Genomic DNA, 142,245 nt, shown 5'->3' with positions numbered 1-142,245 from the left:
TTTATTGTGCTTCGTGACCTTTTCCCTAATTTAACTATCTTTTCTCTGTGTGTTTCTAAGTTTCTTTTTTCATTTAACTACCCCCAGTCCCCTTTTTCTTAACGGCATTACAACTCATTTCTAGACTCGAGGATATTTGAGGAAAAGTCAATTTTGCCTCTTATAGGAATATTACATACCGATAAAAATTCAAATAACGTCTTTGCAAAAATAACTGGCTGGGCTAGGTCAAGGCAATCGTCCGGATTACGACATCCGACCAGTCAGCCTGGTATTCTCTAATCTCTATCTCTCTCTCTTTCTATTTTATTTTAGTCCTCACCATCGCTAAGACAATCCAAACTAGTCATAGAATTATATTCGTGAATTACGCGATACAAAGGCCATGCTCGGTCATGGAATTACGTCTTGACCAAACGGGAATGAAATTACTGTCATTAAACTTCCTCTTCTACGCTACGAAACCAGCGAAGCTAGATTCATCAAAAAAATCACACACTGGATCCTGCAAAAAGGTGATTTTTTTAGACAGAAGTCTGGCGAGGAAAATCATTCGCAAAACAAAGTAGAGAAACGTGGGAAAGTTGGACATTATCGGGAATATAAATCGGAAATTTATTCTACCCTGCATCAATCGTCATAAATTGCTGCAGCTTTCGTCGTTTTGATAAATTTTTATCCTTACCATAATCTCGATCGTGAAAATTCCTCAATACGAATTACAGTTCCTCTAAAAGCCGCCAAAATCGAAAAGATTTTTCGAAAATCGGTATCAGAGTTGGAAAGATCGATAAACGAATGCAGGATACGACTGCTCCACAATTTGCTGTTGGCCGAGTATAGCCGACGCACCGTGGCCTTGACCGTTCTCCATGCGTGCGACACACGCACGTTACCCGCGTCTCGATCGGTGTGCGTGAACGGCCAATCACGCGTAATATCGCAATACCGATCAAACCATTCGAAAATAACCCTCGGTACCGTAATATAGCCATTTGCCAAGTTACATTCAAACATTCCCACTCAAATCTCCCCCTAATCGGTATATATTTTCGGGAAATATCGGTATACCATCGAAGAAATTAGGGATCGTCGAAAGAAGAAATAGCGCAAGGTCCGAGAATAATAATCAATCGAGGCATGGATGAATGGAATTTATCGGGAGTGTGCTTTTTGTTTCGATAGAGATAAAAAATCGGTTGGGGAAAGAGTAAACAGCCGGAGCGGCGTTACGGATCACTCGGCTTTGGCGTGATCCCCCCCCCCCCCTCTCTCTCTTCCACCCCCACTCCCATGCCACTCCTTTGACCAACTGCTCAAGATCAAGGCTCAGGTATTAACATGATTGCAGCATAGGAAAACGATCTGGGTTAGCTGCGAGTGTTTACGGTACGCGTTCAGCTCGCTCACCAACACCTCTACAAACGATTTTTTAATCGTCCATGTACGAGTGCACGCGTGAGTGTCTGCCCCTGGCCGAACCGATCTCGCCACACCTCGCCGACAATTTTGCATTCCCCGCCGGTCAACAAAGCCGCCACCCCCCCCCCCCTCTTCCCGCCCACTCTCCTTCTCGCTCCTTCGTTTCACCTAAAATTCCATACTATACCGATTTTCCACGAAGATCCATAAACTTCCGGAAAACGAAACGTTACTCGCAGCCTTCGCTAATTTTTATTCCTCTCGAATCCAGTTTTATATGGATGAGTCAAGGAGAGGGCGGGAGGGGGTGGAGGAAAATGAATATTTCATGGAAAACAGTGGAGATCCGGTAATTAGAATCGACGCGTCGTCGCTGTGGTTGGTTCGCGGACGGAGGCGCGGTCGAAGCGAACAGCGTGAATCATTAATGCGCATTTGAAAAGAGAGAGAGAGGGAAACGGTATCGTCCATTCGCGAATCACACGAAAAAAACACACCGCTTATCTCGAACGAAAATCGTACCGATTCGTACCAGTCGATTGAATCCAATTTTTATAATGATACGACAAGTTTCTTTCACGGATCATTTGAGAATTATTCGTCGCTCGATCAGAGCGTTTATTTGAATTTGTTGAGAAGGAAAAACCACGCGTTTTTCTCCATTCCGCTTTAAAAATCTACTCGCGTCTTGCGATCTTGAGGAAAGCTCTTGTATATCGATCCCTTCGGACTCGCGAGAAGATTTATTCAGATGTATATAGAAATGAATGGTGTAACAAGTTTCTTTCAGAGATCGTTGACGAAGAATCTGATATCGAGTGGAATTATTGGGTAATTTAATTAGGATGTTTTCAGAATTTTATGAGATGTTTTAATTGGCTGGGAAGTATGTGGAGGTGATTAGGACGGGTTGGTATATCATGTGTATATATATATATATATAATATATTCTATTATACATCTATGGATAAGGAATAGAAGGAGAAATACTAGAAGTGAACGAGATAGAGCGGTGATCAGGCGTAGAAGAAGGAAAGAGAGAAGAAGGAAGTGAAGCGAATTAACGAAGAGAAGGTGTACGACCGAAAAGGGGGCCACGATCCACGGAGTAAACAAGTGTCGGTCGACGCGACCAGTTCTACCTTCCTCCAACTCCAACTTCGACTCTCTGTCTTTTCCTTGCCTCTGCCTCCCCAGCCACAATTTTTTTCCCCATTCCAACTCTCCGATATATATATGTATGTATAATATATATATAAAACTCGCAATTATACATCCAAGATTCCCTCCTCGCTGTTCTCGTTTATTTATATACAAATAAAATTTATTTACAATCATATCTAATTTTTTATTTGTTTATATATCAATGTAATAAAAATACCAAATATTTTACGAATCACTGGGCTTTTCAGCAGATTTTCAATAACTAGAATACTCTCTCGTTAGTGGCACATGTCAGGCTCGACGTGGAAGGCTAAAGTCAGGTGTTCCCTGCTCCTTGTTAGGCAAGCCACAAGACACCCGTCAATTTCGACGAAATCCTACCGTCTTGTTCTCCCAAAAAAATCCACAGCCATCTGTGACTCTCCCTAAACAAAAACCCACCACCCTCAATTGTCCGAAGCATTACAGTTATTACCTCGAGGAGTCGTCGTTATTCTTTTCGACAAAATATCAATCTGGATGTAAAAATAGTGTTCGCGAAATACAAAAAGGAACTTTTTTCAAATTTCTTTATCCTCTCCAGCAAAGAAGCTCCTATGCTCTTTTGAATTTCTACGTTGAATCCTTTGTTCCACCGGGGGGTCGATCCTGCAACTTGGAATCGAATACGATTCGATCGGGATTAATTAAAGCCAACGACATATGTTTATAAAACTGATTTAATTCTAATTGGTTAGGCTTGAGCGAAGAGCGAACATCTTCGCGTAAAGTTACATACATAATCGACTCTGTCTCATCCTTCAACGTACGTCTTTCTTCTTACTCTTCCTCACCACCCCCCCCCCCCCCCCCCAGTCCTCTCTTCCTCTCTAAGTTTTTCTGTATCCTTCAGTCTGGTCGACGTGATGCTTCGGTTCTTGCGACTTTACACGCGTCGTGGTCTTATTGGCGGAACGTATACAGAGATACCGGACGGTGAGTCGGGGGCCTGCATTGCCCGATCCTGCTCGGCCATAGGTGGGTGTGTAGGACATAGCGGGCTTCTGCAGTCAAGGACACGTTCCGCTTGCACGCACTGGCCCGCTCGCATACGCAGCTCTACGCGATTTTTGCTTCTCGAAGCCTCCATTCCATATACCATCTTCAATTGCATCGACAAAACTTTTTACAAACTATGCCCCTTCGCAAAACAAAGAGCGAGGCTCATTTTCTCATCGCGAGCCACTTCAACCACATTTAATCCTCCCATTAAAATTTCGATAGAAAACGATTCCAGTCAAACGCGCTTCGCGGAAAGAACTACAGCTTTATCGCTTTTGCTATATATATATATATATATATATACATTTCTAATCGTCGTTTAAACGTTTTCTCCCAATCCACCGTAAAATGGTCGAGAATTTTCTTTCGCTCTCGTGGATCTCGAGCCACATCCTAACCTCTCTTTACTTCATTATCGAGCATTCGACGCAACGTTCTCCTTTTTCGATCCGCGCCAATAATTCCGACCTGCTCGAATCGTCCATCAATAACGATCTCGAAGGCATTCCATAATTCGATCGGCTTATCATCGATCTTATCAGGCGAATGGCAGAAAAAAGGTCGGAAATCTTGGACGCGGTTGGTCGGTCGATTTTTCGGAATCTGCGGAGTAATTAATATAGGCTTATGGTTGGTGACGTGGAGGGTTTTTTGCAGGGGGACGTTAATTCCGAGCGAGGGCCTGCAAAATGAAACGCGCGCATAAAGATAAAATTAATGCTCGAGCGCGAAGAGTCTCCGGCGTGGTCGCTAAGAGCGCCGGCGGAATCGGCCGAGAACTGGATAAACCAAGATGGCCGCGCGCACGTTCAAGGACACTTTATCCTTTATCCTGTTAGCAGCCAAGAATGCTGAGCAACGCTCTTCTTGTAGAATGTTCAAAGGGGGAATGCCTTCTCTCTGCCACTTTTAGCGTTGCTGAACACTCCGCCTAAACAAGTTTTGCCAAGACACGCGTTCGTTAGGTTTTTAATCAACTGCACAGGCACATGGATTAACACAAATATCATTTTTATTTCTCTATATCAGTATTTCGTTAATCGATTACTTAGGATAATAGTCCTGATCTCATTATGGTTGGTGTTGTAGCAAAATTTTTTAATCTCTTTCGCCCGATCGCCATTCGATTGCCTTTCAATTATATTTAGTAATAAAAGGGGGGAGGGGGGAGTCCCGAAGAGCGATATCCCAGTGACCTTCCCGATTGATCGACCGCAAAGAATGGCGGACTCGATATTCGCGATGGACTGCTCAACCGTCTGGCCAGTCCAGGGCCGTTAATCCAAGCGAAAGAAACGACACCTGTTCGATGCTCGAGCAAGGACAGCTCAAATTGAGAAAGCGGACTGAAAAAGTCTGTTCAATGAACTCGGAAAATTCTCCTTTCGAGCCTGGAACATTACGAAATCACTCGCGTCGTTGGAAACATCGTGTAAGCTTTTCAACCAGACTAATTTAACGACGTGCAGGAAAAAGTAGAGACGCATAGATGATAATTTGTACATTCACCATATAATTTGTTGGCTTTGAAAACATTTTGACCTTGGGACTAATTTATCGAAGCAAATTTAAATGGAGAATAATGCAAGATGAACGAGTTCGATAAAACGGAGGAGAATATTCCGAGCGCGAGTCCAGCCTGTGTTTTGCTGCAGTAACCTCGAGGCCCAAGGTCCCAGAGGATGCAAAGGAGAATCGGTAACCGGACAAGGACTCTCGGGGGAAGAAACGGGATCGGAAGGTCGTCAGACCAGATAGCCGGGGCACGGAGTACCAGGCTCGTTAAAGTTTACACATTACAGACCTCGTCTCCTCCTTCATCTTTTTTCTCTCATTTTATGCTCCAGCCTTTTCCATGCACCTCCTCCCATCGTCATCAGCATGCATTCCCCATGCTATACGTACTCTCTGTTCTCCCGATTCATCCTCCACGGTGATTTCAATGCTCGCTCTTGCAAATCCAACCAGGCGGATTCGCGTCCAGGAGCCATAAATACATATTCATCCACGACTGAATCCACCGTACTCCCCGATCAATGGCTACCTCGATCCAATTATCCTATGTATCGATCTCATCGAATTATTGCATAAATGGAAATTCATTCGAGCGAAGTTTCCAGCTGCTTTGGCCGATTCAAGGTGGGGACTCGAGCAAAAGGAACGAGAAGGAAGAATCTGACGAGGTTTGATCATGTTGCGTCGCCGGTTCTTCGCGTTCCAATCGCTGAATCACAAGTGTGTCGCGCGTGAACCGCAAGTCTGATGAAATAATAGACTCATTCATATTTACGAGCGAGCCTACCGCGAAAAATTGTGTCATAGAGCGTCATCGCCGTGTCAATTACGGCGCACGCGCGCACGCGTCTCTTCCGATCACAGACCTGGTGGCTTCCGGTGGAGGAACTTCCACTTCCGTCCACGATCGAGTCGAGCCTCGATAAGAAATGGGAAAAATCCTGTGGAATTTGATTAGGAAGAGTTGGGTGAATACGGCGGATGCGAAACTGTCTGGAGATGGAGGTCCGCACCGTGGAGAGTTTTGAAAGAGTGAGAGAGAGAGAGAGAGAGAGGGATAATACCGGTACCAAGATGGCGGAGCTGGAAGAACCAGCGATTGTGTAATGGCGGCTGTCCGGAGTCTTGTACAGGCTTGCAGGAAAAGGTGAACGTCCTGCCGGACTTAGTTCCCTTCTACCTCCCCCTCACCTCTCTCCCTCTCTATCCTTCTCCCACTCATTTAAAGTCAAATCTCTCTGTCTCTCTCATTCCCTTTCAGCCAACCTCTCCTTTCCTCTACGCCTCTTTATTCTTTTTCCCAGTTTCTTCGCTTCTCCTTCGCACACGTAACCCAAGTCTCTCTCTCTCTCTCCTTTCTCTCTATTTCGTTCTCGTCGTGTCCCCGATCCCCGTGCTCCACCTCCCGCTCGTCGTGTCCGGACAACGAATGCTAGCGAAGGTTCAGACCCAACTTCGAACAAGAAACATCCCATCATTCAGCAGGAACCTCCTTTCGTTCTAGTGTCATCGGCCTTTTCACTGCCCAGTGGCGTAATCTCTATTTTCTACCTTCGACAACAATGACCACTCTTGAAAAAAGTACCATGCAGTCCACTTATTCTCTCCAAGTCCCATATAATACCTCCCCACGATTCCATTGTACTCGGTAAAGACGTTTACGGAATATTATTTGGTAAATTATTGCACTGGATCGTGCATGGTGGATTTATCGATTATCAAATGAAAATGAGTCGAGGGAAAGAGAGAAAGAAAGATTTATTTAGGCGGAGACTCTCGCGCGAAGAAGTGGAGGACTCGGGGTACCAAGATGGCGGCCGTCTCGTGGCACGGAATCTGATATTACTTCACCGAAGCCGTGACAGTGACAGTGGGCTCCCCTCTCTCTCTCCCTCTCCCTCATTCGCCATCATCCCTACCAACTCTCGTTCGACTTTTCTTCTATTCCAGCAAACTCGCTGATAGCCTAGGAGACCGTGCGCACGCTAATTGCACTCTGTACGTAACCATTACTTTTTCCCATGAGAAAACGTACTTACCTCGTGAAAACGCTCTTCTCCGCATAAACAATTTTCAATCGAAACATACATTCACTCAATACTTACCTGCGATCACACTCGAGAGCCTCATTCATCTCGCATTTATTCGTTGAGACAAAAGCACATAGATTGGCGAATTTTATTGGAGAAGTTGGAAAGAGAAGAGATTATCTGGTTGGCGAGGAGCCGATCGAGCGTGGCGATTCCTGGCGCTCTTGTTCAGAACTCTTCGTGGCCGGTTCTACAAATTACGAAATTCCTCCGCGTACACTAGCCGGCCTGATCCAACAGCCGCCTCGGCTACTCTCTTATCTTCGCCAAAGGAACGCACCAAAGATGCTCGCGCGAAATCTTTTTGTTCGCGAGATTCAGCGATGTGACGCGTATGGATAGACGACAGTTCGCGGTACACGTTCCACACAAGTTTACCAGGTAAATTTCAAGCTGGTTTTTCAAATGTAACCATCCTACGGATAGGGGATAGGGCTTTCGTTGGACAGACTGGTTGAAATAAATCTTTTTCGAGTATGTGTATAGTACACGTTTCCTGGTAGCCAGTCGAAGATGCTTGTCAAGCAAGAGAGAGAGAGAGAGAGAGAGAGGGAGGTAGAGGAGAATGGTATAGAAAGGTGGGTAGGGGGGTTAGAGGAAGAGTTCGAAATGCGCTGGTGCACCGATGAAACGTCGAGGGGGAGAGAGGAGGAGGGGGAGGCAAGCTTACATTAGATAGATTTTCCTTGCAACAGGGACGTGTTCGAATGCTGCCGAGCCCGCGGCCAACAAGGAAACGCCGCGTCTCGAATACGCAAATAAGCCAAGACTCTTGGCATACACGCGCCAAATCCACCAATACGCCTAAGAAAATTCGTGATCGTTTTCCTCGTGACCGGCGATTTAGCACAGCTGGAAAAATTACGGACTAGCCTTCCTCTTTATACATCCGTGCAATTAAATTTTTCTGCACCTTCCATAGTTCTCTCTTTCTCTTCCTCAAACTCAACGATCATCTTGCTTCTGTTTCTCGCTTCATTTTCGGCAAATTCTCGCGCGTTCGACGCAAGATACGGCAAAGCGATAAAACTTTATCGCGCAATCCAGATTCACAGGACGTCTTGGCGCGTTGGCGGGAATACGTGGAATATGAATGAAATGGGAATCGAATATTTAGCGGGTCCCGAAGGTCTTCGACTCTACGGTACGCGGCTTGGATGTTGAAGAGTTCTCGGCCGAGACAAAATGCAGCGTGCGTGAGCGTCAGTGCGTAAGTAGGCCGTTTGGTTGCTTTGGTTCCTGGTCCCGTTATCACGGACAACACGTGTAATAACAGCGGACATTATGCATGCGAGTTATACTACCCCTTCTCCATCACTATACTTTTCCTCATTTTTCTCATTCGACGAGAAATGTCCCAGACGCTTCGAGACATCGCCAATCTCGATCGACTCGTTCGAAAATTCTCAGAGTTTTCTTATTTTCTCAGGAAGCTCAAATCTATTCTCCCATTTCTCCACACTCTTCTCTGACCTTAACTTTTGGAGACGGAAAGAGGTATGGTGGAGGGGAGAGTGGGAGAAGGTGCGAGAGAGGAGACCATGTAGAAAGAGAGGCACGCTACCTCGCTCTTAGGTGTAATAGTCGGTTGAGTAAGAAGAAAGCGGCCTTGCGCTACTTTCCATCGTTAGATAATGTTCGTAATACAATTTTCTCTGCTTTATAACGCCTGCTAAGTCCCTTTCGATGATCGTTTCTCCCCTCCTAATAAATGGATTTCATTTCTTTCCAACTTGTGATCCCAACTTCTTCGCCGCTTCGGATCCATTTGATAATCTCGGACACTGATAGAGGTCCGCGGTGAAAGATGGATTACGGTGATTAAAAAACTCATTAATCGTATCCTTCGCTAGTCCTGAAAGAGAGACAGAGAGATTAAATTATGAATGGATAATTGGTAAGATGGTTGGAGACCTGGTGCGAAACTGGCTGGAAATGTTCCCACCTGATGCTTGGTGGGGGGAACTCCATCCACTACTAATGTTTATCTAACGGTACTGACGTTAGTCCGGAAAGATTCGGCGATTAGTTAACGGTGACGCAACGAGGATTGCGCAATAACGGCTCAACGTAATTCGAAAAAGTGTTACGAAGAATGGAACGAATTCTTTAGTTCCTCTCCTCCAGCCTATCTTACCCACTTAAGAATATTTTCGGTACACTCTCTTCTTTCTACAACCGCAGGATGTTGTTTTATTCCCCTCGCTCCTCGTCTTCTCCTTCTTCTTCTTAATTTCGTTCATTCTACAAAGTCTCTTTTTGCACAGATTCAGTTTGCTTCTTTCTTCTCTCTCCTTCCACCAATTATTCTCCACCTCACCTGCTGCATCCTTTATTCCATTTTACATTTTTATCGTTCCTTCACCGAAGAAAGATGAGCTACTCTCAAACTCTCTCCTCAGCCTTGACCCACTGATATCTGGATTCTTAGTGTTACATCAAATCCAGTGGGAATACGTGCCTTTCATTACACGGTAAATGGTAATAGTTATGTAAGGTTATAGGCGTGATGATCTAGGTATAGAAATTGAAAGAATTCAGTAGATTTCACAGGGCACAGAAGAAGAGATACTTTCGCCCACCTTGACCTCGGAAGGTGCGTACTACGTAGCTAGCAGATTACGTCATACAGTGCGTATCGTGTGCGACGATACGACCCGTTACTCCTTTACTCGACTGACCCCAACTGACTTTCGTTCGCAAGAATCGACGGAATCGCAGCTCCCGCATTCGTTCCGCTTCTTCCTTTCATCCATCGATCCCTGTAGCTTCAGACACACAAACAAAAAATAATTATTTTATATAACTTGATATTTCAAAGAAAGGTTGAAAAATCATCTCATCATAAAATAACAGTAATCTTCAATAGTTTTTGGATTGCTAAATTCTGTTGGGGAAAAACATATATTTATTCTCGTACGTACTGCGGTCCAGGACTTCATCCTAGATTCAATTGATTTCTGTATAGATACATTGACAGATTCTCCAAGATTTTAAGAGAGTGTTTTCTTAGAAAAAGGATGAGGCGAATTTTCTCCATCACTTTCATTGGTTGCCCACTCACTTTCTCACTTTCGATGGTCGCGATGAAGTCAGAGAGACGCGCGGTAAACGGCGCGGATAACGTTAGCGCGAACGGTACAACCGTGAACTGTTATCCTGGCGAGAAATAAACGAGGGACCTACTGGCCCAGCAATCGACTCGATTCTCAGTTCGCTCAACAATATCGTTTCGAATACAGCCTTTTCCCATTCATCCTCGCATACTTGAAAAATTCTCTTTTTAAAAATAATCACCCTCGATCCTCCTCTTCGTCCTCTCCTCATCGCTACCACTCGAATCTTCCCGTGATTATCCACGTTGATCATGAACGTCGATTCAGTTATCAATAGTGACAAGAACAGTGAGAAAAAGTTGTTACAATGACGAAACCGAAGGATAGATCCTTGAAAGTTAATTTCCAATCGTAAAGACTGGACGTGACTGAAAAAAGGCGGTACCCTATAAGAATGACGCAAGGATCGGCCCGAGGCGAAGCAGAGTTTGATTTTATTGGCGCGAGACTTTACGGTTCATCATTGTTTCCTTGCACGAAAACGCTTTACAATGTGCACGAAGGGTCGGTGCTCCAATTTTCCCAGAAGTCATTCGTCTCGCGCTCTCTCGTGGACACCTTCGGTCCCAATGATATACGCAATAAACGCTTTCCACAGCCCTCTCTCCTTCACCCTCCGCCCTTTATTGCCAATCCACCTTGTAAATTACATATTTTTCAGACATAATCGCCTCGATTTACTCCGCCTGTTCTACCTGTAGATGTATCTCTTTCTCCTACAAAAACTTGTGACGTCACCAGCATTCCCAAAGTTCAAAATCGAGGAGAGAGAGAAAGAGAGAGACCGAGAGAAAGGGAAAGAAGAAGGACTGGACACACCGAAGCGTTCTAATTGAGACGGATCTTGTGTTTTCTTTGGCGTGCCACAAAAGGTAAGGCGATTGGCGAAGAGAGGTGCCAGGACTTCCACAGCTTTCCTTTATAACTGGAAGAGAGAAGAGACTGAAAGCGAGCCGAGGCTCGAGCCTCGGATTACACGAAACTGCGACCATCTTCTTGCACGTTTTACAACCACCCGTTTAGAGTTCTTCTACCTCCAACGTCCATCCAATCCGACTCACCTTTTTCCTACGACTTTCAAAAGCCTTTTTCTTGACTCTTCGTATAAACGACCTCTCCTTCCCCCCTCTTTCTTTCTCTCACCAAGACATTTCGAGTCTATTTATTAATATATCAGGAATGACGTTCTATCGGGAAGACGGATGGTCGTGCATAATGCAAAAGACTGTATAAATATAAATAGGATAAGTGGAAATGCGGATGGCTGTGTAAAAATTCGCACGTGAGGGCCCTCGCGTGATTATAAAATACTGCAACCCATCGCGACCCCATGAGAACCCCAAGTTCGAAAGGTCTACGCCATTCATAATTGTTGATCAGCGACCGAGGCGTGGATGAAGCGTCGATTAATTTTCCTCAATTACGCCCTAATGACACGCCGGACAATGGCGTACCAGGCGAAATGGATATTTCGCGAAGACGCAGAGGGAGAGACGCGCGAAAAAAGCGAAGCAGCGTTTCGAGGCAATTATGCACGCGGCGAAGCGCGATCCAAGTTCGCGACGAATAGCAAAGTGGCTCTCGGCATTCCTGGGACTGCGGGTGATTTGGCTTTTTTTGGTTGTACGGTGAGTCTCGCGCGAGGACGATGGTGGGGTTGGGTGGTGGTTGTCGTGGGAGAGGGAAGAGTGGAATTGGGGAGGAGGGGAGGAGAGTCACTGGTGAACGGCAGAAGGGACGCCAGAATGCCCGAAGGATGAAGCGAAGAGCGTGTGCGAATACCGAGACCGAAGAGTCTTGCTCGGCTAAGAAAGAGGAGAGGAAAAAGAAGTTGGATGGAGAGATGGAGGTGGTGGTGGGGGTGGCGGTGGAGGAGGAAGCGGAGGCGAGAGGGAGACTCGCAATGCCCGGGCAACGCTCCCGCGGAGCTGGGGCCAACTAACGGTCCAATCCACCACCACTACAACCACCAATACCACCGACACTTTCAGCACCAATACCCACCAACATTACCAACACCACGGCCACGGTCACTTCGATATTCCTCATCATCCTTTGCCTCCTACCTCCTCTCTCACTCCTTCTTCTTCTAGCCCCAGTCATATTCCGCCAGTCACGCCTTCCTACTTTTATCCAGTCTCCCCGGGCTTGCCTCCAGTATTTCATACTTTATTATTCTCTCTCCATCCCCCTCCCTCTATCTATCTTTGTCAATTTTGTAAATATTTCATTTTACATTACAATGCTTCTTTTACATTCTGATCGCGATGGCTAGCACTTTTTGTAATTCATCGCTATCCAACCTGTTTCCACATCATTGGAAAAATATTCTCTTTCTGCACAAATAAAAAATACTCTAATCAACATTATACTCTTTTCAGATACCTCTTAATTTTATTTTTGTTATTGGCATGATAATGTCGTTCATTACTGTAAACTTCTATCCATGGCCAAATGATCTGTTAAAACGAACGTTACACCGTTCAGTTCCCGGACCGCAGAACGTAACCTACACTCCAACGATCCGAATCATAATAAAAGCTGAGGATTCTCCGGAAATCCGATATATCCTGTCTTTAGAACGGAGAATCCGATCGGAAATTTGAGAGACTCTCGAATTATGAAAGAGCCTTCCTCTTGCCTTGTGAGGGAACCTACGGGAAAAATTATTATTCCGCGTTTAGTCGTGAATTGTGTCATCCAGCAGAAGTAATAAACAAAAAAAAAGACATAGATATTCCAAACTCGAGAGCAGGCTACCTTGATATTCCTTATAGAGTCTTCCTTCCTTCCTTTCTTCCTCTCTTCCTTCCCACCCGTGTATCGGTTCACCTCTTACAATGTAAGAATGTAAGTGCAGCTTGCTTGTTGCTAAGAGCTTCTTCCCACTTCCTAGCTGGCAGCACTAGTCATCCCCAGAATCGTTTCAACAAACTTTAACCTACCTTGTACTTATCAATCAAATATGTAGAAACAGTAATTGCCACTTGGTAGTTGGTTTCTAAAGAAATTTTAATTAAATTAAATAAATTGGACCTAACTATTTTTTTAACAGAAGATAGTAAAACAATTTTTCCATTACCAACAGCAATTGCTCGCTAAAATTCGCAGAAAGGAAAAGGAAACATCGTGTAACTGTACACTGTTATTTCCGTAAAACATGTTTATTAATGTCTGCAGTTCGCAGCTGGAAGAATCACTTAACAAGTGATATCTAAGTGAAAAATCAAAGAACAAAGGTTCCCGCCGAGTCTGATCATGCTCGAACCTGTTGCTCTTTTGTACGAGGAGAAAAAAGTTGAAAAACTCCCTGTCTTACCTATTGAACTCACTGGCTCCCTTTCTGAGATTTTCGAGTGTGACTATCGTCTCCTCAACTATGCAAAAGGTAGGAAGAACCTTAACAAAACGGAAAAACAAGACTAACGTTCGTTCGTTGGTCGTAAATACTTCTGGGGAGCCTTGAATATTTTAAAAACCTTGGATCTCCGACTGATTTCACGCAAGGTTTCCGCGGGGCCGCTCTGCGGGTGGTGCTCTGCTTTTTTTTAAAGAAGAAAACGAACAATAAGCAGCAGAGATTAACCTATTATTCGTTTTTAGTAGGTTCTGACACCTGCTACCTTCGCTTTTGGAACCTGCAAAAAAAAAATATTCACGCAATACTTAATTACATCGAAAAGATTGATCGCATATATTTATGAGACTAAAAAATTTTGTAATTTCTGTAGAATGGGCAGTCATGTATAGAAACATTTTGAAGAATTTTTTCAATTCTTCCCGGAAGAAACGACAGCTGAATACAAAATGCTATGCACTTGCAGCACAACACACATGCGCTGCTTATTATTTGTGAGGTGAGCCGCGAACGCAAACTGTTTTTCTTTCTACTGCTGCGAACCCATTTTTTCTCATGACTTCGGTTCACCACTTCTTCCTTTATCGATCCTGTAACAAAACGCACAACAGTTCTTTATTGGTAGACCACTCTTTCAATCATCCGTATAAAACACTTTATACCTCATTGAAATAATATTATTCGATCGATCGAGAGTTTTTATTAGAATTATGGGACACCATATTCTTTAACCTTGAAGACAATTATTGATATAAAGGATGGAAAATGATATATATATATATATATATATATATACCGGTATTTGCCGTTATCTTCGACCTAACGAGACCGAAATTTGTAGGCAAGAGTTGCAGATTTTCCCTATAGAATTTACCTGTAGAAACCGGAAGTGAACCGTGCACAATGCACATCCCTATTTAATTGTTCTGCGATTTAACTGCTTTCCGTACAGTGAAGAAATTTACAATCCAAATAATATGCTAATTGACCTAGTCACGGGTATGCCTTTAAATGAATCAATTATCAGATTTCATTTTCTAACACTCGAAATTACATTCCTATTGAATTTTCCGATTGAGGTTAACTTAGATGCATCAAATGCGTCTGGCGCCCTCGTTACATTTTACTTCGCCAAATAATAGGATGGTGGCGCTAGTTCAGTTTTATTTGGAAACGTTGTTGGCAGCGGGGCGCGCAGCAAGGCCAGCAGGCAGCATGGCCAGCATGCAGCAGGTAGCGCACATGTGCCGATAAGTGTTATTAATAACAAAGGATCTCATCACATAGTGGTAGTTTACCTCTGAGATTACGTAACAAATAATAATAAGTGTATTGATTAGTGATTATTCTCAAAATGCGTAATCAAAACAATAGACTGACACTCGTAGACCCGGAATGTTTCAGTAACGGAAGTTTTTTCTCTAGAACAAATAGTCAATTTCTACAGTGTAACAGTGAATATTCGAATGGAAACAATACGGAGTTTTTGAGAAAAAATGACAAAAATTGCAATGATTTATATTATCCAGTTTCTGAAAAAAACAATAAATGCTTATCGAAATTCGGACAGTTTGAAGATAATTATGGCTGGATAATGTGCGAATCCAAGAGCTTTCCTGGAAAGATGTATTATTTTAACATTAACACCAACTGTACCACTTGGGTTAGACCTGTATCGAAAAAAATTTGTTTACCTACATTCTCTAAAGTAAATATCACACTAAATAAAACTCTCGATTGTTTCGTTCATTTCAATATTATGATTCTGTTTTCAGTTATTGTATCCAGGACCTTCAGACGATGAATACGATCTGATTTCGAGCAACGAACGAGACAATGACGAAAAGAATGTTCAAAAACGGATCTTTATGACAAACTTGACTGAATTGAATGGAGACTCTTCAGTCGTGAGTGTGAATGGATGGTCAAAATTTTCATACGACGACATGATAAATAGGTCAGACAATAACTGCTTTAAGGAAGTAGAAAAATTTTTTCAGAACGATAGTTTATGGTCTGATTTTGTCGTCCCAATATCACCTGAAGCTGCACATTTCGTAGAAGCCAACTACAGCCCTTGCGCAGAAAAGGAATCCATCGATATTTTTCAGCTTAAAAAATCTCCTGCGGCCCAAATAAAACGTAACTACGATTCGACGGGCTATAATTCGAACGATTCTTCGATTTGCAGTTGTGTTTTCTGCGCTCCTAAAGAGAAGATAATGGCACCACGAATAAAAATCCTGAAAAGGTTGGATAATTTGGTAAAAAAGGATATTTTGAATAATCTTAAAGAGAAACCAAAGAAGAAGAAGAAATCACAGAAAATTATTTCAGAAATGTATGGAACTCGTACTGTTAATTACAATTCCGATGTATCGGAAATTATAGTTCCCACGTGTTTTAAAGCTTCTCATCTTAGCGATTCAAGCGTTACAACCTCTACAATAGCAGAAAAACCTTTTATAGCACCTAAAAAAAAGTCTAAGAAACGTTCTTTGCCTTTTAAGTTTGTTAAACCTAACACGCGACCTCTCAAGAAATTGGTGCTAAGCGAAACCTCTTCATCATCATCCTCATCTTCTAGTTCATGTTCCTGCTCATCTTCGTCCACATGTTCATCCTGCTCATCGTCCTCAGGCTCATGCCCGTCTTCTTGTTCAAACTCATGCTCATCTTCATGTTCATCTACGTCCTCAGGATCATGCTCTAGCTCTGCATGCTCATCCCCATTTTCCGTTAATTTAAAGCATCGAGCTTGTAGATCCTTTAAACGTCTTTCGTCGCTATCATCTTCTCCCTCTCAATAAGTTTCACAAATTCTAATTCCAATTATTTTAAAGCATTTCTGACACATTTATTTTTGACTACAAATGAATTGAATTCATTTGAAATTTAATTTCATACTTAGGAAATGCAATCTTTTATTCACAAAGCAAGTTATTTTAATTTTTAAATTTTTCACTCGTTTAATTAGTTTATTAGAATGCTACCTATTTTTTATAACATCATGCAATTGCATACAATTTCCTTTACATGTTTTTCTCTAAACATTTTGGACTATCTAAAAGCGTTCCGTTGTATTTAAGCGATAGAGTACATCCGTTTCTGTTATTTTGTAAAACGTTTTCATAGTTTCTTTTCTTTTACCGATTAGATTTACTCATCGAGGTACCCTATAAGAGGCTATTTTCGTACCTAATTTTTTATTTAATTTGATTATTACATAATTTTATACTATTGTTGTGTATATTTTACAAGTAATAAATTGTTTGAAAATACAGATGGTCATCTAATTATTGTTAGTAATGAAGATATCGAGGCAGGTATAGGAATCCGGTATGACGTGTCTATTGACGCAAGGATCGCAGGACCTAAAAGATAGAGATCATAGCCACGCAAGATGAAAACAGGTGCGGATAGCTGGGACTAACTGTGGTAAGTCGATTTACGGCAATCTACGTGATTCCACGTCTCCGCCGTCTCGGTTGGTGCACGAGAGTCCGCGTTTTTGCCGGTTTCAGCTCCGCTATAGTGGATACTGGATAGTGTGCTTAGCCACGAAGTACATACTACCACCAGAGCTACCATGGACTGTAGAGGAGCTCGGTGCACCTTGTGCAGATAGCGAGGCAACAGCCCGTGAAGTCGCACGAAACGAAGGCCTCGGGCGGAATCGCGGTTCAAGGGAACATATTCTCGTTTGTATTCCAGCCTAACCTGACTTAGCAATGGGAAAATAACCTTTTCGACGCTTACTCGTCATTTCCGTCATTGTTGTCCAATTAGACCTAGTAGTCCTAGTACAAGTATCTTAACAATGCCTTCTATAATCCGTCCACCATTTCTTCCTACGAATTTCATGAAAATAATATCTGAAATTTTAAGTAATATCATTTTTTGCTTTTGTTTATTTGTTTTTTTGTTTAGAACATTTTGCTCAGAGTTTGCTAAAGTAGAAGCAAGCTCAAGACAAAAATAGGTTCGTAAAAAGACGGTTCATTTGTGCGCATATTGCACTATGATATCCAAGCAATATAATCTTTTGTATTTTGATTTCCACATACCAATCGCGTTAGCAAAAATCACGGCCGGTTTTCAAACTGGCATATGGCAGACGTTACCTCTGCGCAGACGTTTATCTGCAGCCGGCGCGACCATCTCACAGCTATTATCCAGTCCGTCATCATCAAGCGAAAAGCCATTAGAAGAATCTCAGTAAAAAAAATCTAAGTCCATCAAAACCAAAAAAAAAATATACTTCGACATCTTAATCTTTAGAGTATAAGATTTGGAACATCAATCGATCCATTCAAATCAAATTATATTTTCAAGCTGTTTTATAAATATTGTAATAATAGCACTAGACGATTGACGGTCATTTTGCTAATAGACAGGCCAACTTGACAGAGACCCTGTTGCTTGTATATTGTTATCCCATGTACGTATCTTCGTCGATGTAATCGACTTGCTATATAAGAAGCTCGTCAATGCGAGGCATTAGAGTACCGCCAGGCGTACATTAGCGTTATTACAGAGCCAGCAATTTTATCCTGCAACGAGAACCAACTGAACCAAGGGCTTGGACACGACTAGCTCAGATAAGGATCTCCGTCCATGAACTTTGCACTGTGAGAGGAGTCGAGAAATTTTCTTCGCTTAACGAGGCATACCAGAATTCCCGCGCTTTGGGACAATTTCTAGTGTCTACCAAGTCTACCTCAGTTAACTTCACCTTGCGAACTCTCTCAGATAACCTTTAAAATCCATTTTCACGATTTCCTCACGGACGTTAAAGCAGATGTTTACTTTTCCTCCGTACTATTGCGCTGTCCAGACAAAATCGAATATTATTCATACCAAATAAGCATTTCTCTCGATATCACCTGCTTCTTTCAATTAAAATTTATTTTGCACACATTTTTAGAATGATATTTTTACACCCTTTCTACACATTGAATAGTTTAAATCAATTTAAATCAAAATTTTTGAACATAGATATGGATATACTCATTTAATTAATTTGCGCCATCTGTCCGAATTATGTTGAATTCTTCTTCACTTTGGTAGTTACCGACCGTCGACTTCCGTCGTTGCGTCGTATTGTTATTCTATATTTAAGGTTATGTAGGGTTATGTTGAGGAAAAATCACATGTCAGCAGTTTTCTATAGCACTGCGTTTAAGTAAAATCGTGGACAATGGGACGTTATAAGAAGGTAGAAAATTATAATGATATGTTATTATTAAATAAATAAAAATGTATTACCATTTCTTTCTTCTAAATTCTTTGTAGGGTCGTTGCGTAAGGCGAAATAAACAAATAAACAATGGGGAAGAAGAGAAGCTAGTGAATGCCCCTCATTCATTTGTAATTCATCGAGGTTTACCTGGGGAACACATTATAGAATTAACGAAAGATTTTCGTAAAATTATGGAACCATTTACAGCGTCGTCTTTAAAGTCGAGAAAAAAAAACACGATAAAAGATTTTGTTTCTGTAGCTGGTTTGCTTCATGTCAGTCATATGTGTATTTTCTCTAGAACAGAATTTGGAATGTATTTAAAGATCTGCAAGTTACCAAGAGGACCAACATTGTCTTTTAAGATACACAATTTCTCTCTGGCTCGTGATGTTATTTCATCTTTAAAGAAACAATTAGTCTTTGACGAAGCTTTTAAAAATTCTCCTTTAGTTGTTTTAAATAATTTTAGTGGAGAGGGAATGCAATTGAAACTTATAGCTACTACTTTTCAAAATATGTTCCCCACCATTAATTTAACCTCTGTGAATTTAAGTACAATTAGACGCTGTTTGTGCCTTAATTATAATCCAACAACAAAAACTATTGACTTCAGACATTATGCTATTAAAGTTATACCAGTAGGTTTATCAAGGGGAGTAAAAAAATTGGTACAAGCAAAGATTCCTAATTTGTCCAGGTGCCAAGACTTTTCTGAATTTTTAACTAAGCCAACACTATCAGAAAGTGAAGCTGAAGATGATGATACAAGTCACGTAACTTTACCACAAAAATTATCTTCAAGGGGAAATCATGAAAATAACAAGAGTGCTATTAGGCTTTCAGAAATAGGTCCCAGATTGACATTGCAGGTAAACTTTATTTTAGCATAGTTAAATTATTATTAATTTTTTTCCATTCTAAATTTGACAATTTATCTAGTTGATGAAAGTGGAAGAGGGACTTTTAGACGGAGAGATACTTTTCCATGAGCTTGTTCATAAGACAGAAGAAGAGAAATTGCTTATTAACAAGAAAAGAGAAGGGAAAAAGAAGTTAAAGGAAAAAAGGAAAAAGATACAGGAAGAAAATAAGAAGAGGAAAGAAATAAAAAAAGAAGAGCATAAAGAAAAGTCACTTCAAGGAATAAAGAAGAAAAAAGAGAGCGATATTTTGATACAAAAAATTGCAAAGGAATCACAGGAACAGAATCCATTAGAGGACGATGATGATGCACAATATTACCGGGAAGAAGTTGGGCAAGAGCCTGATAAAGGTATTTTTTACTTTCATTAAGAAAAAAAAAAAATTTCAAAACACGATTTTTTTTCAGACTTATTTGCGACAAAAATCGGGATAAAAAGAACACGAAAATTTACCCCCAACTATAAAGCAAAGAAAGTGAAATTTTCCAACAAAGATGCAAAGTAACATATTGCCTGTTTTTAATAAAAAATCTGCTTTGTCTGCAAAACTCTGAATGATCTGTTTATTCATCTTATTTTTATTACAGAGAGGAAAATATTAAACAAAATTCATAATAAGTGAAAATTATTTCGTCAAATTTTATTTCACGCCAAATCTATGCGGGTTTAGTTTTACATTAATTAAGTTAACATATCTTTAGTACAATAAACGTTTAAAACGAAAACATTTTCTATTATTTACATACATCAAACAAAGCTAGTTTTAGTAAAAGGGAAATATTATATCATGTTGGATAATTATATGTATATATATATATTTATCTTTGTACAAGAGTTTATTCTTTAATAGTGATTCCATATCTTCAATTTGGATCTTATGGGCGTAAGATTTCCCAAGACAGGCATATTCTCCTTTATAGCTCTGGATCATAAAATTTATAAGTACTATTAGTTTTTATATAAATAAGTTTAATGAATCTATTCAAAAGCGAAGCGTCATGCTGTGGAATATTTAGCTTAAAACGAATCTAAATATACACAGACATTTCAATGATTTCCAAATGTATGGAATATCTATTACCAATTTGAGTAATCATGCATTTGTCAATACAGTAAGGCTATTTAATAGCATTAATCACAGTTACTTTCAGCACAGCCAATAAATAATTAATAAAGAAAAGTTATAAGCACAAATAATTAATAATAAATAATAATATAAGCATAGAGAAATTCATGCAAGAAAAAAATATTTCTCACTCCTGGTTATTTTTATCAACGGTAGGGCAAACTATCAATTTTTCTCGATTACAGCCAATAGTATCTTGCGATTTTATAGACTGCATCTGTGTTAGTTTTTCTTCCAACTCCCTTATACGCAATTTTCGTTGAAGGCAAACTTCTTTTAACATACGCTTTTCCTTTTCTACTTTTTCTATCCTGTGTTGATCCTACAAAGACGAAAGAATCGATTTAATGATTCTGAGATCAAATTATCACAAAATGTTAATGAAATCAAATTATTTTACCTCAACTAGTGCACTACTGTTAACACTACATGGTCGTAAACGAATAGTTTCTGGCATACTTTGCGTCGATTGATCCTTTTTATTTTTTCGCCGATTTTGGCATTTTGCACATTCTACAAAAGCCCCATTACCACATTGGAAATTCATTAATTGTGCTTGTAGCTCAGAATTCTGTTAAAGAAAAATAATCATGGTTTGTTTGGAGAAGACTGTTTATTATATTAAAAAAGTTTTTACCTTCTTCTGAAAAGCTTCTAAATTTTCCTGTAAATCTTTACACTTTCTTTTAATAGGATGATCTTGTCTCTGAATTTGCAGTTCTAAAGTGATGATTTTACTATTTTTAGTTACAACCTCCCATTCTATCGCTTTTAATTTTTTTTTCAGTTCTGTGAGTTCATTCAATTGCGTATCATCGTTATCCGGAACTTCCACTTGGCGATTTATATTAAAAAGCTCATTTCTGCTGCGTCTTCTAATTTCATGAACTGGACTATTGCATCGTGAATTATTGTGACCAATATAATCTTCCTTCAATTGTTTTTCCTCAGAAACCTTTAACTTCGAATTTTTTAATCCTAAATATTCTACTTTTAAAGTCTCATAAGATTTTACTTTAGCGGACAATTCATTAACGGCTTCTCTAAGCTCCGACTGTAGCCTTTCATTATTGTTTAAAAGGGATAATGATTTATCTTCCAACATTGCATTTTCTTTATTCAATGTTTCAATAGTTTTTGCCAATTCTTCAGCTTCTTCATCCAAATCTTTATTTTTTATCAGTAACGATTGATTTTCAGAAATATGTTTTTGAACCTCTTTATTCGTTTGGTCTAATAATATTTTGTTTGCTTCTAACTCTAAAGCAATTTGATTTTTTTCTTGAATGAGGTCTTCATACTTTTCTTCAAAGTCCGGATTCTTCAATTTTGATTTATACGAGGCAAGCGTTTTGTTCAATTGGCAATTGTTTTGCTGGACCATTTCAAACTTCCCTTTGAGATCAGTAATCTCTTTCAAGAGTTGATTTTTGCTCTCTCGCAATTCTGCATTGCAATTACTAGCCCCTTCCAGATTGATCTTCAACATCTGATTGATTTCACGCAAAGTCTCTATTTCAATCTCAGCTTGTTTTTTGCTCATACTATTTCGTATTTTCCTCTCCAATTTTCCATTTTCCTTCTTCAAATTGTCTATTTGTTCACTCAGGGCTTCCAAATCACTCATTAAAGCTAGATGTTTGTTAGTCATTTCGGCGATTTGCTTGGTTTGTTCTGCATTACTTATCTTTAATAAATTTTTTTCTTCTTCAAGCACCTGCAGCCGATTTATATTATCTGTTTTCAAGGATTCTATTTCCATTTTGTATTTTTCCAAAATCTTGATTCTCTCCGCATCTTGTTCCTTTAAATTCTCATAATCCGGCATAATTACGCGTAATTTATCTTTATACTCTGACAATAAATCACATTTATTTTTCAAGTGCAAAGTGATATCAGCTATGTGTGAATTTTTACACTCGATTTCTTTATTTAATTCGTCATGAATGGTGGTAAGTTGTTGCATATCCGTTTGTATTTTCTGGAGATTCTGATTGGTGTGAGTTAATTCTTTAGTTTTCATTTCAATTATACTCTTCAATTGTTTTTCATTTGCTTCCAGCCCTTCAACAGTATTCGTTAAGTCCATGATTTTCGTCTTATATACTTGAACTGTCGAAGTTAGCTGTTCTACTGTACGATCATGGTCCTCTTTCATAGAATTTAATTTTGACTGAAACTCTATCTCTTTCTTTTGAATATCTAACTTTTGCACTGCTGATATTGCTTCGATCCCTCGAATATCCACCTTAGACTGTTTATCAAATTTCGACTGCAAATTGTTGCATTCTTTCTCTAATTCTTCCGATTTTTCAAGCAAGCTTGCTTTTTCATTCAATGCCTCTCTCAAAGTATGCTCTGATTGCAAAAGTTTTTCCTGAATATTACTGAAATTTTTTTCTTGCTGGGTTAACAAACCCTGCAATCTTTCTATTTCATTTTCTAGCTCTTTGGACCATTGATTAGCTTTTTTAACTTCATCTGCACTTTGTCTCTTAACATCATTTATTAGCAGCTTATAATCTTCTCTTTTCTTTTCCCAAACTTTAGCCAATTCTTGCTGCTTTACCATAATTTCTTGTAAAAATACTTTTAACAAATCTTGAATCGATTTATTTTGCAATTCATCCTTATTTTTTTTAGACTGTAATAATATAATTTCTTTAATAAAGCATTCTTTAACAGCTTCGAGATCTTCGTTCAATTTATCAATGCTAATAATCTTTTCCCTATCTTCTTTATTATTCTGGTTACTTAATTCTTGCATTTTTGATATTTGGATTTTTAAGCAATTGATTTCTTCTATGGATTTACTTAAACTATCATTTGATTGATTCAATTGATCTTGTAAATATTGAACATTTTTTTGGTATAGTAACTTTATGGCTTCCTCTTTATTACTATCTTTACTTATATTATTTTTCAATTTTATTATTTCTTCATTGAGATTATTATTTTCTGATGAATATATGTTTAATTGTTCATTGAGCTCTGCAATATATATTTCTCGGGCTTTTCTGTTATTCATTAATTCGTTTTTCTCTTTTTCCAAAGCTTCTAAATTTTGCTTCAATGAAGTAGTTTCCTCATTATTAACAGCCGATTTTTGTAGCTTTGTTAACTCACTTTTTAAATAAGAATTTTCAGATGCATAAGTAGACAGCTCTTTTGATAGTTGATTTGCCTTTTCTTGAATTTCTTTTAATCTTTCTTCATATTTTGTTACTGTTGCGTTCAACTCTTCTTTATATCTATTATCAGTGATGTTTCGATTATTCACTAAATCTGTATTCAACTTATTCACAGTTTCTAAATTCTGTTTCAACTGGGTAATTTCTTCATTTAAACGAGAAACAATCTCTACATGATTCATTTCTTCGTGACGGTAGCTTTTATCAGGCTCTGATACGGAATTCTGAATTTCAGTGCTAAGCGATATTCCATTTGCATTCGTTACATCAGAAATAATAGTACATTCACTTACTTTATTTGATTTGTCTTCTTTGTTCAATGAACTTATCTCATGAATATTTAATTTTGCAAAATTTGTTTTCTCCATTAAATGATTTTTAAGAGACACAATCTCTTTATGGAGTTCAAAAATGATTAATTTTAAATCAGTAATTAAACTTTTCCTTCCACCAATCAAATTATCATACTCACAAAGCTCTTGACTAGATTGAATAACCTGCTCAAGGTCAGACGTTAACTCATGGTACTTTTTAATAGTCTCTTCAGCTTCGAGTAATTTTTTATTGAGACTTTCATTGGTAACCTTCAATGAATTTATTTCAACAAAATTTGGAATATTTTCAGAAAGATAATTCTGCACTTTTAATTGCATTTCAGATACTTGTTTAAAATTACTATGAAGATCATTATTCAATTGATGGATCCCATTTTCAAGTTTAGTTATTCTTTCTTCGCGTTTGCTCAATTTTACTTTCATTGGGGTGCTAGACATAGAAATTGTTGGATCAGAAAAGGATTCATTTTTTAATGTCTCCAGTTCGTTTTGTTTGTCATCACATTTATTCATTAATTGATCAGTATTAATTTTCAACACATCTAATTGCTGCTGCAAATTTGTTTCATCTATAGTACTGTTATTTACATTTGAAATACTTAAGTTGCAAACATTTTCAATGGTTGTTTCGAATCCTTCAGAAGCCTTTAATTTTAATAATTGAGTTTTCTCGTACGTCTTTTTCAGTTTTTTCTCAGAATCTTCCACCTTACGAGACACCTCTTTTACATCAACCTTAATGAGCCTTCGACTATCATTCAGATCTTCATAATGCTTGCAGTTAGTACAATTTTTAGTTTCATTCTGGTTTTGTAACTCATCAAGGGAGCCATCACTATTCAGTCCTAATAAAATTGTTTGTTTACAAATTTCGTCATTATACAACGTTGATAGATGAAGTGTACCATTAAATGATTTATTTATAATTTCTTTGGCATCTTTAGACTCTTCAGAAGTTTGATTTTTCTTTGTATTATAAATTTTTTTTATTTCTGTCAATTCGGCTTGCAAGCGTTGATTTTCCAAAGAAACCTCTTCTATTGTAGCTCTCATTTTGTCGATTTCTTCAACTTTTTCCATTAAATCATTTGAACACACTATATAATCATGTTCCAATTCATTACATATTTTTTGTAGGTCCTCATCTTTACTCTTATCCTTATGATGTAAATTGTTATCAGCACTTTCATCAATTTTGTAATTAGTACTTTTGTTTTCCACTTTGACAGAATCATTTAGCTTACTTTTTTCTGTTATTTTTTGTGATAGTTGAGCCTCAAGATCCTGAATTCTTAGCTTGTAATTATTTTCAGCCTTCTCAAATGCATTGGTTTTCTCTTCTAATAAGTTAACTAGGTCATTATTCTCTATTGTCATTAAGGAAATTTGTTTTTCAAGCATTTTGATATCTTCTGCAAAACCTTTTACGTCAGTTCTTACTTCTTCAGATTTCATTATCTCCATGTCCAAATCTTTTTTCAAATCTATGTTATTTTTTTCCAAAGCAGCGATCGTAGTTTTTAATTCTACACTATTTGCTTCAAGTGTAGCAATTATAGTTTTCAATTCTGCATTATTTTCTTCAAGAGTATGAATTGTAGTTTTCATTTGTGGATTATTTTCTTCAAGGATAGCAATTGTAGTTCTTAATTCTCCATTATTTTTCTCAAGAGCAGCAATTACAGTTTTGAATTCTGTAACATTTTCTTCAAGACTAGCAATTGTAGTTTTCAAATCTATATTATTATTTTCAAGTGTAGCAATCTTAGTTCTTAATTCCACATCTTCCATGGTGACAATTACAGGTTTTAATTCTGCATTATGTTCTGCAATAAATGCTTTCTCACTTTTTAATTCTTTATTATTTTCTTCAAGAGTAGTAATTGTAGTTTTTAACTCTGGATTATTATCTTCAATAATAGGAATTATACTTTTCAATTCAGTTATTGCTCTTGCTGATTCTTTATGTATTTTATCGGTATTGTTAACATTACTTAAAACTTCGGATTTCATTTGTAAATTTTCTGTTAGAGATTGATTCAGAGACTCTAACTCTGATATATATCTTTCTAAATCTTTAATTTTTACTGTCATTTGCTGAGTATTGTTGATTTCAATGTCTTCATTGTTTTTAATTAATTCTTGCCTCAACTCTCTTAACATTTCTTCATACTTCTCATTTTTTAATGTAGCATTTATTAACTCTGTTTGTAGCTCTGTTCTTACTTTAGTCACATCTTGACGACATTGCTTTGATATTCTTTCATATTCATCTCTCTCTGACATAAAATTTCTTATATCAGTTTGCAGTTCTGAATTTATTTTGGTTAAATTTTTGCAAAGCTTATCTTTTTCTTTTATTTCTGCACTCATCTTTTTTATACGAATATTTAGCTCTGCCAGAGACTTTAATTCTTCCTCATGATTACATGATGTTTCATTCAAAATTTGTTTTTCTAACACAGAATACTCTCTGAGCTCGTTATACTGCTGCTCTATTTGCTGGTATCTATGTCTTAACTCACCTTTAGGTGTACTGGGACTGGGCAAAGTTTGTGCTTCACCATCTTTTTTTTCTGAAATTGCAGTATAGCTGCTATCACAGCTCTTAATATTCATATCATCCATAAATTGAACCCTGCGTACTGTAACACTCGGGGCTATAATAGATTCGTCGCTAATGGCATTTAACCTTTGAGCTTCACACTCTAGGAGAGCTACCTCAAAATCTTCTAATTCTGTTTGAAATGATTGATTTTGTATTTCAGTAAGATTACTTCTAATTCGTTCTGGAGAAACTTCTTTAATGGTTTTTAACAGTGAATTATGATCAAACATTGAATATCTGACTGAGGTCAAATTAGATCCTCCCCATGTTCTTCTTCTGTTTGATTTCTTCTTAAAATTATCTTTTTCAAGACCATTGTGACTAGAAATAATTTGTGTCTCTAAATTTTCAATACGTTTCTGTAGAGCTCTAATGTTATCCTCTTTTTCTTGTACCTTTTCTTGGGTTTGTTGTCTTGACTCCTATAATAATAATTCTGTTATATATGGCCTATTCAAATAGTAAAAGAAATTAACTTGATATAATTAACATACCTGAAGCTCTAAATTTAGTTTATTAATTTGCTTTGAGTAGCGCTTCAGTAATGCAGTTTCTGATACAACTTCATTAATAGTAGGCTTATTCTTAACACTTTGTGCACGCTCAGCAAACCTAAATAATTAAATATGACGAAAATTATCTTCTAAACTGATTTAATAGAAGTGCAAATAAATAAGCTAACTATTATACTAACATTAATGTATAAGATGATTCTTCAAATGCAACAGGTGTTATCGTACAAATGATGCTAGTCATAGCATTGCCACCTAAAGAGTCCTTTAAAATCCTAGTTAATTTACTGTCTCGAAAATTTATAAACTCTTCTTTTTCACTCAACTTTTTTATTACTAAACCCAAATTAGACAAAGAAGTGTTGATAAAGCATCCTTCTTTTAATCGATCTCCAGTTGCACCTGTTGATTTTACTCTCTCTGATCCTGCCAAATCTACCAAATTCAGTTGTGACACTTGAACTGCACAATCACTGCCTGCTGTAGATTCACGGCTTTCAATAGTCTAAGCAAATGTTTACTTATTTGTAGCAAAGTTATAATTTATTATATGAAAAAAAGATGATGTCATACTTACTATACGAAAAATAGCATGACTTCTGCTACTTGAATCATTCATATTAGTACCAGCTACTATCCTATTTCTTTCACCAGCTTTCATTATTTCTAAAACATTTTCTGGACAATTTATAACCAGTTCTTTACAAGTTACAGTAACATTGCCATTGTTATCATGTATTTTTACAATACTGCGTTTATCTAATAGATCTGTTAGCTTTTCATTGTAAATCTCTAAATATGACACCCTTGAACAAGAAAAATCAGACTTTTTAAATACCAAAGTTTAACAGTTAGTAACATGTTTGCATAAAACTTTACTATCTAACCTTAATAAATAATCACGATCAACTGTCCGACTTATTGCATCAAATAAATAATCTGCAGTTAACGGTATTATACCAGGTTCTATCACAGTTCCCATCATAGTATGTGTCTTTCCAGAACTTGTCTGCCCATAAGCAAATACTGTTCCATTAAAACCATTAACAGCAGCATCAATGATAGGTCTTACTATCTCATTGAATATGTTACAGTTTTTCGAATCTTCAGAGTAAATATGATCTACAATTAATTAAAGATTGATAATTAAAATAGCTTACCTTTATTTTACAATAAGTCATGTTATTAATATAGCATCGGTTAAACAAGTAACTAGTTGAGATGTTTTAAATGAAAACAACATAAAGATATGAAAAAATATATAATTCATACCAAAACAGAAATCACCATCTTTTCGTTTTCGTAATTCTGGATCAGTAGCAAGTATTCTGTTTCCAGATATTTCCCATTGTAATGTTTTTTCTTCATCTAGCTCACGTTTTATGAGTGGTCTTACTTTAATAGCAACTTTAATTCGGCTGTCTAACATTATTGTGTTATTATTAAATTATACAGGACAAAAATTAATATATTCTGAAAACCAAGTAAAATATAACACACAAAAAACAATCGTCACTTCTCCATGATGCGATGCAATTAAATGGAAATCATGCATTTGAATTATGATGAAAAATGATTGAAGTCTGCCGACTGAACCAAACGGCCTGTTTTAGCTTTTGGCTTTAGCTTGTTTATCGTTTAAATTCAAATATCGCGAGAGACCAATACTGTGCACTGTGGTTACTGATGCCACTGATTGGTAAAACGCCAGAAACTTCGACCAATCGCGTCAGTTATTTTTCAATGACTGAACCGACCCAACTGCGCATTGCGCAGTCATCTTTCCTCAACCAATTCAACATAGGTTTGAAAAAAGCATGGCGCTTGATTGGCCACCAACGCTTTTTTTATTATAATTTGAATTACTTTTTAAAAACTAAATTACATAGTTTAATTGCATTATTATATTTTACCATCTCTCTACAAATTCGTGGGCATAAACTACTTAATTTGCTAGTTAATATTAAATTATGGTAACTTCAAATTTGATGTATCAATTTATGACTTGCAATCTAAATAATAAGAAATAGAAATAAATTATAATTGAAACATTAATTATACATATCTCATATCGTGCTAATAGACAATATTTTTGAAATAGCACGAATCTTTAAGTGAGCAAAGCGTGACTGGACTGAATGTCTATATTCTTATTAAGAAAGAATAGACACAATCCTTTTTCCATCTATTGCAATTTAATTGTATTTTTATATTTTATTATTCTTTAATACACAGCACACACCGTTCACTACTATTTACGTTACATTGCTCATCTATCAGCAGACCAAAAACATTTGTCTATAATGCTCTCGCTTTATTTGTTTGTCTCAAAATGAGACTAAATATAGCAGCTTCTTTAATTGGCCTCCTTTTACATCTCTCTACAATCGTTCGATTTCTAAATAATAGTTTCAAATAAATTGTCTTTTTTTTCAATCCCTATGAAGATACAACAAACAAATATTAACAAATCCTTATTTGGACGGATGGCACAAATGCTAAAATTATCAATTGTATTAAAATATGTGCTGTATACTGTATAGTGTATACTATGTAATCAAAAAACTTAATATATATGATGTGATTATTTCCTAATCTTCTCTAAAAAAAAAGTGTTAAATTTGTATAAAAAGTATTGATAAGAACTCTGCTAAAACTCCTTGTGGATATTTTGGATTTTTTCCACTTTTATATTAAATTTATCTTCAAACACTAATACGAAATATCATTCTTGACTAGATAAAAGTTTAATGGATAAAAGGCTGTTATAAATAGAAATGATTTCTTAGAGTTATGGCAGTTTTCGTTTTTGCAATGAGAATTATGTCAAGATTTAAATTATTATTTCATTTGACTCGGCGATGATGTTTTTTCATATGATGGTAGAGGCAAAGGAAGCGATGGGGGTAAACTGGTTGTACTTGTCAATGTAGTATCCAACTTTCTGGCTTCATGCTCTAGCAAAACGGCATCCAACATCGGATCTTGCGATACAGTTCTCAAGGAGTCTCCTAAAGCTTGCCTCAGTTGTTGCATTTCCCTACCAGCTCGTGAACTTCTTAAGACATAAAGCTGGCGACGTTTAATTTCCTGGCCAAGCTGTTCTCGAAGAAGTTTGATCTAGAAAAATAAATTATTAATTTTTACGGCTTATAGAAAATATTTTAATAAATATTAATTACTTGATTTTCTAGACGCAACACTTGCTGCCTATGACTCTGTTCTCTAGCTTCCAATAGTTTTTCTGCTTGCAGCTGAGCTGCCCGTAATCTCTCAATCTCTCCGATTCTATCTCGGCTAGAATCTATCAATAAGCTGGAATGTACGTGTAATGATTTAGTTTTTATGAGTTCGGTTTCTTTCTCCGCTAATTGAGTCTCTAATCTTCGAATTTTCAATTTCAGCTCTCTATTTTCTTGTTCCAGAACATCTATCGTCAAATTTGAGCCCATAAACTCAACATGCTTTTCGCAGCTTTCGTAACCCTTACTACGAATATTGCTTGACTTCAAGGATGATAGTTGACGTTCCAAATTTCGTTTTTCAGTTTCCAGCAGCTTCAGCTTTTGGTACAAATTTGCAGAAGTTAGTCCGATAAAATGCATAATTTATTGACATTAGTTACTCACTTTATCGTTTAAAGCTTCGAACCTTCCCTTATAATCGTTTCTCTCCCTCTCCACTGAATGCAATTGTTTAAATAAGTCGTCATCCTTGCTTAAGCTACCATCCTGAGGCCAGTTAGTTAACCGTAATTGGGCTTCCAGTCCAGATCGTTGTACTTCGTTATTAGCTAATTCGTTTTGAAGCCTTGCATTTTGATCTGCCAAAGTTTGATTCATATGTCTCATATCGGTTAAAGCTTGCTGAACGGACTCCAAACGCTCGGATAAAACTCTTCTTTCGTTATCAGAATTAGTATGTTGCTTTTGGAGCTATGAAAAAATGCAATTTTTTGTAATGAATAAATATATGTAAAACATTTTTTTTATTTAGAGTGTCTAATCTTTCTGCATAGGACAAAATAATGCCTTAACGGCTATATATATATTTGCCTCGTTTGGACACTACCATGTCTCTTAATACTGCTAATTTATTAAATCTTATTACCTGTTTTAATTTTTCATCATTGCTATGAGCTTCTATCGTTATTTCCATAAGATTTCGCTGTAGCATATTGAGCTCGCTCTTTAATTCGCTTTCTGTTATCGATGCCTTCTCCAGCGATGCGTTTAGCTGTTCTATCGTTGATTTTAAAGATGTACAGCGTTCTTCAAGATTAGATGCTGTACGATTATGTGCCTCGGCTCGATCATGCAATTTTTGTACATTTGATTCTTTCTCTTGCAACATCATTTGCAGACGCTGTAAATCTCCTTCCAATGACATTCTTTGTAATTCTAATTTTGTACCACGTGCTTCGCATCTGTTTAACTCCTCTTGCAAAATTCGTTTATCACTCTCTGATTTATTTAATGCTTGTCTCAATTTATCGAGCTTATCCTACATTTTTTAAAACAAAAGTTAGACAATTTATAATGAAATCTTTATTGGAAGGAAAAATATACCTCATATTGATTTCTCTCTTCTTCATCGCCGCTTACTATTAATTCCAAGCTGATTAGCTTTTCCCTCAGCTGTTCGATTTCTTGAGTCTTTTGCAGAAGAGCTTCAGCTTGTGCCTGAAAAGCTGCTTGTCGTTGCGATAACTTCCCTTCTATTATATTTTTATCATCCTGCAGAGCTCTAAAATTATTTAGCAGTGTGTTCAATTTAAGATCTAATTTATTTTGATTGTCTTGTGATTCTACCAACTGTTTTTTTAAACCGAATAATTCGGTTTCATAGTCGTCCTAAAATAACAATTTTCAGTCACACAAATGTTATGACACTGACGGCTATTTTGTTTAAAGTAACTTACTCTTTCGCGTTCAATTTGCGCAACTTGTTGCATCAAGGAGCGAACTCCTTTCCTTACCGCTTCGGGATCTACATCCAACATAAGATCTCTGTTCGTATCTCCATGGTCTTGTACTAAGAAAATAAAATTGAATATCTATCTCTCTATCTCTCAAACAAGGTAAAATTTTTTTATGGAAATTAACTTACCGCGAGCAGGGCTCCATCTTCTTGAAGGACTCATTAATTTAAAAGGTATACTAACACTACCATCCATTTGAATTCCAGCAATTCGACGTAAAGTGGCTCCAATGCTACTCAACTTCTGTTCAACTTCCCTTTTAGCTGCTTCAAGCTGTGATAACTGGGTATCTAAAGCTCTTACTCTTCCATCAGATCCTCCTAGACGTGCCTGGACCACATTCAATATATTTGTATAATTGATATAATCGTAGCTATTATTTATAAAGAATTTTATCATTATCTTTGTAAAGTGGGGATCTTCAAAAAATATACTTTAAGTTCCTGTAGTTGTTGGGAGGCATCTGCCAAACAGACTTCCAGATTATGCTTTTGATCTTCGAGCTTTCTCTCACGGCAACGACTGTCGTCCAAACGTTCTACGAGCTCCTGTTCTCTTCCTCGCCATCTCTCATCCTCTTCATCAGCACGAAGGCGCAGTCTTTGTAGCTCCTGCCTGGTAACCTCTAAACTATTGTCCAAATCTGCCATTTGTTTTTTCAGTCCATGCAGCTGGTGCTGCAAGCGTTCCTTTTCCTCTGTTTCATTAGCAAGTCTCGCTTGCAACTCTTTCTCATTATTCTGAGCTTGAGAATTTGTATCATGCGCTTTTTGCAATTCGTCTTGCACAAATCTAAGTTGCTGCTGCGTCTGCATAGAGTCACGTTCCATGTCACGAATCTGCGTTTGTAGTCTTGTGCGTTCGGCGTCAATGGTTAATTTTGCATCTTCTAAAGCTGCAAACATTAATTCAATAATATAATAAAGGAAAATGAAAATTGTTAGTTAATCACTTTACCTGCTACTTTTTGATATACTTCCTCCAATGTTCTACTTTTTTCTCTCTTTTCACTTTCAATGCGTTTTACATGCTCACGTAATTCTTTATTGCTTGTGCAATATTTTTCTTTTTCATATGAAACACTTGTTAATTGTCTACGTACATCAATTAGTTCTTTCCTTAATGAATCATTTATATTTTCCACTGAAATTAGAAATTAATTAAATATAACTATTTTTCACTGATTTAGAGAATTTCGTACCGTCTTTTAATTTTCGTATAGTGTCCTGCAATTGATTTTGCAAACTTTCCATTTTGTCCTCAGTCATATGCAGCTGAACTTGTAATTCCTCGCAATCTTTCTGGGCGGAATCACGTTCTTTCCATAATTCTTCTATTTTTAACTCTAGTCTCAATTTATCTTCTTCCCCTTTCAATTTAATTTCGTTCAGTTTCATCTTTAAAGAATTTATCTCATCCCGTAATTGATTTGTATTGTTACGATCCTGATCTGTTTTTATAACAGCTTCTCGTTTTGTCCGCTCCAACATTCCTCGTTCTTCCTCCAATTCTCGTAAGGCTGTCTCTAGTTTTTCTATTAACGCTTGTTGATCATGATGAGCTGTAACAATATTTTGTTTTGAAGTTTAAATACTATAAAACAATGCCTATTGAATGAATAATGGTTTGAATAATTTATAAAAATGGATACCAATTAACAGAGCCTGCTGCTTATCGTTTGCTGCTCTGAGAAGAACTTCCTCGTGTTGCTGACAAACTTTTTCAATGTGCTGCTGTAACTCCTCCAATCTTTGTTGCAATTGATTTATCTCTGCGTTCTTTTCCGCGTCCATTTGGGACAATGATTGTTGCAATCTTTTTTCTAATGCTACTTTAATTTGCTCCTTTTCTTCAATTAATTTTTTTATATTATCCTCACTTTGTTTTTTCAAATTTGTAATAATTTGCTGAAATTCTGCTTCTTGGTCACCGTTTTGCTGTAACAAGTTCTGTTGCATCTCTTGCGATCGTCTTTCACAATTTTCCAATTCTTTCATCAATCGATCTATGTGGCCCTTTAAATTCTCATGCTTTATTAATGATTCTTTTTGTTCATTTTCTAATTGAGTCTTTTTATTATGCGTTGATTCCAAATTAGTTTGCGTGTCAAACAAGACTCCTTCCAAGGTTTCTTTCTCGCTTCTCATTGAAGCCAATTGCTCTTGAAATCTTTGAAGCTCCTTCTCGTTAGTTTCCAGAATCACCTGTTTTTCTTCATTGTCTTTAACAAGATCCTCCAAGCTCCTGTTAATTCTGGCATTGGTCTCATTTGCTTGTTCCAAACGTTGTCTGAGTCTCATAAGTTCATCATTCAACGTTTCTTTTTTGCGAGCTAACACTGATAATTGATTGCTTAAATCACTTCTCTCGCGAGTAGCTTGACCTAATTCTAGCTCTATTTTCTCCTTCTCTATTTCTAAAAATTTGGATCTTTCAATTAAAGTGACCTTCTCTGATTCTAAATCCAAGCGCATTTGTTCCGCTTGCAATAATTCCTTTCTTAATGATCCCAAATCACTTTGTTGATCAGAACATTGATTAAAATATTTATTTTTTTCTTCAATAACCTGCAATTTATACGAATAAATTGTTTGATAGATTGAAGATTTATGATAAATATAATTTACCTTCTTTAATTCCTCTTGCAATCTTTGTTTATCTTGCTCATGATTGGCACAAACAGTTTCTAATTTGGTTAAAAATTCTTGTAAATCTGACTTTTCTAATAATATGCGTTCTATCTCTAATTCAAGATCACCTGAAAAACAAAACGACCATTATTATTAAAATTAAATTGTATTATTCTTTTAAAAGATGTTTTCTTCTTACTTTTAGTCTTTTCAATTTGTGTTATCAATTGATCTGTTTCTAATTTTTGCTGTTCAAGCATATCTTTATCAAGATACGTTTTATTTAATTCTTCCCTCAGCGTCAAATTTTCTTCTCTGATTTTACTATGTTTATCCTCTTCAGAACGTATATTTAGCTCCCTAAATTAGGAAAGTATAGACTACGTTACTATTATTAAAATTATTTCATCTTAAAGCTATATATGAGCTACCTTAACTCCAATTCTTTAGATAATCTATCAAGCTCATTTTTAAGATACACTGTTTCATCCTCCGAGCTTTCATATAATTTCTGTAGTTTATAATGGGACTTTTGTAATTTTTCATAATCCATCTTTATTGTTTCCATCTGCCGAGAGACAAGGAAAAGTTAATTGAGAAATGATTATTTTCTCGGATCTAAGAACCTACCACATTGTTGATTTCCATTCTATTTTTTTCTGATAAACTTTTTTCTACTCTAATATTATCTAGATTTTTTTGAATGACTTCTTTTTCCTGAGTAAGCTGAGTGCACTGTGACTTCGTAATATCCAACTGATTAATAAGATCGTCGATCTTGTTTTCTAAATTATGTGCATTTTCTTCAGCATTATCGCATTGTTTTCGTACCAAAATTAGCTGTTCTTTATTTGTTTGTAATTTCACTTGAAGTTCGTGTATCGTTAATTGATATTTGTGCAAAACAGCTTGAACAGCACTAATTGTGCTTTCAGCAAATGCAGGAATCGTATTGCTTCTTGCACTACGTTTAGGAGATCTTTGCGGAATTGACCCACTGGGTGTCAAATGAACGTGCGAAGCATGTGAAATTTCTATATCAGTTGTTTCAGCATCTTGAATAACTGCATGAGCAATTTCTCTTAAAGCAGACTGCAAATGCTCAATCTCTTCTTGCATGCGTAAACTATTATTCATTTCTGTTTCAGCTTCCCCACATCTTTCCTCCTAGAAAAATACTTAATTTTTAATTGCACACAAAATTATATTGGTTAAATAAACAAGGCTTACCAGTGCGTGAATATCTCGAATTAATTGATTAATTCTATCATCTTTCGAGCGAATTTCATTCTGTGCTAGTTCATACTGTTGATTAAGGTTTGCCATTTCTGTCTTTAATTCTGATATTGCCTGTACTTGTTGTACTTGCTGCGATACCTAAAGCATATTGTTTTAATTAAAAAATAGATTAATAATAATTCTCAATATTAAAAAAATCTTTAACAAGAAATACCAAAGGTTGAGTTGCAGAGGCTTGAAGCCTTAATGCAAAATTTGTTGTGTTGCAAGCAGTAGCTATATCTTTAGAAGCTCCAGCAATGGAATTTTGTAATTTTATCAAATCTCTGTTTGTAGTTGTTTTCATTTCTGCAAAAAGTCTTTTAACTGAAACTACATCTCTCCAAAGATTCAATAATTTATTGTGTTCAGATGTGTAATATTCTTTGAATGTCTGCTCCTCCTCTTTCCACTCCTCTTCTTTTATGGCTAATTCCTCTCTTAGAAAGTCCCAGTCATTGCTCAGCTTTTGCAAATCATTAGTAAGTGCCTCGTTTGTTTGATGGGATTCTTCAAGTTGTTCTTTTAAAGATGTATTTAATTGCATTAGCTTTTCACACCTAAACATATAGGAAGATTATTGAGGATTTTAAAATAGTTAAATGATGTCTATTACCTTCTTCTTTCTTCTCCTAATTTTTTTAAAGCAGTATCTAAATCAAGTATCTGATCTTCTCTGTAATCCCTCAATGTTTGATGAGCTGTACTTAAAGCGCATGCGCTTACAGTTGAACAAAGAGGAATTTTCGTATTTTCACAGGAAATAGCTTCTACCATTTGATTCTCTAATTCTGAACATCTTGATTTATATTGTAGTACCTTAAACACATATTATAAAATATAAAATCTGTCACTTAATTGCTCTCAGGTAAATAACTCAGACAATAATACTTTTACTTTAATTGAAATCTGCAAGATAAGACCTTAAAATTAAATTCAAATATACCTTTGCTTGTAGACGAGAAACAAGTGTAGCTTGATGTTGTTGAGCTTGCTTATACGTTTCCAAACGTCTTTTATAGCTTGCTGTTTCTTGTTCTAGACGATGGCGTAATTCAAAGTTTTGTCTAACCAAAGCATCAGGTGAAAGGTCGTCTTCGGTACTTCTATCTCCTCCTCCGTTATTACGATTCAGTTCCATTTTACTAGTAGTTAATTTTTCTGGCTATAAAGTGTTTTCAATGTACTTTCGCTTTGCATAACCATATTTCGTTTTTATTCAAATTTATTAATATAGTTCATAGCACCTTAATTTCAGAAAGAAAACAAAATTGACATTTCGCTAAATATAATTATTTCAATTAAAACTCTCTATATATATATATATATATATATATATTACCCCGTAGCTTTTTTCTAACTCGGTAGTAATTTATGTTAGAAAACATCTAGAATTAATTATTTACAAGCTACATATTTTTATATATATTATCATTTTTCATGTTTCTACTTTTGGTAGAAAAATATACTTCATATTACATTCATAGGTTATGTTTCTCATTTGTTTATTTACGTAGCGTTGAGTTACCATGACAGCTACACACAATCTCAAGTCTTACACTCTCGATGCAACTATTGAATGAGTATGAGCTCTGGAATGAGCATGCACCGCATGCAATGCACCAGCATGACCAGCATGCATGCACTAATACACTGCCAGTCAGCCAACGCTGCTGCGCATACATTTCAGGCAATTTTCTATGCGCAGTAGCATTGGCAGCTCCGCGAACGCTCCCCTCTTTCGCCTATTACTGAAGGATTGGCGCGAAATCGCGTTTGAAGATATAAAATTCGATTGGCTAATCTCTCAACCAACGGGAGCTCTTGATGACCGTTTCCAGGGAAATAAAGTTTTTCAAAAGTGTCATTTTATATACATATAAGGTTTAATTTTTCGAATTAAGTAACTAATTACCTCTTTAGTTTTAGCCGGCATTGTTGAGCCTCTGAGAAACGGCGGCCGCCGCCTCTCCATTTGTCCTCGCGGAGTTAACGGAGATGAACTTTTAGGTAGTGCCTTACAAATAAACAAATAAATTCTTTTTGAAATGCACATGATGAAATAACGAATACACAGATTCCGCAATACGTTTTTCATTACTACAGTACGATATACAATGTTTTATTGTTTTCACTACTCATAAATATTTATTCTTCGCTCCAGTCAAAAGAGCACATAGAGGAGGAGTTATTTTTAGAAAATTATGAAATATGTTCGATGTGAAATTGTTTAAAGAAAAGTCGTTTAAAATGTAGAAAGTAGCCGAAAGAATTTTGCACAGCTTTTGACCTTTATTGCACATCTTAATCTTCAGATAGTAGTTAGCATGGATCAGCTGAAGTAATAGACGCCTTATTAAAATAGTCTCGGCATTTTTGCAATGTTGAAAAAACTTGTCGCTATCGGAGCAAAAAGACTAAACATTTGTCACCAATATATTTTTTATCATTAACGTGAGAGAGAGAGAGGGAGAGAGAGAGAGAGGGGGGGGGGTGAGAAAACTGAAGAATTAACCAAGAACACACAGTAGCCCCCTCCCCCTCTCCTTTACCTCCGAATGGTACCACGAATCGATATATGTACAATGTTTTTGTGAAATCTAGACAAGTCTCGGATCGCTTTCTTATCGTGCAATCTTATCGCGTCGATCGAGATTAACCGAAACATTTTTTAACTAATCTTTCCAATCAATTCGAAGAATTGTTCATATATTGAAAATCGTCGAGAAATCTCAAATCTCGTCATCGCATGTTCAATGTTATTCAATCATACCACAAGTCGTACCTAGGATAAAGCGTTGCAGTTGACATTAAACAGAAGAAAAGAAAAATACCCAAGACCACAAAGTTTCATATTTAACTTTAAAAACAGTAATATAAAAACCAATTTAAAACTTCTCGGCGTCATCTTGTAATAGCGTGAGCCACGTTACTCGTGTCTATCATTTTTATCCAAGTTTTTAAATTAATTGGAGGAATCAATTGTTCAAAACCGTGCATCATTTTTTAGTTGGCAAAGTTAATTAGCCGAGCGCAACGTGGCTATTGAGGATCCGAATAAAGCAAGCTGACTTCCGGTTCACCGTGAGAATTTCGCACGTGCACCAGTGGTCGCTGAGAGATAAACGTGATTTTCTGTAAAATGAGTAAATTTTTTGTTCAGGGTGTGGGGTATTTCACAATGTGTGGATTTAAGGTTTCCGAGATTTCGTCTAGTACATTAATATTATAATTGGTGATCAGAGGTCTCTCGCGTTGGTGCAATGGGACGCGGAGATAAGTAGGGGTGGGACTTGGCGAGGACTTTGGATCTAGCAATAAATCCCGCTGATTTATGAGGGGATCTGACAAATTGCGGGCGTTGAGATCGGTAAGCAACGCTCGTGGAATTTGAGCTGTCAACTTAGTAACGGAGATGAACTGGATTGAACTGTTCGTCTTTACAGTATATCTAATTGAGTTTTTGTAGACTATGGTCTCCTGGGTCATCGAGTTCCTTTCATTTTCTCTCTCTCTCTCTCTCTCTCCCCTAACTCTAGCTGCCTTCCACCAAACCCCAAGACCTCCCCCCCTCATCCCACTACACGCGCGCTATACTCTTTCTTCCAATTAACTCGGTTTAATTCTGGAATTAAGTCGTTCCAATTATCGCTTTTTTCATTTGTCCAATTGATTCACCATCTATTTATTCGCTTAATCCATTAATGACACTTTTCAACACATTCCAATAAATCAGCAATTATCAATCGACTCTTTTTCATTTTTCAATCATTTCCTTCTGTTTTTGTTGGGAAAGTGAAAGAGGGGGTAAGGACGGGTAGAAGGGGGGGGGGGGGAGTAGACGCGAATAATTTGACTTTGAGTTTGCACATATGTTATGCGTGACTCGATCGATATATACCCTTGACCGTCTACTTCCGGCTCGAGGGAGCACCGAGACCCGTGTTTATCCGAACTCTGTTTTTCTTCGGAGAAAAAATGGAGATTCGCTTAAATTACGGAAAATAAAGTAGAGTACTGGTTTCTGGGAAAATTTTCGCGTTCTATCACATGACGAGAGTTTGCTTCGCGTCGCGGAACACGTGGACAGAGTGTCCCGCGATGAACATTGACCACAGTAATTTCCGCTGATTCGTTGTCTCATTTGTGTGTGCTAAACAATAGATAAGTCTTAATATGGATGTAAATTTTTGCAATAAATCCCATCGTTCTTCGGCAGAATCTTCAAGACGGATCTTCAGCTTTTTCGCAAATGAACTTGTGCTTTTTACATTTTCTTGCTATCTTTTATGCGACAATTCGACATTACATGCGTGCGTGTGTATATATATTTGCATCGTCAATGGATAAAAATTTCTATAAGGATTTTTGCTTTTTCGCACAAACGACACTCGACGAGTTGGTCACTTTGGGGTAGCCGCACGTGTTTATAATGGGGTGGAAACACGTGACAGCCTTAACCCTTGAATATATAACTACATTTTATGCGTCATCCTATTCCCTAACACGCTGGCCAGTGGTCATTTTTTCCACGCCACGAAAACTAAAAAAATCTTTGCAATCTAGAAAAAAAAGACTAAACTTTTGGTGGAAAAAATGTCATAATTATTCGTGAGTCGAACACAGAGAGAATAATTAGCTAATATTAATTATCTAAATAGTGTATATATAAATTGAACAAATCAAGTAATCACTTGGTTCTAAGTAAACATTTAATTGCAAATAGTAAAGCTGATAAAATCGAATCTTAATTCACCTAAATTAAAAAGCTAATTATCGTTTCTCGAAGATAAAGCATTATTTCTATATTTCAGATATATCTGGAGCTTAATTTTCTTAATAATTCTTTCGGTGAAGAATCAAAGTTAAGAATCGTATGTTGGATCGGATTACAAGAAAGATCGACGATCTCCCCAAACATCTTGTACAAGTTGTAACAGTTGGAATCATTCGATCAAAGTAGAATTAGTCAATCAAGTCAATTAAACTATACTAATTAGCTAGAACTGTATACGTATACTGCATTCGTGTCTGGAATCATTCCACTTGGTTTTCCTCGATCGATTAGCAAAATTTAATTGTCTTGGTCCCTCGAATCTTTTGAGAGAAAATTAAATGGAGATTGAGAAACATTTTTTAAAAATTGTGAAAAGTTAAGGAAAATCGTGCAAAATTGAACAAGGTATATATAAAAATTATTGGAGCGAGAAGATCTTACCCTGGGCATATCGGAGCGACGAGGAAATTCTTGGGGTAGATCGGAGAAGAGAAAGAATGGATCCGTAGAAATTTAAAATTGAATTTGGGTGAGGCGGCGCGACGCTTCGGTTCTCAGAGTCTCTGTGCGTCCTCCCGTGGAGGATGAGGAGGAGTCGTTGTGCTCGGCAAGGCCGATCGGCTCGAACTAGCCCGACGGCGCGAGGGCGTCGCGACGCTTTCAGCCCCCTCGCGATACTCGCCAGGGGGACCGGAGAAAGCCAGACGAATCGAGAGAGGGAGAGAGAGAGTATAGCATCGCGTGCCCGAAACCACCCACGCACCCTTCCCCGTCAACAAAACGTTCTAACGCTCTAACGTTATTACTCTACTCGATCACTCTACCCCCTCCTTAACATTCTCTATTTCCACTTCTCTCTCTTTCTCTCTATTGCCAGCAGTGATTTATACACCATCGAAAGATTCCACAAATTGAACCAAAGATCGAAGAGGTCCTATATAAAAATATACAATTTACCATCGCGACACGTTAATCGCATTATTTACAAGCAAACCTATACAACTATATTTTCAAGGATTACTACTTCATATTCTTGTATAACTATTGTCATTTGTGCAAGAGAAGAAATTTTCAGTAAAAATAATGATGAACCGTTAACAATAAAGATAAATATCATTAATTGTTTGACTGTATATTCGGCTATGTCATTAAATTTTACAATGAATATTAATATATTTTTTTTCACAGTAAAATTCAATTATGATCCAATAAATAATCAAATAATTGATGGTTACTATATATATATATAATTTATAGTAATTTTTAGTGAGAAATTCTTTTCGTTTAGCTACAACGTTTTTTTCGTTACCGTCTCGTCAACGGTGTCGTCCGAGCAGCTATATATCGGTCGCCTGCATCTTGCCGGTAGACCAGCGAGTTCTCCAGTGACGTCACACGACATTTTTCCCGCGCCGAGCACGGACCGATAGCGCGCGCTCTCGTGTTGGTACCGGAAACGATACCGGAAGTGCTCGTCCAACGACTTTCCGATTGTGTTCGCCACGAAAGAGATCCAGCTTGATCGCAGCGATCACGACAGGTCTGATGTTAATTCAAGAAGTTCCTTCGCGATTTAACCAAACTTTTATTCGTTTTATCACTTTGGAATCGATTGCCGAAGGGGGTGGCTTCAAACGACTGGACGAACCTTCGCAATGGACTCCGAAGCTAATTTAGAAACTACCCTCACGATTCCTATTGATAAGAGAACTCCAATGATTTCGTTATTCCGCTTCTACATATATATATATATATATATAAATTAGTATTATCACTATTTCTAGTTGAATTTTCGAAGGAGAGGTGGTAAAAGGATTGGACGAAGCTTCGTGGTGGACTGAGTACACTTTGGTAAGGATTGCCTTATTTATCGGCTCGGTTTCTTTCATAATTTTTCGACCACATCATCGTCCCCGAATGGGACTTTGAATCGATAGAACAGCCAGCAACTTGGCTTCCATCAATCAGCGAGTGAAATCTTCCAAGGGGCTTCACCCAGCCAGTGCAAAGCCTATAGTAATACCACAGCGTGCATAATGGTTCGCCCAGGTAATGCGAGTTTACAACTGGCTTGGGAAGCTTCCGGTACACCCCTCACAATCTGCTCGACCCGCACTCGGAATCATCCCATTACAGAGCAATCAACGCTTTTCTCCCCTTTCCCCATTCTCTCGAACACCCCCCAAAGAACTTTACTCCCTGTTCTCTCTTCAATCCTTATATACTTTATTCGTTTTTATCGAGGTACACTCATGACCCTACCGTACACCGATACTTTGTAAACAAATCCTCTGGAGAGCTTCGACTTGAATTTCAATTTGACAAAATTCTGTCCGACTCCACCGCTCGTTACCCAAACATCAGCGTCCTCCGAATCGGTTAAGGAATGAATCTCTATGCAGGTTATTATGGCCCTTGTTGGTCCGTAATCAGCTTCCGTTTCCTGTCAAATGCCAATGTAAATAATGTATTAAAATTTGTCAAGTGCACGTGGTATAAATTAATGAATCATATATTAATAATATATTTTTAATTACTAGTCGCTGGATGAATTGGTAAGACGCAGAATCATTAAAAATGATTATTATTACGATTAGGAGGAGAAGGGGAGAAAATGGAGAATATCGGACGTACCTGATGAGCCCTTATCTTGTAAGGTCTTCGCACTTCGTATTCCCAGATGAGTTCCTCATTTGGCTGGGGTTGGCAGACGGAGTCCTGGGTGCTATAAATGCCCAGGATTGTTCCAGCAAATAGCAGTAAATAAACGATTAGCCTCATGCTGCTCTGTACCGTTACTCTTTCACCCCCCTCCCTCTACTCTGTATAATAAATTTGTATAATATTTTTATTGGGGTGGATAAAGAGTTTTTAACGTGTGCCGATGTGCGTCGTGCTCTCAGCTTGTTTCGGTATATTAATAACGAGACCGATAGGCCGAATGTTCCCTTCTGATACAATATTTACTGCGGCGAGATGCATGCTAACTGCCCCTCTCGCCCACAAAACAGATTAGATAGTCGCCTCGTTATCCTGCAATGGAACTTGACGTTTTTTTTTTTGCTTTTATCTCCCACGAATGCACCTCTTTATATACATAACAACAACACCCGCTTATAAGTACTCATAGGTAAGCCACATTGCTATATCGCTAAATTCCCAACACTTGCATTTATTTGTAACAGCGACCCCATCTAACCTTTGACCCCTTTCAAAATTACGCTGGACTATCATCTCCACAATTATCAGATTGACCCAACAAATTATCCCATTTTTTCGGGACCCATTTAGAATCATCGAAGCTTATCAGGTTTTGGTAAAGTAATTTAGCAGTGATTAAAAAACTATTTTTGTCGTGCTCGCTTCGTTCAGCGTACAGCATCCTCTGCCGAATAGATTAGATACGCAGGAGTTCTGTCTCTCTCCCTCTCTTTGCTAAATATGATGGAAAGTGTCTCTGAAATTTCAGTGCTCTTATCGCGATAGATAGTATAGAAATGTTTGCTGCACAAATTAATAAATAAACACTCGCTGAATTTTCTCTATTCATCAGCAAACTTCTCGATCGAAGAAACATTCTCGAGTCGAATTTTTGGCCCAGGGGGTCCATCGACGTATTCTGTAACCAAAAAAATTGACACCAGTCACGGGATCGCGTTTCACGGTGGATTATTATTCGATGTCGTAAATCCTTGCACTGCTGAGAGATAACGCTGGATGATTCGTGGCTATTCACAGTTTTCAGAGACGAGGAATATAGTTGTTGGAAGTTTGTTCCGGTATCGTTCGAGCCAAATTAGCTTTAGCGTTATTAGCTGCACGAACTTATCGGCTAATCGCGAATAACGGGGAGGAGAAATTCTTTTCGGTCGAATCACTGTGTGTGATGGAGGCAGAAATTTATTAGGAATTTTTCCATGAGCATTTATCATGTAGTAAATAAGAGTGCATGGGTACCAAACTTTCCCATTGCAATTGGATTTCATTCGGAATAGATGCAAATGTTGGTTGGTCATGAGAAGGATAATAACAATAATACATATAACAATATAAATATGTAATAACTCTCCCTCGAAAGAGGACGATGATGAAATAATAAAAATGACAAATAGTCGAAAGGGAGATTCGAGCATCGGTATGCCAGTCAGGTGCAGAGATTCCCACATTGTGGTACCTGGAACCACGTGGTACGCCACGAAGAGCAGTGATTTAACCATTATTGGCCTAAAATAACCGCAGTCAAGGACCTTCCGGTTTCCAATCCCGACTTTATCTCTCGGGGAATCCTAAAAGTGTTGCTATTGAGCGTCGGACAGAGAGAGAGAGAGAGAGAGAATAATTGGATCGATCTCGCATTGAGTTAATTAAAAGATTATCGTCAAGTGACCCAGTTGACAGAGGTGAAAAGTCTAAAAGTCGAGGATTGGCTGGACCACTGATAGGGGATGTCAGGAAGATTGGGGAGAGGGAGGTAACGGTTTATTGCAAATAAACATGAACACATTGGTGTATATTATTGTTCTGACGCGTTTACGCGCTATAGCTGCTTTTGTTACAAAGGTCTTCGCAGTAGCAGAGCGTATAAATAGAGAGATTAGAAACTGACGGAGACTGTGTGGGTGGTGTGGGGACTTTATCGGTCGTGGAACGGCCATTTTTTTTCGTCTCTCGCGGCTTGCAACCGAGCGACGACGTGCGATTCGACGCGTTCGCGGTCGTCGTCCCCCCTTACCCCCACTACCCTCCTCTCCCCCTATCCCATACCCTCTCCTGTTCGTTGATACCAGCAACAGACCTCAGTATGATTTTTTGCCAATTTTATCGACGCCTCGATTCAATTACCGCCAATTATAAACGAGTTAACCATCGGTTTATGCATTATATATATGTATATATATATAATATTTATATAATATATATTTACAACCCTGATCGAACGCTTTCCACGTCATTTTTATTCCTATTCGAAGAGCAATCTCGCCACCAGAGGCTCCGCGAGGGTGACGAAATCATCGGATGAACGAAAAAAGGTCCTTATCGCGCACTTCCGGTGGAGTGGAAAGGAGCGTGAAAAGAAGCTCGGAGGGCTCGTGTATTGATTTATTCAAACTGCTCGTCGCCAGGGAACTGCATTTCAATATTATCGCATGATAAGATTGCGTTTTACACATTTTTATTGCGTTTGGTCGAATCTTGTCACCCCCCCCCCCCTGCTTCTCGTTCATTCTAGAAAAAACAGTGGTTCCTCGGAGGAATGAAAAACGCTCGTATATTTCTGCTGTCGCGCGTTACAAAATTCAGGAAATCTTCGACGAAATAGCCATTCCTAAATCCCTAGCCGTGCCAGTCACGGACGAATGTCAACACGCCCCTACTTCACTCCGCGCATCGTGAGTAGTGGAGAAGTGGAGAACTTTGTTTCCGGTTGCCAGGTAGCGTATCGGTCTTCCTCTCGAAGAGATTTATGCTATTCTGATAAAATCCTATTATACAAAATTAGATTGATGTCTCTTGCAGTATATAATAGTATAATAATAAATTTACAGAAAATTGTATACACTATATATATATATATATATATATATATATATATATATATTGTAGGATTTAAAGTGCAAATTGAGAAAAGAAAATGGATGGTTTATTTTTAGAAAGTTAATAGGAGTAGCAGCAGGTAGGTTGTAAAATGGGAAATTTGTAGAAGTGAGGTCGAAGAAAGTGTGGTTGGGTAGTTGAAGAAGAGGAGCTGAAATTGCAAAAGGCATGAAATAATAAGAAATAGGTAGCGAGAAGGATAGAAAGGAAAGGGGCATTTGGACAAGCGTTGGCGCGAAGAGATAGGATGTGGGTTGGCGGCGTTGGCGCACGGGAGTGTAAATAATACTCATTTACAGATGACAGAATGACCCGAAGCCACCCCTGCCTGCCTGCCTCACGGACTTTGACAGCCCGGGGTCGAGAGTAGAGATGCCCGCGCCTACATTATCAATTACTCCCCTCTGCACACTGCCTCCCCCCCCCCTCCTTCAGCCTCGCAGGTCCGCCGCCACCGCAGCCACCACCCCACCACCGTCAACAGTCGCCAACTCGAAAAGTCAATCAATTTACGCGGAATCCTTTCCCCGTAGCGTAGCGCCAGTGTGCCATAGTGCCATGCACACTCGAGCCTCTCGTTCGTCTCGCCTATCAAAGTCCATTCCCAACATTTTCCACTTTCGCAATAAACAAGCACTGAAAATTTCAAGAAGAGATCGATTCTTTTACTCCCCCCCCCCCCCCCCCCTCCAATAACATCTCTACTTTTCACAATCGCTCGATCCAGCTATCTCCTTATATGCAAAGCAGAAACGATCGATCCGATCGAAAAGAATCTGTATCGTCACAGTGATGATTAAAAATTAACGGCGATACGATTTTCCGCTGCATTTTCAATTTTCTTAATGAACTGATGAGTTTTATGATGGAAAAGTTTTCATTGATAATGCTTCGTGCACGGAAAGTGGTCTCTGATAGTTTTATCGTAATTAGATTGATAGGTCTAGAGTGAGAAAAATATCTGTTTGGATTATTCGTGGACCGTAGTGCGGGTCATTCTTTTGATGAATTATGCTGTAATAATACCATACGTAGACTATTAGGAACGATCGGGGAAATGGAATCCTAGTAATATATTGTTTGTAGCGATTGTTTTAAGAATAGTGGTTAAAATGGATGTTTGTTTGTTTTACATCGATTACCTTTGGCCTCCAGAGATTTTAAGGTGATAAAATTTACAGTCCCTTATCGCGAGTATCGTAAGAAATATTTTATCGGATTATACTTTTACGCATCGTATGGGACGTGCTTCTCTAATTTTGCTTCTTCTTTTCTCTATAAAATGCAGATTATCATTATCAACAGAATTTTTATCGATTACTGCCAAAGGGAATACGGTTTGACCTACTTATTGGAATCGTAATTATCAAAAAAGTGTATTTATGAAATTCCAGTTGAATCGATAAACTTGCTCGATTGGTCGACGAATGGGTGGTAAAAATTTAACAACGCACTTTATTAAATTTTGAATGTTTTATTAGCCTATCTAACATGAACCGATTCTTATCTAAAAATTTATTTACAATATGGCGCCTATCTTAAGAAATATAAAATACTATAAGACAATGTTCGTATAAATAAATCATTTATTTTTACAGACATAAATGATAGTGTTCGTCGATAAAATCTTCTTTTAATATTTACAATCTATTTGTAACATTCCTTTCACTATTCGTGCAGATCTTGTATATAAAGAGAGAGAGAGAGAGAGAGAGAGATAAAAAAATGGAGATGAATAACAAAAATTACAGTAATACCAAATTACACGTAAAAATCTATATTAGTTTGTCGAGTTTTTAATTACTGTAAAAAATCATCTATTTAATTATCATAATGCTACCAGTGAGAGTTGACCTTCCTGCTACTGCATAAACGTTATTGCAAAATCAACGATGACTACTAGCATATAAATGATAAATTACGCATAACATTAATCAGATGCACGTAATACCTATATAAGATTAACGATAAAGCCTCTAATTTGTGTAAATAAAATAAAAATCAGGGCGATCATACCAGACGTCATCGTCTGGAAGTCTAATTCATGTTTGTATGTATATAGATATATTTGTTTGTAATGAAAAAATGAGTATGACGAGGAGAGAGGAGCGGTGACTGATTTTTGGCCACCAATGGTAAGCAACTTTGCAACGGTCTAAGCAGATAGGAATAATCAATCAGAACTGCGTGAAAACTTGGTTAAAGAGCTCGATGATAGCACGTGATTTGTGCGTGTACAAGTTAATTTTTTGCAGCTTTCTCGTTGCTTTTGCCGAGCAGAGGCAAATCGTTCGACGAGCCTTCACATATTTTTCACCGATACAACCGAACTTGACCCTTGCTCCGCTTCTGCTTCCATACTCTCTCTCTCTCTCTCTCTTTTCTCTGTCTCTCTTTCTCTCTTTCTCTGCCTCCCTCACTCCCACTCCCCCCTCCTCTCTCGCGAACCAGATAAATTTTCTATCTACCTCCTCTTCCCCCTCTTGCTCACCAATCGCTTCAACCCCTATATCCGTGCAAGAAGAAACGCTCGAAAATAAAAAAAGAGGAGGTCTCTTCTCCAGCAGTCGAAATTTGAAGATTCTACCTGATGAGCTATGCGTTAATGTTTCGCCCCCCCCCCCCCAATAATTATAATTACAAGGAACGAAATTAAAATGTTCAACCGACATTTGGTTCGTAATAATAATAATGATCGCGTAATTATCGGTCAAGTCGAATTCCCATTATCACCGTGGAGAAAACAATTTCTCACCCAGCGATCTAAATTTAGTCTTTGCTAAAACCATATAGCCTATCGCTTCAGCGATTAGTCTCTACAATTGTTTGCGAATTGTTATTGAAGCGTGCTATCACTAAACAAGAGTTTCACAATAGTCGCGAGTGCACTTTGGATCGTTGGTCTTTCTTTTCGGAGGAACTGCACTTTAGATCGTTGGTCCATAGGCTTGGGTCGCACAATATTTTTCTTCTTCGGATTTCTTCTCGATCCTCTATTACTGAAGTCAGGCATCGAATGGGAGATGATGAGGCGTCGTCAGATCTGCAGTCGTCTTTGGCGATGAGAGGCAAACCAAAATGGTTGTCACTTAGATATATTAGGTTAACATGCTTATATTCCTCGAACTGGAGCTTGTTATTGGACAACGGCCAGGGGTGGATTGTGTTGAGTGGGTTGAGCCCTGATGGCGCCGGCGACTCGCCTGATGGGCAGCTGAAGGTGATAGTAAGCGCAATAGGGCAAAGGGTCCCAGTAGACGAAGAGGGCCTCCCTCTTGTCCAAAACGGTACCAATTAGATGAGGAGCGGTCTCACTGGGTATCCTCTTCAGGGCACTGGCAGCAGCTTCCGGTACGAAATTCCGCTCGTTGGTCATTATTAGACCGGAACTCTGCCTGGAGAAATGTCTGCAGGGCTTCCAGACCAGTCGCGGATGTATTCCGCTGTAGCAAACGTAGGGTAGACTGACCCCGACTCTGCAGTAGATCGGTACCAGGTCCCCTTGGTCCACGCTGCTGCATAACCGGAAGCTCAAGTGGCCGCTGATCCTGCTACCGAAGGATCTGCCGAAGAATCTCTCGAGCCACTGACTGACTTCCGGTCTCTCCTCGGGGATGAGGCCTCTGCTCTCGTCGACTCTGCACGTTACGTTGCTGACGATTCTCGATTCTTTAATGGTGGTGCAGGTGACGTAGTGTTCACCACCGGGATCCCGAACGACGACCCAGGGTCTGGTTTCGGAGACCTCGTGATGCTGGTTCCTGAACTCTGTCGAACTGGAGGGCAGGAGGAACTTAGCTCTATCTCTCATGCCAGCTGGGCCGGCTGCCAGCATCATGTGTCTTCCGGTTCTCAGGGTATTCTGCTCGTATATCCTGGCAACGTCCTGGGTAGATCTGAGGACGAAGTGAACAGGTGTCGGCAGGCCGAGAACTCGGCATCTTCGGAGGAGTTCCAAAGGATCGTCGAGGGCTGTGACGTCACTGGCACTGGGTACGAAACACTCGCAGCCTAAGAGCTCGAGGTGGGGCTTCGCCAGGGCGTCGTAGTAAGCTGTGCTCGTAGAGCTAACAGGGATGTAATAAACCGCCTTTTCCCTCTGTACTATGTCCTTGAGGGCCCTCACGTATTCAGCGGCACTGCTCGGTCCTGGTCTCGGTAGCGTGTAATACTTGGAACAGGCAGTGCTGAATCTCGCGAGACCAAATAGGCCCTCGAGCTCGCAGATGACCACTTTCGCCCCTGCCTTGTAGAAATTCCTGGCCAAGTGGACAGATTGGACCGTGCTACCACCGCTTATCAGCACGCACCTTTTGCTCCTGGCACGCTCCGAGGCTGGCGTGTGGAGAATCGTTAGTAGCCACTTGAGCAGGTTCAACGGTATTTGCAGAATCACCCAGAAGAGGCAGACCCAGGCTGAGGCCCATAAGGCCGGGGCCCAAATCGTGCAAGTCAAACAATTGTAGCAACTCCTGAATATATTGATGAGTAGTCCCAGGTACCAGGAGACCAGCAGGTGAAGGATCGAGGCCCTCCTTTGTCGAGCTTGTGACAGTACAGAATACTTCTGCTGTTGCTGTTGCTGTTGAAGACCAGACTGTGGTTGTTGCGAATGGTTCTGCGAATAGTTGGAACCATTGTACTGGTGGAAGGTTTGCTGGCGTCTGAAGATGACGGTGGGTGCGCTGGAATTATTGGACAAGGTCGAGAGGTTCGAGGTCGTCGAAGAGCTCGAGACGTTGGATATCGATCTCTTCAGAGTTGACATTGGGAAGATGGGAGGCGGTGAGGTAGATAAGGGAGAGCTGGGCAGTGGAGGAGATGCACTGCTACTTCGAGAAACCATCGGTGGGCTCGAGGACCAAAACCTCGAACAGTTCTCGCTTGAACAGGCTGGCATTCTTATTTCTTCTTTTCTCTCTCTCTCTCTCTCTCACACTCTCTTTCTCTCCTCTACTCTGTTCCTTCTCGTCTCTTCTATATCCTGATTTTTATCTCTACAGGTTAAATATAGATTTTCGACGAGATACCAAGCAAGCTCTGTAGCTCACTGGACTAGCTAGGCGATAGGATTGATACGATTGGCCTCATCGATCCGGGAAATCATGCCTCTATATCCAAAACTTGTGACTGGACAGGATCGACTGGGAAAGAAGAACTTTCGAAAGCGTTGTTTATATGGCAATTGTAGCACTGGACGCGATCTTCCCCGAGTGGATATACCGGTATGCACACTTAACTTTAACTGAGGCTAGTTAGCGGGAATCTCGGTCTCTTATGAGCTCTGCATCTCGAGCGCACTATGAACCGAAGACCTTATCTAATCGTGTCCCGCCGCCTCAGACACAGAAAGAAAGAAAGAAGGAGTCGCCTCGTCGCATCCCATCGGATTAATTTCTTAAGGGACCTTCGCTATGATCCAATTGAAAAATTTTTCTAAACTCGAGGAAATACCCTTGAATAGTTTTTAAAGAAAGTTTCTAAACACGCTACAAGGAAATACAGCGGTAAGGTAGGCAGAAAATCAATCGTCATTGTAGAATTTTGGCCCATTCAATATAATTTTACCGATAAATTTCTAATATACAGTATTTTCCAAATACAATCTAATGGTACAATAAATCTACCTACGTATAACATATTCCACGTGTTTAAATATATTTATATATGCCTGTCGTCTATATGTATTTTTGTATATATATTTATATATATATAATATATATTTTACGATTTGGTGTGTATACGTAAATTAATTGATTTCTACTTGTCAACTGGAGAGAGAATCGTCCAGCGCGCACAGCACACTCACACAAGACGCATACATTCATGAAAGATATTACAATATTTTAAAATTTCCTTTCATGTTTCATCTCAATATTTCATTTTATATTTCGTTAGTATATTTTTATCATTTTTTTATCGGAATATTCATATTACAATTACAATAACTTCGTTATGCAATTTCGCATTGCAATAAGAACATTGCTATAATTTAATTATTCCATTTCGCAATATCTCGTGGCATTACTCTGTTAAAAGAGTTATACTAAGATTTCAATAATTCGTGCTCGATCGGTGGTATATTTCCTTATATATATATATACAGCTTTCTAATTGATAATGCACATTTCTTTACTCCCTTAAAACTATCTAATTGAAATCAACGTATCCCATTCAGCAAAATCGACGTTTATTTCCGCAAAAGCAGTGAACATTTCATTGTTTAAACCATCACGAGCTGCTGCATGGGTATGGTATACCGTATGGGATATCAGTTTTATGCAGTTCGTTCAAGTTGTCTTCCACAATTAATAAAAATTTGATTCAGTTAAGAAAATATCGACAAAATATCATTTGCCAATAATTTTGACGCACTACAGTCAACAGTCTTTCGAAAAATCACCTGAAAATATTTCCAATTAACAGAAATTATAACAGTTTCTGATTTCATCTTTCTCATTTTTTTTATAAATAGCAGCAAAAAAATTATATTTATCTCAATGTCACAGAGATTTTATACACTTTAATTAAAGCCATACAAGGATAAGATAGCACACAATGATTACATAGTAATATTTATGACAAATATACATTTCATATTGTTTATTTATAAAATAAGAGCAAGCTGTAGATATTTATGAACGAATGATTCTTTAATCGTCAAGAATACTTTATCGAAAATAATTCAATATTAAAATTATATGCAATATATAAATAATACTGTTTATAATTACATAAACGAAACATTGATCTTGATAAATTCTCGTACGAATATAGTTATATATCATTATTAATTTATATGTATAATATATTTATATAATATAAAGTTTCGTATTATCATGTAAGTGTCACATATATTTTTATAGGCTACTTTTTATGGGTACTTCATAGTATTATACGCTATTACCATAATAATGCACATGATAAATGTGACTAGATATTTTACCAAATTAAAATAATTTTAAGCAAGCGTTTCTCTGAGAAGCAGTTCTACTATTTGTTAATATAATATTATGGAGATATAGCAAAAGCACTATCGTTATAAATGGGATAGTACTTGGGTCGTAAAAGTTCACGACAGAAAATTTCAAGAAATACCGCGAGCAATATAAAACTTTCAATATATTACAAACTTATAGCCATTGCAAAAATATGCTGAAAATGCACTGCAGTTATTTTAATTACTTCTGTTATTTATCTGAAAAAAATAATTAATATGTGTACAAAATTGTGCCTTTAAAAAAATGGAAGTGTATCGAGAAGTGACAGAATTCTGTACTTTTTTCCTTTGTGTGAGAAAGTTACTTCATCCTTTGGTCATTAAGTTTACGAAATTCGTCGAATAGTTAAAATTTGTGCTTTAAAATCATTCATTTCTGTATCACTATCCTTCCCATTTTCATAACGAAGTAATAGAATAATGGTGAATTAACTGAAATTATCAGTAAATGATAATAGTCCATTTACATCATTGCTTATTATTACCATCCGCTTTAACATGATGTTCCTAAACACCTTTATAATTAATAACATTTTACGTAGGTAAGGTATTGTCTATGATAAACTTGTAAATTTGTCTATACAGATAAGGTTAAGAAGTCACGAGGTTAAACCGCTTAAATAACCACCTCTTCTCTTTTTTACCGATCACTGTCAATATTATTTATCAGAGTACACGATCTTGTGTTTCACAATGGAAAAATAAAAGACATTTTATCACATATAACAGAGCCCCTTGAGTACTTACATAGTGAAACGATCAATAGGCGATTTTACCAATTTTACATACTTTTAATCTCTGTAAGTACTTAAGCAAGCCTGATTGGATACAGCTATTAACAATATATCTATGGATTTTAGAATCAATTTCACTATATAAATAGTCTTACATTAATGGAAATAATACTCATTAATATATCTTATTTAATAGTTACAACTCAAACATGATAAATCAAGTAAATATGCATCACACACTGAATTTATACAATTAAAAACTAACTTTATTCTTATACATCGAACATTCAATTTCAATCTTTCATGTTTCCATTGATTGTTTCGCATTGTTGCCCATTTTTCGATTAAATAATCGCTCGCTTCAAAGTAACGATTGCACTTATAAATTTAAATATTTTTTTAATTTAAATAAAATCACAGACTCTCATGATAAATCATTAAACAATAATAAAATAATAAATTATTGGCATTTTGCACTAAAATATTCAATAGACATATATGTATATATATGCAATTTTATTTTGTAAAATTTAGGGACGATTCTTTTACCTGTTGGTAAAATTTATTTATTTGATAAACACTACAAACAGTAGCTTACCGAAATAAATAAATTTACCAAGAAGAGTTCACCAACCGATGGACCAAATCCTAAATATGTCTTGAATGTGTAATCTTGCATTCTCTTTCGTTATCTTTGGTTTGACAAAATGAATGTTTAAAAGTTAATGGTATCTGGTAAGAACAAAGAGTTGCAGTCTTTTACACAGAACTCGTATTAATAAGAAAATCATTCTTAAAAAATGCCATATCTTCAAAGGCGTAATTATAAAATCTTTGCATAGGAAAGATATAGATTGTTCCTGACTGCATTACAAATTAATTTCACGAAAATTCTATAAAATCAATTTAAAAAGATAAAATCAATTGATCAACTTATAAGCTAGTGCGATTCTCTTTAAAAAAATTAAAAATACATAAATACATTTTTTTACAGTCAGGTACAAAAAAAGAATGCTTATAATTATATACAATTAACTACATTCTTTTTTGCTAAGAATACCATATCGAATAAAATTTATACTGATATATTAAGAGTTACTCTCAGCTGAATTTTGCGAGCGTAAAGACGAATAGCAGCCTTGGCAGACTCTGACTGGCTTTAAAATTCCAAGTCGTGAGATCTTTGACTCGAATCGGCTGCATCTGTTTTTAATTAGATGTATTTGTAGATTAAATTATTTAAAATGTATGCTTTTTTTTCTAGAAAAAAATACTGATTATTTCATGTTTTACCTCGAACAAAATACTTGACCGCAATTACGGCAATGGTGCCTTCTTTCACAAATGTTAAATCGAACGCCGCAAACCACGCAGAAGTCAGCTCCCTCGTCCTTCAACCAGTGATCAGCAACCGTCCGACCTGGTTGTTCGCAAACGCTCCAGGAAAATACTCTACCTCTAGTATCTCCAACGTAGACTGTTCTGTGATCTCTATAAAATAGTCACCCCAATATTGTTGAATGTAAATCAACAATTTGTATAAAATAATTTTAAAAATAATATTTTACCTTGATACTGCAAGAGCCGTGATTGACGCGGGTTCAGTATTATCTTTACGGTCATAAGCAGTATGCATAGTCAATTTGCTTCGAAATACTAATTGCCTTTGCCATTTGAATCCTTCCCTTAAAATATTTTGCGGATTCATTCTTTTTGGCTTTGTATCAGCTTCAGTCACTATCACAAAACTATCCGTTAAGCTCGTATCGCTTTTGCTGGCTCTCATGGCACTCTCGGGTTCTCCGAGATTAGCTGCAGGCTCGCTATATTCACAAAGATCATTAATTAAAATTTATTCGCTCGTTTAATACTACGCTATTAATTACCTATTTTGAGTTCCCTCACTGTCAGCACGGCCACCGCCTTCGCTTTTCCTAAACATTGGATTTACTCTGCTTTTTCTCCTCAAAATTACCGTAGATGCATGATTAGTTTGCGGTGACGGTTTATTACTAGAACTATTACTCGATTCATTGTCAGAGCATTCCTCTTTTTCCTCATGAACTCTCGAAGCTTCCTTTGTATTTTCTGTTTCGGATAAACTGCTCTCCGAGCCACTTTTTGCCAGCAAACTTGACCCTTCGGCAGATATGCTCATTTGTTTCACCAACTCGTGAACTCTTTGCTTGGTACTCTCGCTCTGTTCTTGTTTACTCGTTTCTGGATTCTTCTCTTTTACTTTCGTTGTCTCTTCTGGTTTTTCCTCTTCGGCTGGTACTTGCACATAATCCATTGACCACATCTATATAACAAAATACAATTTTATTTATATATACTTTAATAATATATGTGTCTCTTTAACTAACCCTTGCAACTCCATCCGTGGATCCCGTCATGATGACATTTTGGGAATCCCATTCGTGTGTTTGGCTAAAATTTACACATAAAATTTGTTGCATTCTGTCGGCTCTACCAACACATGTATTAACGCTGGCTAATTCTTCGCCATTTATACTCCAAACGTGCAACCATGTGGCAGCGCAAGTTGCTATATCTCCCTAAAAATAAGAATAAACAAAACATTGTTAATAGACCGACGATAGATTTCTAAATAAGAAAAATTGTATGTCAAACCGTCAATTCATTAATTGCGACAGCAGCAACAGGTCCAGCATGACCACGCAGCTGTCGTACGAATAAACACCTCGACAAGTCCCAAATAATTGCTGTCCCATCACGGGATCCCGAAACTATCACATTATATGCTGGGCTAGAAGCTAAGCAAGTCACAGCATCTGTGTGACCATACAAGCATTGTTTAATTGACAATTGCCTTTTCGCATATTCCCAAACAGTAACCACCTATAGAAATATTTTAAGGATTTATTTTATTTATTGACACTGAACATAATCTTACTAATAATTACCGAGCTCGTTCCCGCAGTGACAATTAATTTGGAAGACGGGCAGACGCAAGCAACAATTTCTCCGCTACTTTGCATCATAGCTTCACAGACAAAAATTGCTTTATCGCTATCGTAGTTTCCTATGCGGAGGGAATGATCGGCAAATCCCCAAGCAACATATTTATTATACGAGGGTGGAATAAGCGTCTTATTCTGTTCTACTGCTAGGACAGCTTTATCTACGTGTAAAATCTGCCCAACAGGACCTTTCAACTCTGAAAAAATTGGGATAATAAAAATTTTATTTTTATAATAAAAAATATAGTCGTACCTTTAATAGGCTGCAATGACGGTTTAAGATTATCTAGATTATGAAAGAATAATCTGTCAGATGTAGTAAAGCTCAATCCGGGTGTAATAGGTCCAGGATCAATAACACTAGTCCTTTGAGTCATTTTTTTAGCTGGATGTGGCTTTTTAAACAGCTGCTTTGGTATTTGACCAAAATTGTTGATAAATCCAATTGTTGCATTTTTCTTTAGGGGATCGTCGATGCTAAAAAATATTAAATGATAATAAAAAAAACTAAATGCTTAAAAAAAGCAAATACACCTACTCATAAATATCAACGTTTCCTTCATAGAAAAGATGATGGAAGACATTAACGGCTTCCACAGCTGCTGAACCATTCTGTTTATAACCAAATATTAGATCGATCCACTGATGTAAATGCTGAGATACATAATCGCATTCTAACGCCAATCTATGAACACGAATAAATTCTCGTGGATCCTGTTTCGCCCAAGGAGGAAGGACGATATCACCGAGCTGTACGCCACTTTGCTTCGAACCTGTAAATTTTAGTTTAATAAATTGTATCCGAATTGACATCGTAATTTATTCGTTGATCTTATGATCTTCTACCTAAGTCAAAGTGATTGGAGTTAACAAAAAATTCAGGAAGGTAGAAAAATTCCGGTATAAGTTCTTTAACATCAGCCATATTGTGTTTGGATGCCGATAACCATGCTTCTTTTATGCTATTAAACATTCGATCAGCCAAGTCAAAATGTCCACCCTAATAATAATTGTACATATTTCAAAATATCTATTTTAAAAGTAAATATTTAAATTGATTTTTTAAAGAAATAATATAATATACCTGTAGTCTAAGAAAGTGTTGAGTGAAGGGTTCCATTCTTACCAAATATGAACAAACAATCATAGCGGATGAATAATGTGTACCATAATGATAAGGTGGAGTTTCTCCATGAGGATCGTCCCATTCCTTATATCTGAAAAATTACAAATTTAAATACTGAAAATTTAAATTTTTTATTAAATAATTAAGTATACCTCTTCTTAAATTGCAATAATCTTTCAGGACTTTGAGCACCCATAGGTTTGCTAAAATCCCTAAAAGTAGCAGGATCCGCAAAGTCCAATTCTTCACTGTCATAGTCAGCCAGAATCCATGGAAATATAGGATACTGCATAAGATCATTATAGCTGCGCCCAGCTAAAGTGTTGAGATGCATCAGATATTGGAAATTCGATATTTCTCCCCTCACCCAACGTTGAGTGACGGAAGTTTCTCCGATAAGACTCGACAACAAGCCAGTCGCTTGTTCCACATTTGCTGTTCTTTTCTGGCCTGCAACAGATTGCTGAGCGCTGTCAGCAATCGCAGTTGCAAACGTCATAAATCTTTGGTACACTTTATTCCTTACTTTACGTGGGAACGCCAGCAAGTAATTTCTTCCATCACCACTGAATACTTCTAAAGCCATTGGCTGTAGTAAATATCTTCTTTGGTGTACCTCTCTGATATCTTCATAATTAAATTTCGAGCATTGCCTCATTGCCCTTGATCTCCTAGGAGAACCAGGAGAAGGTAAAATAGGTTCGTAGGCCTCTGGTAAGCTTTCGATATCTCTGATCTCCCGTGATTTCAATAAAGTGAATCCATCAATAACGTAAAAGTGTTCCTTCCCAAACAAAAGGATTCCTTCCGTGGTATCTAGACCTTGAATTCTTGCACATCTGAACATATGACTAATCTTTTCATTTTCTTCTAGTAGTCTTATTAATGTCTGGTTGTCAGGAACAGATTGATTATTTTCTTCCTCCTGTTCATTGTCCTCAGTTGTCTCATCCGGCTCGCTAGCATGGCGTTCTAAAGTGCATGGAACTATCGGTGGTTCACTGTCGGTGGAAGCTTCATTAATGTTTAATGGAGTGTCGTCGATAACCAAATCCCTTTCGCGCTCGAACATTCCAGAAGAATGTCCGATTTGTTTTAAATAGTATTCCTTGCTGTCGGTACTCGTAGCTACTTTATATTTTAATTGTTTATTGTCAGGGTGCTCCAATTCAGGCCGATATGGATAGTGTATGTAGAATAATTCATTCTTCATCATTTTCTTTCTCATTCTGCATGGACCTTCGGTCATGTCCAACATCCACTTATCGAGACGCGTTGGAGTTGGTGGTCCCCACAGGCCCCGCTCTCTGGTCAATTCAGTCTCAGTTTGCAGCCATTCCTGATATACATAACGTTGAGTATGCTGATAAGTCTGCTGATATTGCAATCGCTTAGCCATTGCTAGCTCTTTAACTAATCCAATATGCTGTTCAGTCCATTGAGCTACGGTACTCTGATGTAACCTTAATCTCACGCGTACAGATTCCTCTTTCCTAACTTTTGTTCGACTAGCCAATCTGGTTAAACCCCCTGTGACCTTTTGTATCTTCGATTGAATTTGATTGTGTAATTCCCAGGGAACTCTGTATGAAGCCTTTCGTTCCAATACAACATAATTCAACCATAATTTTGTGGCAGCCTCGTTAACTTGATCCCGTACAGCAGTAAGATCGGGAGCTCGCTCGTTTCCCACGGGGATTGGTAAAGTCACTTTGAACACTTCTTCAATTGCAGGTTTCTTGCAAACATATAATTCTTCCCAGACTCTAGTAGCTGCTACTGCCATCAAGTTGTGCCCTTGATGAGTCATCAATCTATCATCGCTAGATTCAACCTGTGGATTTACGTGCCAGGTTGTTTTCATATTTGTATCGAGAGCGATTTTTATGTCTGCGGTTAATTGTAATAAACAATAGGTAAGACAACCAATAAATTCCAGCTCGTGATTTCCTGCTCCAAACACCAACAACCGATGGGTGGTTAATTTATGTAGTGCCTCTAAGACAGGCATTTGATCAGCAATGAAATCTGTTTGCCTCGAGAGTAAAAATAGAATGGTTCTATTCAGGCAGTGATGCAGACCTTCCATGCTTACTACACTAGGCCGACGTTTAGCTTGACCAATAAGCTTTACGATAAAATCGAATATCTCGTGTGGATCTTTTGTTAATGTCCCTTGCCATAATTTATCGACAATTCTAGCAGCAACGTAGTAAACATTATTTGTTATATTGTTTGCCGAACCTCCAGGTACTACCGGAAGTGCTGCCTGTTCTCCTATTAATACGTCAGCTGCTAAGAGATGCTCCATCAAAATTGATAGGACTTCAGTTTGATATCGCATTTGTTGGCTAGTCGAGGCGTGTTCTGGCCATGCCTCCAATACAAGATCGATCGCAGGTGGTGGTTTTGCTGATATTGGTAGGGAAAGAGAATCCACAACGATAACTCTCAAAAAATCCATCACAAATTTACGTGCTGGGTGATTTATCAGACCAATATCTTTGGATGGAGACCTTACTAAAACTGGCTCTTGCTGTAAAGAAGAGAAATATTTGTAAATTTAAAGAATTAATTAATGCATTCATCTAAAATAGCGAAAGTAAACATTTACTTCATCAGCTGGTGTACTAGCTCCGCTGCTGTCCTGGCTAGAACTTGAGGGTTTGGGAAACAAAGTGCCGGCAAGGGCCCCCAAAACCTCTGAGGACATGAAAACTTGCATAAAATCAGTAAAATTGTGATATAGGAAGAACAGAAATTGAATAATTGTTACTGGATAATCGTTCAACCATTCTGGCAGTAAATCTCGATTACTGGAATAAGCATTCAACATCGTTCTGACCATCTGTAACAATGTTACTACTGCCTCGGGACACAAATTAATTTTACTCGCATAAGAGGATAGCGTATGATTCGCAGGTGCTCCAAACATAAAATTCCAGACATTATCCAGATCTAGCTTAGTATCGGTCGGTAACAACTTCACTGGTTGTCCCAGCATAAGAGCGATGAACAGGAAATAAAGTTCTGGAGCTAAATCTATGTGATGAGGAAATAGCCAGCCCAAATGTTGAAAACCTGGTACATGCAGTCCCGATGGTTTTATGTCACCGCCGGTCATTTGCTGATGGCAACCAAGAGCCAAAGCCATTTTATTATGATCAGTATGGCGAAGCCAGCCTCCGTTACTTGTTCCTTCCTTAAACTTTTGCAAAATGGATGAAACTGAACAAACTGCTACCAAAATTCGTAATCCTAAAACCACTGTAGTGCTGTGAAGACCAGATTGTAAAAATAATAGGACCCAATCCAATCCTAGTACTCTTGCTAATTCCTCGCACATACTAAAAAAATTCAATGAATTAAAAAATAAAACAATATCTAAGAACTATTCATCTTTTCATCTCTCTTACTTTGTATTCACTTTAGAGCCATTGAACAATAGGCTATGTAACAGTTGCAGACAACGGTTTCGTAATAATATACTTTCGCCTTCTCCATCCTTACTACCATCAGATTCACGTAGTACCAAATGTTTTTCAGAATTTGTTGGTAATGTTGCTACGATGAATTGGCCGAACCAAAGAAGATCGGCTTGTCTTGGCTGGCTTAATAAAATACTGAGTAAAGCCAATAAAACTTGTCTTGTGCTACTTTGTTTCACTTCTCCCAGAATATATAATAATTTATGAACTAATTGTAAATCCCTCATCAAACGTAAATTTGTCTTTTTCTCATTAGACTCTGCTATTAGCTCATACAAATGCTCCAATAAAGACCTTAATAATTCTCCGGGTGCTTCATGCCAAACCTAATATTGTATAAAATAATGAAAAATAAGTGAAAAGTACAACAAATTTATAAAATTTTTTTGTAGAAGTATCACTTACTTGTAAATCGCAAAGTAAATCTTGAAAAGCTGTAACATTTGGAATAGCACTAGTTTCCCTTCCACTGTCCACAGTTCCAACAAGGCTAAATGTAAGATGAAGAATATGGCTATTCAGTAAAGAACATTTTCGCCTTAATAACATTGCTAATGTTTGGTATCCTCTTCGTCTGTCCATCTCGTTTTGAGCTGCTTGATTTGAACGCACAACGCAGACTAAAGCTTTTACCGCAGCATATAACGATTCAACATCTTGAGCCATAGCTATCAAGCCTTTAAACAAAATAAATGCATTAACCCTTTGAAGCACGATATTTCCCTGAAAACTACATAACTTGCTTATTTTTTTATTACAGTATTATTAACAATAATCATAGAAAAAAAGATTCTAATATTATTGATGTATAATATAACGTAAAACCAATCACCCGCTTAGAATACCAAGGCTGCATATGTCCGTGTACAGTATTGCTAAGAAATTTTAAACTGTTGATACGTCAAAATTTTATGAAACTACCTCTATCTGCAATTTGACACCGATTCCTATATAAGGCGTGTCACTTAATTCGCTCTAAAACGTGGACATAAAACTTCATTTATCTTTGGATAGATATAAGAAATATCAATTTTTGTTATAACATCTTTCTAAAAGTTTTTTGCATTTAAATCCAAAAAGTTAATATTAAAAAACCTGTTATCTTTTATCGTTACGAAGATAAATGAAGTTTTAAGTCCATCCTATGGGGTGAATTCAGTGACATATCCTGTATATGAAGTTTGTTTTTGTTTCTTGCACTTTCTACACTGTCTGCACTTTTTCATATTTCTATCCCTGACCTTGTATAAATTGGAATGATGAAAAGTGTAAAAAGTCTAAGAAACGATAATACACTTATGGTCAAGTGAGATGATTTATGTGGCAAAACGAAATACGATTTTTCCTTACCCTACCCATTATCTTTTTTCGATACTTATAGCCATGGATTTGCGACCCTTCTCAGTTTTTCTCTATACAACTTAATTAATAGCTTGCCATAACGGTGCGACTGGTGAGTGACATATCACTTTTTTCAAAGGAAGCAGGTAATTTAATGTAAATTCTCGCCTACACTTCGATTTTTGGTAGTTTAAGATTAGATAGTAAATATAAAACCTGTAAGGACATCTCCGTAATCAGGCAGCTAAATAAATTTAGATACAAAACTAGGAAACAGAGTAATTCATATTAATCCCTATAAATAAACCTCCAAGGAAACCATCACTAGACGACAACCGAAAAGAACCAGAACTAAATCCATCTTTTACCATCATAATCTACTGAGTAGTATCAGTTATAAGTTATTCATAATTTAAATTAATTTAAGAGGATTAGAGCGCTCTAACTAGATGGAGATACATTTCTCTCTCTCTCTCTCTCTCTCTCTCTCTCTCTCTCTCTCTCTCTCTCTCTCTCTCTCTCTCTCTCTCTCTCTCTCTCTCTCTCTCTCTCTCTCTCTCTGTCATGTCAATGGACTCCAATCCCTAAGCTGCATCATAACCGCTCGGATTAAAAGTTTATAACGAAGGATTGTCTTTACAACGACGAAAAAGGAACTCTCCCGACGTAGACCAACAGTCTTGCTAAACAGGGAGTCGCCTTTCTACTGTCGAAGCAGTCTTTACGTAACAATAAAGTAGTATATTAGAACTATATAAAAAAGAAAAATAAATCTCGTAAATGAAGCGGGAATATAATAAAATTGTTAAAAATGGTATTGCCTATGTTCGACACCGTGCAGCAAAGATTCAAAAACACGTTCCATCTGATGTTCACAACGCTTACAATGTATACAAATCCAATAATACTTGCTACGCAAATTAGAGATAAAGAAGTATTATGAACATTAAGTGGTACGCGCTTTAAGTATGATAATTACCTAACAAAACGGAGCATCCTCCAACATTATCAATCATTGTAGCTACGGGCCTTGGGTTGAATACACGAACACCCAAATATCCAACTACAACTCCACCTAACGCTCTAGCTGGGCCGCTGAGATGTCCTGCCGAATTATGGAGAACTCTGATAGGGGTTGCATTCTCATGGGAAGACATCCCCAGCTAAAAACAAAAATTTAATGAATAATTTAAATATTATAAAATTAATTAAAATAACTTACCTGCTTAGCAATAGATTTATTATCAGCACGACTATAAACTTTTCTAATTTTCGCTAGTGTCAGTTGTGACATAGCTTTGGCATTTAATCCGAACACAACTTTTTCTTCAGAAACAAGAGTTTGTAAAGGTTCTGGTCCAGTTAATTGAGGAGCTTGTAGTGAACCCATGTAATGAGGACCGAGTTTGAAAAGAGTTGCTATATTTTGAGAATTAAATACTTCTTCAATTAAATGACATGGTCCTTGTTTCCAAGTGAGCCTGGAATATCTCCTCCAACAGGGAGGGGTTCCCACATAACCATAAACTGGAGATGCTACAGTTAAATTTGCTGCTCCTCCTCCAGGAACTTGTGTTATATAGTGGAGCTACACAAAATTCAGATTGTATTAATTAGTAAAATATAATTTTATACTAATATATCATAATACCTTCTGACTATGAATATGCTGGCCATCTAAATAGAGAGAAAAACTGGAATTCTTAAGTACTGCACGATTTAGTACAATAGCTATATGATGCCACTGTCCTTCGTGAAGTAGATCTGGACACCAGACTCTGGCTCCACATTCCCCTGTTCCTTCAGGCTCCCATTCACTCACATCTAAAATAATACCGTGTTTATATAATACATGGGAAGTAAAAATATATTATTAAGAATTTTACTTTGCGGTAATGGAGTCTCGTGTGTAGAAACGATTATAGCCTTATCTCTAGCACTTAGAACCGCAGTTAAACAAATCAAATCCCTTTGGGATTGAGGAGTTCTTATTAAAGTTAATAGTCTAACGCAATGAGGATCAGTCCTGGGGTCACTAAATTTATCTACACATATCCATGTGCTATAAGTTAAGCCAGTTTGTGGAGGGAATAATCTATCACCTATAAAACAAAAGCAATAAGTAAGAAACATTAATAAGTGAATAAATAATGGAAAGGTAATAATGAGAAAGAATTACCAGATCCAATTCCTCCAAGAACACTATTATCAGCAGATACAACAGTTGGTGGAGTTGTACTTTGGGGAGCAACACTTGGTAAGTATAGACAAGCAAATCCTTCTGCACTCATGTCTAATTCAACAAAAGGAGGTAATGTGCAAGAGCCATGAGCTCTGAAATCTTTTGGAGTCGTCATGGATACCAAAGTCTTAATTCTTGTTAATGGTACAGGTCCTCCCCTTGGTTTATTCACTTCAACGTCATCCAGTGAGATACAACAAAGAGGATCGCCCAAACGTAAAAATTCCCTGTACAAAAAAAATCATTTAAAAAAAAAAACACATTGGTTTTATTTCTTAACTATAATTGTTTAACAAATAATAACATACCTTAAATCTCTTGGCTCGAGTGACTGAGCAGCCAGTCGCTCTGTAATGTATTGCAATGGTTGGTGCAAAGGATGAATTTCGTCTTGTAAAGCAACTCTTCCGATACTTAATAATTCACCGGCCATTCCAGCTTCACACATAACTTGTTGATTTCTTTCAGAACGGACTAAGCTTTTAATTACTTCAGCCATGTACAATTGCAAAGCTAATGCTAATTCAGGGTTAGAAGGCTCTTCTATGGAAGGAAGTAAATGAAGCATTCCAACTACTATTCCCGGATGTACAACAATTGGCTCAGGTGTCGGTGGATTTAAATTGAGTGAGTTCACCGTAGATCGTTTTCCACTTCCTGGTGATTCAAAGGATTTCTGATTCTAAAATAACAAAAATTTATTGTTGTTTTCTTACACATTAAATGACATTTAATTATTTGTATTTTAGAACATTTAAATTACCTCTATACTAGATTGTTTGTGGCTAGGTGATCTCATGCCGACGCTAGCAAGATTTGGTCTATCAAAAGCATCCAGTGCAACATCATAAAGAAGCCTTAATAATAAACAAGCATGCCCTAGAGTTTTCGGTAAATTCTCTGGAAATACAGGTTCAAGAACGCTACCAGTGAATATAGAAAGTAACATATGATGATAATTTTTGGTAGATATTATATTCATTTCTGTAAGCTTCGTCTCTGTAGAGAAGCAACCGAGAAGTCTTAAAGTATCGCATAAGCTTGATTGACAAATCTCATGATGAAAAAATTTTGCATTTGCTGGCTCGAATCTCATAGCAGTACTGATCGTGTGAAACACGACATATAAGAGGGTCAATAACTGAGCCTCATCTAAAGGTGATTTTTGCACTGCATCATTACACGGTTCAATATTATCTGATTTTTCAGGTCCCAGTTGACCTTCCAAAAAAACAAGAACTGACATAACGTATACAAAACCACCAACTTTTCTGAAAACGGTTCTTGTACGATGGGACTCTCGCAAACAAGCCAATAGTGCCTGTAAAATATGATAATAATAATTATTAAATGCAATAAATGTAGTCTTCTTTTGAACTTAATAATTGTTATATACTTTTAGTATATGTGTCTTTAAAACCAAAGCATTTGGAGGCGCAGAATTCATAACACCTAAAAGAGTTGCCATATCATCATCTCCGCCAGCTGTGAGTATAAGTTCTCTGACAATCCCAAGTGCTTGAAATCGACAATCCATGTATGGGACCAAATTGTGCGCACAGCGTGCTCCGCCACATTCACGAAAAACATTTGCGTTTTGAACATTGCCAGCTAACAAGCACGTCAAAGATTCCATTACTAAGGCACCCAATTTTTCGTCCTCTGCATTTATCTTGTACTCTATAAGTTGAAAATAATTTTTTATCATGAATTTATGCACAACTTTTTTTTGCAATTAAATTTACCTAAACCTTGATCCTTTGCAGCTTGTTTGTCCTTGAGTAAAGTAGCATAGCGATGTAAGCAGGTAACAAATACCTCCAACATTCCAACTTCTCTATATGCATCTTTAAATATAGTATTATGTCTATAAAAAAAAAAGATTACTTTTTGTACACATAGTAATAATTAATGAGAATATTTTGTTTAATAAATTAAGATTTTATAAATACTTAAGTATGTTGAGAAGTGTCTCCATGCACATGATACTGCAATTGACTGAATTATTGGTTTTTAATAATATAGAGAGGGATATGAGCTCTTTACAAGGCACAAAATTAAGTTGAAACACTATAAATTCCAATAGTTGAAAAAATTTTTCTTGAATTTCTGGATTTTTTAAATAAATCTTCTCTGCAAATTGTGACAAAGTATTTTGCCCTTCTAGGATAAAATAATTTGCATTGTCACTATGGTATACACTGGATATAGCATCAAGTATTGTGCAGCATAACAGTGGTGAATTAGATTTCACAAATACAGATTGCAATACTTGAAATGCTTGAATATTACGAACACTTCCTCCTGAAACCAATGATTTTTATGTATATAACTATAACTAGAATTAAATAATGAAAATATGTAGTCACTAAGATAAATTGATTCACAAATTGGGACAGCTAAACTTAACGTATAAGAGGATAGTGCTTGGCGGCGGTATAGGTATGTCTTTATCTACTCACACATATACTTGCCGTCGAGACACTACCGTATCTCTTGATTTTAAATTGAAAACACACGCAATTGGGAGTTATCATAAACTTTAAACTTACCTCTATTACTTGGTTGAGGTAGAGTAAAGCCAAGCATTTGAAATAAAGAGCTTATGCTAGCCTGACTAGGTTTTAATTCAGTATGACCACACATTGTTAAAGATGCTAACATTAATACCAAATTTCTGATTGCATCTTGAGCTTCAGCTCTTCCTTCCTGCTCCAATCCTGATGGTGCATGCCTGAAATAATTAAAAACAGAAATTAATTCATTATTTTGATTAAAAAAACTTTATAATAGAATCTAAAACATTACTTACTTCAATAAAAACTCTGATAAGAATATGTAGCCTTGACCAGCACGGAAATCATCTAGCAGTGTTTGCGAGACTTCGCTAGAATCTTTTAAAAAGCAAAACACAGTTACAAACATTTCTACAACTTCCAAAGGTGCGAGCTCAGGTACACGTTGCATATTATCAATACAAAGTGCAATACATTTTTTATCTGAGAAAAATAAGACACTTTTGAATAAACATTTTTGTTATTTTATGTGTATAGAAGTGTTTTAAAAATTTTAAGCACTTACTATGAATATATGCCACTACATTTTGGGTAAGGCCATGCCTAGAAAGAGTCATTAAAACTTCAGCAGCACTTTTTCTCCACATAACATTATATTGAGGACACCAACTTGTTATAGCTGAGAATAATAATGTTAAATCATCTTTTCTGGCAAGCTCCTCTGCTGGATAGGCATGGCTACAAAGCCTTACTAATAACTGAACAAATATTTTTTGCAATAATATTCTACGTTCTCTAGGAGTAAATTCACTATTTACATCTCTGATGTCAGCTTCCTCTTCATTCATTTCAGGCAAATCAAAAAATAAATACAGACATTTCACTAATGTTGAAGGAACAGAAGCAGTTGTCATTGCCTGAAGAGATTATAATAATTAAAATTTATTCGAAAACAACACAAATACCAATGAAAACTATTGAATTTGTCATACTTGAATGAGAGAGCTGTCTCCTGCTGCAAGCAAATTTAATGCTGACAGTAGCATCCAACCATTACTAGATTCTTCATTATTTTCAATTTCTAAAAATTTAACAATTGCACAGCTTGCTGTTTCTGTACTCTGATTACTAGCTCTTCTTCTTATTTCAGACACCATTAATTTAGAAACTTGTTGAGTGAATGCTAAAATATCCCAAAATTTTTCATTCATTTCTCCTGATGAACAGGAACCAAATACCTGTAAAGAAGAAATATAAATAAATTGAACTATTCAGCCAAAATAAATAAAAATATTAAATTTTATTATATCCCTAAATTCACCTTGCAAAATAAGGGTAGCATACTATATAATTTATCATCTCGTTCTGCATCGGATAATGGTTGAAGAGGGTGACGTGGGCGGCTATATTCAGTAAATAATTTTCTTAAATGCATAAGCCCTAAAGCTGTATTATGTGGGCTAGATCCTCCTGCTGAATCATCGAGTGTACCAGTATTACCAGATTCGATCCCTCCAATCCCTGCTCTTAGTCTGCGCATCATATTCATATTTAATTCTTGCTAAAAACAATTAAAAATGATTGTTTTTAGATTTCATAAAAATATGGAATACTATCAACTAAACATAAAAATGAGTTAAATTTTATTAATTTTATGAATCAAAATGTACTAAGAATTGCAAAAAAAGAGAAACACGAGTATACAGCCCAGTAAGGTATCTCTAATAAACAAACAGCCATTTTATAAAGTATATAAAACTAGGTGTAAAATAAACTGTGATGATGAAATATTATTAACAGAATTAGTATAATCAAAGAAAAGAAATTCACAAATGTAAACACCGAGTGCTAAAATTTAAAATGTCTACATATTGCTCAGCACAGGTATCTGTCAAATAAATACGTTGTAAATAGGAAACGAGTAGCAAATATATGTCAATATTGGTGAACCGATTGACAAAATATTTTGTACGTTCCGAAAAATTGCACTATTCTCGATTTAATATTAAAGTTCGCTTCTGTCAAAATGTCAGTAAAAGTGTCAGTGATCTATGTATATATACATTTAGTATCCGCCCATAATTTTCGCAATTGTCACTCACAATTAATCATAATCATAAAGCCATTCAGAGAATCAATTATATTCAAAATTACCTATCACGCGTGAAAGCTGAAAATTTCTACATTTTGCTTCGGAAAATGTTTCTTTTCTCTTGAACATTCAATATTTCAGTGGCAGCGGCCATTTTCGTATTCGATAATTTGTTCGACCCATCATGTGGGGACAACATGATACGTCGATAAAAGTCACGTGACTGGACATAAATGCGATTGGACAATAAAAGTGCATCACATGAAGTGTATTGTTTGTATGCACTAAACAATTTATTTCATAAGTTTTTTTTACAAAACAAGATATATAATTAATACATCAACATAATTGACATCCAATGATTTCGTTAATCATGTAAAAATTAAAACACCTAAGGCTTCTAAAATTTGATCATTTTATACAATTACAAGTTATGACAATGCTGTCTTTGTGTGTAAGTATACTTAAATAATTACATTCTTTATACAATCAAAAGACAATTATATAAAAAATATCAATAAAATTATAAAATAACTATGACAATTTAACAAGAAATTCTTCCATATTTCTCTGTCTACCTTTTATACGATTGTCTTTTTCAGTACTAATAGAATTTTTTGAATTAAATTGGCTCTGTTCTACTCCAACTTGGAAACTACTGTTGGATGTTTCATCTTTACTTATGTAATTTAATAATGATGTTTTAGTTTTCTTCTCAACAAATAGAGGTTTTGTTTCAATTCTTTCAGTAACTTTCATTAATTCACTTGCTTCATTCCTTTCATCAGTTTCCATTTTCTCCTCTTTCAGCTCATCATTTTCAACTGATAAAATCAAATTTTCAACTTCCATTTCTGCTTTTATTCTATCCTTGTCACAAGAATAAAAGCGTTTAGAATCAATAATTAAAGGAGTATCGGACTTACTCTGTGAAATAGTAACTTTGTTATCACTCCTATGAGGCTGTTGTGACTGCTTTGAGAATGTGGCTTTGGGCAAGTAAATTTGGCTAGATAAAAATCGATATAAGTCAGGATTTTTATCTTTAGGAGAGACACGAAAGTTCATCAATAGAGAAAACAATTGACCTACAAATAAAGAATAATTTGTTATTTATTTATAGTGTGTAGATTACTTTATTAAAGTATATTTGACTTTAGTGATATTGGCACATACCAACATCTATGTTATATTGAATTAAACGCCAATACATGGCTGCTGCTTCACTCTGTAGTTTTATATCACCAAATGTAAAATATACAACAGGTCTATTAGATATGGCTGCTGCCATTAATTGTATCAGAACTTTTAACCTTGGGTTACCACGAAAAGCACCGCATCCCCAGTTACCAGTGGCCACACCTGGTAAATCATTATTCTGTGTTTGGGTACCACTGAAGCCCACATATGCCTAAAAAATAAAATGATTAATAATAAATAAAAGAAAAATGTGACTAAATAATAAAAATGCATAAAAACCTTATTAAGCTCTCGAACAATATTAGAGGGCTCAAATTGTTTTGTGGGTTGATCGAACCTTAGGGCGTCCATGGCAACTACCGACGTCATACGTCTATTGCTACTGTCAAATGGAGTATCATCCACAAAGTTACCAGCCCATTTAAAATCATTACCATAACCTTCATATTTGCTATATCGTTCGATTCCGGTAATAATAATAACCTCTGTATCGTCAAGGGTCTCGCTAACTAACATAGACGTTATCAATTCAGGACAAACTACAAATCTTATTTCTTCTTGTACACATCCAGTACGCAGTACTCCTCCACCTATATTTCTTTACAAAATTTATAAATTTGCATTTAAAAGAAATAATGAAATATTCTACTACTATTATCAATATAATAGAAACTATATTAACTTATTGGCAAAATCCACTTGAAGTAGACCAGCTCCATCAGTTTCTATTGTTCCTGCACTAGTTATATGCAAAGGTGGTAGTTTCTGGTTTTGTTTTTCCCATTGTGGACAACTTGCATGTGGAATATATCTTCGTTCTATTGTTATCACACCTTCTGGAGCTACATTAAGGAGCAAAACAAAAATCTGTTTATATACAGAAAACCATTTTACAAATTGGTTAAATAGTGATAAATATTCAATTTCTCTATTATTATTAAATCCAACCTTTAGTTGTTACTCTTCTAAAATAGTGGAAAAGGCACTTTAATTTTTCCATTACTGCATTATTTCTGTTATGTTTATCCCTTCTGAATGCTGAGAAAAGTCTGTCAGTTGCAAATAATTAAAATACAATAATTGTCTAGTTAGACCAAAATGACAGCACTTAAAATATACACACCTATTAAAATTAATATTTTGAAACTTGCTGCAATCCGAGTATGAAGATGCAGAGTATTCTCTTGGGAATGTACAGAAAAATGCATTAGCCAAAATAGATGATACTTGAAGTTGACTAATACTTATGCATCTATTTGTATGACGCTTTAAAAGTGGTATAGAACCAGTTACTAGAATAGGTAGCTGTAATGCAAGGCTTATCATTTTTGGTAGCAGTCCCTCAAAAAATAGTTGCTTTTCATCTTGGTCTAGTATCTTTATAATTTGAAAATCAAATGTGTAAATATTTAATTTCATCCATAAATAAATCTGATTAGAAATCCTTTCTTACTTGTGAAAAAAAATGATGCAAGGCTGTAAAGTCCCATCGTTGAGTAAACATACAGTTATATGATAAAATTGCAGTTTCTAATTCATGGCTAGACATTATTCTCCGCATCAAAGATTGTTCAATTAATGCCCAGTTACTTTGATGTGTATTATATTCAGTCTCCTAAAATATTAAAAAGTGACTTAAACAACTGAGTTTAATAAATGTAAAACTATTTACCTGATTTTTTGAGTACTGATTATGCTGTGAATGTGGCATTTGCACATGGTTATTATCCCATTTATCTACTAAATAAGAAGGAAATGGTTTTGGTGGACCATTTCCATGAAAAGGTAGCTGTAAATAAAAAATATTAAATAAGAAATAAGGATCTTCCTTTTTTGAAATTTAAATTATTTTATAAACTGTTACCTTAAACAATACTATATGCTCCCTAGACGAAAAAATTGGAGGATACTTCCAATTATTAAAAGCATAAGAGCCATTATGAATATCTGTCATACTGACACCTTCCCATGATGGATTATCACTGTTGCTTGAATTTTTATCATTTACTTCACTACATGATGAGCTTGCAGCTTAATTATAGAAATTTATTTAAAGTGAAAAAATTTAAGAACAAAATTAAAGTTAAAACTGCTTAAAATAAATAATACCTGCTATATTAGCAATTGTTCCATTTAATTGACGAATCATTTTAATAAATTTTAAATTTCAGTTTTATGTTATTGGAAATTTGTCAATATATTTCATAAATGTTCAATTCTGCAAAAAAATAATACGAATTAAAAATTTCTATCAAATTGTTAATAAATACTACAATATTTTATGCTTCTTCTTTCTGCCGCAACTCTAAGACGGCGCCACGGGCGCCACCGCCCGCACCGCCACCACCATTCCTTCAGGTTTTCCGAAAAAGGCTTTTCCATTGGTCAGTATCACTCAGGCCCGATTCCACAAGACTTGTTTAAACTGGATTAAGTTAATTATGCTATATTCTATGTGACATAAAATATAGCAAAATTAACTTAATCCTGTTTAAACAAGGCTTGTGGAACCGGGCCTCAGTCAGTGTTAGTTCAGGATTAGGCTGACAAGTGACAGGCACGTCTCTTCTAATGAGCGAGCGTTTAAAACTTTAAAAACAACCGATCACTAGTTGCATTCAGTAAAGACAGCAGTTACGGAACTGTGTGTGTGTATTGAGAAATTCTTTTTAAACTCCTACTTCTATTGGATAAAATTATAGGATCTAAGAGTAATAGCCAATAACATACACCGCTCCCTCAACATTTGTCTCTACTCACTGGCACTCACTGGAGCGAAGTGAGTGCGGCCACGGCCAGGCGGCAGGCCAGGCGCCAGCCAGTGCGGTATCACTGTTACATACATATACTCCACAATTTTAATTGTTTATTTAAAAAATTATATTTGATATGATAGGTACAATGCAAAAAACACATACAATAATTAATAGTTGCAGTTTATGTAGGTCTATTTATACTAATAGTAGCAATTTTGTTAAAAGCATTGGTAGACATGCTGTATTTTTGACTAAAATGATAAATAAGGATAAGCCAAAAAAGTAAGCCTATTATTAATAGAAAGCGCATTTAAAAGTTTGTTATTATAATTTATTTTTTCTAGAAAAGTATATCATATACCTGGAGAGTCCCGGATATCAAATGCCCTTGTTGTAGAAAAGTCAAAAAGTATCCCTGCTTACCTTGTACGCAGAATGACAATGTATAATAAGCTGTATATGGAATATATAACAGATTTATTAGGAACAGGAGAAGTATCTCCAGAATTATTAAACAAAAAAATAGAAATTACACGTGTACATATTACACCATACTTTGACAAAATAAACATTTACTATACATCTTCTTATGCACCCAAGTGTGAGAAAGAAAAGTCAGTTCATGAAATATTAGAACAGAGTTCTTATGCACTGCGGCATCAACTATCACAACTTCGGTTAGGTAAAATACCAATACTACAATTTGTAGTAGATAAGGAAATACAGAATCAAAATGAAGTAGAGAGATTATTGGCCATAGCTGATTTTGGCAATAATTCAGAAGTAGAAGCAGAAAATGCAGATACTTTTTGCAATACAACTCAGTTTCCTCAAATGAGACATGACATATTTGGGTTAGACCATTATAAAATTATAACAAGAGTAAGTTTTTGAAGGATGGGCAAAACTTTTGTATTATCAATTTAAGAAATCTTAATTTTTAGGTTCGTGTGGGAATGGAAAAACATAGGCAAGCAGCTAAAATTCACGAAGAAAGTATAAATGATAGCTTGGACAATTTGAACACAAACAGCAAGCTCAATAATTTAGGTTCATGGAAAGGAATTGAATTTATACCTAAAAAAGAGCAGCAAGATATGTTTACAAATTTTATAAAAAAACGAAAAATAGAAGTGAAGAAGAAAATAAGTGGTAGAAAATTAGAAAAAAGTGGTAGATTCATAGAGACCAGTATAAACTTTCCTAGTATTTTTGATGAAACTGATGAAGAAGATCTTTAATAATTATAATAATGGTAATAATGATGTTGAATGTTGATGATGATCTTAAATAAATCATATAAAAAATAGCAAACAGATATAATTTATTTTTTGTATAAATACAATACTTTATAACACTTATGTTATGCTCATACTTAAAATAATTTCTGATTTGTTCATAAAGAATTTTTACATATTATACAAACATTAAGAAATGAGGTATCTTCAAAATTTCTTTTTAACAAAACAAACCATTGTTTTTATCTAAGCTATATTTAAAAACTATACTGCTTATTTTGTACAAAGTGATTGTACAGGGTGTATCCTTTACTTTGTCCTACACTATTAACATAATAATTCACATTTCTGGGTAACCATAAGAAATATCAATTCATTACAGAATACCCTTCTTGAACTAAACAAAAAATCGTTTCCAAAAGTTTACGTGTATAAAACTGATTTTTTTATAATTACAAAGATGAATAAATTTTTAAGCCATATTGTGTAGATAGTTAAAGTAAGCACTCTATACTTAAGCGAATCCAAAGTATCAGTGAATATTATAATTCTAAACAATTATAATAAGACTGTTAATCTAATATGAAATTTTTTTTATATACACTTCTAATTAAACATTGTGAGCTTACAATGTTGAATATGGTGAATTTAATGATTTGTGTATATCCATATCATGTTCTAATATTCTAAAGATTTGGAATAAAATAAACCTGAATAATCTAAGGCTCATCCTTATAAATTAGCGTGTGCAAATTATCAGCTGCTAATTAATTCTTAAATATAGCTAGCGATCTTATCGTACTTTAGAATGATGGAATGCATGTATATATACACTATCCGTTATTCACTAGTACTTTGTCAAAAATTTGTTTAGAAAGCGTATAAACTATTCGTAAATAAATTACATCTTCGTCGGAATATCAGGTAAAAAAAAAAAGAATTTTCCTATTATCGATAAATTTTAAACTGCAATTTAACTAGATTTTGATGGGGATATGCTTAACTCATTTTCATCAAGTTTTGTATTATTCGATTGACAAATTTCTTGTATTGAAACTTTATTTGTCTCTTCTTTGTTTTCCATTATTAATTTAGTTCTTGAAAGTGACATATCTGGAAGTGAATCAGCATAATTGCACGCATCTAACACGTACTTGTTAAAAATTTCACTTTTATCGGCATATACATGGTGACCAGCTCCTGTTATAAACTGTTGTACAAATTGCCTTTATAGATGTTAATATTGAAATATTAATTGTATAAAATCATAAACACTTACTTGAACATTTACATAAGATGATGGTCTAACCTGTTTTGTTAATTCGACTGCTGAATTATCAATCCAAGAACGACTACCGCATAGTAACGTTAATGGAATATCTGAATGTAATTTATCTAATCGATTTACTATTGGATTTTTAGCCCAACCGAAGCTAAGCATCATCGCACGAAATGCACTTTCGCCTCTAAACATTAAAAAATGAAATAGATTGAATAGACTGTATAACAAATTGATGTTCTTAATATGTATAAATAAACTTACGATGGACTTTGTGAATTACACTGATATAAATATTGGGATATTACATTAGTATCATCATTTAGTACAGGAGCAAATTTTCTTATGATATCAGGCCTCATTTTTTCTATAAGCCACTGACCTACATAAATAAACACACTAGTTTTACAGAAAGTGAAAATAATTAATCTTATTAGGAAAGGTGTTATTATAGTGAATACAAACCGAATGGTCCAGCCACTCTTACAGCCCATAATGGATTCAAAGGTTGCATTACGAAAATAAGAGCTTTAACCCAAAATGGTGCTGCCATATATGTTTTACGGGTTGCTGCATCAGGTCTCTCAGAAAATCCCCATGGATCAGCCAGAATAAGGTGCTTGACTCTTTCTGGGTGTTGTATAGCATAAGCAGCTGCTATAAAAGCTCCCATCGAGTGACCCAATAAAACAAATTTTTCTAGTTTCATTTCTCTTCGCCATTCTTCCACCGAAGAAACAAGCTGTTCTTCAGCCTTTTCTGCTTCATGACTGAAAGTAGGTCTACTACTTCGTCCAAAGCCTATTAGATAAAAATTTTATTATCATAATCTTAAATTGAAATCTACTTTTAAATAATCTGGCTGCTAAAACATTAAAAATAATAATTTAAAACTATGAAAAATCTTTAATTTATTATGGACAATGTTATACAAAGGAACATAAGAAAGCTAGCTTGTGTCATTTCAAAGTTCAATATTACCTACTATCTAAAGATGATTCATGATTATTATAAATATGCTGAATCATATGTTTGGTTCAGTTCAATAAACTTTGACATTAAATGTATAATATACTTACATGTATTATGCAAATTATTATTATTAATTATATCGAAGTTTACTTTTAAAAGTATTCCAAGCTATAAAAAAGTATAATAATATAATTACCTAATAAGTCTATCGCGTATACTGGTCTTTGAGACGAGAGTGCATCAAGGTTTAATACCCATAGTGCAACACCTGCCCCCAACCCATGTAACATAAGAATAGGTGTTTTTGGGGATTCTTCATTCAATGAAATAGTCCATATTTTGTCCGATGCTCCCACTACTGGCCCAATATCTACATACCATCCTCGATATGCAGATTTCAAACCTATTTCATGACAGTCAGCATGAATATAATAAAATAAATTGAAGTCAATAATTTTTTTACATTTTCTATGTGTACTTACAAGATAATATTTTTTTCTCTGCAGCTCGTAACATGGCGGAAGATGATCCTGACCAGCTAAACCATGACCAGATCCAGCTGCTATTATGAAAATAATATTTTATTATTATTTACATAAGTCTTAAATGAACAAAATATATGTAATAAAATTAAAATATTGGTTTTTAAGAAATTATTAATCGATTGAAAATAATTAAGCCATGCAAATAAGGAAAACATTGTGAAAATAAATAACATATAAAAATTTAAACATGAATGTAAAGAAAGGAAAATTTTTGGCATTTGAATGACGTTTATCTAGAACAAGAAACAAATAAACACTGATGCATTTATAACCTTGAAACTACGAATTAGAAAAACATATTAGACACAAGTCTTAGGAAGCTAATAAATGTTTTCAGTTTTAAGATAGGAAAAAACTAACGCACACACACACATACTACTAAATACGCACAAGAAAATGACAGAAATTCGCAAAGCTTGAAAATATTGACAACCTGAAAATTATATTTGGTTCAATTCTTCTTGTTTTGATGGCTGATATGACGAGATCTGTTTGAATGTGATGAAATCACAAAGGTTGAAAACTAAATGAGAGAAGGATGATCCTCTTGTAACATTAAAAATGACGTAATGATGAAGCAAGTTTTGTGTTATACATGCTACCAGGAAATTGTTAGAGGAGAGCGGAATTTAAAAAGTAAATGAGGTCCAGAGAGAATTTTGACAGATACCTGGTAACGATGCTTACCTATTAGTCTTGACAATTGCATTATCTGCCATGAGCTTTGGATTCCAATCTTGTTAAAATTCTTTGTAGTTTCCCTAATTGACAAAAGTGTAAAACTGTTTACGAGGGTGCTTGCGTTCTTTCTATTATCTATCTGTGTTGTGTTGAGAAGAATAATGCGTCGTCTGCTCTGCTGCAACTCAACTCAGCCGCTTCTACGCCAAAGTGGAGTGGGAGAATCAGCTGATACTGGCCTAGAAATAGTGTTAGTGCTGGTATTCCTTGCCTCTGGAATATCCATACGCAATACATCTCTATGTGCGCGTTCTATAGCGCAAAGCCTTCGCGTGTCCTTTCTAACTCTACTCATTCTACTCTTATCGTCAAATTACACTCGTTACAAACATCAATCATCAATTGTTCCATGCTACACTATGTTAAAACGAAGCTTCTATTCGTTCAACAATTTCTTACAAATTCTTTAATGATTTTTCCTTTATTTATCTCGTAACGTGCCTACCTCAAGCTTCAAAACATACGTGATTTGAATACAACTAATTAATATAATATATCACTACATGTGTGTATATTCTTCAGTCCTAAAAAAATTACTGAATGCATAATAAAAAAGTTATATATAATATATATATATTTTTTAATCTTGAAAGGATATTTGAGGTATACACACACACACACACACACACACACACACACACGCATCTACTTTATTCTCTAATATCGTCAATAGGTAAGCTAAAATGTCAAAATATTGCAGTGAAATTTAAACTTTTATGAATTAATAAGAATAAAAGTTTATTATAAGAGTATCGTGTTCAAATACTATATCTATATAGGTGTATCATCCAGTTCTTTTTTATGACTCAATTTATATTTGTTAATTGAATTGTAAAATCGGTTCACATAGGGTGTATTTACAATGTTTAGTATGAAAAATCAAAATAGATACCTCCTGCTAGATTTCTGTCGAGAAACCTGTCCTTATATGTTAACGCTATAAGCAAAGCTACGCTTCAACTACACACATTAATCTGCCACAGTGAAAATGAAAGATTATCTATCTTACAACTGATAAGAAACAGCTTTTGTTCCTGCCACCAACAAGAGAGTTGGAGTTCAAGGTACGTATCATTGAATAATCAACGATAAGAGCAACACTCGGGGGATAGCAATAAAAAGAGATTTAATCACACGTTATTACTGACCTTTAATGATTTGCTTTCTTCGGATTAGTCCGGACATACGAAAATCGACTCGATAGCAAGAAAATTTCATGATTTCTTTATTTGCAAGAAACTAATAAGTCGTTTCTTGTGCGATACTTTTTTTATGTTACTTACCCCGTAACCTTCGAGGCACTGCACTAAAGCAGTGTTACCCTCCCCCCTTGACTATTTTAGGTTCTTCGGCACAATAATTTGACATCTTTTTTACCCCGAGAAGGTGTAATAAGAAAGGATTTATAACGATGACTGATTGAGATAACGAAAGCTCATTAATTTTGGCAATTGAATAATTTGAAGAAATATATGTAACGGTGGGAGGATTACGACTGGCGAGAGGTTGACGCTGGCCATTGAAGAAAAGGGAATAAAAAAATAAGTAAGAATTGCACAAATAAAAGCAAAGGCTGAACGACGCCGGCTTTCATTCTACTATAGCATTACAGTCCAACAACGGTACGAAAGCTCCGCATGCTTTCTCTTCTCTCGACAATAGGAGCCATTCATTCCAATCAGCACATCCTCATTGCAGGCCTGCATGATTCTCATGACTCGATCCAATTGTTTCGCGAATTCCTAACTATACCGCTGATAAAGTTTCACTGAAACTTCATAGTGAAGATAACTACGAAAACTCATCATCCGACTAATCCAACCTTTATTCAATGTCCAATCAAAGTTTTGGCGGGCTAAACTTAACCTCCAATCGAGAAGCAATTATTCCAGAAATTGTACGCGGCGCGTACTTGGTCAAGTTTTCTTCTATATTTATAATTGAAAACTAACAAAATTACTATCGATATCTGATAGAAACATATCGTTGAGTGAGAAAACCCGTTGTTCTATCGCTTTCCTTCAGTGAAATCTCATTCGTACGCTTTGCGTACAGAAAATTTAGTTCATCGCATCAAGATTTAGGTTTAAAAATTTGTATAGTGACGTTAGACGTGGAGAGAAGAAGCTAGAAATAGCTGGGTCCTTCTGGAGAAACTATACATACAGAAATTGATTTATGAATTATCGTAAAAATAAAAGCCGCTTCGAGAGGTTGAAAATTGAGGTTATTTTTTTACCCGCACAGAGTGTTCTCCATGTCTATTCATGTATCCGGCTTGACCGTTATTTTGATTACATATGACACCCTGTGTGTACACATATAACAAAGTTGTTTTCTTCAAAACGAGATTTCACAACAATGGAGACTCGTGGTCACAACTATCTCGTGAATTTCGAATTGTAGTTGACATAATTTCACAGAATCTCATAACGATAACAGCGAAAATTCTAAGATCTTTGAGGTCGTGTAAACAAAAGCTGGATCACTTTCGTGTAAATAAACTTATTTAAGAAACTGGGTATAGACTCCCTTAATTCTAATGCATTTTATATGTTAACTCCATCACTGAGAAAAGCTTAATTAAGCGAATTTGTCCTCTTAATATAAAATTTATTTACATTCCAAGTAGAGCATCTTCTTCAGAGTTAAAAATCAAATCTTTCTTAAATGTATCTTTTAACGTGAAACCTGATCAGCTTTGTATGCTTTTCTGACTTACATCATAGTCCTGCAAAGTATTAATTTTGTATAGGAATGAGTTGGCATTTTTGAAACTGTTTCTTTTTATTGCCTCTAGATCTGCAATAAAAGAAAACGAATGAATAATAGATATGATGAGTTGTCAAAGATTGTTCCCATATGAGATGGTAAAAACGACAGAACTTGATTGGTATAATTGTCATAATTGGCAAATTGGTATCGAACGTCTATACTTTCAATTCGAAATTAGATCGGATCATTGATTGTAGAGGTTCGCGGAATGTCAATAACAAGACGATCATTCGCTTTGTTATCAAAACAAGCTAGGAGATTCCCTTGAAAACCCGAGGAGCCAATGCAATCATATCAGCAGGGAACATTCAACAGAAACAACGAAGCGTGCTTATACAAAACAGTTTTTATCTGTAATAACATGTAAAATTCATAATAATTTCTCTATTCAAACATTTATTTTCTTCTTCATTACTTTCCTCATATAGCTAAAAAAAGAATTTTATATGAATGAATGTATAACCTAAAACATGCTACAATCCTTTATCACATATATTACTATTATGCAATCAAAAATTAGAGTGACTGCTAACCTTACGTTGGAAATTAATTAAACTACATGATAAATTGTTGTGTTCTGGACAACCAACACTGAAAAGCTGACATCTACTTTACGTTTATTGTTCTTGTATCGATAAAGTGGTAATCTTTTCTTCCGACTTCCGTATACTCCTATCAACAACGAGAAGTATAGGATAATCATATTATATTCTGTTCACGGTGTCGGTATATAGTACCACACGAATCATATAATGGTCACAATGTAGCAAAAATTAATACAGTCTACTATTATCGGTAAGAAGTATCAGGGAAACATAAAATCGTATACAAAATTGACAATACTACCCCTACTACTCTAAAATACTTTCTTTGTTGGAGAAAAAACAAAGCACTGTCCTTTTTTCTACAATAATGACGGATAAATCTTCTGTTAACTCTAAATGACAATAATTATCAGGTTATAATACTATTTTTATAATGATAAATTAAGAAATAATCAAAAAACTAAGAATATATATTTTACGTAACGAACAATGAGAATTGAAAGACTTGAAAAATTTGTATACAAATAGTTATATTGGGCCAGACAGCGTGGTTTTTTGAAGTCTTACTCAGGATTCCTAAAATCGATTCAGACCCCTTTGTCTCGATATCGAGGATCAGGCTTTAATTAATAAGAAAGGTGCGAGCAGATACCTGCTTGTCAACATCTATAAACGTGTTTTGCGTCTACCTGGAACCATTATGGAGATTTAAAAAAAGCATTCCTAATTTTTACATTTAAACAACAAAGTTCTTGCAGCAAGATTTAACAAAATGAAGTAAATAAAATAAAAAAAAAAAAAAAAGACAAAAAAGAACCTTCTATAGTATGATGTCCTTCTCTCTTCTTAAAATTAGTAATTTTTATGTGCAGTATAACACGGATCTTAATATATTCGCTTCAAAATATACAATTTAATTTTTATTAAACTTTTTACAACACTATAGGCGAGCCTGATAAAGTATACGAAATAAGAGAAAAGTGCAAAGTTCCAAACATGATAAAACTAGGTAAAACCGCCTTGAAATGTTTTTTGTTCGAAAAAACTTGTATTTTTAAATTGATTGAAAATTGGACGATCTCGAAATGGTCTATTACGATGCAAGAGTAAAGAATGGTAAAAAGAATAATTTGAAAGGTTAAAGCGGGAAGTTTGCGAGGGTGGAGTAATTCGAAATTTGGAGGTTAGATTGGACCGGAAGTATGATGGACAGAGGAAGGGAGAAAGAGAGAAAGAGAGAGAGATGAAGCGGCGACTGGCGGCGACGCGCAGCATCCGCGAGCATCCTGAAGGATTACGATCCTGCCGTGCGGCGTCGGTGGTAGAAAACGTGGCAACGGCGTTACTTGAGTGATGTGTGGGATTGGGTTGATATAGGGTGGGGGTGGGGAGGGGCGCGTGGTTGCTAAGCAACGGCAACAGCGCGCGCGTCACCGGCCGGCGTAACTTAAACTGTGGTGGAGCGGAAGGGAAGGAAGAAGGAAGGTTCTCTCTCTCGCGTTCACCCGGCCGGACTGGACGGGTTTTCATTTTGTGTTCTCAGTGACTTTGTCAGAACGATACCGTCTCTCGTCGAGCAAACACGTATAACTGTGCTAATAATTAGTAACGCGTGATTGACTATTCGCATCGCACACGCACACTCACACGTACACGCTGAGCGAAAGCAAGTACCTTTGCGAGAGTTGACCGAGAGTTTTTTTGTTGGAGCTTCGAGTAGAGAAAGAGTTTAGAAGAAATGGCAGAGGACAAGAACGAAACGAGTCCGAACGCGGAGGGTGAGAAGCCAGCACAGGAAGCAAAGGAGGTAAAGAAGGAAGATCAGAAGGAGAAGAAGGAGGATGAAAAGAAGATAGAAGTGAATGGGGAAGGCGAGAAACCGAAGGAGAATGGCGAGGAGAAACCCACGCCCGAACCCAAGGATATGCGAGCGATCGTTCTCAACGGTTTCGGGGGACTGAAAAGTGTCAAGGCCCTCAGGAAGCCCGAGCCTACCTTGGCCGAGGGCGAAGTTCTCATACGAGTCAAAGCATGGTAAGTTTATCCTTCTTTTTCTGCTCCTTTTGATTTCTTTTTCTTTATTCATTTTACCAATACCGGTTTTCTCGCTAGCTCGCGCGAAGCGCCAACAAAAATCAACCCCTCCCGAGAAGCGAAGGCTCTCTTTGTTAAGCCATTGCACTAGGTTTGTCGAAATATCTCGTCACTCGTAGACTTGTCAACTTTGCACGATTTTCAAACCTACGTAGCGTCGTTCGATTCGATGGAACGCTAAAATGACGGACAAGTATTATTGTGCCGTTACGAGCGATTTTGCCAGATAGCGCTCGCTGCGCAACATTTCACTTTGCTTCAATTTTCTTCTGATCGATCCATCGAACCAAAGCGCATTATTGTACTCGGTGAACAAGTAGCAAATGACAAGGCACGTTAGCTCCTGCGAGCGATGTATATAGTTTCAATATCGGGAGAGTCGGTATTCAGTCTCAATTAGCATTGAAACGGAGCATTCTTCGCGGTACAATCAACCATAACCTCTGTGTCTCTAGCGTTAATGGAATTTGTCAAATCAATCTACACTTTTCTCAAATTTCATAAACCTCCTCCAATCTCTCGATATGACAATAGGAAGCAATATAACTGTAAAATTTACGATCAACTGTAAAACTGATTTTCTCCACAGTGTTTATTAACTGAGGTTAGGTGATTGGTATGCCAGTCTGCTCTATTCGATTTGTTGCAATCTGGAGATTGAGAGGAAGGAATAAATCAGAGTAAAGTTGCGTTATTGCGTTTTCAAATGAACTGAGATAAAACAGAGCGCGAGAATAAATTCCTGTAAATAATAATCGAGTGATATACGAATGGGAGATACGGCGTCTCGTTCGATTTGTTCCCGTGTTGATCTTCAATGCCCTTGAAGCAATAAAAGCAAATGATCGAGTGTGCCATTCCGTTGTATCGGAGGAATACAAGACTACAATACAATGATTATATCTCTAAATAGCTGCGAGACGGTTAACTTTCGTACCGAGAGAATTCCTTTTATTATCGATTCTTCCTCTTTCTCTCTCACTCTCTTCGCGACGCATAATCTAAAACATAACGTCGTTTGCGCAAACCAAGTCTATCCACGCGCATATCGCGTCAAAGTTAATGAGATTATTCGGGCGTTTAGTCATTATTTTTAGCCGGTGAATCAGTTTGCATTTCTACGCGCACACTTCACCTGTCAATACTTATTATTCAATATGCAGAAAGCTTTGTCGTAGCCATCTTGAAAGTTTCTAATCCAACGCCGGTCCACGGTGGATTAGCGAAGCTCCTTAATAAAATGGCGATTTCGATTCTCCAATCGGGGATCGTGAAAGCTGACAGATTTATGGTTTGAAATTCGAACGGAGACCGGTACGGTTTATTATAATGCGGTCGGTATATCGTGTCAGGAAGAATATGAAGCGGCATAAAAAATTGACAGTGTATGGGCGGGTCCGAGAAGAAAGTATACGTGTGCGTAGAAGATTGTGCGAAATTGGTGTTGGTCAGTCACCGCATAGATTCGCCGAGAAAATGATGCTTTACCGTGGCGTCTGCGAAAAACAAATCATCGTGTAGCTCGAGCGGTAAAGAAAGCCTATTTCAGGAACGTTTGCTACCCGGCTCGTGCGCAAAATTTTTATTCCAGCTAAATATGGAAGCTCTTGGTTCGACCGGGACAAAGCAAACGTCATATTGTACCGACGTTTGGCCACGCCTATCATCCAAATGCTTTTTTAAATCACGCATAAAACCCATAAGGGACGTCGTAAAATTTCAAAATACGCACTTACTCTCCCTCGATTCACCCAACTATCATAATAAGCTTGAAGATATCAAATTCCACGCCAATAAATATCTCATTTTTCGGTCACTCTACTTTTGTACATGGGAATTTCACTGATAAATATAGTATACAATGAGTATGATATTTTTCCAAAAACGATCAACCCAAGTATCGTGCAACATTTGCGCATCAAATTCCATGCCAATAAATATACCATTTTTCGGTCACTCTAGATACGTTTGTCCATGGAAGTTTCAATGATAAATATAGTAAACACAATGATTGTGCTATTTTTCCAAAAAAAGGTCCGTTCGAGTATTCTGCTCTGACTTTCATCGATCTTGCTTTCGAGAATAAATATAAAGAGATTCTATTAAACCAAAATACTTTTTATCCTCAATTTTGAGAGCAGCATCAATGCTGACCAGTCTATACAACACTCACTTAAATCTTTGTATAGTTGTTTGATAAACCATTTTCTTCTTCTTTCGTTGTAGAGTTTAAATGAAAAAAAAAAATGTTTATACAGCAATTATGATATTTTTCCAAAAAATATAGTCACATATTTTCACCTCCCCGTCATTATCTTTATATTTAGTAGACTTATTTAACAGATTAGTGACTTCCACGAAACTCGTATTGAAAAATATACCACGCAACGATTATGATATTTCTCCAAAAAGAAGACTCGCCCAAGTACAAAATACTTGCGCAATACTGCACATAAGAATCCATTTTTTCAACAAGCATCCTCTCACAAATCGATCACTTTACTGTAATAAAGCTTAAATTACAAAATATACTGCACGATTGTTATAATATTTTTGCGAATCTTCCTCCCCCTTCAGCAACTGGATCAATACAAATAACGACGTGTATTTGGAAAAAGAGTATAACGAAGCCAGTGGAATTAATGGTTGTATAATTTTTGCTTCACCGGTGATTCAAGAGTCGTAGAAGGATCAGACGTGTGAATTTATAGCTGTATCAGAAGCCACGAGTGGCCAATAAATTTCCCGTATCAGATGATGCTAGTGGGAGGACGCAAGGGGGATAGAAATGGGAGAGAATAGAGCTCGAGATTGACCTTGGCCATGAAGTTTTTCCACTGGACACAGAGGATCGCTGCACCCACATGGACAAGCCGAGAGAGATTACGAACGGTGCAGGATTCGTTAAACCTTTTCACGCATGAGTCACGTATCATAAAAGCCATTGGCATTGATGAGAAAATAACCCCATAGAAAGACATAATGCCACCACGCTGACCCGAATCAATGTACAAGCACGATTCGTGCAGCCCTTTCTACACGCTACACACTGCACAGTTGACTCCTCTTTAAACACAATTTTTCTCTCTCGCATAATTCTTGCGTTTATATAAAAAATATCATACTCGCACGTTCCCTAAACTTTATTATATATTTTTCTTCCCTGTATAATTTTCACGCCTCGTTGAGTTCAGCAATCTTATCCCCCCCCCCCTCCCCTTAATATTCCTTAGAATTTAACATTTTTTCCTCACCCTCTCTGTACACGTGTAAAATAAAATTCCACTATCAATGTCGATAGATCAACTACCCGTATCAAGTCAATATTTGATGCATCGGTTTATCCAAGCTTTTTTTCATCACTTATATACGAGATTTTGTCGAAGCATCGATCGGTCGACCTTACAGCATACTCGAGTCACGCTTTGGAGGAAATTACGAGAAACCACCGAGATTCATCGATTCATAGAAATTTTCAGTCGAAGCGCGTGTAGTGGAGAACGCGAACGATAAGAGTGCGTTAAATTCCAAGAGGCACGCTTCACTGATTGGAATTGTGAAATTATATATGAATGCCAGTTTTTGTAAAGGCCCGATAATGGTAGGGTCGTCGAGGAAATCTTATATATATATATATATATATATATATATATATAGATAAAGAGGATTTAATACGATCATTCATCGAGTATTCATCCAGCTTTCAAGTGTATAACGAATATCTTTTTTTAATCTTAACTTCCGCTAATAAAGTATCAAGTTATTTTCCCATCAATGAGAATTTTCTTACAAATTACTCTGCTTCTTTCAGTTTTCATTACTCCTCGTGTTTCTTAATCTTTATTCTACATATATTGCAGATTATTTATTTCTGAAGTATATTCACGCTCGGGTGGCTCTTTAGCACATTTGTAACACTATCGCTAGCATATATATATATATATATATATATATATAATGGTGGCCAGCGAAGACTCGTTCGCTCGATTTGCGACTACTCTGCGTGCTCGAAGCTTCCTTTATTTTCCTATAAGAAAATGTTCTGGGTTCGAGAACCTTTAAAACTGGAAAAAATCTGCGAAAATGAGAAAATTCGGAGGAATATTTTTTAGTGCTCGATCGAGAGTAGACGAGCACCGCATCCAGTTTTCTTATTGACGAAAATGTGGTATATCTTGTATACAGCTTTCTTTCTTGTAAAATAAACCGGCGCCTAAATATTGCAGGCCTATCTTATCATCACGAGTCGAGAGCACAGCGATTAGCCGCCCGGTAAATGCATGCGACACGAAGCGTTCGAAAAATATCGTCCAGCGCTTTTTCTTATTTTTCTGCTGTTTTTATAGTTAAAAAGTTCTTCAAAGTGTATCAGGTATCAATTTTTCATTAGTTTTCCATCTGTTTTAGTTGTTGATCAACTAAAACACAGCCTCAGTTTGCTCAATTTAAAAAGAAAATTAATATTTGTTAGTATTCTCTTTGTTTCTGAATAATTAATAACTCAACTGTGATGGAGTATTATTGTTTCTTTACAGTTTGTTATTTTTGCACAATCTCAACAAATTTTCCTATACAACGTTTAGATATGCGCAACAAGTGTTTCTTTCTGAAAAAAAAAGAAAATCGGTTTTAATTATATCGCTGTGAAAATAACTTAAAAGTTCTACCGGCAAGTATCGTTTTGTGCCAAAAAATTAACGGCGCTTGGAGGTAGTAACGAGTAGAGCGCCATCTCGATCTGCGCAACAAGTAAATTTTCCTCAGAAAAAAAAACAAAGAAATTTGTCCGTTTGTTTTTTATTTTGCTGTGAGAATAAGTTGAAAGGAAATGTGAGTATACCGTTATGCGGGAGTAATACAGAAGCTCACCACCGCGGAGTATCACCTTTTGCCGAAGATTTAACGGAGCTTGGGCTTTCTCTATAGGTTCTTAACGAGCTGAGACACCGTCTCGATTTACGCAACAAGTACGTCTTCCTGAAAAAGCAATTTGCTTTGCAGGAAACTCCATTGTTTCTATACTTGGTTTGCTCGGCTAACGAGGTCTTTAAACTGCTGCAAAAGGGAGAAAATAGGTCAGTCCTTGCAAAAGCGCCATGAAAGCGTGATATTGCCAATATCAACCGTTGATAATTTTATTCCACGTTGAGCGTTATACGGATTGTAGAGTTTTCATTACAAATTCAATTTCAAATAGAGGAAGAAAAATGGCGGTAAACTTTTTTGGGACGCGTCAGATTTCGTAGAGGTTGAATTTTATTGGTTAAGGGAACGGAGGGAGGGGGGGGGGTTGTATGTGCGATTGAGAATTCGTCGTTGTATACTTTATAAAGATTGAGAGTGTGACTGTGCTTAAACGCACCGATAGATAGCAACGGGATGTATGTCCGTATGGCGTATTGATCGGGACCACACCCGTACTTCCTGTACTCCCCACAAGCACACAGATGTATACTATTCACGCATACGCTTGCGCAGAAATTCATTGAACAGAGTTGACCGTCTAATAGCGCCGAACACCTCGCGGAACGAGCCACGCTACTACCCGTTTCGCAATCCAGGCTTCAAAACTCCCATTTACCCTCCTAAAATCTCCGTTGATCCTCGAAATCCCCTCCCACCTCTATAGCAATCGCTCATTACCTCACTCTCCAACTTTACCAAAAACTCGACAATCCCACGAATTTTTTCTTTAAGATTTTCCTCACTAGGATCTTAATCATTCTTTTTTGTATAAAATCTACCCATCCCCCCTTCATTGAATTTAAATAAATAGACAATTTAAATGTGCTTAGGAGAATTGATAGAATTATTCTTTATCTCCGTACATACGTATTTATGAAATTAATGCAATAATCGTAAGGAAAGAAGACTAGTTATACATATTATAGCGGAATAATTGCCGAACGCTTAAAATTAATGAAGCTATTTGTCGCTGTAGTTTATGGGAGAACTGTGTAAACCTCCTCTTCCGTTAGTCGTTAAAGTCAGAGAGCAGAGGGTAAGATCGATTTGTGTTTCGTGCTGGATGGGTGAATATCTGCTGGTAGATTAAAAGCTGAATTAAGGATCTCGCGTCGATGGTGGATAGTGATAATTGTAGGAGGGCGTGGGGATAAGAATAGACTTTTTTTATCCAAGGGTCTCGCTCTTTGCTATATATATATATATACATCGATAGAAAGGAGTATAGCGAGAGTGGAGAATAAATAAGAGCTAGAGGGGTTAATCGGTCGCTTGTAAAAGTCACGAAGGTTGCCAAGTAAAAAAGGAGAGATCGATGTGCGGCGTTTTGCTGGGGGGCAGACGGATTCGTTGGCTGGAAATGGACAGGAGACAGCAGAAGGCGAGAAAAGGAACCGGGAGTACAGGCAGGCGGCAGGGGAGAGTGGAGAAATTAGCCCGTGGAGGATACAATGCAACGCCGAGCGACGACGAAGGAACATTTGACTTTGCGTAGAATTTCCAGCCACGAGTTACGAACCAACTATGAAATTTTTGGTGACATCTGTTTTCACACTTAAGCATCGCTGAATATACAAACTAGTCTCTCCACCACTTTCTCACCATGAACGCGTAAAAAATGACCAAAGCTTGGCCGCAGTCGCGCGCGAGATGCTTAAAATATAACTTGGGTGAAGTGGATGTGTTTGTGGAGTACACGTACATACACAAATGTTCCTTTCAACTATGGGAGAAAAAATGTGCCTGACGCTGAAACAATTCCGATCGTCCGTTTCCTTCGTTTTGACGCGTTGCCTGCACGAAAGAGGGGGGGGGGGGGGGGGGTGGAGGAAGACACGCCACCCTCTCTAAAAATAGAACAGTGTTTTTGTTTGTTTCCGCTACGAAGAAAAATTAATATTAAGTGCTCTTGTGGCCGCGGCTGCAAGAGTGGGGCGATTCAGGACCAACGAAAACAAATCTCCACGAGTGGTGGATTGTTTTGAACGCAGAGGAGAATTTCCAAGGAATCGAACAATGCACGAAGCTTATTCTATTTATCCTGCGAAACGAAATTTCCCGAATTATACATAAGCAATAGAGATGTACGGGATTGCGTCTTATTACGAGAGTTTACATAGGACGGTAAGAATATTATGAGAAGAGTGGAGTTTTTATTTATTTTCTTTTTTTTTTTTTTTCGGAAGAAAAGCAAAGCATTATTGGCAAGATGATTATGGGTAAGAAAGCATAAAGTTTTTATTAACGTTAATCAGTATGTTCGGTGTAATTCTTGTTAGTTTTGTATATTTCGTCTGGAGTTTATTTTACCTAGGGTCCCTCTTTCGAATCTGCTGGAATTTTCTCGCGTTCCAGGAAAGGCCATTGTGCAATGGGGGATCTATTAATGGTTTCCGTTCGAATTTCGCAACAGGCCCTAATCGAGTGCTGAATAGATGCAATCATCTCCGCGAAGGATCGTCCTAGGGTCCGTTAATATAAAATAATTATATTCCATGGCTGGAATGCAGCCGGCAATGAAATTAAGTTTGGCACTCGGTTTTAATGGTCCATTGAGAGGAGAGGAGAGGAGAGAGAGAGAGAGAGAGACCATGTTGCGCGTCAAATTCAGCTGGACACAAGCGTCCATCAGTCTACAACGACAAACAGCCTCCAATCAAATATTTTCGCAAATTCCTCGACTTAAATCGCGAGAAAAACATGCAAATTCTTTCGGAGAAAGATTTTCTCAGAGATGAACTCTTTAAACCTTAATAAATATTAATATATAAAACATGTGGCTGGGAACTTGTTCTTATTCCGTTTCTTCGCGTTAATCTGATCAACGCGTACAAAAATATCGTCGACACTTGACTGTAAGAGAATCACCAGTCGTTTTTCACTGCGCGAGTTTCTTTATCATTTTCTCGCTCTTGCTCAGCAACTTTGTCAATATGAATAAGCACACACTGTCCCTACTTATCGATTTTCTGCAAGTGGAAGAATAATTTTGTTTTTCTTCATTCGTTAAACCTTTGATTAAAATGGTTCCATAGATATTTAATGAGTATACAAGAAAAATTTATTTAAATTTTACAAAAATGATTTCTGCGAATTTTCAAATATAAACAACTACAAAATAGATGTTTTAATTTTTTTCACATACAAATCAAGTTACAATTATAATAATTATTATATATATATATATATATACGACGTACAATTTTCTTCGCAAACATATAATAAATATATATTTTCAATATATGTAAATAAATTATAACAACACCCTTAAAGCTGCCTCTGATCGACACCAAAGAATCTCAAGCAAATTTAATAAAGTAATTAAGAGAATGGAGTTTTTCATAATTTTTGTAGGATGCGAGGAGCCGTAGATTGCATAAATGGAATAGGTCCCAACAGTTACGTAGAGCAAACGGAATGTGTAACGGGCTGTAACAGCCGATAGAGGCTTCGTTGACATTCCGCTATGAACAGTGAGTCACAAAAACAATAAGAGCGCATTTGGACTCGCAGCTGCTGCCGCGCGCGTCCCGTTTCAATTTTCTCTCTTCTCTCCTTTGCAGCCCCCCTCCCTGATTCTCACTACATCTGGACGATCGCATATTGTGCGTCTGTCGTTAACCATAGATTAGCATCGAGAATAGAGAAACCGCTACACTCGACATAAGCTTTCCATTAAAACAAACTTCTCTTCTTCTCCCACTCTAATCCACGCTACATCCCTGCGTATCGCACTCGATAAACAAAGAACGCTTCTTTTTCATTTACCTAACAAGCAACTATAATCACATTCAACAAAAAACTATTAATCTCAATTTCGACAGATTCTTCCTGCGTCGTTGTTTCTTATCGCGATTCATTATTTTCTTATGACTCATTTATAGATTGTCCACTGTGAGAGAGAGAGAGAGAGAGAGAGAGAGAGTCACACTCGTGCTATTACGAACGCTATATTTTGGTGAGAAAAAAAGTAACGAAGTACGAATTTAAATTAGCTATATATATACTAGTGTGATTAATGGATCAATGCTAAAGCGACGAGAAATATTCCAATTTTTATCGGGTTTGTTTATTGATTTTCCCAACGTTCGCTGTAATCTTGTTCAGCGGTTTACTTTTTCTTTTGGCGTAAAACATTTTTTTGTTCTTATCAACTTGTGCAATATTTTGTACACGCGTCGTTGAAAAAACTCAATCTCGCCTCTCTTCTGGGTCAAACTCCTCCGGGACGCGATGATTTCTCACGAAATGTTTCCATGTATAATTGCTCGCACCTCGTGTGCGATCCTTGTACACGAGTGAAAACATTTGACTGCAGGACTGCTCGAAGAAACAGCACTGTAATTACCAGTTCCGTTACTCTCTTACAGTAACATATTTAAACGTTAATATTATTTTCCGTCGTGAGTTCAATTTTCGAGTATTTTACCCACGAATATAAATATGTTTTTATACTTTCTTTCTAACATTCAACCACAAGCTTATTTTTACTCACCACATAAATGCCGTATCCTAGCAACTTTGAATTATTCCACCACACGTACAGCACTCGAGTATTCTACATTTATTGTTTAGTTTAGCATTTAACCTATAGTGATCCTGATATAAAGGAAAATAGTATTTTTTAACGAAGAGCGATGAAATTTATTGAATTAAAAACTTGGAAAATTAGCGCTTTTATATTATTAAACCACGATGGTAGAACGTTGTGCGATTAACCAAACCTAATTTATAGGTTTGATCGTTAGGAAGAAAAAACTCTGCGCATCGATTCGATTTCGAAGCGTGAAATTTTCGAGGACTGGTTTGATAATTTTAACGAGATTTTTTGGTCGGGGGGAGGGGGGGGGGGTGCTCGTTGGTGCTGAAAAATGGTCAACAATGTGTCTGGGACAATTATTTTGTGCGCGAGAGATGGCAAAGAGAGAGAGAGAGAGAGAGAGAGAGAGAGTGAGAAGAAAGTGTTGCAGATGACCCCACTGGCATCGCCCATTCGCCCCGGCGGCGCAGAGTTATCAATTGTTTTCGAAGCGGCTGAGAATGTCGATAAAGGAGCTTCTTTGTTGCTTTTTATCGTCTCGGCTGAGTGGTGGAAACTGGAGACAGCGGGGGTGGGGAAAGACACTCTCGCGCGGCGACTGCCTGCCACACTTTCCGCGTAAAATGAAAGCGAATATAGGTGATCATATTCATAATACGATGAGAGCCCCGGTGCAACCGAACTCTCAAACATCAACAGTAAGAAAAATGATACGCGATTGTGCCCCGACGCACAAAGAATTCCATTGATAAATCACGCTGGTATCTTCACACTCGGACACCCTCGTTAAATCAATAAAACCAACCGACAGTATAATAATGTATCTGAATAACACCAATAAATGACTCTTAACAATTACGAATACTGATCGCAATGCTAAGATAAGATGTCCTTTGCTAGATCGAATAATAAGCTGCTCACTGTGAAATATAACTGTTAATGCGATAGTAAAGGAATGAAAATTTCATCAAATCGTTATTGATATCTCTTTTCCATCGAGAGGGTGACCTCGAGAGATGCTGTATTGTTATCGACGGAAAAGGATGATACCGGTCGTCGGGCTGATTTTATTCAAACGTAGAAATTAGGATTGTGCGAGTAATCGTAAGAGAACTTCTCGATTCGAGGCTTGTTCCTATTGGTCTAGGTCCGCGTAGCGCTCTCGCCGAGTCTGACCAATAGGGCGTCGGATTCAGCAAATTTTCAATCCTCGATAACTCCTTTATTAAGGACTGGATTAAAAAATGGTATGGGAACTTTTTTCTTGGAATTATTCACACTACTTAAATTTATATGTTTGTTCATAAGTGACAAAACACCCTGTACATTGTACAGTATCTTAATTACAAGATGTGTGAAATTAATGGTAAATAATTGAAAGTTTTTACATAAGCAACGCTTTGCTAACTTCGTGCAAATAATTATCCAAAGTAGAGAACTATTATCGATCGATCGAGTCGACGGTTGATTAATCTCTGCGAGGCACTATGGTGGAAATATTTTTTGCGTCTCGTGAATATAATTTTTTAGGAGACAATGGCCGTTGGGACGTTGAAAATATAGTGGTGCGATAACCTGTTGAAATTGCGGACTTATTGCTAGATGAACTTACAATTAGAGTGGCTTAAGCCGAGTGATAGAGTCACGCGAGATTTCTACGCTTGATTCTACCCGGTTGGGTCTGCCTATAATTTCACCTGGGCGCCCCGGTGTCTTCCAACAACGGGATCGATCACCGAGAACCCTCCGACCTCCCCCCTTCCTCCCCCTCACCCTACCATTCAATTAATTCATCACTGTGAAACGGACTCAAAACCTCTAAACTGACACATCGACATTCGTATCGCGATCGATAATTACAAAATTTCCTGCAAAATAAAATCAGCGGGACGCTGAATTAATTGTTAAATCTTGTAAATTAGCCGAGGTTAACTCCACTTGTTTATTAATACCAAATGAGAGAAGACGAGCTCGTTAGTTTATTAAGGTATCCAGTTACGAGAGTTATATATTAAATGACTATACGCGTTACAACCTTGTAACAAGAATAGGGCTATTGTATAACAGAATTGATTAAACTTGCGTTTCTCGGCTGAATAGCAACAAATGGAACTGGGTATATTTCAGGAATTGTATGTATATATGTATATATATATATATATATATAAGTAAAATAAAGTGTTTGGGGATTTTAGCGAAGAATTTTCAATATTAATTGATTTCTTAGATTCAGTTGTTTACGTTTGGAGGTATAAGGGCTTCCTGCTGGTAAAGGAGGAGGAGGAGGAGGGGGGGGGGGGGCTAGATAATTTGGAATGCAAAGGTCGTAGCGCAGGAAAGACATTAATGGATCGGACTGTACGTTAAGTATTGTTTGAGACTCGTGTGCGAGTGTAAAGTGTGTTTACGCGTTGTTTATTCTGCGTGTAGAGTATACGTGTGCATGCGTGTTTGTGACCCTGGGGTGTGCGCTGTCGACGACGGTTGCCATTTCTCCCGTTCAATTGGCCCCTGCCAAGAATGGAGAAAATTATTTCCCCCTCAATTCAAGGCAATTTAAAGGAATTAAGCGGCGGAGCTACTCCGTTCACTGCCGTGTTCCGAAACTTTAAGACATTTCTTTTTTCCACTCTCTCTCTCTCTCTCTCTCTCTCTATTTTTTTTATCTATATTTTCTTCAATCATTATTTACATATTTTTCTACCTTTGACTTTTCCAATTCAAACATTTTAAAGATGACTGAAAGAAGGAACCATGATGAGAGCCTCTCTCTCTCTCTCTCTCTCTCTCTCTTTTCCTCTGCTTTTTAAATACGAAAACAACGCAAACGTTTGAAAAGTATATAGTTCCCACGACGCGCGAGACGACGATACGTCTTTATAAAAAGAATTGATCACCCTATAGATACGGGCCACTCTCTTCTTTTCCCTCCCATTTCTTCAATTTCCGGCACCATTAATTTTCATATATCAGTCTTTCAAATTTCACGATTGACGTGCGTACAGTTCATGGCAATAAAAGAAACTTTTCTCCGAGCGATTCACTCGCAGTGAAAAATTCTTAAATAAAACTCAACTGCCAGCCCGCTGTAAATAAACACTTTTCATGGATTTCAGTAATTTTTTATAAGAATTAAGGACTATAAGCTTAAGTTACGCGTCTGGAATTTTGCTCGATGTTGAATTTACAAGAAGAATTAAGAACTTGGCACAGAGTGCGATACAAAGTTTCATATATTTAAATAATTTCCTATAATAGACAAAAGTAAGCAGTTGTTGGAATATTAGAAATGTGCAGTTTAACGAGTGATGGAAATATAAGGCGAAGCTGCTGCACGACTGCATGGCACTCTGCTCGATGATAAACTTAGATCGCGGGTACACAATTTACCAAGTACTAGCAGAGCCAGCAGCAACACACTTGGTGTTTGACCTTGTCGATGATATACTTGCACCAAGTACAACCACCTGACGCAGCTGCCCCGAGAAATTATGCGTATCAGATTAAAAGCGTGTTTTCCTTTTACTTTCAACTTCTCTCCGCGATAATTATCTTCCTCTAGTTTTACAATCCGGACGGCCAGAAACTCGTCAAAGCAGCAGCCCACGTTTCTCCTCTTCCTCCTCCTCCTCCCCCCCCCCCCCCTTTCTACCTCCTGCTCTGCCCCGACACTCTTTCATCATTCCGCCATTGTTTGCCCCTACTTATCTCGTCGTTCAACCATTTAAAAACTGATTAGTGCAAATTTTATTACGCTAACACCGCATCTTTCACCGGCTTTGAATATTCTCAACACTCGATTAACGTCACTCAAGAATTTTCACTCAACCTATTAGCGAAGAAAAATAATAAAATTGAACAATTTTCCAATGGACGTGGATGAAGTTCTCACTAGAGTGGTATGAGTATACCTTTGTAGGGACTGCGAACGGTTTGGTAGCACGCGATACACGATAAATTACCAGAGTGTTATCCCTTGTTCTGTAGTAATATTGCCAAAAGCCACGTGACTGGCTAAATTTATTATTGTTATTATCAAAGAATTTTTTCGTTCGTCGTATTTAGAGAGGAGAAAAGGATTAAAGTTGAAAAATATTCGAATGGATTGAAATGAAATTTGGCGCAAGAGCGAGGAGTCGCGCGCGCGAGAGAGAGAGAGAGAGAGAGAGAGCATCTTATAGGGGCTGTAAGCGGTTTGGTATCATGCGACAAACGATAAATCACGAGAGCGTTATCCCTTCGCTCGGCGATAATGCCAAATGGGACGTGGCTGGCCAACTTTCGCTACACCAAATCGCCCTGAGTTTGTTTGCATTTTATCTTTCTAGGTCAATATTGAGCCACGTCAAGTGCTCTCAAACCTGTTTTCATCCCCGTATCATAACCCTGCAATTTATTTCTCAAACGGCAGAGCATCGAATCGTCCTTCAATAAGCAACGTCCGTTGCTAAAATAAACACTATTAATTCAATTTCATCGATTTCCCCTGAAAAACCTTTGTACCACTCGCTCTCTCTCTCTCTCTTTCTCTCTCTCTCTCTCTTGTATACGCTAGGAATTTTAATCACCTGCAGAATTACGTGTTTATCGTTTGCTCAAAGGAATGGGATCTCCTCGCTTCATTTGTTTTCATGAAAACACGTAAATAATTATGGAAGAGCGTCTGATTAATTATTTACACTATTTACAGAATTAGTCACGCCTGTACGGACACTGTATTTGTGAATGTACGCGCGTGTGTTTATGTTTCCTTTGTGGTGGGTCTCAGAGTTTTCGTTGATCTCGATCAATCATCGGGACAAAAACAAAGCGAAGGATTAAAGGATGTCAGAATCTGGGCGGAGAAAAACCAATGTATATTATACGTATATTGCAGGAATATACAGGAATATTATCGTTTTACCCGTTGCATTCGGATTATGCGTCACGTTTAACGAGCGATTGTGTTCCGTTTGAATAAAATTTAGCGTTCTCGCGGCGACAACTTCCTCTGCATTTATCGCCAACTCTTCTCGAGCCGCCGCCTTCGCGTGTCCCTCCTTCGCTCTGTACGTCCGCAAAAATTTGTCGCTAATTCCCCACTGCTCGATCTACCTACCTCCATCTAATTCCTCTATTTATAACCTCGGTGTCCCTAGGAAAGAATTAGCTTTATTCAATCATTTTTTATCAAATATCTTTCAGTGTGTGATTCCGACAGTAATATTTATTTTTATAGTCTGGTGGGGATCGTTAAATTCCATCAAAATAAGAGTACATTTCTAAAGGAACTTATTTGGTTTCGATATTGTGCGTGTTTCAATTTAATCATTGTATTTGTTACATCGCAAATATTAGTAGAAACATAGTCGCGCTCTCTTTAATTTTTTATCGACAGGTGTCTCTTGTCAACTCTCATGGCAAAATCTATTTTTATTACTGCGAAATATTCGATTCGATAAAGATATCTTTAATTAGCTTATAAATAGGATTCTGTAAAAACAGCTTTAGCTACACTCTAAATGACATTGTTCGCTTTTGTTATTATTATCTCAATCTAACAACTCTATTTATATCCTAAATATTACTAGAAAAAATAGCGTTATTCTCATGAAATTCTTATCAACAGATGTCTTCTATACCCATTTCCCACAACAATATTCACATTTATTATATCATAAATGCACGGAACGTTAAAAATTCTATAGGCAAGCGTTCATCAGTCTTTAAATAGTATTCTTTAAAAAAAAATGAACTAGTCTCTAAATAACAACGTTCACTTATTATTTCCATCCAATTGCTCTATTTATATCCCAAATATCACTTGAAAAAAAACTAGCTTCGTCAACTCTTTATCTACGGATATCTCTTAAGGATTCCTTACAAGAGAGTCTATTTTTATTCCGTGGCAGAATTTTAAATTCTATAAAAGTAACAGCCACAGCTTTAAATAGCTTTGTTTACTTCCGATGGATCTCGTTCTTTCTTTCTTTACATCTCCGCGAGTAGTTTTGGTATGGGAGAAACGTACCGATCAGGGGGAGGGGAGAGGAGGGGGGGCTTATTCAAAGAGTATATAAGAATCTTCCATAGTGAATCATATTTTACGCGAGGAGAGAAAAAATAATGGTGGAGGGGGGAGGGGTACAGGGGGAAGCCTTAACAATAACCTTCGTCAGCGACACTTGGCAGAATTCACGCTGCATGGTGCAGTGACTCATAAGTGATTGCAGCTTCAGGAAATTACGTGGTCTATCACGGGCGCCGATAACGCTTTACGACACACATCTCGCTGGTCGACACCGCGAACAACTCTGAAACACAATGCAAAAGAGAGAGAGAGAGAGAGAGAGAGAGATGAATGACTCCACCTTAACTGCAAATCCATTAACGCCAACGAAAACCGCAAAGCATTGAATTTATCTCTCGAGAATTATTACCTAATGTAACGTATATATATATATATACTATATTTCTGAGAAATATTTTTCACCCATTTACCACTTGTAAGGAGTAAACAAACAGTTGACAGAAATTTCGAGGAAATTCTCATTTTGAAACAATAACAACAAGAGCTTCGGTGTTTATCGTTTTTACTTGGAAGTTTTTTTTCAGTTATTTACTACTTTTAACGAGAATGGAGACAATCGACAGGAATTTCCAGGAAACTCTTCGTTTTGAAAGAATATAATAATAATAATAAGAGTAGGCTTTGTGTCGTTTGTATGGATTTATCGTGTTTATTGATTTTAGCGAGAAATTGTATGCACGTGGGACCGGGGTTGGAAAAAACGGGTGTTATTTCATAAATTTATGGCGAATTGGAAGCGAAGGTCGATTACGTTGTCCGGGCCAGAGAGAGAGAGAGAGAGAGAGAGAGAGAGAGCTGGCAGGTTGCGTGAGACGCCAGGCGTCGGTCTAGGCGTCCTGGCGCCTGCGAGACCGACCTACGAGTTACGTTTTCCCTCTGACCGTCGCTTAATATCGCTCGCTTGCTTGCCTGCTGCTGCTGCAAAACTACCGCCATATGTATTTGTACGATCCAAAAGCGGCTTGCCATGTGGAACTTCTTATTTTAGCTTCTTCTCTTCCTCACATCGGCTTTTATTTCTCGTCCTGTGCGAGCAGCAATGTGATAAAAAGTAGCTGAAATTTCGCCTTTATCGACTACCAGCCGAATACTTTTCGATTCGCACGAATAAAATCCAGTGTAAAAAGGCTGGAAAATTTGTCTTTTTATTTCTTTTATGAAAATTATTTTACACATACGTATATAGATGTATTATTGGTATATAGAGGGGGGTGTGTAAAGGGAACGTTCTCGGAGAAGAAAGCATTTTCACGAATTAGGAAGAACGATAAAGAATTTTTTCTCGTCGTTCTTAGAAGCTAATTCTATGAGGGACAGCAATGAAAGAAATAGCAATGAGATGGAACGATTCCAAGAAAATTTCTTAACTTGGCAAAAATTCATTTCTCCATAGTTCCGCTCAATTAAAATTAGCCGCTGGACGTGGCTTTTTCAGCATGTTTGATGAACGTTTTCGAGAATATTATTATTGGCAGGGGGAGAGGGTTGGTAGTAATGGAATAAAAGCGAGTTTGGAGAAAGCATGTTTTAACGAGGATTTTTCTTGATTGCAGTGGACTGAATTTCCAAGATCTGATGGCGAGACAAGGTGTGATTGACTCGCCACCCAAGACCCCGTTCATCATGGGCTCGGAATGTGCGGGCGACATCGAGGCAGTCGGCGAGGGCGTCGACAACTTCAAAGTGAGTCAACCAGAAGGAAGGACTGAGAAAGGATGTCTATGCGTCCTCCTCTATATATACGTTTATCGTAGAGAGAGAGAGAGAGAGAGAGAGAGAGAGAGAGAGAGAGAGAGAGAGAGAGGGAGAAACACTTTAATAGACGCAAACGTGCTCGTCGCTGCTGCACTCCCGGATGAATTTATTTCCGCCCGAATGTGCCGCCTTTCACCGATCACGAACCTCCATATTCCGTACACGCCCTCCGACCCGACTCGATCTCATATCTCGCTCTTCTTCTATTTCGGCCGAAAGAACAACAACGCGCACGGTTCTTCCAAATTCTGCCGAAATTCGCTAAACAGCAGCCACGATATATGATTCTTTAGCGCGCGTTCGAGAAAATATTCTATATATATATATATATATATAGCTATAAATCACTGTAAAAATGAGGGAGGCATTTTTGGAAGATGGCGCGAAGCGTCGATAGAATTTTCGCAGATGGAACGTTAATAAGATTGTTGACCTTGCGTCTATGTACTTTTTCAAGAAATACTTGTAAACTATTTTTACTGCGCACTGAGTCTCTCTCTCTCGCTTTGGAGAAAGAATTTACGAGTCTAGAGTCGAGATAACGCAGTCAAGTAGATGTCTGCCATGCGTAGTTTGATTTGCTCGAGATGAAAGATCCTTTTTCAATGTATATATATATATATATGTATATAAATATGTGGTGTTCCGTAGCTGTGACGTCAGAAATAATAGCCGTAGGAGAAAACTCTCGAAATAAGCCTGTGAATTAATGAAGAAAGTTTGTGTGTGTGTGTGTCGAAATAGGATTTTCCGGAAAGTAAATTGTTGCATGTGGAACGCGAATGAGAAAGTTGAGTAAGATGATGCAGGAGTAGGAATAAAAGCTCGAGTTGTGTTTGAAAATTGGCAAATTGTTTCCTCGACTGTTTGTGAATAATTGCAATGAACGTATGGACGAAGAAAATAATTGTATTTGCCACATGACTAAGCCTGATACAAGTCACTATCGTTTTCTTCTGAGTCAGCAAAACTCTGTGCCTCTTTTCCAAGCTACACAGTTGAGTTGTTTAACGTAGCACCCTCTTTACACTGGCCACGCAAATGCTTTTAATGTATCAAATGTCAATGATGCACTTAGTCTCGATCGTTTTCATAATCGACCTTATCCGTTGTATTATTGACGTTATAGCTGTGTTCTATTGACCTAACTCTTCTTCTACATGTATATATATATATATACGACTAAATCCAATTTTAAAGCTATACTGTAATTGAGATGCGAGTGGATCTAGAAAAGTTCTTTGTTTCCTTTATAAATATTTCACGCATGTGCCACGCTCGATCATTTTCATAATCGAAATTATTTCTTATATTGGCGTTATAATTGTGCTTGATTAATTTCACTCTTATTGTTTATATTCATCTAAATCCAATGGATTTGCGAGTGAATCTAGAAACACATTCTTTTCCTTCTTTCTAAACATTCTCCTCGCATATCCCACGCCAGATCGTTACACACTCGACATCTCGTATCGATGCAAGATTATAAAATATTGTCGCACAGTCGAGTCCACCCGAGTATATTTTATGTATACGAAACGGAGGATACGCGTAAACTGTTTGCCATTGGCCGAGGTCCGCCAGCTACGTAAGAATAAATTGCTAGAGGTTAATTGATAAAAATGAATTTACGAGAGAATTTTCTTAAGATTCTTTTGCATGGCTCGCGTATAATACTGTTTATGTCAGGGGATTGTCCGTTGAAGCAAATTTAACGAGCAGCAACAAAGTCCTGGGAAGCTTCCAATAACATATAATTATAATTCATTATCTGCATCTCGGTAGTATAGCCGGGCGGCTGGGTTTTGCGCGCTGGCTGTCCTTGGGATGCGCAATCGAATTTAGAGGACAGCCGGTGGTTTGCAAAAAGTCCCTCTGCGAAAACGATGAAAAAGGAAAGGAGCCAGCGATAGCGAGAACGGCCAAAGAGCGGGAGGATCCGCGACAACCTTTGCAACATTCATCATCAGCGTCCGAATAATAGAAAGCTCTTTCTCCGTTCGTCACATTTATATTCTTTCTCCGAACGCGTGATCGATATTATCACCCCCCTCCCCCTCCCCCTCTTCCAATTTCTTCTCTCTTTTTTCCAATATCGCTTAAAGTGATAGAAAGGTCCCCATAAAAAACGTATAATCTAAATATCATTTTGCATCATAAATTTTTACTGCCCGCTACTCGTTGTACGGTGTATATATACAGTGCGATTGGAATTGCAGTCGTCGAATATTTTCCTCCCTGGAATTATTAAGCTCGATGGGATTTATCGGTGTCTCTCAGTACAAGAATTTCATATAAATTCCTTTGACACGTTTACCTCACTTTCGTTCGCTTTCTGCCTTTGTTATCCTACCGAGTAATCGCGTTATCCGACTTTAATATTTTATTCCCGCATTTGCGAACGCTCTGCTTCTGTCAGGCTTTCACGCGAATCTGTCTTTGCTGTATTTCTCTAAAAAAAAATCGAAACGTGACCGTCGATGTTACCACGTGACAAAGGGTTTGTGTTTCTTTTGTTTTTTTGCATCAATCTTTTGCTGCACTCGTTGGCAGAGACTATTTTCTGGTGACTATACAGTCTTTTTTTTGTTTTTATTAAAATTTATATACTACATGATTGTCAATAGATATCATTTCTGGTTGGCCTATTGGCAAATTATTGCTTTACCGATTCAAGTTTTTTTGTTGTTGTCTGGGAACTATTTAATTCCAATAATTTTCCTTGTTTCTTCTTTTAATTATCAACATAGTCAGGCAAAATTTAATTTCACAAATGAAATGGTTATCTTTTTCGTCCCACTCTATTTACCAGGGAGCTTTATTGGACAATTTATGATTCATTCTATAGAGTTTGCGTAGCTTTAATAAAAACTCGAGGGTTCGCATTTAGCACCCTGGAATTTTTAACGAGATTCCTTTCGCTTGTTTCGGTGATTATTTTGAAAATGTTAATAACTCTCTGCATTGAAAAATGAGCCTGTTATCGTTACAGGCGAGTAATAATAATTTACCCACTTTGAAGGTCAAGTTTAAGTTTGCTTATATGGAGACTAATAATAAACGATTAAACTAAAAGCTTTGCAATCATTCTACAACGTTGCAACGTAGTACTACAAAAATTTTATTCCCATTTAATAGCAATTTTAAATCAATTTTTCTTCAATTTTTTTAAGTCGCTGTAATATTTTAGCAACTATTTATCCATTGAGACTATAAAGTGATCAAGCTAAAAGCTTTACACCAAAACACACGGCAAAAATGTCATTTCCATTTAATAACAATTTAAATTAAATTTTTTCTCCATTTTTTTAATTTAATGTAAATTTTTGACGAAGGCTCGTCCGTGGACGCTACGAAACAATTAAACTAAAAGCTTGACGATCATCGTATAAACGTACGACACTTGACAAACATATATCGTTTCCACTTAACAACAAATTTTAAATAAATATTTCCTCAAACTTTTTCAATTTACCGCAAAAGCTTTTATAAATTCTTCTCCATGGACACTATGACAGAGCATTGAATCAAAAGCTCCAAAAACTGTACAATACACTGCAATAATAAAATTTCCATTTACTATAGAGGAATCTCGAGGAAAATTCTGGCAAGTATGTCGAATTTTCTGAAAATGATCGGTTGACGAGGGTGCGTGTCGAAGGGCGATAATTGGCGGAGAGACGGAGGACCAAGGGTTCGTTCATAAGCGATTAGGCAGAATTTGGCGAAGTTCCTTGACGAAGAATGGGGAAGGAAGGACACGAGGAGAGCGTGCGCGCGTATAACTCTCGGGGTGGTCTATTTTCGCGACTGACGAGCCACCAAACTCCCCGAGTGACTGTCTTCAGGGTCACGTTCCTCTTAAGCGGGGGAAGAGTGGGAGGGGGGGGGGGGTAACTGGGACCTCTCAGGGACACTCAGGGTCAGAGATAGTAGAGCGCGCGGCGCGCGTGTAAACGACCGCTTTCCTCCTCCCCTGGTATTCCTCTAACCCCCCCCCCCCCCCCCCCACCTCCCCTCACTACACACAACCCTTCGCAAAGCTCGATAACTTTCGCTATTGAGAACACTACCGCTTTCCACTTTTAGTCCTCCCCAAGAAGAAATTTCAACTTCCTCCCTTACACACACACACACACACACGCACACGACCACACCCTGCCACATACTCGCTCCAGACGCTCATTCGCTGGAAAATTCACCCACTGCACTTTTACAAAGAAACATTTCTATTTTTAACAGCCTCTCTCTTCTCTCACCCTTCCTTTCTCGCGTATACATCGCACTCCCTTCGTACAATTTGATTTCCGCCCCGAATGGACTTACTCCGACAAACTAATTAAGCCGTTCCCAAAAATACTCTTTCTACGAAGTTACTGTATATATATATATATATGTGTGTATGTATACCGCGTGCGCGCATCCATACCTATATAAAGACCGTTGGAAATCACGTGGAAGAATAATTTTCGTACAAGCGTTATTGAAGGATCCCTTTGACACTCAATTTTTTCGTTTAATTCAATTTCCGGGCGAAACGGACGTTTGCTCAGGTTTTTTCATGAGTCAGCTTCCGCGAGGCTTTATGCGCTCTTATCACGATCAATTTATTTTCCAAAACGCTCGGTTCAATGAAACTCGACGCTCTTTGTAAATCAACTTTGAAACGGTGCGTCTATATATATATATATATATATATAAATAATATAAATGTGCGTAGTTGGGTAAATAGCAAGGGTATAACCCTCGGCGTAACGATTCCTTAGAAACGTCCGGAACTTTCCTAAATATACCGGATTTTATAAACATTTCCATTGGCTATTTTTAGCCTCGTGAAGCATTTAAGTACATATACCGATCCCCTTATATTGCAGCTGCCAGCCGATCAACGCTCTAATCTCCAACATTCCACTACACAGTCTTTCTCCAGGCTTATCCAGTAAAGACGATGTTTCGTAATTCAATTTCCGATTATTCGCCATGATTTCCTATCGCTGCGAATCACCGATGGCACTGCTGCTGCCTCTCTATGTCTCTATCCGGCCAGACTCGCACGAGGAACAAAGGGAATTAGTCAAATGAATTCCATTTCCGGTACTCCTTCACCGAGCCAACTTTACAAGTGTCTCTCTCTCTGAAAATCCAAGTCGGATCCTACTCGAGTAGAATTGCACAATTTTTCACTGGTACCTTCTTCGAATTCCTCGTTGCTTCAAGAATGATGAATTCAGGCTGAGGAGAATCAGTTTTTTTTTATTTGCTATATCCTCATCGTATTTCTTCAATTTATTACGAAGATTGACAAAATTTAATTTCAATATTTTGTTTTATTTAACACGCGTTTTGCACAGTTTCCGTTCAAATTGATTTTTATTAGTCCGGTCAGACTCGAGGAACGGAAGGAACAATTGAAAGGAATTCCATTTCCGGTATACAATTTAGTTGCACCAATGAGGCAACTTTGCAAGTATCTCTCTCTCTCTCTCTGAAAATGCAAGATATATCCAAGTTGAACGTGATGATAGAATTTGGACTTGGCAGCTCGAGGAACGCGACGAGTCCAGGTGGTGGAAGGGGGATCTTTATTCGTGCCCTTTACGAAGGAGAATTAAGCGGTTGCATTTCTTTCTTCGGTGGTGCTTCATAAATCAAAGCAGCAAACGCCCAGACACGCAGCGCTTTAAAAGCACTTGCGATATATAAAATCACAAGAGTAACTGCAGTAATTTGATGCATTGAAAGAGGTACTTTGTGGGGCGCGGTAAACGATATTAATCTGATAATGATTTGCCGTGTTAACGCTTTGCGTACTCTCTCTCCCATTTTTCTCCCTCTCAAAATACTATATTGCAATTTAACACGGTCCAATTAAAGGGAGCCAAGTCGCTTGCTTTAATCTCTGCTCGATATACACGCATGAAATTCTTGCTTGTCTCCGGTGAAAATTCAACGAGAAGATGCTGTTTTTTCTTCGCTTCAATTTCAATCGATGTCTATGCTGGCTTGGTAAAAAGAGGATTAACGTATAAGTCGCGTTGATACGGCTGTATATATATATATATATATATATATATATATATATATATATACTGAACACAAGCGGCTTATAAACGGGGGATAAATAAAGTTATCTTTCGAGAGATCGTTGCATCGATATCCAATCCCCTTTTGTCATGCTGTATTTACCAATACGCTCCTTCCAGTTTTATCCCCCCCCCCCCCCCCCTCCCTCTTCTATAGATCTGATAATCAGACAATAACACCACTTTCGTTTTCTTCATTCTTATACCCCGCAATAATTATTGTTTCTCCAAACTCAATAACACTCGCTGGGTTTACGCTTCGGTTTCTACGAATTTTTGTGCCTCCATACACGTGTATATATATATACACTCTGTTGTGATCGTGAGATTTTTTGCATTCCATGAAATACTGAAGCACGTCACTCATCGAGAGGCTCGATAGAAGCTTCAGAAATCGATATTCCCGACGTTCGTCAATATTGTCGTCCACTCGTTTGTTTGTATTTATAATGAATAGAACGAAAACTCTCTCTGTTTTTGCAAAGTCACTGCGTTATTACAAAAGCAAGCCCGGCAGGCCGTTTCATACACGAGCACTACCCAGTTTGAAATTTCCTGCTCCACTTTTATCGAATGGAGCAACGAGCCTCTGGAAAGTAGAGTTTCAAGCCGATTGTGTCTCGGAGTGTAAATATTAATAACGATTTAGAGTTAATTTTAGAGGCCGTTAATGTTTTCGTAAAAGCGTTGAACGTTCCTCTGTCATAAACAGGAAATAAGAAGAAGGCACTTTTCAAGTAGATTTTCCGTGAAAGCCTCTCGAGAGTGTTTGCACTTGAAAAGCTCCTCGAGTTATTTACACTGCACAGTACACGAGTTAACTTCCCTTGTAAGAATAATTTTATATTTTCGTAAATACAAGCCTCGTCGTCCTCTATTCCTATAAAATTTTATGGCCAAATCATTGGAGTAGCGCGGCTGGTGTACCGAAATGGAGAATTTACCGGTTAAAAGGGATTTCCTCGTAGTTTCATCAAAGCTTTAATGGAGCATAAAATTTGTTATAAAATGTATACCGATACATGCTATATGTATATATATATATATTATACACAGAGAGAATATTAGAGGAGAGAACTAAGGATGAAATGAATTTTGCAGGTTGGCGATAGAGTAGTGGCACTTCCGGACCATAAAGCCTGGGCAGAGCTTGTGACAGTACCGGCAAGTTCTGTTTTCCTCTTGCCCAACGGAATGAGTTACTTGGACGCAGCTGCCATTACGATGAACTACACGGTGGCTTATATTTTGCTCTTTGAACTGGCCAATCTCACTCCTGGTAAAAGCCTTTTGCTGCATAGCGCCGGAGGCGGTGTGGTAAGTTGCCAACTTTATTACTCTTGCGTTTTTAACGCTGAAATTCCTATTTAACTCTGACAATCCTTCTTATTCCTCCTCCCAGCTCGAAACATTTCCACGGTGGCCTTGATCGCTGGACGTAACGATAATATTCGAGCCTAATCTCGTCCTTCCGCTCGATGATGAAATATCCATCGAACGTTTGGCGCGGTCAAAAATACAGACTCTTATATAGCTAAATGGATATTGTAACGTTTTCCACACGTTGGTGGAAGAGAGAAAGTACTCGTTGTGTCAACGAGAGATTAATCGTGGCACGATTATTCATGGCCAGGGCGAGGAGGGTTGATTAATGCGAGGGAAAATGCTCGCGCGAGGCCCCCTTGTCACCCCCCCCCCCTCCCCCCCTCTTAAGGAATTTCTATCTCTCAGAGAAGCCCGAAAATGCCCGAGGAAGTTTAAACTAGAAGAAACTGCCTCTTCGGGACAGACGATTGTTCTTTATTAAAAAGGTTTTAGTCCAACTCGAATAACATCTTCATCGTTGTTTCAGTAATTGTTAAACTTGAGAGGCGAGGAATTGGAGAGGAAGGAGCGTGGAATGCCAAGAGAAACGGAAGATTTCCAGCACAGTGGTGGAGTTGTAGCAAAAGTGCGAGGAGCTTATGGGATAATTAGTCTGCTGATGATGATTAATTCGTTGCTCGGTGGATGTTCAATCGGGATCGTACGTGCGTGCGTCATGAGATCGCGATTTTTCTCGGTACTCGACACGCTCATCGCTGAACGCTATCTCGAGTGGCATAGACATTCCTTATACTATATATGTATATATAGTTACGACTGATCTATGATTAATTTCTCGGATCTATTTCATGCTCGACTTGCCTCGAGTAATTTTACAGCTACCGATTAATATCCAGTATCAATATGGTGTATTCAGGAGTGTCCCTCGCTTCATAAGGCACTAATTGTTCGATACGGAGGCAGTCGATGATTTTCTGCAAAATCTGATGTGGACGATTGAGAAAGGAGTGTGTTGCATTCCAGTAAAATGGCTTTTGGCCGCGTTGTGATTTCAAAGGAGCTCTGTAATGGGTATGTAATGGGAAAGCATTGATCGAGGGATGAACCAACCTCAGACATTCTAGGTATAACGGTATAATGGTGTAATTTTGGCAAAGGTGCTAAAACTTGATTGTCTCTCTGCAAACTGCTCCCTCGAACACACTGCGAGGAGTTGCAGGAGGTTGATACAACGTCGGTGGGATATTAACGCAAGTGTAATCACATTTATGGGGGAACTATTTTAGCAAGCGCTATCTCGGTATTAGCCTCGATCAGTGTCGGTAGTCTGGGGGGGGGGGGGGGGCATAATGCAGCATGCGGAATAATTTACGGTGGAGGGATGGATCTCTCTGTGAGCTGGCATATCGCAGACTCTGATAGGCAAGAAACGACGCAGCTTTTTGCTTGAAAATTTGCTGCTGCCTCTGCATCGACCCTGAAGAACTGCAGATAAAGAAGAGCATGAGGAAGATAAAGGGATAGAGAGAAGAAATAAAATGAGATGAAGCGAGAGAAGAGAAAAAGGAGTAGGCAGTAAAATGGAAAGACTCGGGGGATTAGTGGTAGGATGATGATATTCTTCATGTGTGTGCGTGTGTGTGTGCTGAAGGAGGAAGAAGGATGGATAGATTGGTGGTAATTAGAGAAATGAGAAGGAGAAGAAGAGTAGGTTTGCGAGAGTGGATGTTGGTGAGCGAGTTGGAGAAACCTGAAGAAGGAAGAGAGTCTGCAAAGAATGGGAGGAGGAGGAGGAGGAGGAGGAGGGGGAGGAAGAGGGGGAGGAAGGCGTAGACGACCAGATCAATACGACTCAACAGGTTAAAGCAGAGAGCAACCAAACTCAACGAGTCTCGTACGTACTGTTCGTCTCGCAGTGGTTGAGTAGTACCCACCTAACTCGCCTAACCTACCAGTTAGGATTTGCAAGTTGAAAAGATGAAATCTATAGAGGAGGGGGGGGGGGGGGTTGGAGGGAGAAGGGGAAAAGAAACACGTAGGTGACGGTGGCAGCGGATGCTGGTCGAGAGATCTCTTTGGATGTACCTAGATGGTAGCCAGGGTGTGAGGGTTGCCAGGCAACCTTTCGCTCTCTCATCGACCACCGCGCCATGGGCCGCACCCGTCTGAGCTGCTAAGCGACCTCCACCAACACCACGTGCTTCCTGATCCTCATACTCCTCCAGTACGACTTCTTAAGCTTAAATACCACACAACCACGTCCCAACAATCCTCCCCCAATTCTTTCGCAATTCTGATCATCGAGATACACCTAATTCTCTCTATCTCTATCTCTGTCTCTCTCACTCTCTCCCCTGCAAACTCTTTTTCATCTCATTGTCACTTGAAATCCCACACCGGCAGATCCCTTTTCAATCCTCCCTGTCCAGCATTCAAATCTCCATTAAAATTGCTCTGAAATCCTCGGAAATGTCTCCTTCCTCCGAGAAAAACTCTGCAAATTCCTGCTGAACATTCTTTTCCCATTTTCTCCATGAGCATCAATATTTCCCATCCCATTATACTCTATACGCTGCTTGCGATAAGGATAAAACTATTCTTTGTACATTCGAAGCATTTGGACTTGGAGAACTTGGCGAAATGTAAATTCAATTTGGCCAATGTGCTGGGAAAGCACATCCATCGAGGGAATGTTTGCACGTGTGGTATTTGCTCGATAAAACTCTAAGAGTGATGTATCGCGATGCTGATACAGTTCTTAGAGCAGAGCGAGCTATGCTTTGGAGAAATAAAGCTTGGATTTTCCCGAGGATAAACTTGTATCCCGAGGTGTCCAGCTGTGACACGAAACCCAGTAAAATAGGACAGTGTGAAGTACACGATTCGTCTCTCGAATATGAAACGCTGGATAAAAGCTTCGTGACCTTGAGATGACCTTTGCAAAAATCTGTAGGAGTGAGAGAGGCAAATAAAACTGAAGAACAAGAGATGGTGATTTGTGGAGAAATTAGATGCGAAGAGAACAATTGTAAATATGTGCCTCGAGGAGGTTTGATCTCGGCGAAGATGGGGATCCTCCGACTATAGGCTTAGAGTGACGTGTCCAACCGTGAAAAAGGAGCCGAAGAAATCGCTATAATTTTTCCGCCCGATGAAAAGTGCCATTCTGTGTTACTTCTGGGGTCGATGTAATTTCTTCCTTCCCTTCTCGTTTCTAACAGGCACACTTATGCGCGAACCGGTAGCAATGTGGACTAGAAACCACTGGGATCGAGAGAAGGAGGGGGGATACAGGAGTTGCAATGGATAAAAGAAGGATGGCCAAAGGAAAAGTCAAGTGCTTTCGCCCAAGTGCTTTCCACGCTACGTGACTAGTTTTTTACAAAGCTCCTCTCCCCCTTTCTCAACCATGCAGAGGAACCTCGCCTTGAGATACTTCAGAGGACCCACCCACCATTTCTCCTGGTTCTTTTCTCTTCAACTACCAAAACGAGGCCATCCAATTTTTTTAACGACTCAATTCTTGCATTTGTTACGTTTTAATTGTATATAACATATGTATATATGTATATATGTAAATTCTGATTATTATTTATCTTGGTACTAGACTTTGGAGAATGCAAATTTCTTCGAGTTACAGGATTCTTCCTCAAACTCGCTTTTTCTAAAGCTTCGCGTTTCTGACCGAAGGTATATGCTAGGGGTTGGCACTCCCTCGGGCTTTTGTAAGAGATGGGCGCAGCCTCGATGCTTTCGCGCAGAGATCATTGTCCTCGGGGGACAATCGTTTCTCTCTTTATGCCCGTTTTGTATAGTTGCAGCCCCGGATCAATCCGCCGGCAGCCACGAAAAATTCAATAATCCGGGGCCAACCTTTCCAAATCTGATAGCGGTACGGGTGCTAAGAGAAACTAACTGCTGCAATTCAGAGGGAAACTTTTTCGATTCCTCGGTGACCCCTGAGGAGTTCTCTACTCTATTTCGGTGCATCAAATTTTCTTTCCAATTTTTACGACCTTGGCAATTTTTATATCGCGTTGCGATATATTTTTTTTTTAGGCTATGGCCTGTAAAATCCGGGAGAGTGGTAGTAAAGCTTATTGGTGGTTCACAATGTTGCTTTGTTCAAATTTTAACGTAAGGTAGTGGTGATGCGCAATTTGGAGCGACTACTTAAAATTCCGGTTCGTAGATTTTTTTATTTCTCTTCGGGGTCTGGCTGGAAGAGCCCGGACCGAGACACTGCATTGGCCATCGGTCGTTGAGTATCGAATTCTCGAGAAGGAACGAAGAGAGATGGAGGCATAGGAGGCCCGATTCTCGGAAATAATGAATGCCACTTCTGTTGAAAATCTCGGCCAACTCTGCACGATTTTTTTTAATCGTCTCTCCTCTCTTTTTGCCCTTTTCAAACAGCACCACTGTGTAAGCCCTAGGATGCGACTTCTCTTCAGGCTTGCTCATCCCGTAAAAAAGTATATATATATATATATATATATATATATATATATATTTATAGTACCAATTTCTGTTATCCACGAGCACTCTCTGCCATTTTTATCCTTGTAACACAAAATTCTCAGTTACGTAATTCAAGGAAGACCAAGTTTCACGACCAGAGAACGTTGACGATTATACGCAGGAGAGAATCTATTGTAGAAATATTTTTAAAGATATCCTCTGTTCATCGTTATCTCCGACTAAAAATATATGCAGGACAAATGTGAGCCTGACAGATTTAACAAGTTCCATGTATACTTTATTCATGTTTCCTTTCGATTTTTAATTCATTTTTTGAAACCACTTTTGTATATTTATGACTTTAATGTATTTCTCTTTATAGGGTCAAGCTGTTGTTCAACTAGCCAGAACTGTTAAAGATGTGACCATCTTTGGAGTATGCAGCAAATCAAAGCACGAAGCCTTGAAAATAACCGGAAGCATCGACCAACTCTTGGAACGTGGAAGTGATTATAGCAACGAAGTTAGAAAGTACGAAAAAAAGATATTATATATTGTTCCTGGTTTGGAAAATAAAGAAAAGCTAATATTTGAGATTGAACTGATCACTGAATTATTTCATTTACAGGATTTCCCCTGAAGGAGTTGACATTGTATTAGATTGTTTGTGTGGGGAAGAATGCAACAAGGGATACGCCCTTCTGAAGCCTATGGGAAGATATATTTTGTATGGATCTAGTAACGTAGTAACAGGAGAAACCAAGAGTTTCTTTTCAGCAGCCAAATCGGTATGAAAGTGTATTCTTCTTTAAAATAGATAGATAGATAGATTTTTTGGTACAAACATGTTATAATAATAATTAATAATAATTCTTTAAATGATGGATACCTCATGATTTTAATTTATAATTTTAGTGGTGGCAAGTCGATAAGGTTTCTCCCATCAAATTGTTTATGGAAAACAAAACTCTATCTGGATTGAATTTTCGTAATTTGATGCAACAACATGGCCGACATGCCTACGTTGGTAATGCTGTGAATCAAGTATTCAAGTTGTGGATCGAGGGAAAGATCAATCCAGTAGTCGATTCTACGTGGGCTTTGGAGGACGTACCGGAGGCTATGCAGAAAATGCACGATCGCAAGAACATTGGCAAAATCGTCCTTGATCCCAGCTTGGAGCCAAAACCAAAACCGGCGACACCAGCCAAGGGCAAAGCCAAGGACAAGAAGATCGCAAATCAGGAAGAGAAGAAAGCTTCCAGCGTGGAATCCGACGAAGATGAAAAGAAAAAGGAGCCTGAACTAACAAATGGAACGTCAGAGGATAAATCTGACAGCGGTAAAACGTCATTTATTTAATAATCCGGTCGAGTAACTGCAATCAATGATGATTGACTATCGATAATTCATACCTCTCTTTAATTTCAGACTCGAAAGAAAAGGAATCTAGCTGAATTAACAGCGATTCAATTACTCGTACGAAACCAGAATAGGCAACCAAGAAGATCAAGAAATTCCAAAAGAAAAAAAAAACTATTTCTGGGAGAGCACGTTGTTATTCGGAAAAAAAAGCTTACCGCATTCGACAATTTTCCGTGAATCACATGCAGATGACATGGTAAATGGAAAAATTGTGATTATTAGCCCAAAAATTAGGAAAATCTTAATTGTAAAGTAAAAATATGCAACGCATAAAATATTGTCAAATCCCTTCTACAACTTAATCAAGGTTTTAGAGGAAAGGGCATTATATTATTTTTAATTCGTGAATCGATAGCAAACGCGTTTTCTCGCCTCATCTGCATGTACCGTAAAATAGATTAAAAAGGAAATGATGAAGTAAGCTAGAACGGCATTTGAGAACAATCTATTTGAATGCATATTTACAAAATACTACATGCAATCTTATTATAGCAAGAGCGATGCTCTCCCCGCACAGTCTATCGAATTTAGCATCGAGCTTGTATTGACGGTTATATACTATAATCGAAGCTTCATCTCTTTTTATTGTATTTTACGGTATCAAATACCTTCCTGTCGGCCCAATAATGCATAGAAAAATATAAAAATAGAAAAAAAAGATGTGATAATAAGGGGAAGGTCTCGACGTGTTGTTCTGTTACAAAAAGAAAACAACCAGCCAAATAAAAGTGTCACTTTTAATGCGGTCCACAGTAGTTTGCAGCATATACTAAAAAAATATTGATTTTATTTTTTCATACTGACCAAATGGTTAATTTTTCATATCTATTTGTGTATCTAATGCTATTTTTCCTACTATAATATGTATTATTATTCTCTTATGATCATATAATAGAAGATGCACTTGAAACTTTGCGGAACATGTGCTAAGCAACAAGAAAAAAATATTGAGTTAAGGACTCATGAAAGTTTTTATGTTACGATATATAAAGTGTAAGTACGGGGATTTATATTTAGTTGATATGTATTTCATGTAGATTTTGTACCGTAATTTTTTAACAGGAACGACAAGTCTCTCGAAAGCCCTGTACAGTTTTGAATATAGTAAACGAATGACTGCAGCTGATTAGTAGTAGATGAGAATCTTTTTCCTAAGAATTATGATATTTTTCAAGAAGGTTTAGTTATGGATCTTGAAGTTTAACTACATATCAAAACTAACGGGGTTCCGATATACCGACTGCCAATGTATTCACATTAGTCTACGATTCGTTTTTATGCAAAAGTTTTACTATAATTTTACACGCGTGAGAAAAAAAGACAATTATGTATTATCTATTTACCAACACAGTCTTTCTTGATAAAAGCATACATTAAAATTTTATAAGGTGCAACTTTGCTCGAATGTTTTATTAAGATTTTTGAATGGAAAGCGTGTCCGTGCGCAAGCGGAACTGAAATAGTTCAAATTGTTATCTGCCATTATTCTTTATTGAATAAACTGTATATTACTTTTACGATCACGTTTTAAATTTTTCATCGGAATACTACGAAAAAAAAAGAAAACGTTTAGAAAATTTATCTGGCATTTTAGTCTGTCAATTAAGATCCAATAAGTGACATCAACTGTGCTGTAAATTACAGTAGTTACCAGATTATTTAAAAATGTAAATTATGATTAATTCTGAATAGAATATTTTAAAGAATATTTTAACCATTCTTCATTTATCTGTATTTAGGCATAATGTTATATCAACGAAAATCTAGGTTTTAATTTTGTAGATTTGTTAAAATCAAGTATGTCATTTTTTCGCATCGGAAATAGGCACATTACGAGAGAAGTAAAAGACGGCCTCATTTTTTATACTATCTATAAAATATAAAAGTTCATTTAAAAAAAAAGGACCCAAACAATCATTGTCAACAAAAATATTCATCATTCCTAAAAATATCGATCATACATTATATTTTCGAAGCATTTTAAACTCTTTAAAGCTACTCGATATTATACTATAAAACTGAAGAAGTTTTCTCCAAAGCAAATATGTATATTTTCTCCAAATTAAAATTTCACGCGTTTAATTGTAAAACAATGATCGCACAAGTAGTTAGTTTACAGTTCGAGCGATTCGTATTTTCATAAATTTATATTTATATATATATATATAAATATATTATATACACATGTAGATATATATCGGGAAGCTTTAAATTTTTGTATCAATTTTATTCGTCGTATTATATGCTCTGTCTGAATAAAATTATACAACTGTACGGCGTAAACGAAACCGCTAGCTTGACTTTTTAAAAAGAAAAAAGAAAAAAATCCTGTGAAAATTAATTATTGGATGTTAGAAGTAAGTTTGGCGTAAACTTTAATTATTTTCCAAAATAATTGAAAGCTGAGCGGGTATCGTCATTTGAATATTGAGGATGTAACGCATAAGTAGAATCAAGGGATAGAAGAAATTGCAAGGCATATCTAAAGAAGGAGCGTTGGAAGAATTTTTCAATGATTGGTTGAATTAGGATTTGATGCGCGCGAGCGTCGTACTTTACCTATATCCAATATTATACGAATCTCTATATCACAAAAAAAAAATTAACTTTGCATTTTGGAGATATTATATCGTTAATATATTACACAGTCCTCAATATACAGACTTAAACATAGACTACTGCCGTATGGATTGGTGAAAATCATAATAATTGGACACGTTTTTCCATCCTCCGTCGTCCACTACAATATACTACTATTCTTGCGTAACCGGAATGTATTGATGCGATTAACAAAATCGAACAAAAAAGAAACGTAAATGTTGACGCATATTTTGAGACATCTTTAAAATAAACACATCCTATATCTAATCTTAACTAATCCGACACGACACACAGCTTACATATACGTATACAATGATGACATATTAAACTGTATATTTTATATAAGGCTTTGAATGTTTCATCGAATAACTATTACATTACGATATATAATATTTAAATCGGCCGTTTCTTATGTCTGTCTTATTTTCGTCTTTCGAATATCGTCAAAATTATTGCGAGACGTCAGAATGCGAGATTTTCCCAGACCAATTGAAATTCCAGAAGAAAAGCACTGATTCTGTGATACAATTTCTTCTGGCGGTCCCCAAGATCAACTCGCGAAGTGTCGTTCTTCCAATTTAATATTAAGGAACAGCATTATTATTTTAAAGTCAATTTTTATTCCAATAACTATCTTTCTATGAATACCGACCAAGAAAAGCCTACGATATCTCTTTATTCAGCTCTTTAATGCGTTTATACTATAACTATACCTATCAAGTATCTTTCAAGTTAACAAATGATCGACAAATACAACTAAACGTTTGTTCAATAAGAAAACGTAAATACAATTATGCGTAGCTTAATTATAAATTGAGGAAAGAGAAATCAATATTGAAAAAGAAAGAATCATTATTTTGCATCAATCCTTCATTCGAAGAATGCAATCTATTTTATAATTAATCAAATGTACATTGCGTGTAATGTTTATTACTATTAAGTTTAGCTATATTCTCACAGTCTATTCTCATTATTCGTACGATTCAAAGGGGAGTGTTCATTTACGTTCTTCAATCGTAAGAGGACAATTATAACTTCGAGATGCCGACGTACAATTTTGCGCAAGTGATACATTATGATTATATATGTAAAATTGTAAAATCTTTTTTAAGGGCGCGGGCGAGCTTTGGAAACTTTTGTCCTATTCTGATATTATTGCTGTGCTTATAAGACGAAACAAAATACATGCGTTATTGCAAAAGAGGCGACAAGCTTGTCGCTCGCTCCCTCGAAGCTTTGATATATAGATCGTATTTTTGGCTTATTATTGTAAGACTGACTATGTTGCTATATTAAAGATTGCTTCAAAAACAAAAAAAGCCTTTCCTTTCATTCACTCATCATTTTTACTTTTGGCAGTTTTGTGGAAATATTTAATACATATGACAGTAACAGATTCTGTGAGATAGTAATATTGCCGCAAAAATTGAATCTGGCGCTCGAGAAGAATATCGAAAGTTGCAGGACAAACGATTTACATCGAATGCAGTCGAACGGTTACTTTTGGCGGGAACTGTGTATGTGTCTGTGCATGGTATTATGCTACATGTGATTCTCCGAATGGAGCCGAATGGAGTGAAATAGTCATAAGTGACAATAAGTGGTCGTATTATTAAGCTCTTCTTAAAAGAATTTGTCAATTTTATTTTTTATAATCTAAATTTTTTAGGGATTATTGAACGGTAAGGTGTGAATTTATTACTTGTGAATAGCAAAAGGCTTATTGTTCAAGAATGTCAAGCCCTATGAGGCCACCGCGCACGCCAGTAAGGCAGAATGATAATGCGTCAACGAATGGTACACCAAGAAGATTTCGAACTCCAGCATCTACAAGATCTCCACTATCAAATAGAACACCGACTCGTAGTACAGCGTCAGGAAGACATGGTTAGTTCAATAAACAAAATAATTGTGATATATTTTATTTAACATGCTTTTCTCAATGTCACAGTTCAAGATACTCAACTAGTATTTCATTTGTAGAATCTCCTCGACCAGGAACCAGCAATGCTGTTGATACTCCACTTCGATGGGGCAGCAGACCTGTTCAACAAACAATTGCTGCATCTTCAGAAGGGCAACAATCGGTTCCTGCTTCCTCCCCTAATAGAGCATTACAGTCAAGCCCTTTAGCAGCAGGAATGAGTGAAATTGATCTTTCGTCTCCTTTGAATTATGGTACTCCTAGTTCTTTGGCATCTGTTAGAACACCACGTAGTGGGATTAGAGGTACACCAATTCGTCAAAGAACAGACATTCGAAGTGAAAAACGTATGAGACAAGTTAATCTGGCAGAGCCGGTTAGTATTATAAAGAAAAAGGTTTATTTATTTTAAATATCTTCATACTTTAAAACTATCTCCTATATTGCAATATTTTTAGATTCCCGAAGATGCTGCTGTCCCTGGCACATCAGAAAGTGAAAATGCTGGAGCTCAATTAGTAGTTTGGGGAACGAATGTTGTTGTTAGTCGCTGTAAAGAATTGTTCAAACGCTTTATAATGAGATTTATTGACCCTGAGGCTGAAAATGATGAGCTGCCAGAAAATATGAATTTAACTGAACCTTTGTACTTACAAAAACTAGATGAGATTCATACTCTGGAAGAACCGTATTTAAATGTTAATTGCTCGCATCTTGAAAGTTTTGATCCTGAGCTTTATAAGCAATTAGTATGTTATCCACAAGAAGTTATACCGACATTTGATATGACAGCCAATGAAATGTTTTTTGAAAAATATCCAGCTGCAGTTTTGGAGCATCAAATTCAAGTCAGGCCGTTTAATGTAACTAGAACAAAAAGCATGAGATTACTTAATCCAGAAGACATAGATCAATTAATTACTGTTTCTGGAATGGTAATTAGAACATCTAATATTATTCCTGAAATGAGAGAAGCCTTCTTCAAATGTATCGTATGCGCGTTCACGACTGTAGTTGAAATTGATAGAGGTCGAATCGCTGAGCCCACTGTGTGCTCTCACTGTAACAACAATTATTGCTTCAATTTGGTCCATAATCGCAGTCATTTTTCGGACAAACAAATGATCAAGCTTCAAGAATCCCCAGATGATATGCCTGCGGGTCAAACACCGCATACTGTAACTCTTTTCGCTCATAATGATTTGGTTGATGCTATTACTGCTGGTGATCGAATTTACGTAACTGGGATTTACCGTGCCATGCCTTTACGGGTTAATCCAAGACAATCTAATATCAGAGCCATTTATAAAACACACATCGATGTCGTTCATTTTAGGAAACAGGATTCTAAGCGGTAAGCTCACACATGAACCAATTATTTTTACTAAGAAAATTTTTCAATGAGATATTTCTTTTAACAGATTGTATGATCAGGAAGAAGGAAAAGATCATATTTTCCCACCTGAGAGAGTGGAACTTCTTAAACTACTGTCGCAAAAAGAAGACGTTTATGAAAGACTTGCACGTCACATCGCTCCTAGCATTTATGAGAATGAAGACGTCAAGAAGGGAATTTTGTTACAGCTGTTTGGTGGAACTAAAAAAACTGGCACATCTGCTGGACAAAAGCATTTTAGAGCTGAAATTAATATTCTGCTTTGCGGAGATCCTGGAACGAGTAAATCCCAACTTCTGCATTTTGTTTACAATTTAGTACCGAGATCTCAGTACAGCAGTGGGAAAGGTATTACTAAATCATGAACCATGTATGGATAAGAGAGAATTTTATTAATTAATCTTAAAGATAATATCACTTTCATTTTACAGGATCGAGTGCTGTTGGTCTTACAGCTTATGTTACTAAAGATCCGGAAACAAGACAATTAGTTTTGCAAACTGGAGCTTTGGTTCTGGCGGATAATGGAATATGTTGCATCGATGAATTTGATAAAATGAATGACAGTACCCGCTCGGTTCTCCATGAAGTAATGGAACAGCAAACATTAAGTATTGCAAAAGCAGGTATTATCTGTCAGTTGAATGCTAGAACAAGTATTTTGGCTGCAGCGAATCCATGTGAATCTCAATGGAATAAGAACAAAACTGTGAGTAATTACATAATATTTTAACTCGTAAGTAATATTCTTAAAAATTATAGCGTATGTAAAATATTTTGAATTATTGTAATTCATAGGTAGTAGAGAATGTGATGTTACCACATACACTAATGTCGCGCTTTGATCTGATCTTCTTAATGTTGGATCCGCAAGATGATAATTTTGATAGGAGGCTGGCAAGGCATTTGGTATCTCTGTATTACAAAACGGAACCGGAGGAAGAGGATGAAATTGTGGATATGAGTATTCTGCGAGATTACATTGCGTATGCCAAAGAACACGTACGTCCAATTCTTAATGAAGAGAGCCAGCAGCGGCTTATTCAGGCGTATGTTGATATGCGAAGGATTGGAAGCGGTCGTGGACAAATTACAGCTTATCCAAGGCAGCTTGAATCACTGATACGATTATCTGAAGCTCATGCTAAATTACGATTCAGTAATATTGTTGAAGTTCAAGATGTTGAGGAAGCGAAGAGGTGAGTGGTTGTACAATAATTTTAGATATGTAATATATTTTACATACAGTATTAGCAATAATTATAGCATTTTAATCATTTTTCCAGATTGCACAAAGAGGCTTTGAAACAATCCGCTGTCGATCTATTCACCGGTAAAATAAATATTGACAGCTTGATAACAGGTATGTCATCTGCTGCTAGAAAGCGTAGACAAGAACTGGCAGACGCCCTGAAAACTTTGATTCAAAGTAAGGGTAAATCTCCAACGCTGAATTATCAGAAAATTTTTACGGAATTCAAAAAATCGTCAAATTTGGTAAGTAATTTTACTTTAAAAGGAAGTTGAGAATAACTCCATTGATAGCTATAGAGAAAATATAGAGCGAATTATTTTTGGTTTCATTTATTTATTATTTTATTTTAGTTAATTACACGCGAGATGTTTGAAGATGCTCTCAAAGATCTCCAAGATAACGGCGTGGTGATTGTCGTGGGCAGGAATTCAATTCGTGTCTGTTAAAATCTACATTTTTATTTTTTTACGTACAATTTATAATCCCTAATTGTGACAATTAAACATATTAATTAAAGTATATTATGGATTTTTCTATAAGTTATAAAAATAAGGTATTGATTATTTACTTTTATACAATAAAACTGGAAAATTCGAAAAGCAAATCTATACCGGATATTCTCATTTAAGTATGTGGAAGAAACATTTTTGCATTGCCTGTACATTTAAAGCCTCAAGAGAAAACAATGCATTTTTCTCGGAAACGGTGGAGTTAAAGCTCCTGCCATTGGAAAGTAAGGACGCTCAACATTTTGGCTGTGTAGGTACAAAAGAAAAACATTCAGGCCTATGCAGACGAAAAGATAGGTGGAACCGGCCAGGCAATAGCAATGCCTGGCTAGCGATTTCCAGCTGGGACAACTATAGCCTCACTGACCTGGCCTGAGCGACCCTTCTTGGAAGCTCATCAGCTAATCCCTGAATTTTCCAAATGTCACGTAAATCCTAGCTCACTTGAGAATCGTGCAATTTTTATTGCTACAATAAGTAGCACCGAAGCCCTGGCATTGTTTCTTATACATAAACATATATACACATAATGAACATAGCTTTGAATAAGAAATTTGGTTTATGATACTTTAACGGTACATTTTACAAAATGGAGATCTGCAATTTCCAACTATACTGAAATATACCGTTCATAACTAATAAACTTATACGACCAGGTAAGAAAGAATTAACATATATAGAGTAAAGAAGTGTATTGTTTCGCTGAGAACAATCGGGTAAATTAGATGGTGTGTGCTATTAGGAAATACCGAAACTGTGTGCGGGAGGTATTCAAGTTAGACATTTGTCAGTCAGACTTTGCGCTTTAGAAAAGTAGGCAATGCTGTAAATCACCTTACTGGTTCTTCTCCCTTTAAAAGTAACCGCCCTGCAACGAATTACAGGCCTATCTTCTAACGCGCTCCCAAGAATTTTTATCTACTTCCTGTTGATTTTTAAAACTATACATCCAAAGATAGACAAAGCTAGTTTCTTCTTACCGCAACAATGATTAGAATTATTACACATTCTCTCATTTATTAAAAACCAGTTCATTGTTTAAAGAGTATTATTCAATGTTATATTATAATTTAGCAACACAGCTACTGTTGCAAATGAAAATTGATTCTTTCGTGTTACGGTGTAAAAGGTGATCCGTAAAGGTACACCTGGCCAAGCTACTCCCGAATCTGCTGTTGCCAGGTCAGTCTTTTAAAGGAATACAAAAGTATTTTGAGCTATCTGCGAACTCCGTTCGCAAGACTCCTCAACTTTTTGACATATTTTTTAATACAGATAGTTCCATTTTATTACAAAAATCAACCCTATACAAATTTTTGGAAATAATACAGAAGTCTATTTCATTTTAGGATCTTATCTGAAAACCTTAAATCATATACACTGAATCCACAGGAAGTGTTTATATTTATATTCGACATTAAACGTATGTTTATAGCACTTGTACATAAAATAAGAATTTACTTTTTTGGAATTGAATACATTGTCTAGAAGTATATTGAATTTGGAGTAAAAACGAAGGAAGGTTAAAGAAAAATTAGACTATTTCTCTCCCTCTCTCTACAAGGGTATACAGTAAAAAGATATTGTTCAGTTTATTTGGCGGGTTAAACTTGGACCTATGTTTAGGCTGTCGGGAAGGTTAGTATGTGTTCTCGCTTTCCCTCTCTTTTCTCACCCTCTAAGCTATTTTCTCCCTTCTCCCCTCAACCGTCCCTCTTTCCCTCTGTCTCTTTCTGCTTTTGCGATTCTTCAATACACCCGCACTGTCAATAGACCCAATAGGGTACTACGTGGGTAATACGAACAGATGGGTCTGTTCTGGACACTTTCTTGAAATTCAATGAGCCATAATACCGAAAGCTTGACACGCAAAACTATACATATTTCTACAATATATCCTGAAATTTTCCTTTTAATCATTCCACCAGGATCCTTAGTTTTCCCCTTCTGCCAAAACTAAACTAAATAAATATTAAAATGATCAAACTTTTATTAAAAAAAAAATCACAATGCTAATCCTACATTGCTTCTTTAGTAATTAATACAATAATGGAATTTAGTTCAAATCTGATAGCATTCGTTCTTCGCGATTAAAACAATTGCAGAATAATTAAAGAGAAAATAATTTTCTTAAAAAGCAACATTAAAACTATTGCATTTTACACCGGTTTACAGTTACTTCAATAAATTTAAATGTATACATTTTTACGATGCGGCCCTATACCCATAGTATAAAAACCTTTGAAGCTTCCTTTTCGGTACATGCACCGTACAGCAGGTCTATCGTATCCTCACTATTCTGCAAGGTTCTCTCCACAAGCCGAAAAATACCACGAAAAAAGTAGCAAGACTCGGTTCAAACAAAATATCATTATGATTCTCTTTAAAATCTTTGTATCTTAAAACAGAGGAAATTTCTCGCAGCGAAATACTTTTGATGGAAAAATATATCTAATGAAAGGGAATCGCAACATAAGGCGAGAGAACGTACAAAGGGTGAAAGTGGCAAATTGGTTGGGGTGGAATGATTGCAAGGAAAGAATAAAAGTTTATGTTTGTGTTGTAGAACGAGAGCGGTGCCTTGATAAATTGTTTAACGAGATTTGACCATTTGACGCACTTTGGGAGAGTCGGTGGAATAAACTGGAGAGAGAGAGGCATTGGCCCCGAGAACTTTACTCCCTTGTAACGGGACGAAAGTAGGGGCGGTTAAATCCTCCAGGTCACCTTTACCTCGGTTAATCGACCTATACAGCCTCTCCCCCCAATTTATCCATCTTAACAGAAACGATAAATATTTGAGAGAATTTAAATTATTTTCAGATAACGTTTAACGAAGAGAATCTATACATAAAAGCGCTTGACAATGATTGCTCGGAATGGCTTTAACGTGGGGTTAGAGAATTTGATTTGGTAGACAGAAGAAATAAAGTCGCTGGGAAGGAAGGCTGATAATTTGGAAGGAGCCGTAGTCTGAGCTACATCACGTACGCCTACCTTTTATGCGCGGGCGTCGCGACGGAGGCGTCGTACTACGTAGTTTTGCTCTTGAGGTGACCTTGAGATTGCCCACGCGACGAAAAGAGGGGATATTCGTTCATCGATGCTGCTACCCCTAACCACCCTCGAGAGTTCACCTCAACCTCTTCCCCCATCCCCTCCACGACCAAACCTCCTCTGTCCAATGACGCCTATACGCGTATATACGTGCAGCATATACTGTTTCATCCATTCGCATATAAATCGAGTGGATCAAATATGCGTTATTCCGAAGGTGAATATGGTACTCGTACTATATATACGTTTGCGTGGAACAATTGTCTCTGCTCCTTGTGGTTGAGACTCTCGCAAACACATGTATGATAATGCTCTCTCTCTCTCTCTTGTCGTCAACGTTTTATTGTAACCGAGCATGATTACTCTAGAGAAATAATGACGTCGTTTATATAATATCAGCAATGCTAAGAACATCCAGAGTTCTCGAGTTTATATACCGAAACGTTTCATGATTAAATGGAGTTTCTATATGGAAAAATGTTGGTTGCAGGATTTTCTACCGTTATTAATCATTATCGATTATCGAAGGATCGAAGTCGTTAGAACCGAGGTCTACATGGACGCAGAGTAGGATAGAGATTGAACGAGACCAAAAAAAAAAACAGTAGAGAGGGATGAAGAGTGGGAGGTTTGGAGAAATGAAGAGAGGCAAGGAATGAAAAGCGAGGGTTGGAGATTCCAGATTAGACAGTTCAGTGATCTCGTTGGAGGTTCCACGTTCTTATCAGAGTCTGGAAGATTCTAAGGACGATCAACCCGTTCCAGACACGACGGCGAAAGCGCGACGCCATAGCAGGATGATCCCTTGTATAAGCCGGCTAGGAAACACGTGCACGGTAATCGTACTGCGTCAAGCACAGACCCATGGGTCAGCGCGCAATCGCAAGCCGAAACTCCAGCGAAATCCCATTTCAGATACGCGTATTACGTTCCTACGTCAGACTCCAGAGGCGACATATATCTATATGATGCGCTGCGCGTTTCTCCTCAGCCAAAGGAATCTCCTAAAAGCTGACGTCACTGTGTCGCTAATATTTGCGGAAAGTTGTGCAATGATTTTCCGCCTCGTATACATCCCGATAGGATTTGTTAGAGGAGAATCTGTAGTGGAATAATTTTCGGGAGAGAGAGAGAGAGACGGAAGTTGGGAAGATTGTGTTGGGGAGGAGGTGGAATCGGTAACCGGCCTTAGTACACATATATTTGCACACGTGTACCGGGGAACCGAGAGTTTTGGGGTGGGATTGTATTAAGGCTGTTGGTAGGGGTGTAGGGGCTGCTCGGGGTCCGGACGAGGGAGAGGAGCTCGATATGTGTTCCACCCCGCTCGATCGTTAAAGCGTCACGACCCCCACCAACCTACCTCTTTCACGCCCAAGCCTCCCATTCATAAAGCTACACCCAGCTAATTTCTATAGCCATTCCCTAGCTTTCCTCTATGACGACATTCTCTCTCCACCTCTCTCGCCAAATCTCCCTCTCTAAATTTTCTCCACCCAGCACGCACACTTCAAACTAATTACCTCCCATCTCCTTCGGAATGTATTATACAATTTTTAACAGTACTGTATACTGGATTTGCGCAGACCTGAGCGCTCCAAGAATGATTCAGCTTCGACTGCTCGAGTGTTTCGATAACAAACGTTTCTGAGTGATGTAATAATTACAAAGTATGTAACTGAATCCACTTGTGGAAAATATCGATTAATTTCGGTAATTCTACGAAAATTGCTTGTACGTCGAATGTCGAGTACCTTTTCAGGTGAAATGAAAATACCTGGAACAATAGATATAATTAAGGTATCCGCTTAAACTGTATCCTGAGGCTGAAGGTACTTTAAATAACGAGCAAACCGAATTTACGTGGAAATGGAATCTCGAATGTTTGACGAGTTGTTTCTTCAATAATAAACATTTAGTGTTGATTGGCAGTTTGAGATTAAACTGTTCTGCATTGGAATATTTTGGTATTGCAACGTTTCCAATTTAACAAAGCGCCCTTGTGGGTTTATTTAGACTCTGCCTCTCTTTCCCTTTATTGCGCTTAAGATAAAGCAGTTGTTCTACAGAACCGGCTAGTTGTTTCTAGCAAAGGAAATGTCTCGGATCGAGGAAGACTACAATAGCTTGCGAAAGGGTAGCAAGTATAAGAAAGTAAGATCAATCCAGCCTACCTAATGACCTTCTATTTTCTATGTGAATTTATGTACCGACCTCGTAGATTTGACCTTGAAAGGTTATTTGAAGGTTGGATGAAGGTCACTTTGAATTTTTAAATTGAACACTATATGTTGGTATATATTCTTGTAGCTTAAATTGTGTCAAGAATTTTCCGAAATTAACTTGGTTTTTTTTTCATTACGTTCAGTCGTATACAAGATATTCCGATTTGAAATTGTACATATATGCTGGTTTGGCTGAAGTAGTAAGCGTGACCGCTATGCTTACACGTGCGTGTTCGCTCAGCTACACGTATATATATACTTTCAAACTTATGTATCTCCTAAACGAATAGAAGAGAAATAAGAAAATAAAAAAAAGTTTTGGAAATATCTCTAGGTCAGCTACAAGAAAATGTTACAATATACAGGGTGTTCCATTCAAAATATTCAATGTGATCTGTGTGTAACCTTCAAATGACCTTTCAAGGTCAAATTTTGGAAGCTACTCGATAGACTAATTTCAATCCTTCAGCCTTTGACCGAAACATTTCTTTCTCCACAATGCTTAATTTGTTTAAATATTCAAAGGGTCTGACCTTTTTCATACACCTTGTATATAGCTAGTACGCTAATGCTTCAGATTATTTAATCAAGAAAAACAGAGTAGCGTCTCGACGGCAAGTACATTAACACACACGCACACACATGTATGCTGTTAAGGCACCACTTCTACCTTACAGCAAAAACAGAAGCCCTAATCTAAAAAAAAAGCAAAATTTTGCACTATTCCATAAATAATACGTGTGTATAAAACTAGAGAAAAAAATCAATTTTAGCAATTATCGTCATATCAAAATCGCTTTATTAAAATTCTCTGGAGCGAAGGGATGTTTGAACAAAAATTGGTCACCACGATATGTATAGGAAACATGAGGTTCTTGACCGTGTATATTGAGCTGCTGAATTTAAAAAGGAGATAAATTTTATAGGAGTTGGCTTTTCAAGAAGGAACGAGGGGTAGCGTTGGTGTATAAAAAGGCGAAAGAAGATTAAGAGGGGCGTGGGGCTATAGCAAAGCGTCATTTTGGTGCACCGCACCGGATCAACTCTATTATATTCCGTGACACCTGTTCTATCATTGAATCTGATTCATCTCCGCCATCAAGACCCACTGACGTCAATCCTTCCATCTCTATAGCCCTCCCCATCTTTAAATCAATCATCTTCCATCACAAAAATCTACTTCGATTTGCAACAAAATACTTGTAACATATTTCTTTGCTATTGCCAAATTTGTTGTTCATTAAACTTTGGCACACAACACCAAGGAAGTTTCACTAAGATTATTATTATTATTTATATAAGAAGGTTTAACTTCGTCTCGTGTTTCAAGCAAGTGGACGTATGTTTTTAAATAAGAAGCTGGTGTGTAATTTGGAAAGTGTCAAGTGGTGAAAAGTTGGTAGTTTTGCATGACATATGATTTGTTATTGAATTGAATTAATCTGCACGAGGCAAAAGCTTGAAGGTCGTCATCGCTAGTGGGGGTGAGTGGTAACAGCAGCGCCAGGTACCCCCTGCCCCCGCGAATAAAGTAAAAGTACAGTGGCTGGCAAGGTGAGGTGGGATTCGCATTGAACGTTTACCTCCATTCATGCTTTGGAGGCGCATGCGTTTTATCGCAAAACCGCGCGGCGAATGGACCTTCGCTCCGGACGACCTCGCCGGGAGGGGGTGGCTACCCCGTTGAAGGGGACGATGGGGCCGCGAACTCTCTCACGTCACACTCCCAGGAGAGGCGTGGGTGGATGTGGATATACTCACTATGGGATTCTGCACACGCTCATTTACAATTATTATTACTCTCCCCCCCCCCCCCTCCCTTTTAACTCTATTTTTCCCGTTTACAACTCTTTCTTTTACCATAAATATTTTCCATCTCTCTCCCCGTCAAGGTAAAGTGCTCTTAACTCTGTTTACAGCAATGATTCGGAAGATCGATTCCAAGGTCCGAATTTTTAACTTAAAACTCGACGAATAAAAATTCAAATAAATTTTTCGTAGCGTTGATCGTTAAAAAATTAAATAATTAATTTCGATAATAACGCAAATATCGCAGTTTACGCTTGAATTTGATTTCAGTGATGGATGAAAAAATTGCAAGTATCAAATTCACTGAAAAATTTATCAAACGTTTAACCGCTCGAATCACGCCCCCCAGAGGAGGGATGCGACGTTGAAAACAGTGTAAAGGGGTGGAAGAGAATCAAACCTGTAACACATTTTAGAAAAAAAAACTTGAGACAAGCCAAGTATAGGGATTTGTCGGTGACAGGAAAAGTTGAAGCTTTGATTGGTATATTTTGATATAACTAATAACTTTTGAAAATTACCCGGGTTTGAAGGGCAAAGGTGGTAAGTTAAGAGAGAGAGAGAGAGAGAGAGAGAGAGAGAGAGAGCATTAGGGGCGAAAATGGGTGGAAAGAGAGTTTTTCGAGGTAAATATAAGGGGAGAGGAAGAGAGGGTTGATGGTGGTGTTATGGGTTAAAGTAGAAGAGGAGAGGAGGAAGGGGTAGAAAGAGAAAGAAGGGAAGGGGATGCGGGCTGAAGGGCGCCGTAAAATTCGCTGGCCATTCTCAGGGGATGAGCGCGTTGCGGGGGTGTTCGAATGTCATGGGGGTGGGGGTGCGAGGGGTTGGAGAGCAGCGCTGCGATTGGTCGAAAGGCAGCCAGCTGAGTAGAGGGTGGGGGACGGGGCGCGGGTCTTCAAGTCTTCAAGACCACTGGAGTAGACGAACTCGACCTTAGTGCGGACGGAAACCTCAGCGTGAACACATCATTACGCGCAAACGGTCATCCATCGTATCCTTGCTTTCCCCCCACTCTTGACTTCTATTCGCCCATCTCGCCAGCTTCCCTTATTCTCCGAACATCTCGTGAAAAAACCAGCGAGAAATCGGACTGCTTCGTGGTTCACCCCGCGCGAGCCAATCGAGTGTTAATTTTCTCAACGTCAACCGAAATTGGAGAGTTTTCACTACCAACATCCAACATGACACCAACAACAGTCTGAAGTAAGAGAGAACATCCCTTCTCCATCTTAGGCCAGCGATCAAGGTAATTATTCCATATTGTTTTATTTTGTTCGTAATCCTAAAATAGTGTGAAATCTCTCTATCTGTTTTCTTGCTCGAGATTTCGCGTAATTTATCTGATAGTCTGCTCGATCGTTACTGGTACCGAAAAACCATCAGCAGTTCTCGTAACAAATACTTTTTCTTGTCTTTTGCTTGCTCGGTCGTTTTTACCATAAAAACTTATTCCCGTTGGCCGTTCCAATCGTGCGAAATTTAAATATTGGCCTTGTTATTTTCGTGTTTACCAATCGATCTGGCTTTGTTTTGATCCTGTGGATCATGTATTTCCAACTGGCGTTATTCTTGGCGCGTCATGCGTTGGAACAGGTTGTGTATCCACGTTCGAGAAAACTGAATATTTTCAAGACAAATTGGTAATGATTTATTTGTTAATTATGGTACGGTGGTTGTTATGCGCTATTTTTACTCGTTTTCTTACATAAATGAGGGAATTTTAAATTTGGGAAAAACGCGAGATGAAGATTTCAGGGTTTCCCGCTGGTTTTTCCCTAGTTTCCCCTAGACTCGAGCGACATTGAAATTCGAACGAAAGCGAGAGCAGCCGGCAACGCGGCCTTTAACGGCCGCCAGTGAAAACGAAATCAGGTAGCTTTGCCCGTTCTCACCAAAGGTTGTCGTCGTTGTTGTTCAACAAAATCGTTAGCTCGAGAGGAGAAACAAATTGTTTCCTGTGTACCTTTACTAATTTAACTATTTATAACTGTATGCTCTCTCTCTCTCTCTCTCTCTCTCTCTCTCTCTCTCTCTCTCTCTCTATGCTATTTATATATTTATAAATATGAAAACTTTTCCATATCAAAGCGAGATTAGGTTGATCCAACCGAGGCTCGCCTCTTTTTATTTACCCAGTCTCGATTGTCAACAAGAGTCAACCGTACGACACAAATCCTACACGAATCTGTAAACAGAAAATAGGATAAAATCATTTCGTACTTTGCCGATAGAAATTAATCAATCTACCGAGAAATATTCAAGCTTTTCCAAAAATTAGTTCTCTGACGAAAAAATAAAGCTTTTCTTATTTAATAAATAGATCACTAAAAATGTAATAAAATTCTTTCGAATTTTCGATAGACCAGTTTGATTATAACAATGATACATGAAAATTATTACAGTTTCATGAGAAGAAAGTAGAAAAACAGACTTTTAGATTACTCAATGATAGTCTAATAATGAAATGAAAAGTAGAAAAATTATTGGCAACGACTCCGATTGGCGAATGGTAAGAGAAGAGACAGGAGCTTGCGCTGCATTAATTCCTATATAACATCTGTATCCCGGAGTTCTTTTATTCCCGTAACATTTGGTAATTTCATCCGTGTTTGCTTCACGGTTCACTTATCGTCTTTTATGTACCATTTCGACCAATCTCTTTACCGAATAGACCCAAAGAAACGATAGCCGTCTCCACGTATACAAAGCTGTAATGTTACTTTATTTGCTTTGCTTTATCAACAACGAAATGAATTCCCAAGCAAAAAAAGCTTCTATAGAGAAATCGTCAACCGTATCTTCCTATGCTCTACTAACAAGCTAATTCGGAAAATCAATTTCAGAGATAACGAAGTAATTATCGCTTGCACGGAAACTACACACAATGCGGATTGGAAAAATAGATTAGTGATAAGGGGACGGTGGTTGAGAGAGGAGGGGTGGGGGGTTGCGTTACGATGATAAATGGTGAAAGTAAATGCATGTAGAAGGGAGTAAAATTTGGCTCTGCTTGTAAAAGCTAAGACAAGAGGGAGTAAAATGGGCGGTGTTCCATCCCGTTAAAGCGTTTTCCTGGGCTTCCATACACGTGCGTGTATTGGTGTGGACAGATTTTACTTTCTCCTTCATTCTGACCCTCGAGAGGAAAAGCTGCTGTGACCTTGGTATCCATGGCGATTTTCAAGGAGGACACACCGAAAATGCTAGCGAGTATCCGGAAAAAGGAGAGAACCACCACCTTATGCGAGAGCATCGGAGAAAAATTGCTTGTATTATTTCGTCCCGTTTGCCTTTCGCAAAACTCCTTAAATCCGCAAAGCGTCTACACTCCTCCCTTTCCTCTTTTACCTGACCATCTGCTCGGTTTTTCACTTCCCTACCCTTGGCGCACAAAATTCCCAACGTACGATAAACAACCATCGATAATTTTTCCATTCTAACCGCTCTAACAGTCAACCCGTAGTTTTGCTCTCTCTCTCTCTCACACACACATACATACACATACGCGCGCAAACATGTTTCTCCCACAGCCCTAATTCTCTATATGAAAATAGAAAAAAGCCATCCTGTGACTCTCCGTCCGATAATCAATACACACAACACCAGTTTTTGTTTGTACCTTAGATTCCCCTTTTTCCAACTATCTCTCTTGCATTTTTTTTAACATTTGTGTCAGAAACAATTTTTGCAAATAACGCGCCCGGTGATTGAAAACGTGTACCTCTTTAAACGTACTGGCTTTAAAGTCAACTCCACTCGCTCTCTCCTATTTGAAATATCTCCTTTAATATATAGACTAGACCAAGCAGTCTGACTGGTTAACAGTCGAGATTCGACTGTGTAATATATCGTTCATTCATCCGAACCTTGAACTTGACTTTTATCCAAAAATATATCTAAATTTCTATTGTTTTAATCTGCCAATTGTTTTTCTTTTTCGCCAATATTTTCCCAGCTCCGTTATCAAACTAGAGCATTATTCGCGTTTTATTCGCAGCGATAACTTTAATTCCAGAAGGAAATAATTTTACTCGGTCAGACGATTCGTTATTTTGTTCAAAACATTTTTCAGATAATTTCGCGTTTTTCGAGATAAAATTTGCGGATTACGGTTCGAGCGAAGACTCTTGAAATATTTCTGGTAGATTTTGATTGGGTGTATACGAGGCAGATAGACTTGGGTTTCGGTAGATTCTTGAAAATTTTCCATGCCCTTTCCAAGCGTGATTCGTCCAGCGGATAATCCATGTTTTCTTAGGGAAGCGATAGAGTGGAGGGGGGGGGGGGGGGAGAGTCGAAGAGTCCCAGAAGGGTCCGACAGGATAACACGCGGGTGGGCCTGGAAAAGGACCCGAACGACCTTCCAGGAAAAAACGGCATTCTTTTCTTCTTAGCTGACCTGCCGGAAAAGCTGCTGGCGAGGAGAGCTTGAAAACTCTCGGCCAATGATAATTTATTCTCGCCACTTTCACTTGCGCTACTCCTACTCCTCTCCAACCTTATAAAAGCACTCGCACAACCAACGTTTTCCTCCCCCACCACACCCATTTCCTCATCTCCTACACAATGCTCATTTTTAAAGTGCCTTGCTCCATATCAATTCTAATTTACTTGCTGGGAGAAAAAAAAACCCGGAACGAGATGCAATCGTTTAAAACACCCGAAAATCTTCCTTCGACTCTTGTACAAGCGAGCAAAAAAGTCTGATTACTCTAAAAGCATTTTCACTCGGTTAAAAGAGCCTTCGAGTTGCTCGATTTGTACCATGAGAAGCAAAAGTCAGCGCTGAGGCTTCTCTCGGCGATGGTCTGCTGACGTCACGCGAAGGACTAAAAGCTGTACTACTGGCATATTTCCTGAGCAGAACGGAACGCTCGTGGGGGGATATAGGGAGTGTCTCGACTCCACAAGGGAAATATCTACGTATATACACCAACGCTGCTGGCTTCCCCGTGATTATTGATTTCTATGGGACGCCCTGAGTCCCCGAATAAAACTTGGGACCATTCCTCCTCCCGTAGACCCTGCACACCGCTGCGAAAAGGGTGTGTTGTCGAAGCTTTCTCTTTCAGCCATTTAAAATCCTGAACCTATCTCACTATTCACCGGTCGACTGGAAACAGTCTGCTGCCTTTCTTATTTCACTGTCAGAAAAATTCCTCGTCTACGATTGATAAACATGTCTATATATATATATATATATATATCGATTTAGCGGTCGATTCGATACAATTGTAAAATAATATTTATGTGCTAGAATTATTTTGTTTAGCGAATTTTATGCTTATCGCTTTCTTGGTTTTTTTGCAGATCACTTATTCCAACTGGCGAGAAACTAGTGGAAAAGTCAGCTGGTTATATCGATCGAAAATCCTTGATTCAATAGAGGATCGAACCATGAGTTACTTCAACGACCCCAACGGCAACGATGTGAGCGATAGGGAGCAGATCAAGCACGACTCTGACGAAGACTTAAAGGTGAATAGACGTCGATCGTTTTTGTTGATTAAAGAGACTCGAATTTGATATTTGACTCGTTTTCTCGTTGCTTATTCGAGCCTCGCACATTGGGACCGATAATTAAACGTACGTTTTCTTTGATGTTTAGATCGCGTCCCCGATACAATACATCATGAACGGGTATTCGAGTCTGAGTCCATCCTCCAATGGATCTTCTTCGTCCTCGAATACTCCACCAAGGAGTCAGCATCGCGAATTCATCGATTATAAATCTTTGTACTCTCTGATCCACGGCCTCCAAGATATGGCCACAGGTACTAATTTAGCAAACGACGACAAGGATCAACGAGCTCCAGGCCCCCAGAACAAGGTGTGTAAACGTTGCACCAATGCACTGCTATGTGGCACCTTTTCGTTAGGCACACCCTGTCAAGTGAGATACTCACCAAACCTTAATAATTCCTTGGTAATTTATCTCTTTGCTGTAGTTTACACAAAGTGCAATAAGTTTTCTTTAAAAATTCATGCAATTTAGCCAAACTCTTGCCAACTCGTGGAACCAACAGGTTTTTAACTCAGTTCCTATGGTGTTTTAGCCCTCGAATGCTGTAGTATCGTCGATCGCACCACCGAGCTCATCCTTGGCTCCCGGAAGCAGATTCCCTCCGACTTCGAAATTTCCATCCATCTGCATCGAGCACGCAGAAGCTATGGTCTGTTATTGTCGGACCTGCAGCAAATCCGTTTGTCTGCTCTGTGGCTCCGTATACCATACCAGCCACGTGATCGTCACTTTGTCAACCGCTCTGAGAGAAGCCAAGTCACAGGCTTGCCAAGTTTTGCACGAAGCCAAACTAAGCATCACTGCTTTTTATGGAAGCCTAGACGCGGTTCATGTAAGCCTAATTTTCTCAAATTCCAAAGTATCTATCGGACGAATTCTCACGAGTCATTCGATTGTAATTATAGTGAAAAGGTTGTACATGCCATGCAGCAATGACGGTTCGTTAACGAGACAAACCGAGAAATCGCGTTTACTTCATCTCTACTTGTTGCACGCGAGTCCAATATAGTAGAAAATTCAAAAAAATGCAAAATTTAAATTTTGCACAGATAACGTTTGAGAATATATATATATGTGTGTAACAGGATTGATCGATATTCGATGAATTTTAATCAGAGTCCTTTTTTACAGATGGCTACCGAGATGCTGGAGCAGAAAACGAGACAAGCTTCGGCCGACGTAATGCAATGCATGCGTCGTATAACCTGTGCTTTGGAATCGCGTGAAAAAGACTTGATCGGAAAAATCGAAAAGGCCAGGAAGGCCAAGTACAGCGCTCTGAAAGCCCGCGAGGAAGTTCTCAAGTCCGGAATTGATCGTTTGTCCAAAGTGGTTAAAGCTTTGAGCGAGGCTATAACATATTACTTGCCCTCTACCGACCCTGCAGACTTGACCTTGAGAAAAGATATGGCTACAGCCGAGGTAACCATTGTACAAACTGTCGTCTGCCGCTTCGATTCTCTGCACGAAATTTGTCTAATCATCCTCTCTCCTTGCTCGAATTTTAGATCTTCGATGTCTGTCGTACCTACCGTAACCTACCACAACCAGAGGAGAACTGGATTTCCTTCACCGGTCCAGAAGGCAATGTTCTCAATGCCATTAACAGCTTAGGCTCGGTGGTGTTGCAGAATCCTGGACCCATAGGTGACAGACGAGCTGTTCGCGGACGCGGTTCGCCAAACGATTCCTTCAGCCCGGAAGTGGTACCCTATGGAGTCCAAAATCCGATCGCAGCACCTTCCTGTAGCATGGCCAGAGACGTTAGCAGATTCAGAACCAGCCATGTCTTCGAAGTGGTGAAGATCATTGGAAACGACGGAAACGAATACGATAACCTTTGCAGACCATGGGGCGTCGCCTGCGATTCTGATCATTACATTGTGGTCGCCGACAGATCCAACAATAGAATTCAGGTTTACAGTCAATACGATGGATCCTTGATCAGAAGATTCGGCACTCACGGATGCGGCGAAGGACAATTCGATCGTCCTGCAGGTGTCGCCGTGGATCTCAGAAACCGCATCATAGTCGCTGATAAAGACAACCATAGAATTCAGGTAATTATTCCTCGACCCTTTGCACAGTTTTATCAAAAATTCCATTGCCTTGCATAGAATGGATAGTAGTTTTCCGTGACTATGTATAAAACGATCGCGATTCCACATTGTAAAATAATTTTCGACACTGGTATAATTCTATAATAATTTGTTTAGGTATTCACAATGGAGGGTGATTATCTGATGAAATTCGGCGAGAAGGGCAATCAATCGGGACAATTTAATTATCCTTGGGATGTAGCTACAAACTCTGATTGTCAGATTGTAGTTTCAGATACCAGAAATCATAGAGTGCAGGTGTTCAGTGCAGATGGAATATTTTTGCGCAAATTCGGAGCTGAGAACAATCCAAGTCTTTGGAAGCAGTTCGACTCCCCGCGTGGAGTGACCTTTGACCGTGAAGGCAATATCGTCATAAGCGATTTCAACAATCATCGTTTGTTGGTCATCGGATCTAATTGTTTCGAGGCTAAGACAGTTTGCGAGTCTTACGATGGTACGAAATTCTCCAGACCCCAAGGAGTCGTGGTTGATAGGGAGGGTAATACTTACATTTGCGATTCGAAGAACCACACGGTCGTAGCGATCGATTCCCATGGACGATTCTTGTGGCAATTTGGGAACAAGGAGAAAGACGCGTGTAACAGATCTATCTCGCACTCTACCAGAGACAGAAATGGTACCCAATTGATGGATAGACCTTCCGGTATCGCCATTAATGCCAAAGGATTAATTTCGGTTGTAGATTTTGGCAATAATAGAGTGTTGATCATCCGAGTTAGAAAACGATCCGAAACCAATGGTTATCCTGCTTCGAGCAGTTGGATCAAATTGCAATATGAATAAATCACTGTTGAAACGTTATACGATCGAACCCAACCACTCGACTGGATTTACTCTCGACGTATAGGTGATCCATGCTTACCGCGAGTAGATCCAATTGCAATAATACGATCGTTCATCCGATCGAACATTGTACATATTTTTCTGTTAGTCGTTAGCTGAACCCTTTCTCGTCGTAAGCAGAATTTCCCCCGGTAGAAAAGCTCTACGTGGGATTATCTTGTCTTTTCAAGGACAGCCTTGAAACACCTCTTTGACTCTCGCTCTAGGAGGCAAATTTTACTTAGCGATTGTACTCAACTGTTTACACGAGAATAGATTAGGGATTTGTTTTTTCTGTTCTTGACATAAGTATAATACTCTCTTGCTACCTCGGTGCCAACAATAAAAGTACAAAGAGAGCCTTCCGTTTCGAAGTCGAAATAAACGCCGACGTGCAGTATCATCATCAGTTACTTATACATATATATATATATATATATACATATATATATATAGGCACTAGAAAAATGTAAAGTAAATTGTGATGTGCTCTTAAAGAAGAAAAACTGTTTGCGATGTTTGTCCGATGATTTTTTTAGCAAAGTCTTAGATCGAACTGTTCGAGTCAGATTTTAACCGATCATGCGTTTTTGAAAAATATTTGTCTTGATTGAACTTGGAATTCTGGTGATTTGGGCCTCGCATAGTCAAGGAGACGAGAGACTCCGAAAAAAAATTCTTTGGGTTAGAGGAAAATTTATGATTATGGCCTTGTGATATTTTAAAGGATTTCTGCGGAAAGGGGAAAAAGTTTTTGGTAATTCGAGATTCATCGGATAAAATCATCGACAAGCTTTTTTTGTTGCTAATCTTAAGAATAATTATACATTTAACATTATAAATATAGTATTAACGCAATTGCTAGATGCGTGGGATGATGGAATTAGGAGCGTTATTTCACAATTTAATACGTAAAATTCGGTTTTTGCAATTTTCACATTCTTATAGATCATTTAAAATGTTTCAACAGTATTACCGTTTTTCTTGCTTTAAGCAACTTGTACCGAGCAATTGCTATATCTAGCTTTAGCAGTGTCATACACAATAATCTACAGGCTGTGAGAAATGGGCTGGCTATTAGTCTTGGGATATCAATTTTTAACTTTTCTTTCATATCACATATCACAATCTATTTAATGCTTTAATTCGAATTCAAGGGATCGAGATTTAAATCTTTCTACCTATATGAAAATTTAGAGTCAAGTCGAGAGACTCCCAATGCCAGTCCATTGCAGCAATTTAAATTATTTTCAAAATTTTCATATATAAAGATATTTATATACATCTTGAAGAGATGAAAATGATAACGTCTCCTGTAGCATTGACATTGGGAGAATAAAACGTGATTTAGGATTAGGCAATATGAAAAGGACTACGGATGTGCAGAAGAAAAGTTCTTTTATGCGAGACTAGAACAGATCGTGGTGTTTCTTTTTTAATATTATATAAGCGAGATGACCGTTTTACTTCACTGAAAGATTGAGTACGATGTTTTATAAATGAGTATAATTCGATAAGTCATCGTACAGACACTTATAAATAAGTTTTGAAATCCAATGAATTTTTTCACATCGTTTCTATTGATTTAATCGACATATTGATCAATATTAATTTTACGTTCGCCTAGTATAAGAACAAATTTAAGAAAATAATTCCCAAAAATGGAATTACCCTTGCGTGACCTCGTATTGAGAATGGCAGCTTGTGCCTCGGAATGAGTTTTTCATTCTTCATGACAAACTGGTGTTTCATTTAGTGCATCAATGACAAAACTAATCGATGGGATTGCTAAGAAAGCCCCCTTAATGATTTTCATATATATTATTTTAAGAAGGCCTAACCTTTTCAAGATTAAGGGTTTTCTTTGGTTTTAATAAAACACACCAGACTTTTAATTATATAACTACTTTATTATTGTTCCTTATTGCTCCTTATTGTAACACGACTGTACAATACAGACTGACTTTATCGTAATGGTCGGTTACCTGCCTTAACACGGCAGGCCTCGCTTATAAAAGAAAGAAGAATATGCATTCGTTTACGATTTAAACATTCGCTCATTCATTATACTATTACATGCAGACGGTAGTCCCCACTGCTCTTACGATACCAGTTTATTTTCGAACGTGACCCTTCAATGTTTGTTTCACAAATTAAAGCCGTACAGCCACAAATACACCTTTAGGCAGATTCGCGCTCGTCAGACTCTCATTTCAAGGTATCCTCCTGTTACCTTTATCGGAGTCTCATATAGTCTCAGGAATAAATCCCTAAGTGCAGGGGGCTTTCTTCTACTCTCACTGATCTCTTAACAAACATTGAAAGGTCACCTCTTACACATCTTAATAATTTTTTTACTTAACCACTGGTTGATGCGAGCAAGCGCCACTCGCTGATGTTATTCTTCTTGAATTTATATCAAAGTCGTATATGTGTAAGTAGATATAGTTACTGTTCGACTTATATTTTAAAAAGATTAGAGATTGTGGTATCGTCATAATCTTGGAGGGAGGGAATAAAATGAAACCGATCGTATAAATACGTATACAGTACTGCTCAATCCGGATGAAATAAATCGGTTTGGAGAGCAACTGAAAAATCGGGAAATTCGAAACATCCCTGATGATAAATAACAGAAAATTATATAACAAAAAAATGGAAAACACAAGAAATGTAAAAAAAAAAAAAAGAGCATTTCAGTCTCCACATGATAACTACTTTTATATAATTAGACGATATTTTTTAATCTTAACGCGATTAGTATAATTTGATAAAACTGATTACTTGCATAAATCGCTGGATCTTCCATTAATGTTGACATCTTACTCCCTGATAGTTTTCTGTCAAACTGTTTTTCCTTGAGTGTTCAATGTTTTCTACAATTGTATTTTCCACTTTTGATCATATTTTATGAGAGTTTATAAGAGCTGTAGCATCCAATGGGTTGGTTCACACTGTACCAACCCATTGGATACTATCGTATAGTAATCTTATGCAAAAGTCACATTAAGAGACTCTAAAGAAAAGAAAATTTAGCTGGCAGACCGATATAAAATGTGGCAGCTTGTCTAATTCAAACTGTTATACTCTATTTTTGTATTATCAATCACATCGATTAATCGATCAATTTCAGAAATGTTAGCCTATAAATATTTATGTATTGCTATTTGGTATAGTGTAGCACAAAATCAATGATACCATGGCTGTTTTAGAATACGAATCAGGAAAAACTTGTTCGAGTGAGAAACTAAATTTATCTATCCAACGATTAAAATGTGCTAATATGATAATATTCACCCATAAATGGGATCAAAGTCACGTATATGGATAAGCTGACTTGTTTATAATTATAAGTTTATAATTATCTAAATATTTAAGAATGAATTTTGACAATTATTTGATGATAAGTATAACGTAAACGATTGATTGCGATAGCCAATTAAAGAGTCTTGCTCTTGCTGCAAACTATATATTCATCTGTTTGCGATTCTAAGCAGATTTATTGTCATTTTAGTTATTGTACAATCGAGAAAATACCGAAATACAAATATAAAATATAAATATATATATATATATATATATATATATATATATATATATTTACATACACATACACAAACATACATTTTAAAAATAATGGCAACGAGGAGTAAGTAAAAAAAATTGACCATCGAGAAAAAAGATTGATTCAATTTATATAGCTGAATGTTGCACTATAACTATAACAGTTCTTTTTTATTATTATTATTATTAATTTTTCACCGATGATGATCACTTAACAAAAGCAACAAATACTCAAT

At 37.5% G+C, this 142,245-nt stretch overlaps 12 protein-coding genes across 23 annotated transcripts; 6 read left to right on the top strand and 6 right to left on the bottom strand.

Moving 5' to 3' along the window:
• The first annotated feature begins 14,918 nt into the window (after positions 1–14,918).
• On the top strand, positions 14,919–18,634 carry LOC136772458 (uncharacterized). 3 transcript variants are annotated; one of them, XM_066725470.1, is made up of 4 exons: positions 14,919–15,414; positions 15,482–15,613; positions 15,707–18,147; positions 18,244–18,634. In XM_066725470.1, exons 1-3 carry the CDS (start codon positions 15,061–15,063, stop codon positions 16,514–16,516), a joined length of 1,296 nt encoding a protein of 431 aa, XP_066581567.1. In that variant the 5' UTR covers positions 14,919–15,060; the 3' UTR covers positions 16,517–18,147; positions 18,244–18,634. The 3 variants fall into 3 exon arrangements, with proteins under 3 accessions (XP_066581567.1, XP_066581565.1, XP_066581566.1); XM_066725468.1 differs by having other exon boundaries at positions 15,482–18,147; XM_066725469.1 differs by having other exon boundaries at positions 15,482–18,147; positions 18,233–18,634.
• A 183-nt stretch (positions 18,635–18,817) lies between these two features.
• On the top strand, positions 18,818–20,681 carry ppan (Brix domain-containing protein peter pan). Its single transcript, XM_066725080.1, has 5 exons — positions 18,818–18,924; positions 19,002–19,820; positions 19,891–20,224; positions 20,282–20,375; positions 20,462–20,681. Exons 1-5 carry the CDS (start codon positions 18,907–18,909, stop codon positions 20,487–20,489), a joined length of 1,293 nt encoding a protein of 430 aa, XP_066581177.1. The 5' UTR covers positions 18,818–18,906; the 3' UTR covers positions 20,490–20,681.
• Positions 20,656–41,870, bottom strand: Root (ciliary rootlet coiled-coil, rootletin). Its single transcript, XM_066725079.1, has 24 exons — positions 41,754–41,870; positions 38,451–38,552; positions 37,482–37,700; positions 37,152–37,354; positions 36,711–37,095; positions 36,488–36,634; positions 35,888–36,424; positions 35,689–35,825; positions 35,457–35,617; positions 35,255–35,385; positions 34,279–35,194; positions 33,829–34,188; positions 33,585–33,770; positions 33,062–33,522; positions 32,756–32,957; positions 32,568–32,680; positions 32,215–32,499; positions 31,757–32,149; positions 31,276–31,581; positions 30,829–31,209; positions 21,638–27,529; positions 21,401–21,571; positions 21,132–21,322; positions 20,656–20,796 (listed from the first exon to the last, which is right to left on the bottom strand). The coding sequence occupies exons 1-24, from the start codon at positions 41,760–41,762 to the stop codon at positions 20,718–20,720; spliced, it is 11,967 nt and encodes a 3,988-aa protein (XP_066581176.1). The 5' UTR covers positions 41,763–41,870; the 3' UTR covers positions 20,656–20,717.
• Positions 41,871–43,521: 1,651 nt separating this feature from the next.
• LOC136772798 (uncharacterized) lies at positions 43,522–44,262 on the bottom strand. Its single transcript, XM_066725933.1, has 2 exons — positions 43,947–44,262; positions 43,522–43,755 (listed from the first exon to the last, which is right to left on the bottom strand). The coding sequence occupies exons 1-2, from the start codon at positions 44,091–44,093 to the stop codon at positions 43,549–43,551; spliced, it is 354 nt and encodes a 117-aa protein (XP_066582030.1). The 5' UTR covers positions 44,094–44,262; the 3' UTR covers positions 43,522–43,548.
• A 4,122-nt stretch (positions 44,263–48,384) lies between these two features.
• Positions 48,385–52,287, bottom strand: LOC136772359 (uncharacterized). Its single transcript, XM_066725285.1, has one exon. It carries the CDS (start codon positions 51,805–51,807, stop codon positions 50,044–50,046), a length of 1,764 nt encoding a protein of 587 aa, XP_066581382.1. The 5' UTR covers positions 51,808–52,287; the 3' UTR covers positions 48,385–50,043.
• A 172-nt stretch (positions 52,288–52,459) lies between these two features.
• bchs (WD repeat and FYVE domain containing 3 bchs) lies at positions 52,460–70,581 on the bottom strand. Its single transcript, XM_066725507.1, has 31 exons — positions 70,493–70,581; positions 69,660–69,899; positions 69,331–69,576; positions 68,904–69,255; positions 68,635–68,821; positions 68,375–68,556; positions 67,775–68,126; positions 67,568–67,689; positions 67,219–67,502; positions 66,586–67,143; positions 66,131–66,504; positions 65,760–66,049; positions 65,467–65,682; positions 65,232–65,404; positions 64,803–65,168; positions 64,560–64,743; positions 62,645–62,916; positions 62,168–62,565; positions 61,366–62,098; positions 58,904–61,287; positions 58,710–58,842; positions 58,472–58,625; positions 58,164–58,398; positions 57,879–58,102; positions 57,569–57,822; positions 57,276–57,503; positions 57,008–57,199; positions 56,528–56,943; positions 56,210–56,464; positions 55,935–56,132; positions 52,460–55,844 (listed from the first exon to the last, which is right to left on the bottom strand). Exons 2-31 carry the CDS (start codon positions 69,885–69,887, stop codon positions 55,730–55,732), a joined length of 10,305 nt encoding a protein of 3,434 aa, XP_066581604.1. The 5' UTR covers positions 69,888–69,899; positions 70,493–70,581; the 3' UTR covers positions 52,460–55,729.
• Positions 70,582–70,705: 124 nt separating this feature from the next.
• Parg (Poly(ADP-ribose) glycohydrolase) lies at positions 70,706–73,933 on the bottom strand. Of its 2 annotated transcripts, XM_066725653.1 has the most exons (11): positions 73,740–73,933; positions 73,495–73,661; positions 73,303–73,419; positions 73,084–73,245; positions 72,754–73,007; positions 72,579–72,679; positions 72,313–72,472; positions 71,910–72,228; positions 71,607–71,841; positions 71,357–71,518; positions 70,706–71,254 (listed from the first exon to the last, which is right to left on the bottom strand). In XM_066725653.1, the coding sequence occupies exons 1-11, from the start codon at positions 73,777–73,779 to the stop codon at positions 70,965–70,967; spliced, it is 2,007 nt and encodes a 668-aa protein (XP_066581750.1). In that variant the 5' UTR covers positions 73,780–73,933; the 3' UTR covers positions 70,706–70,964. The 2 variants fall into 2 exon arrangements, with proteins under 2 accessions (XP_066581750.1, XP_066581749.1); XM_066725652.1 differs by having other exon boundaries at positions 70,706–71,518.
• A 115-nt stretch (positions 73,934–74,048) lies between these two features.
• On the top strand, positions 74,049–75,709 carry LOC136772590 (uncharacterized). Of its 7 annotated transcripts, XM_066725662.1 has the most exons (5): positions 74,049–74,187; positions 74,333–74,409; positions 74,527–74,668; positions 74,731–75,268; positions 75,331–75,709. In XM_066725662.1, exons 3-5 carry the CDS (start codon positions 74,532–74,534, stop codon positions 75,625–75,627), a joined length of 972 nt encoding a protein of 323 aa, XP_066581759.1. In that variant the 5' UTR covers positions 74,049–74,187; positions 74,333–74,409; positions 74,527–74,531; the 3' UTR covers positions 75,628–75,709. The 7 variants fall into 7 exon arrangements, with proteins under 7 accessions (XP_066581759.1, XP_066581755.1, XP_066581758.1 ...); XM_066725658.1 differs by having other exon boundaries at positions 74,333–74,668; XM_066725661.1 differs by having other exon boundaries at positions 74,063–74,409.
• Positions 75,710–75,742: 33 nt separating this feature from the next.
• On the bottom strand, positions 75,743–80,181 carry puml (pummelig). 3 transcript variants are annotated; one of them, XM_066725654.1, is made up of 8 exons: positions 80,054–80,177; positions 79,108–79,340; positions 78,358–78,437; positions 78,072–78,278; positions 77,369–77,704; positions 77,168–77,285; positions 76,904–77,090; positions 75,743–76,834 (listed from the first exon to the last, which is right to left on the bottom strand). In XM_066725654.1, exons 2-8 carry the CDS (start codon positions 79,137–79,139, stop codon positions 76,598–76,600), a joined length of 1,197 nt encoding a protein of 398 aa, XP_066581751.1. In that variant the 5' UTR covers positions 79,140–79,340; positions 80,054–80,177; the 3' UTR covers positions 75,743–76,597. The 3 variants fall into 3 exon arrangements, with proteins under 3 accessions (XP_066581751.1, XP_066581752.1, XP_066581753.1); XM_066725656.1 differs by having other exon boundaries at positions 76,630–76,824; positions 80,054–80,181; XM_066725655.1 differs by lacking the exons at positions 79,108–79,340; positions 80,054–80,177 and adding an exon at positions 78,854–78,979.
• Positions 80,182–83,966: 3,785 nt separating this feature from the next.
• On the top strand, positions 83,967–116,717 carry LOC136772903 (synaptic vesicle membrane protein VAT-1 homolog-like). Its single transcript, XM_066726158.1, has 7 exons — positions 83,967–84,515; positions 101,704–101,833; positions 109,090–109,305; positions 114,158–114,306; positions 114,404–114,563; positions 114,691–115,117; positions 115,207–116,717. The coding sequence occupies exons 1-7, from the start codon at positions 84,220–84,222 to the stop codon at positions 115,230–115,232; spliced, it is 1,404 nt and encodes a 467-aa protein (XP_066582255.1). The 5' UTR covers positions 83,967–84,219; the 3' UTR covers positions 115,233–116,717.
• A 2,651-nt stretch (positions 116,718–119,368) lies between these two features.
• Positions 119,369–122,897, top strand: dpa (disc proliferation abnormal). The gene is made up of 8 exons (XM_066725284.1): positions 119,369–119,688; positions 119,785–120,101; positions 120,184–121,079; positions 121,147–121,469; positions 121,553–121,830; positions 121,920–122,320; positions 122,408–122,618; positions 122,727–122,897. The coding sequence occupies exons 1-8, from the start codon at positions 119,535–119,537 to the stop codon at positions 122,820–122,822; spliced, it is 2,676 nt and encodes an 891-aa protein (XP_066581381.1). The 5' UTR covers positions 119,369–119,534; the 3' UTR covers positions 122,823–122,897.
• An 8,028-nt stretch (positions 122,898–130,925) lies between these two features.
• Positions 130,926–142,013, top strand: LOC136772926 (E3 ubiquitin-protein ligase TRIM71-like). The gene is made up of 7 exons (XM_066726174.1): positions 130,926–131,222; positions 135,287–135,454; positions 135,585–135,806; positions 136,033–136,332; positions 136,632–136,922; positions 137,009–137,560; positions 137,717–142,013. Exons 2-7 carry the CDS (start codon positions 135,374–135,376, stop codon positions 138,404–138,406), a joined length of 2,136 nt encoding a protein of 711 aa, XP_066582271.1. The 5' UTR covers positions 130,926–131,222; positions 135,287–135,373; the 3' UTR covers positions 138,407–142,013.
• The last annotated feature ends 232 nt before the right edge of the window (positions 142,014–142,245 follow it).

Source organism: Prorops nasuta, unplaced genomic scaffold, assembly GCF_024137725.1.
Source record: "Prorops nasuta isolate Cenicafe-Biocafe unplaced genomic scaffold, Cenicafe_Pnas_1.2 PNAS00004, whole genome shotgun sequence".
Classification (NCBI taxonomy): domain Eukaryota; kingdom Metazoa; phylum Arthropoda; class Insecta; order Hymenoptera; family Bethylidae; genus Prorops; species Prorops nasuta.
The sequence above is the reverse complement of the archived record's forward strand: the minus strand, read 5'-3'. Positions and strand labels throughout refer to the sequence as shown.

What these genes read in the sequence shown, in the direction of transcription:
- LOC136772458 (XM_066725468.1), top strand. Translation starts at nt 15,061, where the DNA reads ATGCGTAATCAAAACAATAGACTGACACTCGTAGACCCGGAATGTTTC. An exon ending in GTTTACCTACATTCTCTAAA is followed by an intron (nt 15,415 to 15,481) that starts GTAAATATCACA and finishes TTCTGTTTTCAG; the next exon opens with TTATTGTATCCAGGACCTTC.
- ppan (XM_066725080.1), top strand. An exon ending in TGGGCAAGAGCCTGATAAAG is followed by an intron (nt 20,225 to 20,281) that starts GTATTTTTTACT and finishes ATTTTTTTTCAG; the next exon opens with ACTTATTTGCGACAAAAATC. An exon ending in TTTTCCAACAAAGATGCAAA is followed by an intron (nt 20,376 to 20,461) that starts GTAACATATTGC and finishes TTTTTATTACAG; the next exon opens with AGAGGAAAATATTAAACAAA.
- Root (XM_066725079.1), bottom strand. An exon ending in TTTCTCGTCTACAAGCAAAG is followed by an intron (nt 37,355 to 37,481) that starts GTATATTTGAAT and finishes TATGTGTTTAAG; the next exon opens with GTACTACAATATAAATCAAG. An exon ending in TGTTGCGTCTAGAAAATCAA is followed by an intron (nt 27,530 to 30,828) that starts GTAATTAATATT and finishes ACCCAAGAAAAG; the next exon opens with GTACAAGAAAAAGAGGATAA.
- LOC136772798 (XM_066725933.1), bottom strand. Translation starts at nt 44,093, where the DNA reads ATGAGGCTAATCGTTTATTTACTGCTATTTGCTGGAACAATCCTGGGC. An exon ending in ACAAGATAAGGGCTCATCAG is followed by an intron (nt 43,756 to 43,946) that starts GTACGTCCGATA and finishes GGCATTTGACAG; the next exon opens with GAAACGGAAGCTGATTACGG.
- LOC136772359 (XM_066725285.1), bottom strand. Translation starts at nt 51,807, where the DNA reads ATGCCAGCCTGTTCAAGCGAGAACTGTTCGAGGTTTTGGTCCTCGAGC.
- bchs (XM_066725507.1), bottom strand. Translation starts at nt 69,887, where the DNA reads ATGAATATGATGCGCAGACTAAGAGCAGGGATTGGAGGGATCGAATCT. An exon ending in ACCTCAACCAAGTAATAGAG is followed by an intron (nt 68,127 to 68,374) that starts GTAAGTTTAAAG and finishes CATTGGTTTCAG; the next exon opens with GAGGAAGTGTTCGTAATATT. An exon ending in GGAAACGTTGATATTTATGA is followed by an intron (nt 58,103 to 58,163) that starts GTAGGTGTATTT and finishes AATATTTTTTAG; the next exon opens with CATCGACGATCCCCTAAAGA.
- Parg (XM_066725652.1), bottom strand. Translation starts at nt 73,779, where the DNA reads ATGATTCGTCAATTAAATGGAACAATTGCTAATATAGCAG. An exon ending in TGCATCATTTTTTTTCACAA is followed by an intron (nt 73,008 to 73,083) that starts GTAAGAAAGGAT and finishes CAAATTATAAAG; the next exon opens with ATACTAGACCAAGATGAAAA. An exon ending in TCAATATAACATAGATGTTG is followed by an intron (nt 71,519 to 71,606) that starts GTATGTGCCAAT and finishes CTTTATTTGTAG; the next exon opens with GTCAATTGTTTTCTCTATTG.
- LOC136772590 (XM_066725658.1), top strand. Translation starts at nt 74,520, where the DNA reads ATGATAGGTACAATGCAAAAAACACATACAATAATTAATAGTTGCAGT. An exon ending in AATAAGGATAAGCCAAAAAA is followed by an intron (nt 74,669 to 74,730) that starts GTAAGCCTATTA and finishes TATTTTTTCTAG; the next exon opens with AAAAGTATATCATATACCTG. An exon ending in ATTATAAAATTATAACAAGA is followed by an intron (nt 75,269 to 75,330) that starts GTAAGTTTTTGA and finishes CTTAATTTTTAG; the next exon opens with GTTCGTGTGGGAATGGAAAA.
- puml (XM_066725654.1), bottom strand. Translation starts at nt 79,139, where the DNA reads ATGGCAGATAATGCAATTGTCAAGACTAATAG. An exon ending in ATACGCGATAGACTTATTAG is followed by an intron (nt 77,705 to 78,071) that starts GTAATTATATTA and finishes TTTATCTAATAG; the next exon opens with GCTTTGGACGAAGTAGTAGA. An exon ending in AAGAGTGGCTGGACCATTCG is followed by an intron (nt 77,286 to 77,368) that starts GTTTGTATTCAC and finishes TTATTTATGTAG; the next exon opens with GTCAGTGGCTTATAGAAAAA.
- LOC136772903 (XM_066726158.1), top strand. Translation starts at nt 84,220, where the DNA reads ATGGCAGAGGACAAGAACGAAACGAGTCCGAACGCGGAGGGTGAGAAG. An exon ending in CTCATACGAGTCAAAGCATG is followed by an intron (nt 84,516 to 101,703) that starts GTAAGTTTATCC and finishes TCTTGATTGCAG; the next exon opens with TGGACTGAATTTCCAAGATC. An exon ending in ATAGCGCCGGAGGCGGTGTG is followed by an intron (nt 109,306 to 114,157) that starts GTAAGTTGCCAA and finishes TTCTCTTTATAG; the next exon opens with GGTCAAGCTGTTGTTCAACT.
- dpa (XM_066725284.1), top strand. Translation starts at nt 119,535, where the DNA reads ATGTCAAGCCCTATGAGGCCACCGCGCACGCCAGTAAGGCAGAATGAT. An exon ending in TACAGCGTCAGGAAGACATG is followed by an intron (nt 119,689 to 119,784) that starts GTTAGTTCAATA and finishes TTTCATTTGTAG; the next exon opens with AATCTCCTCGACCAGGAACC. An exon ending in GATGTTGAGGAAGCGAAGAG is followed by an intron (nt 122,321 to 122,407) that starts GTGAGTGGTTGT and finishes TCATTTTTCCAG; the next exon opens with ATTGCACAAAGAGGCTTTGA.
- LOC136772926 (XM_066726174.1), top strand. Translation starts at nt 135,374, where the DNA reads ATGAGTTACTTCAACGACCCCAACGGCAACGATGTGAGCGATAGGGAG. An exon ending in ACTCTGACGAAGACTTAAAG is followed by an intron (nt 135,455 to 135,584) that starts GTGAATAGACGT and finishes TTTGATGTTTAG; the next exon opens with ATCGCGTCCCCGATACAATA. An exon ending in GAAGCCTAGACGCGGTTCAT is followed by an intron (nt 136,333 to 136,631) that starts GTAAGCCTAATT and finishes CCTTTTTTACAG; the next exon opens with ATGGCTACCGAGATGCTGGA.